The sequence below is a fragment of the Apodemus sylvaticus genome, chromosome 3 (assembly GCF_947179515.1).
Source record: "Apodemus sylvaticus chromosome 3, mApoSyl1.1, whole genome shotgun sequence".
Classification (NCBI taxonomy): domain Eukaryota; kingdom Metazoa; phylum Chordata; class Mammalia; order Rodentia; family Muridae; genus Apodemus; species Apodemus sylvaticus.
In genome coordinates, this window is record NC_067474.1 from 145,251,694 (window position 1) to 145,377,313 (window position 125,620).

The 125,620-nt window shown below is 50.8% G+C and overlaps 1 protein-coding gene across 4 annotated transcripts; it reads right to left on the reverse strand.

Annotated features, from left to right (window-relative positions):
* Positions 1 to 44,542: 44,542 nt before the first annotated feature.
* On the reverse strand, positions 44,543 to 121,650 carry Ptpru (protein tyrosine phosphatase receptor type U). Of its 4 annotated transcripts, none has more exons than XM_052177545.1 (30): positions 121,437 to 121,650; positions 107,227 to 107,358; positions 103,977 to 104,248; positions 103,302 to 103,383; positions 103,072 to 103,187; positions 102,626 to 102,800; positions 101,909 to 102,202; positions 90,397 to 90,705; positions 85,447 to 85,556; positions 84,979 to 85,180; positions 84,580 to 84,682; positions 81,617 to 81,890; positions 80,770 to 80,806; positions 79,916 to 80,054; positions 75,597 to 75,754; positions 65,810 to 66,000; positions 65,394 to 65,469; positions 64,905 to 64,981; positions 58,534 to 58,570; positions 57,861 to 57,949; positions 57,645 to 57,761; positions 56,821 to 56,975; positions 54,766 to 54,901; positions 54,205 to 54,354; positions 50,140 to 50,313; positions 48,599 to 48,739; positions 47,593 to 47,718; positions 47,309 to 47,466; positions 45,867 to 46,002; positions 44,543 to 45,675 (listed from the first exon to the last, which is right to left on the reverse strand). In XM_052177545.1, exons 1-30 carry the CDS (start codon positions 121,507 to 121,509, stop codon positions 45,613 to 45,615), a joined length of 4,302 nt encoding a protein of 1,433 aa, XP_052033505.1. In that variant the 5' UTR covers positions 121,510 to 121,650; the 3' UTR covers positions 44,543 to 45,612. The 4 variants fall into 4 exon arrangements, with proteins under 4 accessions (XP_052033505.1, XP_052033504.1, XP_052033503.1 ...); XM_052177544.1 differs by having other exon boundaries at positions 57,852 to 57,949; positions 121,437 to 121,649; XM_052177543.1 differs by having other exon boundaries at positions 57,645 to 57,949.
* Between the last annotated feature and the right edge of the window lie 3,970 nt (positions 121,651 to 125,620).

Sequence of the window (125,620 nt, forward strand, 5' to 3'; positions counted from 1 at the left end):
TTGGGGTTTGAAAAGGCATGCTGGATAGTGACCGTGGCAGCTATATTCTTGGTTTCTGAATCCTCCCCATCTGCATCCCAGGCACCAATGCCCATCTAAGTGCCAGGCAGGAAGTCCACATGGATCAGACCGCGTGCTGCTCACACGTGACAGAAACTACAAAGGATCCTCGGCTTACAGCGGGATTAATTCCTGATCCATCCGTCCTATACAGAGAATATTGCAAGGCTGACCATCGTAATTTAGAGACTAATTGTATCATCCTCCTTTTACAATGAGGAAACTGAGGCACAGATAAGGTCAGGTGACTAAGAACGGCTGAGCGAGGACTAGACTAAGTCCTCAGAGTGGCCTCCATTTCTAGTTTCCTGTACCTCTCACAGGCTTGTCCAGGCAAGCTATGGTGGCCAGATCCTGGTTGCAAGAAGAGAAAGATTTGCTCCCGTTGGCTCTTTCTCAAAGTCCCCAGAGGGTTCCCAGAGCTGTCCCCACAGACTGACCCAATCGAGTAAGGACCATAGAGCCAGAGCGCTACCACACAGGGAAGGGCCTGTGAACAGCAGATACACATGGGGAGGGGCCACTTGGTGACTTCAGGACCTGGGAAAGAAAGCCACCAAGATTAATGGCTTGTAACAAAGGGAGCTGCCAAGGCTTTCCAGGCCAGAGAAAGTTCTGGAGTTTGGACTCCCTCTTGGAAGGAGGTCAGATGTCAGTTCCTTATCTTATTTCCCATAAGTTTTGTCCAGCCTAGTGCAGGCCACCGGCTGCCTGACAGATATAGCACACAGATGATTTTAGAGTCCCTGGGACTAAAAGTTCCCCCAAGAAGCTGGGTCCCCAAGTCAGGACTCCTTGGAAGTGGGATAAACTTGTGGCCACTGACAAATTCCCTTGCAGCCTCTGAGATTTTCCTTGGTTGCCAGTGGCAACGGTGACCAAGTTCACAAGTATGTGAAGCATGTCCCGTTGTTCCTCACCTCTTGGTTCTCAGTGTGGTGACCATTGGTGACCTGGGTGGGAGGGCACGGATTCCAGACAGTGAGAAGGAAGAAGGAACATTTCAAAGTCAAACATTCAGCAGGCCTGGGCTTGAAAGCACCTCGGGTTCAGGTCCAGGTCAGGCAGCTCCTGCTGAGCCTGGCTCCCCACTTACAACTCCACCTCAGCTCCTGAACCTGGGCCACAGCACAGCAGAAACCTGGAACCTGGCCAGTGTGCTCCGTGGGTGGGTGGGGCGGCATGCTGTGTGTGTGTGTGTGTGTGCGTGCGTGTACGTGTGCGTGTGTGTGTGTGTGTGTGTGTGTGTGTGTGTGTACATGTGCATTCTGGGGCCATGCAGACAGACAAACACACAGCGTTGACCTAGCCTGTCATCTCTTCAGATCTGCCCTCTCCTACTTCCACATAAGGCCATGGCCACGCCCTAAGTCCCCAGTTTCCTCCCCTGGAATAGACTCACACCCCTGTCCTGGGGAGTAGTGAAGGTTTCAGAGAAGAGACCTGGGAAGGGACTTCCAGGTGCCCGGCTTCACCTCAACCGACAGTGTCACTCTCCACAGCTGACTCTGTCTTAGGACTACGCTGACCCCACCCTTCCTCCTGCCATCCCACAACCACCATTCTGGACCCAGATGGCCAGAATGTGGGACTGCCAGTCCATTCATTTCTTCATACCATCTTGTGTCTTGTCTCCACAAAGGTCAGGAGAATGGGAAGACACCCCTCCCCAGCTGGTCAACATCATCTCAGAAGCAGCTGCAGGCCCACCTGACAGAAGACTGTTAATTCCAGACCAGTGGTTCTTAACCTGCAGGTTACAATTCCTAGCGAAATTGTAGTTGTGAAGTAGCAACAAAAATTATACAGTTGGGGGGGTCACCACAACACGAGGAACTGTATTAAAGGGTTGCAACATCAGGAAGGTAGAGAACCATTGCTCTAGACCAAAATCTGCTCAGGCTACCACCATTATCATACCTATATCCCTGCTATGAAAGGCTCTTCACCCAGTGAACTCCAGCCACACGGGGGCAGTGTGGGTCCTGGCTCATTACTCTATTTACTGTGACCCAAACTGGTCACAGTAAATGGCTTCATTTCATCCTTCGAAACAGCCTCCCTCACAAGTGAGGAAACAGGTTCAGAGAGGTTAAGCAACTTGGCCAAGGTCACACAGGAAGCAGAAACAGGATTTGTGCTCTGCTGACCTACTGCTGCCTCCGGTGTTTTTCTCGTTGCCTCTGGCCAAGGTGACTCGGCCCCCCTTTGAGTCTGCAGCATGCTCCTTCCTGAGATCCAACTGGGAGCTGCCTGCTGCCCCCAGACTGGCATATGCTTCTTTGGAACCAGAGGCCCCAGTCTGAGTTTGCCAGATGTCCATGTCGGTGCCAGCAGCAAAGACTAGGAAGGGGAACAGCGAGTGAGAGAAAGATTGATTAATTCACTGCGAAGGGGAGACAGAGCCGCGGGGATGGGTTTGAGCTCACCCTAAGCCGGAGGCATGTCTGTATGCCTGTGTGCACATGCGCGCGCGCGCGCGCGCGCACACACACACACACACCCATGCACACACGCATGCACACACACATGTTCCCACATAGAAGGAAAGAACACACAAATGTTGAAGGATTTGGGGTGGTTTGGGAATGAGCTACCTAGTAAAGAGGAAAACGAGAGGAAAAGAGGAAAGAAAAAGAGACAGACAAGGAAAACGAGGGATACCTGAAGGGAGACAAAAATAGAAACTATGAACACAGATTGAAAGAGAGGGGGAGAGATGGAGAGAGCTTATAGGAGATAAAATTAGAGAGAGGAACAGTCTGCGGAAAGAGAGACTAACAGCCCATCACCCCACCCCCACAGGGATGGAGGCAAACAGGCACCCTGTGGCACACAGGAGGATAGAGGAGGGAGGACGGAGATTTGAGAAAGGCTACCGAGGACAAGATTGAGGCAAGCATGCTACTGAGGTAAAGAGAAACAGAGATGGGAGCAGGAGAAAGCAGAGACTTAGGCAGAAGGGAGGCAGACCTCCCCCCTCCCGCAGTGCTCCAGGCTGCCCCTGCAGTGCTCCAGGCTGCCCCTCCTCCTTAGCTCACTGCACTACCCAAGAAGCTAATTCCACCTGCCAGCAACCAGACATGCTCTGTGTCCCACCTGAGTCCCCACGAGGACAAAGATGGGAATCTATCTATGGGCAGCATAGGGTTCTTCTCAGTCCTGGCTCTGAACCAGGCACCTTGAGAGACAGAGAGAGCTGCCCGGGCTCTGAGCCACAGGGCCCCACCTGCAGGTTTCTAGATAAGACTGCTGGAGGGCAGGACAGCCCAGCCCTGTCAGCTCAGTACATGCCCACAAGGATGAGATGCAGCCTCTATCCACAGAGCCCCACCATGAGAGACATCAGGTCTGGGTTCAAATGTCATCTTTACTGGCTGAATGTGCCTGACATCAGTCACTTGGCCTGTTGCACACCTTGGTGACAAGAATACTCACACCGCTCCTCTTTGGGTTGGGGAGGGAACCAAATGCATATGTCAGTACTACACCAAATCTGTCTCACCGGGAAAATCTGAAAAACTCAGAGATAAAACTAGAGGCAGCCAAGATGAGTGGCCCAAAGTGTATGGTCCTGGGAAGGGAGAGGCCATTGTAGCCAATTTGATAATGTACAAAGAAGGCTTCGGAATGTAGAGAGCATGCATCACTGGTGTGGCCACCAGTAGGAACAGGCACAGGGTGTGAGCAAGACCATCTTCAGAGCAGAGAGTTCATCACAGTTGACTCACCGACGAGTGTCACAGATGGAAAAACTGAGGCCCAGAAATGAATCAACGTGTCCAATCTCACTTAGTTAGCAAGGGTTCATCTTAGCATTTGAATCCAGGTCTGGGTGCACTGGGCACGCCCTCTTTGCCCAGCTGTAGGTCAGTAGGTTGAAGACAATGCAGAGGCTCAGGCAGGCAAGAGAACCTTGGATCATCAAAGTTTGCTTTTCTGACAGCTGACATCCCCAGAACAAAGCCCAGGCAGGAGGCTAAGGAGCAGGAGTCAGTGTTGGTGAAGGGCACCAGGGTGGGGCAAGAAGGAGTCACCTAACTGGCCTGAGTTCAAAGAGGGGGGGGTAGGGGGTGTCTGGCCCCAAATGTAAAGTCTAAAAGGATCTCCATTAAACCTTCAGTAGTTTTCTGACCTCAGGTTAGAACGAGGATCACTGATCTGTGTGTTTTATGAATAAAGGGTGAAGCTTGGTGTCTTAGTGTTTCTATTGCTGTGATGAAACACTATGACCAAAAGCAACCTGAGGAGGAAAAGGGTTTATTTCATCCACAGTTCCACATAACAAACAGGTCAACCTCAAAGGCAGCAACAAGGGCAGGAATTCAACCAGGACAGGAACCTGGAGGCAGGAGCTGGTTCAGAGGCCATGGAGGGGTGCTGCTCACTGGATTGCTCTTCATGGCTTGCTCAGACAGATTTCTTATCTGTCTTACCACCCACCCACCCAGGGATAGCCACAGCCTCAACAGCTGGGCCCTCCCCCCATCAATCACTAGTTAAGAAAATGCCCTCTAGCAGAGCATTAATGGCCCACACCTTTAATCCCAGCACTCAGGAGGCAGAGGCAGGTGGGTGGATCTCTATGTAAATTCAAGGCCAGCCTGGTCTACAGAGAGAGTTCCAGGACAGCCAGGGCTACACAGAGAAACCCTGTCTCAAAAAAACAAAAACAAAAGCAAAAACAAAAGCAAAACAAAACAAAACAAAAAAAGCTTGGGGAGACTGAACTTATGAAATTGGAGGGGGGGGGTAAATGCTACAGGCCCACGTGCACATAGCTGATACCTAATGATAACCTAATGATTCAATCCCCACACACCTCTGAGGTGGGAGGACTGCCCACTGAGGCTATTCATCCTTTTGGCCATCTGAATGTGTTTAGGTATTCTAGAGTAGGAGTAAAGAACTGATGCTTTGAAAGGCAGCCTGCAAAGGGATCTAGGGCAAGGCAGTGTGACCTAGGGAATTACCACACGATCACCAATCAGTCAGAGTGTGAAGTGGGCAGTGATAAAATGTGCATGATTCTAGGATCTGAGGGATGAGACAGACCATCAGACAGACAGACAGACAGACAGACAGACTGACTAGAACAGTAGCCCAGATTCAATGCTTCTATGCATCTTTCTGGAGAGAAGATTCATGGTTTTCACCAGGTTAACAAGAAGGTCTATATTAGTCAGACTGGGCTAGCATCCTGCTGGGGTAACAAACAGCCCCAAATCTCTTCATATCACTTTCTCACACAAGCTGCAGTATGGGTCAGGCAACATTTCAAGACCACTGTCCTTTGTGTGAGACCCTGGTATCCAGGCTCCTTTGATCTTGAGCCACAGTTGTCTCAGCCTGCCACCTTCAAGATCAACAAGGGGTTTGGAGATAGCTCACTAGGTAAAACGCTTGTCGCACAAGCAAGGGGATCTAAATTGAGTTACCCAGAACACGGGTAAAGCTAAGCTTGGCACTGTATATCTGTAATCCTGATGATCCTGCAACAAGTATACACACTGCACACACATGCATATCTGCAAGATAATTAGATGAAAACTAGACAGATGGGTGAATAGATAGATGAAAGATAGATGATAGATAGGTAAAAGATAGATAGATAGATAGATAGATAGACAGACAGACAGACAGACAGACAGATAGATAGATAGATAGAGACAGATAGATGATTAGATGATAGAGATAGATAGATAGATAGATAGATAGATAGATAGATAGATAGACAGATCTCAACTAAGAAGAAGCTAGACAATCCAGAAGAGATAGTGTTTCTGCCCAGCAACTCACTATACATTGGTCAGAACTAGTCACCTGGTCCACCTAACTGCAAGGGAAGGTGGGAAAGACAGACTTCCATGTAACCAGGAAAGACAGACCAGGATATTGGCTAGCCCTGCTCATGTCTGCAATCCTTCTGCAAAAAAAAAAAAGAGGCAGGAGCTTTAGAGCTGCAGGCTGAGCCCCAACTCTGCTCTGCAGACTGGCTTTACCAGACTGCTCCTGAGTCTCTGAGGAAAGCCAGATGCCTCAGCCACCCACCTGAAGAGTTGTTGTCTGTAGTCCAGGAAATCTATGATTTAGTATCTCAAAATGTCCTGAGCAACTTGCTAGAGTAACGAGCCCTCTGGTCACAGGGCTCTGCAATCACCCTGGCCTCTCCTGCATCTGTTGACAGACTGTCAAATGTAATCACAGTTTCCATCCAGGTTAGATGGTGACATCACCCATTTTACTGATGGAACAACTGAGGCACAGAAGGCCACCCTGAATCTGGGATGAATGACACCCACCCCAGACAATGTGTCACATATGGAAAAGGCAAACGCTCAGCTGGGACACCCCAAAAGACACACCCCCCAGAAGATCTGGATTTCTGGTATTCTCCAGATCTGTGGGCCTTTACAGCACAAGATTTTTAAAAGTCCCTCAAACACATGTGGACAGCTCTCTCAGCCACCGTTGTTCAGTTCCTCTTGGGAAGCAAGACTGGAAAGACAATGCTAATTTAATTTGCCAGAATGAATAAGCATAAGACAGTAATGGAGGGTGATGAAGTGCTGTGAACCCTTAATTCACATCCCGACATCCCAGCTCTTCCGTCAGGAACTCCTTCCCCACCTCCAGCTGATTAAGCCCGAGTGACGGCAGTTAATTATCATCCTCTGTCACCGAGGAAGCCAGCCTTCCTCAGCCAGGCAGGGGGCGGGGGGGAGTGTGTAATGGACAGATCGGACTAAACAGTGGAGGGAAGAGGCTGTGAGCCCTCGGGGGCACGTGGAGGGCATGTTCACGAGTGGGGAGGTGGTCAGCCTGCCGTCAACAAAGCACACATCTGAGATGGGTCCACTCGCAGAGAGGAAAGATTTGCTTTGGCTCCTGGAGATGGAAATTTCCACTCCCCATCACCATCCCTATTGCTTTGCGCTGGTGGACCTCATAGCGGGGTTACAGGAAGTAGCAAAACCTCTCACCTCGGCTGGCAGGAAACAGAACATGGAGAAAGGAAGGTGCTGGGTGGCCCTACTCCCTACAGGGACACATCCCTGATGGCTTGAAATCCTCTCACCAAGACCCACTACTTAGGGGTGCTGCCTGCCCCCCTGCAGGCTTCCTAGGGAGCCTATAACACACGGTGCCTCTGGAGTGAATACCAGGTCCAAGCTGAACTCACAAAGGCTCCGCAGCCAGTCATATTGTATGTGGAAGGAGTCCTGGAAGCTGCCTATGGATATTTCTAAGAATAAGGTCCAACATCACCAAGCCCACACAGGGGTTCTGGCCAGGAGGACACAGCGAAGCATCTGGAGCATTGCCAGCACTCACAGGACATCCCTGTCCACAGAAGGCTTTCTGAGGAGCGCACAGGCCACCGCTCATCAGCAAAGTAAGGATTTCCCCGGAACGTGTTGGGCCCTCACTGGTATCAACACACACGTGGTATCTGACAGTTAGAAACATCCAAAGTCCAATGCCCTGGGTATCCGTCACTGCCCCAGTGAAGACTAGTGAATGAGGCTCCTCTATGGGATTGCAGTAGACACCTTCATCCACTCCTGAAGACTAAGGCCTGGCGTGAAGAACCATTCCACTACTCTGCCCGGTCCTGAGGAAGAGCTGAGTGCCAGTGAGCTATGCTCAGGTTATGGCAATGATCACATGGCCTCCCTGGCTGGCTCACACACAGTGATGCTTCTGCAGTCACAGGGAGGGGCCTTCCTGTCACACTCAGGTGTCATCCCATCTTCCTTTGAGGCTCAGACAATGGACCATGGCACCTGGCTCCCAGGGACAGAAAGCTGGGACAAGGCACATCTTCCAGGCCTGAGAAGTTGACTTTACACAGAGCCCCAGAGCTACTTTACAAAAACTGAAAGCAATTTGCAGCCTCACAAAAGGATGCATTAGGGAGAGAGCTCAGCGGTGGGCAGCTGGAGGCTGAGGGGAGCAGGGAGGAACTGGCCTGGGGGGGGGGGGGGGAAACAATTGGAGGAAAGCCAAAGCAGGGGCGGGATCTAAGAGGGGCGTGCCTGGCCCTGTGGATGAGATGGACCCGATTCATCCCTGCAGATACTGGCTAGGTGGGCTGGCCTTTCTGTTTGTTTGGTGTCATCTGGAATGAGCCACGTGTGGTGTTTGGGCCTGGGACAGGGGAGCTTGGCTCAGGACTGACCGATGTGATCTGGATTTTCTCTGGGGGTGAACAGAGTCCCAACAACAAAGAAGACTGGAACTATGATGGCTGTGCCCAACAGTCTGGGAGTGAGATTGGCTGTAAGTGACAGTTTGGGAGACAGGAAGGACTGAAGCGGGGCGGAGGGTCGGATAGGGGGAGCCTGAACTGAACTGGGGCAGTAGAGGTAAGAGACAGACACAGGTCTGTAAAGGTGGAAGAGCTTGGATCTTAATGCCCATCCCAGACCCAACTCTTGGTGTTGCTCCTGGGTCCCCCAGCACCAGGGCAGACCTGGAATGACCTCTCCCAACCTGACACCAAAACGCCAGCTCTGCTACCATCCGCCCTAGTAAGACTTTATTCCCTGACAGTTATCAGAACTCACTCCTTGTTAGACTTAGGTTTCCTGCCCCACCCACTTCAGCCCCTGAGCATGCAGATGAAACATCTTCCAACCCCTCTGCCCTGAGTAATGGTGTATGACCACACAAACCTTGTCCCCAGAGACCCTGGTCACCTCCCCATAAATACCTTCCTTCCCCCCTCATAAACTGAACCAGTTCTCTGAAACTGTTCCCGGCTGGTTCTTTGCCTGAGCACTAGCTGCCAACCAACAGATATCATTGCATCTACCTGCGCCTGGCTAAGCTTCCCTTCCTCCTGCGCTATCCCGAGCAAGAGAAGCAGAACACAGGCCAGTTTCCCTAGCACCGAGTCTATCCACCACCACACTTGGCCAGCACACCTATGAACATTACAACAGATGCACAATTCCTAAGTATCTCTGTTTAGACATTCTAGCAGGGTGTACTGTCTCTCTGCAGGGGACGGACTTGCTGGCCCCAGCTCCATCTTGAGCTAGTCAGAAACACTGTGGTGGTGGTAACAGGTGAGACCAGCAGGGGCTGGGCAGTACCAGGAGCCCAGGAGGAAGTAAGGATGAGGGGCAGGTGTGTGGTAGGCGCTGCAACCTGAGGACCACTCCTGTAACAGCAGGACCTGTAGTGAACAGAAAGCACTGAACCTGTTCCACACGCAGGCCAGTTACCTCAGTGCTCTGAGCAAGGGAACAGGCTCGGCATCCCCTCTCCTATGTTACTGTGGGGGGGAGTACCACTTACTGATAGACAGGGCCTCTCCCAGACTCTCCCTGGCCAGAATACCCCAGGGACCAAGGGTGTGAGTCCTATAGCCACACATCAAAGATTTGTGGTTGGTTCTGCTGTGTGTTCCTGGAGTGGGGAGAGAACATGCTTCTCCACACACCTCAGTTTCCTCATCTGTAAAGTGGGGGAGTAGTAAGGGGTAGGAGCTCTTCCCTCTGAGTTTTATTCAGGACCTTGAACCCAGAGCCTGGCACAGAGGGCAATCCTCCACCTCAGGCAGCGGATCTGTACCGAGGGTCCACAGTGACATTGACTGTTCTCACAGCTCCCAGTTGTTCCCTGAGTCCATTCCAGAATAGTGTAGGGGGTCCACGACCACCCCTCCCCCTCCAATACCTACCTCCCCATCTAACTTTGACAGGGCTGGGTTGGTTCTGGGTGAAAATGGATTTTCTGTCCCCATAAAAATCTCATAGAAAATGATCATATCTTCTATCAGATGAATGATGAAAGCAAAAACTCCATCCGTAGTCTAACGGTTAGGCTCTTCTGAGCATGCAGGCTGCCTGCATACCTGAGAGGCTCATTAAGGGCTGTTTGGGAAATGTGCTCTCCCCACCATTAAGCCACATTGTGTTAAAAGCAGTTTCCACTCCACTGCCTGCTAAGTTTTCTCCTTTCCCCTCCTTTCAAACGGGAGCAGCCCTGTTCGTTGCTACAGCCTTCCAAATTGATACATTACAGCCGAAGCTGTAATTCCCTAGGTAATGGTATTAGCTACTTTTCTTGTTGCTTTTGACAGAGTACCTAACAAAAGCAACTTCAGGAGGGCAAGGTCTATTTGGGCTTATGGTTTAAGAAAGGATACAGCCCATCCGGACTGTGGAGGGTGGGGCAGCAGAAGAAAAAAAATGAGACAGTTGGTCGTATTGAGTCCAGAGTCAGGAAGCAGGGAGAGCGGAATGTTGGTGCTCCGCCCACTTGCTCTTTGGTCCCCAGCTTGTGAGATGATACCACCTGCATCTGGAGTCTTTTCTCATCAGTTAAGGCTCTCTAGGAACAATTTCACAGGCACACCCAGGGGTTGTCTGCTGGCTGATTCTAATCCAGTCACACTGACAGTGAGGGTTGGTCATTGTAGTACTCATGTTTGAAGAGGGGGGTCCCCGGGAGCTAACTGATTATACATGGATCATGGGGCCCCATTACAGGATTGAAGTTCAAGACCACAATGCCAACAAGGGGCTTGTTACTCCTCGATGGTGTTGTGGTCTTGAACTTCAAGCCCCCCAAATGATGAGAAAAATAACTCTTGGTCATTTAAGCCTTATGCCAAACAATGAAGAATAAGAAAGCTTTTGTTAGGGCAGCCTAAACTGACTGTGGCATTTAGTCTTAGGAAAGACCTGTTGGGGGAGAAGGACCCGAGATTTCCTGAAAGGGCGCAATTATTTTTTAAGACTGTATGGCTTCAAATGTGGCTGAGTTCTAGGACCTAAGAATACCCAACAGACTGTTAGGGAGAGGAACAAACAGGGATTATTTGATTTGGGTTGGGGTGTGTGTGTGTGTGTGTGTGTGTGCATGCATGGGTGCACATGTGTTCAAATGTGTATAGAAGCCAGAAGTCAACATCAGGTGTCTTTCTCCATAACTTTCAGCCTTACTTTTGAAAATGGGATCTCACTGAACTTGGAGCTCCTCCTGGACTGGCCAGCCAACAAGCTCCAGGAATCCCCCTGTCTCAGTTTCCCACAGGAAAGCTGACAATCATGATCCGTTGGGTCTGGCTTTTTCACAAGGATTCTAGGGATCGAGCCCAAGTCCTCGTATCTCTGTGGCAATCCCTTTGCTGACTGAACCATCTCCTCAACCCCAGGATAAACTGGTTTACTACGAACCTGTCTGTGATTACCACCTCCTAACTAGTCCACGGCAACTGCTTTCACTACGACATTCAGAGAAGTGGTGGAGGTCTGGCTATTTCTCTCAGCACAGCTCTAGTCCTGAAAAAGAGCTAACTAGCTACCCTTTCACCTGCATGGCTTTCTAGAGCCTAGACTTCCTCTCTAGCCAGTTCCACCCTGGCGCTTCCACAGGCTTAAGCTTAATGCAAGCTCCGGATCTTTGTTCTTGGCCTTAGTGTTGGGTCTATGAGTGCTGATCTCCCTGAGAACTTGGTCCTTTGGTGTCTGGGGGCCGAGTATGTAGCCTGGAAAGTGGAGCAGGGCTGCGTTTGGCACCATCCCTTTGTTACTAGAGACGGGCTCTTTTATCAAGGCAATGAGAGAAAGGATACAAAGATAAAACTGTACACACACAGGCCAAGGCTTTGCTGAGACTCCAGCTCAACAGCAGAAGAGAGAAAGCAGTCTGACTCCAGAGCGGAGGGGCCAGCTTGCTGGGGAAAGGTCTGGTAGTGTCCGCTGCCAAGAGGAGGTTTTCAAATGACTGTGTTTTCCTTTCTATGTCCACGTAGCCTGTGGCTAACAGGGACTGTGCCCCAGGAACTGCTGAATCGCCCTCAAAGTGAACAACATTGTCCTGTGCAAACTCTCTGGCCTTGAAGCTCAGTCTGGGACTGGTAGGGAGGCTGAAGGGCAGGAGGGGCTTGGGGTGAGAATGCTCTAGATGTGCCCCAGGGGACAGGAGGGGGCCAGAATGTTAATCTCAGCACTCAGGAGGAAGAGCTGGCTGATCTCTCTGAGTTTGAAGCCAGCCTACAAGTTTGAAGTAACTTACTTAGTAGGTTCCAAGTCAGCCAAGGCTATGCAGTGAGACCCTATCTCACAAAATAGAATAGAATAGAATAGAATAGAATAGAATAGAATAGAATAGAATAATAAAATAATAAAAGCACTAAGTACACAGTAGAGAATGTCCATGTCTACAGGCAGAGCTGGGCAGATCTAACTCAAAGGTTAGGGCAGCCAAGGTATAAACAAAACAAAGATGAAGGACAAACTGTGTGTCACTTTCTGGTCGCCCAGTAGACATCAGCAGATGAAGGAGCAGTGAGAATCCATCTTACCGCCGTCATAATGGCTGTCACTAAGAAAATGGAACAAACCCAGTGGGGGGGGGGCACACGCCTTCAGTCTTAGCATTTTGAAGGCAGAGGCGGGCAGACCTCTGAGTTCCCGGCTAACCTGGTCTACAGAATGGGTTTTAGGGCAGCCAGGGCTACACAGAGAAACTCTGTCTTAGAAAAGAAAAGAAAAGAAAAGAAAAGAAAAGAAAAGAAAAGAAAAGAAAAGAGAAGAGAAGAGAAGAGAAGAGAAGAAAGGAAAGGAAAGGAAAGAAAAGCAGAAAAGGAAAGAAAAAAGAAAGAAATGGGAGAGAAAGAGAGGAAAACTACAAAGGCTGACACGGAGGCAGAAGAGAAGGAATGCTACACGGATGTGAACTGACACTTCCATAGTGCAGCCACTGTGGAAGTCAGTGTGGAGTCTCTCAAAAAACTTGAAACAAATCTTTCAGGGCTGCAGAGACTGCTCAAAGTGTGAAGAACTTGCTGCCAGACTTGAGGACCTAAGTTTGAATCTCCAGCAATGGGGTACAAAAGCAGGCGTGGTCACATACATACCTGTGACTCTAGCCCTGTGTCAGGTGACACGAGGACATCCACAGCCTCCTGGCTGCCAGCCTAGCTCCAGGCTCACTGAGCGACTCTGGCTCAAGGGAATAAAGAGTGAGGGAGGACGCCTGACGTGCTCCTCTGGCCCACCCTCACACACATGTGCGTACGTGTGCACACCCACATACGTACGTGTGCATACACCACACAAACACACACACACACACACACACACACACACACACTAGATGTCCATGACCAGGCTTCACTTGTGAGTACTCACCCAATGGACTCCAAGTCAACACGTCACAGAGATACTCACACATCAGTGTGTGCTATGTATGATATGGAAGCAACTCTGGTATCTAATAACACAGGAACAGACAAGGAAATGTGGTATATATGCAAGGTGGAATTTTGTTTGGTTGGTTATTGCTGTTGCTGTTGTTGCTGTTGATGCTGTTGTTGTTGTTGTTGTTGTTGTTGTTGAAACAAGGTCTCACTTATAGAACTGGCTGTCCTGGAACTCATTCTTTAGACCAGGCTGGCCTTGAACTCACAGAGATCCACCTGCCTCTGCCTCCTGAATGCTGGAATTAAAGGTGTGGAACACTACACTTGGCCACAGTAGAATTTGCTTGCTTGCTTGGTTGCTTGCTTGCTTACTTGCTTGCTTGCTTGCTTGCTTGCTTGCTTGTTTTGGCTTTTTCAAACAGAGTTTCTCTGTGTAATAGAGACCTGGCTGTCCTGGACTCACTTTGTGGGCCAAACTGGCCTTAAACTCATAGAAATCCACCTGCTTCTGCTTCCTGAATGCTGGGATCAAAGGCATGCACCACCATGCCAGGCTTACAGTGGAATATTTTTTAAAGATTTTATTTTTTATTTTTACATATATGGGTGTTTTGCTTGCATTTATATGTATACACCATGTGTGTTCCTGATGCTCAGAGACCAGAAGGCGGCACCAGAACCTCTGGAGCTGAGTTCCAAATGGTTGTGAGCTACCACGTGGGTGCTGGGAATCAAGCCCAGTCCTCTGCAAGAACAAGAGCTCTTAACCCCTGAGCTATCACCACAGCCTCAACTCTCACATTTCAACAGTAGTTTGGATACCTGAGACCCTAAAATCCCCTGATGAGAACCTGGGACCCTAATATCCACTGCTGAGAAAGCCAGATTCCCCACTTTGTAAACCTAAGTGAACATCTTCACTGGGTGCAACTCTCAAGAGTGGAGTGTACTGTGAGTGAGCACAGGTCTGGAAGTGGGGGTGCCCCAGGAACAGCCACTCAGAGGTTGAAGGTCTGCTCTGTGGTGATTGTGTGTCTGTGAGGCTCTCAAGGTGAGCAGTTTGGTTTCTTTTAAAAACCCAGTTATGTTATGTGACTATGTTTCTGTTTTAATCCCAGGTGTGCCATAAGCAGCAGTTTCACAGCAGGTGACTATGATTCGTCTTGCGTTCTAGGAGGGGCGTGACTTTGCCCAGCTGCCCATAATTTACATTTGGAATTCTGGGAACTTTTTCAGAGTGTACAAAGGCAGGTGCCGCATGGCAGCTGCTGCTGCCTCCTGTTGTTAGGGTTTGATGTGTGATTGTGAGCAAAGAGAAGAGAAAAAGAAATCAGATATCTTGAGGAGGACTGGCCCAAGGAACTCAACACCTCTAATCAGCAGGAAGTAGTCTAGAGAGAGTTATTCCCCTTTCTCCTCTAACCTTCTTTCTCTCCTACCCAGTGTTGGGGGTTTGGGAGGGTGGTAGATATAAGAACCCAATAAATTAGTAGCCAAAAAAAAGTAGCACCTACGGGTAGGGAAACCAGGGGTTGCATCAGGGGCTGATGGAAGCTGCCTATGTCCCTAGGGTGGGGCACCAGGAGACCTGAAAACATTAAAATAAAAACCAGTCTCCTAGACTATAACAAAGCTGTTGAAGTAGGAAAGTTTAAAGCAAAAACTGATGTGTGTGCACATGCGTGTATCTATATATGTGTGCCTATGTGTGTATCTATGTGTGTCTGTGTATGTGTGTGTTCCTGTGTATATATCTATGTGTGTCTGTGTCTGTGTGTATCTACGTATGTGTGCCTGTGTGTGTATCTATGTGTGTCTTTGTATGTGTGTATGTGCCTGTGTGTTTTATCTATGTGTGTCTGTGTATGTGTGTATATCTATGTATGTGTCTATGTATACCTATGTTCATATTGTGTGTATCTATGTGTATGTGCCTGTGTATATATATGTGTGTGTATGTGTACTATGTATGTGAATGTATCAATATGTATGTCTGTGTGTATGTATGTGTGTCTGTGTATGTATCTATGTGTGTATGTGTCTATATGTCTGTGTGTGTGTGTGTGTGTATCTGTGTGTGTGTCTTGATTTTAAACATTTTGTAATATGGGTGTCTGCTGTACTTTACAAATGTGAAGGGCATCCTGACCCCAGGATCAGCTAAGAGAAAGCCTTCAGCCATCGTCCCACAAGCCATCCCTTGTCTCCCTCCCCACGTTACTAGGAATGGGGACGTCAGGAAACCCTATCTGCTGTGGCTTGGTCAGGGATAGATGGAGCCATCACCTGCAGGACCAAACATTGCCCACCCTGTCCCTGGTGAATCAGTGTCCCCAGGGTATGCTCTGAACATGGTCAGTGATAAATCTAAGGAGAACAGGACTTTTCAGGGCCTGTTCTGAGGAGGTGGTGGAGACTGGTGGTTAGGGCTCTGGGGTTCTGTCCTCTGCCTCTGGTCTCCTCTGCTCCTCATACTGTGTCCTTCCCACTTCTAGGTAAGAGCAGCTGCCCCAGGCCACACAATCAGTTGTACAACTCCACTCTCTCAGGGTCACACCAGCACCTTGTTTGGAAGTCATCAGAGCACACAGAGTGCGCATCAAGGACAAGCTCCACCTCTGGGGCCTCTGGGGCCTCTGGGGCCTCTGGGAACTGAGGTCAGCTGAGAGGACTTCACACCCATTCCCAACCCCTGAAGCTTTGACATCCAGCATAGGGTGCAGCACAAAGCAGACATTCCCTAAGGCTGTGGTGCATGCTGGGAGAGCAAAGCAATGGGAGCAGAATGGGGTTGCTTCCCCAGCACCCCTCAGCCTGACCATCCTACCTCCCTTCCTTCAGGCCCTAGCTTCCACACCCTGTTCCCTCTGCCTTCTAGCCGTTAGGATCTTCTCTCCCAGAATGCACCAGATCCCACCTACCACAGGACCTACATTCATGTCTCCTCCGTACCTAGATCAACCCCTGGCAGGGATGGTGCTTCCTCACACCGTTGGCACAAGCCTAGTCTCTCTATGACTACTGGATGCATCTTGTCAAGGTGACAGAGCCTATTCCTGCATAGCCTCGCCTCAGTTGTGATAAAGTCTCTGTGTGCCCAGCAATTTGCTCTTCTGGTGGGAACTCCTCAAGGAAATCTGTCGGAGAGGCTTGGTCACTCTCCTCGAGTCCTGTGCGAGCCACAGCAAACAAGATGGCGCAGTGTGCTCAGTGGCTTAAGGGCTAGAGTCTTGACGAAGCTCAGTTTCCCGACATCTCTACTGTGACAAGAGAAAGCATTGAGGAACTTAGAACTGCTCTCCAGTGGTCAGGCGACTGTAGCCTCGGTCGAATCTGAGAGGTAATGGTAGAATAATGGCTTTTAGTGCAAGTCCATCCCCTTGAGGTCTGACATCTTAAAATTCATAGATTTGCAGCATCTTGGGGCTGCAGGGATTTTCCCAGGCACTTACTGATAACCTGCCTGGCAGGAATGGATTTATGACTGTGCGTGTGCTTGAGACCACGCGCACACACATTCATTCATTCACTCATACAGGAGACTTTATCTTTCTCCGCTCAGCTTCTCTCCTTCCCTGCCCTCTAAATGAGAATATTATCTTTGCAATATTATCTTGGGTTTCTGGCGTGTGTGTGCATACTCGAGATGCTGAACCAGGAGATTCAGCTGTGAAAAGAAAATCAGAGAAGAGACCAGAAAGAAGCTGATCTTTCCATGAAGTGAAGGTGGGGAGGGGGTCATGAGAGAGAAAGGCCCTGCAGACTCTGGCTGGGAGATAGTTCAGAGTATGCACTGCAGTTCTCTGAGGAGGAGGAACACAGCATTCACATGCATTATGGGGTACAGATCACACCCCAATAGTTTGCCTTTGGAAGCAGACATTTGCAATGTTATTTCTATGACTATACCTAGGTGAAGTGGGATTCACACACCCCACTGTGACCCCAACATGAGTACGCTAGGGTCGAGTTAGGGCTATATGCCATGTTCTCATGCCCAGTAGCCATGCAGAGGAAACTCTTGGTTAATAACTGCCCAACCAACCAACACAATCCATCAACGCAAGACCCAGATGGCATCTCAAGAAGGGTAAGAGATATTTTATTCTGGAGCTAAATACAAGCGACTGTAGCCCAGGGACACAGATTTGGGTTAGTGTAAACACCAAGTAGCACTGTCGGGAACAGTTCCAGGGGCTTTTATAGTAACAGAACAAAGAAAACCATAAATTAAGGTACCATTCAAATACATTGGTGGGAACATCAGGTCATTGGGCCGCATCTGAGTGGGGAAGTCTCCACTACAGTTCTCAGATGTTATCTTGTGACTCTCCTGGCCTTTGGGATAGTGGAGGCTAGAGATCTATTTGTGCATCCCAAAAAGGATTTTACAAGAATGTTGGGTCAGGCAGAGGTGAGCAATAAATAACTATTAAGGGGCTAAAGATAGTGCCGGATAACTTGGCTCCAGGCCTGTGCCATTCCATATCTTCCCAATCACGAATGTTCTGATCGGTCCTCAGGCCATGCAAGGTCGTTAACAAAGGCAAGGGCTCTTCTTCTCTTTTCCGGAAGATTCAGCTCACAGCACAAAGCAGAACCCTTACCTCTGGGACCTCACTTCACAGTGAGTCATGAGTAACAAGATTGTCCCCCAAAGAGGGATAATCAGACCCAGTGAGCCCTTACTGAGAGTTGGGCCCGCAGCCTGAGGCGGAGGTCATAGATGTGGAAAGAGACTCAGGGCACAAGATGGGCCTAATTTGCACAGCCAGGCAAATCTCTCTGCTGGCTTTCATTCCATGCCCTCCATGTTCTTTCCACTCCTTGGAGCAAAACGGATAAGATGCAGCACACAGCTCTTGGGACCTGGGTAGGAGTCAGTGGTAAGGAGCCCTTGAGCTGGACTTTCAATGGTCTGTACATGATATTTCAACAGATACAGGTGACGGGCCTAGGGGCGAGGGAAGAGAGTACACTCCAGAACCTATCATCCATCTTTCTGTTACTGGAACAAAATATCTGAGGCAATGGTAAGTTTATTTGAGCTGACAATTTTGAAGGTATATCTATCTCTTGACCCCCATGGCTTTTTCGGGCCTGTGGCAAGGCACTGTGATTGAGGAAGCTGTCTACCACATAGCTGGCAGGGAATGAAACAGAGAAAAGAGACTAGTTTCCCACAATCCTCTTTGAGGGCAACCTCCACCCCACCCTACCCCGCCACCCCCAGTGAGTTAAAACTCCCCACTAGGCCCCACTTCTTAAAAGTTCTATTAACTCCCAATATTGGTTCACTACGGATCAAGCTTTAAATACACGGGCCTTTGGGAACATTCCAGGCCCACAGGACAGGTGACAGGGGCAGCTGCTTCCTCTGGAAGCAGCAAAAAGCACAAAAGCCTGGGCATCTTTCACAATGGAGTTATAATTTGGAATTGTAAAAAGGAGATGTGTCCCTGCAAGGGCGGAGTGGGCCTTGACTCAGAAACAAGGTTGCCGCTTCTACTAGCTTTCCAAACCAATGGAGTCAACTGCACGGATGTGGTTGTAGCAGTGAGTTCCTCAACCTCTCGTTCAGTCCCTCAGACTTCAGTTGCTTCTCCTGCTCTAACAGAAGCCAGCTTGAGGCCTGTACAACTCCTGTGGGTCCTGGATCTGCACAGAGGTGTCTATGGGCTCCTCAGACTCCGCCTGCCTGGGCCTGAGCCTGCCTCTTTCCCTGTGTCCTCGGGCCTATTGAAGACCTATTTTGTGTTAGAATAAGACTGAGGAGGAGCTTGTCCTCAGTGATCATTTAGCCAAGGGGAGGAGAGACCATAAATAAGCAGATTCGGGTCACAACCAGGAGTCTTATTGCGAAAGAGGGAGAGAGAAAGAGAACTCAGTCCAGGAAATGTGGGGAAGGCTTTCTAATATAAACCCAGATGGCAGTGCAGAGGAGCCAGTCAGGCAAAATAAAAAGGAAAGGAAGAAACTGCCCGTGCCAAGGCCTCGAGATGGGAGAGAACTTGGGCACACTGGGAATGGAGGCTCTAGTGTGGTTAGAGCCTCCCAGGCCCTAGGACCGACGGACAGGCAGGACCTCGTGGGCTATGGCAAGGATGAGGGGTGAATTCCATGAGCAGCTGAGTCTAGTGCGCTCAGAGCTCTCTGTCCTCAGTGTGTAGAGCAGCCTAGGGTAGGAGAAGCCGAGAGAGGAGCCAGGGTCAGGGTCAGGTCAAAAGTCAGAGCTTGTCCAGGTCCTTCCAGGAACAGGTGACCAGAACAGCAATCAAAAAGATGGATGTTAGGCATCAAAGGAGAGGCTGCAGAGACACCAAACCTGCCAGACTCTTGACTTTAGACTCCCAGCCAGCCCCAAGAAAATCAGCTTCTGCTGTTTCAGAACCTTAGTCTGTGACAGCCCGTGTGAACCACAGCACCTCCCAACTACCGCATGTGCTGTATCTAGCGCTCCGCTCCTGACATCGGTTCTGTATTAATCTTCAGGTTGTCACTTCTGCCACATGCACATCATGTGCTCTGATGTGTTCATGATGCTCTGAACATCAGAAAGACAATCACCCCACCTGTTCCATGGGCACCCCCAGACCCTGGGTTAGCACTTCACCCGTAGTAAGTACTCCGTAAATGAAGAAGTCTGAGACGAACACTTGTGGCTCCAAGTTCTGCTCCGTCAGCTGGAGTGTCTTCCCCTTCTCTAAGGCCAGTGTGTGTCATCTGTGAGCAGTCCTGACCATCACGCCAACTCCTGGGGGCTTAGGAATCAACGGGAAACAAACACAGACAATTTGCCCAGCTCCAAAATCAGCAAATAGTATGATGGCGCTGTCCTCGTGACAGGGGTAAATCCATTCACTCTGGCTGTTCCCTCTGCCAACACATGCTGATGCCGGCTGCTGATGCCACCAAACAGTCACTGTCCCTTCTCACCTATACTGCTCACAGATCCTGTAGGGAAATGGACCAGGAAACAGATCGGCAGCTCAGGCTGTGTGCACACAGACGCAGGATCAAAGTGGAGCTTCACAGACAAGATATTGAAAAGAAAGAGTTCATCAGACCAGCAGGAAAGGAACAGCATTTGGGCAAAGAAACCGGTGGAGGCAAAACCAGGGGCAGGTTCTGGCTAATGCCCGCACCTCCGTGTGACTAGCATCTACCTACATGATAGTAACTGTGTGTGCTGTGACCCCAGGGTAATGGGCACTGAGAAGTTGTTTCCAGTTGAGGACCTCAGGCAGTGTACTCCTGTATCAGAAGTACAGGAGCAGAATGGAGGGAGAAACTAGAAGGCAGTCGAGCGGTGTGTAGACCTGGAGCATGAAGTACACCCAGCCAAGGACCATGGAGGGCACAGAGGGTCAGGGCAGGCCACACGGGTCACGAGAAGAAGTAGCCAGGCCAGTGGCTCATTACAGGAACATCTGTGACTGAGAATATGTCTCCCTCAAATGCCTTACTAATGTCTAGGCCTCCCTGACAGGCAGAGCCAGGCTGGTGAGCGGAGTGCAGGGGCTGTGGGGTCAGAGTTGAGTCAGCCAGGACATGGTCATCATAACTCACACACACACACACACAAAACTAACATCAGAAGGAACATTCTGTGAACCGGAACCAGGACAGGAAACTTTATCAGCTTGGTTTCCTCCCACCCCACAACCAAATGAAAACACATTTGTCTCCATGACACACGTGTGTTTGCAGGAGACAGAGCGATTGTTTTTGTTCCCCCACTGAGGAGGCAAGAATAGAAAACTCCACCTGCCAAGAAAGCCTTCCTCCCCCAGGCACAAAGGACAAGGGAAGCTCCTGTCCCCAGCTTACTGGTGCCTGAAATGCCAAGCCTTCTTCCTGAGGCCCCAGGCTCTGTCATTTGTCAAAATGTGAACAACTTCCCAGAAGTCGTGTCTTTAAAACAAACTTGTTTCCTTTCATTTTACAAATATTTACTGAGTCGTTTCTTTAAGCAGCCCGTACCTAGACTCTGGGAACAGAGAGATTGAGTAAGACTTGCTCAAAACAAACTGCCCAAGGGATCGGCCATGGGTTGGTGGCAGGTCACTGGGTGCGGTAAGGAAGCCAGTCTACAGTTGTACTGAAGGATTGGGGGTAGGGCCAGACTATGGGAAACTATAGCAGAGACTCTGTGAAAGGTCAGGCTTGGGCCGTCATCTAAGGATGGGCTGAGACTCTCTGGTGGGGCCACAGCAAGGCAACACTCCGGCATAAACCCCTTGGGGATGCCGAACTTAGCAGGCTGAGAGAAGATGGGACAAGGGAGAGGAGACTGAGCAGCAGGGAGCGCTCACTGATGGGGGTCACCTGACCTACGGTGACAGCATCTCTCAGGCCAGTACCCTGCCCTTCACTTCACCTTTGCAGAACTGCCCTGTCGCTAATCACATAGACTGGATGGCCCGCCCTTCTTTCCAAATAAGGATTCTGTTTGGGTGAGCAGTCAGTCAGTCTATCTTATTCTGCTGGATACAGTGATTGGTTCAGGAAAAAACATGTAACTGTTTAGACTGAAGAAAGGTGAAGAGATGTCAAGGTGTGGGTTCTTGAAAAGAGGAACTACTTCTGTCTTTGATGGAAGCCTCTAGAAGGCACTTGCTGTCCTCTCCCCTCAGACTGGGGATGTAGCCAGCCAGGGATCAGGTAGGTGAACACAGAGAGGCGCTAGAGGAGACAGGCGGGCGGTGGCACATGCCTCAAGTCCTGAAGGTGGGAGGATCTTCTGAACCTTGGAGTTCCAGGCCAGTCTGGACCACATGGCAAGACACAGAGACAAAGTGAGACGGGATGGGGGAGATAACGTGATGGTGCGGGACATGCTGATCAGGTTCCAGCCAACTTGACCAAAGCCCGAGTCATCTGGGAGGGGGAACCTCAACTAGGAAAGAGCCTCTATCAGATTGGCCTATGAATACAAGCGGCCTTTTCTTCATCAGTCACTGCTGGGGGAGGGCCTAGTTCACTGTGGATGGTGGCCTTCCTGGGAAGGCAGACCTGGGCTATTATTAGAAAGCAGACTGAGCAAGCCACTAAGCAGCCTTCCTTCACGTCCCTGCTTCAGTCCCTGACTCCAGCTGCCTGCCTTGAGTTCCTCCCCCGACTTCTCTACATGACAGACCATGATCAGAATGTGTAGGTCAAATAAACCCTTTCCTAGCCAAGTTGCTTTGCCTCGTGGTGTTTTATCAAAGTCGTAGAAAGCTAAGACAAGGATGATGATGTTGATGGTGGTGGTAATGATGGTGATGATGGTGGTGGTGGTGGTGGTGGTGGTGATGATGATGATGATGATGGTGATGGTGATGATGGTGGTGGTGGTGGTGGTGGTGGTGGTGATGATGATGATGATGATGGTGATGGTGATGATGGTGGTGGTGGTGGTGGTGGTGGTGGTGGTGATGATGATGATGGTGATCACCTGCCCAGGTCTGCTTTTCCCTCAGCATACCCAGGCTCCATTTGTTGTACACCCAGATGGACTGGACAGAATAAAGCTGAGCTGGCTGGGTGGGTGAGTTAGACAGGATTTCAGACGGTGTAGGTGTAGGAGAAAAAGCCTTCTCCAGAGAGTTTTCAGTGAAACAGCCCTCTTTATTGGGTAAAAGCAAGGTCTATATAAACCCTGGGGAGTGGGTAAGGGTTTTCGGGATGAGTGTACATTATTGGCTGGTGCTGGGGTTACATGACTACTCAAGGGTGGAGGAGGGGATCGTGAGGCTTCATGTGCTGGGACATGCAGGCCCAGTCTCTGGATGAGATGTTCAGGGTTTGGACACATCTCCACTCACCCTTGCTCCTCCAGCTCTCCCCGGGTCACATGGCTTTCTGATCCCACAGGTGCCAATGGTGACATCACAGATGTAAACCACTCTATCCAGCTTTTAAAAACATTTTTATCCATTCTTTAAGAATTTTATACATCTGATCCCTGGACCCACCTGGATGCCAAAGGAAGAGAACTGACTCCCGCTAACTGTTCCCAGGCCTATGTGTGCATGCCCTCCCCCGCCACGCCTAATGAGTAAGTATGATTTTAAATATAAAGGAGAACAGTCCCAGGGACCTCCTGTTGAGTGCATGCTATACATGCATGCTCACCTGTGTTTGTGTTCCTTCTACACACATGCCTGTGCAGGGATGGCCAACTGCATGATCGACTTTGTGGGATGATTCATATTTTGTATTAAAAAGATCTGGCATCTTAGAGCCCACCCTAAGATTTGCAAATCTAAGACAAATATTTAGTTTGTATTTTATCCCACTTGGAAAACGCAGACATCCTGCGTTGTTTCATCTCCGCCCACAGCCCCATGGTCGCAGCCACCAGGTAGCATCTGCTAAGAACAGAAAACTCTGGTACCCACGTGGTAGGGCTGTTGCCAAGCTTGGAGAAAGTTGCGAGGGTTTCCAGCTTCCAGGGAGATGTGGAGCCCACAGACCCTCGTCAGCCTTCCGTGGATGTGATCTTTGATGGTTGTTCCTGTCTGGCCCATCAGGGCTAACAGAAAGCTCCCTTCTCCCCCAGATGTCTATACTTACCAGCCCTGGTTTGCTCTGTCTGTCACCAAGCTTGCTGGGACTGTAGCCACCTAGGTCCAGACACAGACAGGGGATGAGTTAACTGTGAGACTTGGTCAAAGGCTTGGCCACAGGTGGAGCTAAGCTAGAATCCAGAGTCTGTCTTTTTGTTTTGTTTTGTTTTGATTTCATTTTGTGGTGTGTGTGTAATGTGTATGTGATATGTGTGATGTATATGTATAATGTGTGTGCATAATATGTGTGTAGTATATGTAATCTGTGTATATGTGTATAATGTGTAATGTGTGTGATGTGTGTATGTGATGTGTGATGTGTATGTAATGTGTATATATAATGTGTGTGTGGTATGTGTAATGTGTGTATATGTGTGTATGTAATGTGTGTGTGATGTGTGTGTGTAGTATAGTATATGCATACATGGAGGTGGGATGGATGTAATATAATGTATTGCATGGTGTGTAGGTGTGTGGGTATGTGTGTGTGTGCTATGTGTAGCATCTGCATGTGTCTGTACATGACATGCACGTGTGTGTGTGTGTGTGTGTGTGTGTGTGTGTGAGCACATGTCTATGTAGCAAATGCATTGGTATATGCACATGTAGAGAGCAAAGATCAACTTCAAACACTTTCTCTTTTTCTCTCTACCTGTGGGTGTATTGGAGGGTCTCGTTATATAGCCTTGGCTGGTGGAGCTTGCTTTGTAGACCAGGCTGGCCTTGAACACAGAGATTCCCCTGCCTGTCTCCTGAGTGCTAGGATTAAAAGTGTGCACAACCACCCCGGGCTCTACCTTTTGGGGGGAGTTGGGATCTCTCACTGAACCTGATAGGTCCCCTGGATAGACTGGCTGGGGTTCAGGTGCACACTGCCACGCCCAGCTTTTTAAGTGGGTGCTGAGGATTTGAACTCACACCCTCACACTTGTGCAGCAAGCACAAGTCAGCCCGAGTCCAGGCTCTGCATCTCTTGCTGTGGTACTAGAGTGGCTGCTCCGCCTGGTGAGTCTAGTGAGCTCCTTAATACTGATCCCAGTGAGCACCTCAGGGTAGCTGCCCTACAATGGGTACCTGTCACTGTGACCCTCCTTCCAGAAGATGACATGAACAGTCGTTTTCCCAGATTCCCCGTTTGTTTCTTCCCGACTGATCCGCTGGGGTGGCTCTTACCTTCCACTTCTCAAGTATTGATGGGTTCAGCCACCGCTCACACGTGAATCACCTGCCTGCCTCAGCCGAGCTGATGCTCGTTACAGACAAATCCTTGATACCATCAGGCTTTCTCAGCATGAACAGACTCACCTGCTTTCCTCTCTTGTCTGCCTAGATCAGTGACGTGGATCACTCTCCCCCCCACCCCCCCAAGACCAAGCCAACTTGAAGACGGACAGTTCCTGGTTCCACAACTCCACACTGGAGACCTACTCCAGGCCAGACATGGAGATCTTTACAAGGTGATTCCCTAGGGAAGAAGCACCCCCAGTTTGTAGATGGGAAATGGTCTCCAGGACAGCAGCATCCACCCACAGTAATCGGGACCAGAGCATTCATCTCAGGTCTTTCTGGTCCTACAGCATCCTGTTCCTGGTGCATTAGGCACTGCAGACTAGAAGCAATCCTCCTGCAGAGGTTCCTTTTCCTTTCCTCCTCTCTCCTCTTCTTGCCTATCCCCTCATAAACCTTTCCTTTCTCTCTTTTCCGCCACAGCTCTCTGCCCACAGCCCAGCACTGACAAGATCACGCGGGCAGACACCCTATGATCTGGCATGCTCTGTCACTCTCCGGGACAGTGAAGGAAATTTTGCTTCAGAGCATCTGTCTTAGTTTTGGTTTCTATTGTAGTGAACAGACACAAAGACCATAGCAACTTTTATAAAGGGAAACACTTAATTAGGGGGCTGGCTTACAGTTTCAGAAGTTAGTCCATTATCATCATGACAGAAAACATGGCGGCATGCTGGCAGACAAGGAGCTGGAAAAGGAGCTGAGAGTTCTACATCTGGATCCACAGGCAGCCTCAAAAGAACTATAAGTCACTAGGCCTGTTTTGAGCTTCTAAGACCTCAAAGCCCACCCCCTAGTGACACACTTCCCCCCAACAAAGCCACACCCACTCCACCAAGACCACACCTCCTAACTGTGCCACTCCTTATAGGCCAAGTGTTCAAATACTTTAGTCTATGTGGGCCATTCTCTTCAAACCATCACAGCATCCCACATATAGGGCAAAGCCCAGGGCTCCCCAACTTGCTACCCACCAGAGGCGTTTCCCACAGCTCCAGCTGCTTGGCTGGGAGGTGACACCACGGTTTCTTCTTCCCTTTTTGTGGCAACTCAGATGTGGAACTGCCCCTGTCCCCAGGGTCTGGTCACCACAGAAGTGGAAGGGACGGGAACTCCGCTTTCTCTAGGCTTCACATAGCTGCCACAGAATCTTAGAATGGAGAGCTTACTGTGAACTGTGAATGGGAAAACTGAGATTTCCTCAAAGCACAGAAAGGACAGAGCTAGCCTCAGATCCCGGGAGCCTAAATCTCCAGCCAGTGCCTCTGAGGAAATGAATACAGCCTGGGACTAGATCTGCTACTGCGACTGGATCTGCTGTGCTGTTTGTTGTTATTTGCTTGTTTTGATTTGGATTTTGTTCTGTCTTGTTTTGCAAAGGGATTTCCCATGGACTAAGACTGACCTAGAAGTCCCTATGTAGCCTGAGCTGGCCGCCCACTCCTGATCCTGCAGTTACCCCTCCCCAGATGCTGGGATTACACAGTTGCACCACCACACTGGGCTTAGATTTTTATGTTTACTTTTTTGCTTTTATTTCCACAGGAGAGTCATCCTTCCAACTCCTCAGAGCACTCGGGAGGGGGCAGAGCTACTGGATTTGGGGCTCCAAGCCAGGGCTGCCTCAGACCCAGCACATCTGAGTTTGCCACCCATGCCTTCCACTCCCTCATCTACAAGGGAACTTTCAAAAGCCCAGATGCTCAGCTTGATGCTAAAATGTGCCCAGAGTGTCCTATGCCCCAAGGGTTTCAAAGCAGAAGGTGGCACACAAGCCATAGGACTACTTGGCCTGACAGCCCATGTTCCACATCTCAGAAAAACCTAATTCCTCGTGCTGGCCGCCGGGCCCAGGTGCTGGACGCCGGGCCCAGGTGCTGGACTAAATGGATGGATTTGCAGAAACCACAGTTCCCTGTCGTTGTTCACATCCAGAGCAGCAGGTGTCGGCCCTGAGCACTTCAGAGCAAGTCCCCACCAAGTCCACTGGGGATAAATCTGTTCCCCAAAGCAGTGCCTGCTAGAAGGCAGTGTTGCATCATGTTGCTTGATAGCACATTTTATTCCATCCCATAACCTTTATTTAGCAGGAGTCGGAATCTCCTGCAGAGGCCACTTACTGCCCTGTTTGGGAATGTTTCCTGACAGGAGACATCCCAGGCAGGCAGCATCTCAAAGGACAGAGAGACATTATGGGTAGAGTTTCAGGGCTCCGGGACAGGCAGGGCCATAGTGACGTCAAAGGAAAGGCAGAGCTGAGGGGGCCACACTGTGGACAGCTTGCTAAGCAAGGCCCGTATCCCCAGCATGGGTGCGAGGTAAGCCGGAACATCTTATGGCCCTGAGACGAGAACTCTGGAGCCAGCTGTGCATCTAAGACAGGGGTTCAGAAGGACAAGCCAGCATCCACATGGCTACAGGGGACATTGGTGTCTGGTCATCTGGGCCCTCTCGGTCACCGTTAGTGTGCATTTAGCCGCCAGCTTGAGGCATCGACTCTTCCTATCCGTGTACTGGATTTGCCTCACAAACTAGCGGGTTTCCCCCATGCTGGAGAAAGAGGGGAAGACATGCAGGCATTTGGGGTGTGGGGGGCATCCAGACATTGGGCACTGTCCTCAGCCACACACTTGGAGAGAGGAGGAGACACAGGGACACCGGCAGCATCTTCACGGTTTCTGCAAAAGCTGCTGTCTGAGCTGGTGGGCGGTGTGAGCAGTCTTGCTGGCTGAGCAGGCACAGTGCTAATCCAGAATGGCGGGGCAAATGAATTGAAAGCTCTCCACAGGCCTAAGGGTTTCAAGAAAATAATTTCAATTAAAATCAAGTAGAGGGGAGACTTGGGCCCCCTTTATGCAGAAAGCAAAACGTATGAGGAACTGAGATAGTAGGGAGAGGGAGAGGAAGAAAGGAAAAGAAAGTGGGAGAAAGAAAAGGTGCACACCCCTGAAGAGGCAGCAAGGAAGTTATCCAAAAGATGGAAACTCATTTGTCTCAGCCAGGGGAGCAGAACCATTGGCTGTCAGCTAAGCTGTCTGTTACAGCTAGCTACAGGTGCAGGGGAAGGGGGCTGTAGAAGAAGTTGTTACCCAGTTGAAGTAGGGATGTGATTGCAGGCATGGCAGGGGAGGGGGGGTTGCAGGGTAGGAGGGTAAGGGGGAAGATTTGAATTGCCCTTGATGGTGAGGGGAGCCGGCAGCCTGCAGGAAGGTTGGATAGAAGAAGGATGGTGCTAGAGCCAGCTGGCCTTAGCTCCTGCCCCACGGCGATATCACCGGGAGGCGCTGGGTGCAGTCCTCTTCGTGGCGTCTCAGCAACTCAGAGCAGAAGATGGCTGCCGTGGGAGATGGCTGGGACTTAATAAGCGCTGTGGTTTGGATATGGTATGAACGTGTCTCCCAAGGCTTCATGCTCTGAAATGTAATCTCCATTGCAAGGTGTGAAGAGGCTGGACATAATCCAACTCTAGAGTTCAGCAATGGACCTTTACTTAGGGTATGACAGAGATTAAACTCTGCCGTCAGGGTAAAGCTGCAGGATTGAATCCTGACTGCTGTATAATGGGGGAAGCAGGCTGGCCAGGCCTTTAATCCCAGCACTTGAGACACGGAAACCTGAGAGTTTAAAGACCATCGTCAGTTATATAGATAGTTCAAGGCCAGCCTGGACTACACGAGACTCTGACTCAAAGGGGGGAAAGAAGAAAAGGGTAGAGGAGGAAGAAGAGGAGGAGGAAGTGGCAGAGGATGAAGAGGAAGAGACACATGGACACCCAAGTTCCCCATCATTTGCTATGTGAGGCCTTACTGTACCGGTTAATCTATGTCGTTACCTAGGAGACAAGCCTCTGAGCATACCTGTGAGGGATTATCTAGATCAGTGTCCTCTACCTTTGGAAGTCGAATGAGCCTTTCACAGCAGTTGCCTAAGACCATCAGAAGACACATAGACTTACCTACATTATGATTCATGACAGTAGCAAAATTACAGTTATGAAGTAGCAATGAACATAAATTTATGGTTGAGGTGACCATAACATGAAGAACTGTACTAAAGGATCAAAGCATTAGGAAGGTTGAGAGGCACAGATCTAGATTAAGATTAACCTCTAGACATGCTGGTGAGGGTGTTAGCTTGACTGAGTTAATTGAAGTGGGAAGGCCCACCCACTATGGGTGGCACCATTCCCTTGGCTAGGATCCTGGACTGTATAAAAAGGAGGAAGTGAGCTGAGCTCTAAACTTCCTGACTATAGCCGCAGTGGCTACTTGCCTCCGGCTCCTGCAGCTGTGAATTCGCCACTATGAAAGACTAATGCCTCAATCATTATGATCCATAATAAATCCTTTCTTCTTTAACCCCCTTGGGATCTTCTCTGTATATAGTCCTGGGCCACCCTGGGATAGACTGTGTAGACTAGGCTGGCCTTGAGCTCACAGAATTCTGCCCCCCAAGTGCTGGGAGGACTGTGTACCACCATGTCCAGCTCCTTGAAATGCTTTTGTCAGGAAAGTTTATTAGGCAGCAGGAGAAGACAACAGAGACATCTGGGCTGCCTATAGCCTTTACCAGTAAGAAAGCTATCGCCACTTTGGACTTCCAGAGCCATGAGCAACAAGAGCCTCTTTCCTTTACAACTTCATGTGTGATGTTGTATTATATCATCAGCAACAGAAAAGGAGTGTGGGGGCAGGATGCTTAGAGAAAGCCACCTGCAGGTGAGTTGCCCTCACCTCCTGCACAGGGTCAAAAGGCCACACCAATAGTCTGGGGGCCGGGACGATCAGCTAGTTCTATGACCCCAGCAAGCCCATCAAGTGGCTTCCTCTTTGGGGACATCTGTTTCTACATTTGTGAATTTGAGGCTTTTGTATCCTCGGTGCTGATGACATCGGGCCAGGTAAATCCTTGTGGGACTGGACGCTGAGCAGTTTCACAGGTCTCCCAGGCCTCGAGCCATTAGATATAAGCGCTCATGGGCACTGGCGTGACCACCAGCTCCACCTCACCCCAGGGCTCCCTGCGTCCTGCTACTCCTGCAACATCAGGTGCTATGCAGGATACCACAGAGCACCTCCCTGCACAGCAGCAGCGTACCTACACCTGGCTTCCAAGGCAAGATCAACAGGGACCTCAACCCACTCCCATTCACCCTGTCCACCCCCACCCCCACAGCTTTCTATCTGCCCACCCCTAACATGCTGAGAACTTTCTCAGCAGCAGGAGTGACTTCTCAGAGTTTCAGCCACAGTCCCAACAGCCAGCTTACAATGTCATCAGTGCCTCCAGGAGACTGTACCATGTCCATAGGCCTTGGCCCATTGGGCCAAGTCTAGCCTGTGCTCATCTTTAGCCAATGAACTCCAATGGTCTGGATCCCTTCCATGGGCCAGACCTTCCCTCCCTTTGAGTCTGAGTCCTTGAATACTCTCAATCTCAGTGATGCTTTTTAGAGTTTTCTTTATTCCCCTGCCATAGACAGCAGCAAAAAAGAAAAGCTACCCTCTTCATCATATCACAGAAGGGAATAGTAGGGAATCATAGTCCAGCCAGTCACGCTTCTTAGCCAAAGTGTCGAGGTGTCGAGAGCTTCACTGAGGAGGCCTCCATCTTGTGTTTAAAGGTCAACCTGTGGGTTGTGACCCCTTTGGCAAGCCTCTATCTGCAAATAATATTTACATTATAATTCATAACAGTAGCAAAATGAGTTATGAAGTAGCAATGAGAATGATTTTATGGTGGGGGGTCACCACAACATAAGGAACTATATTAAAGGGTCGTAGCATTAGGAAGGCTGAGAACTACCAATCCATGCTGGGTGAGAGCTTTACCTTTCCAGTGTCACAACTTTAGGGTCACCAGGCCCCTAACTGTGACCCTTCACTTGCTCTGTAAGGAAGCCTAATAAGCTCAGTGAATCCCCAGGGCGAGCTGTGGTGGAACTGTACTTTGGTTTGTCATTGAGACCTTCAGAAGAGGGAAAACACTGCTTGTCTCTCCCCAGGGAAGGGACTCTTTTTTTTTTAAAGATTTATTTATTATTATATGTACATACACTGTAGCTGTCTTCAGACACAACAGAAGAGGGCGTCAGATCTCATTACAGATGGTTGTGAGCCACCATGTGGTTGCTGGGATTTGAACTCAGGATCTTGAGAAGAGCAGTCAGTGCTCTTAACTGCTAAGCCATCTCTCCAGCCCCAGGAAGGGACTCTTGAAACATCCCTTTAAGTAATGCTTCTGTCTTCTAGTTGGAACAGACTGTGTAAGAAATAAATCATTCGGGTCCATTTTCAGTATGCAGCAAACTTAGAATTCATCAGAATTACGGGTGAATGGGAGGCTTCAGGCCTTCCCTAGCTGGCAGCTGGAACGTACTTTCTGGTCTCAGAAGTAGAAAAGCACATCTTTATGACTGAGCCCACAATCAGAAAAGGTGATCTTAAGCCCTGGTAGTGGTTTGAACAGGTGTGCCCATCCCCCACCCCACCCCCCATAGACTCATCTGTTTGAATGTTTGTCCCATGGGGAGTAGCATTATTAGGAGGTGTGGCCTTGTTGGGGTGGGTGTGGCCTTGTTGGGGTGGGTGTGACCTTACTGGAAGAAATGTGTCACTGTGGGGACAGGCTTTGAGGTCTCCTTTGCTCAAGCTCTGCCCAGTGTAGAGCATAGTCCTCTTCTGCTGTCGATCTCGGCTTCTCCAGCACCATGTCTGCTTGCATGCTGCCATGTTTCCTGAAATCATGATAATGGACTAAACCTCTGAACCTGTAAGCCTTCCCTGATTAAATGTCGTCCTTTGTAAGAGTTGCCATGGTCATGATGTTTCTTCAGAGAAATAAAACCTTAACTAAGACAAGCCCCAAATTAGATAATGCCTTCTCAACCAAAAGGATCAGGAATTTAACAAGTGGGAAAATCCTGGCCAATGGGAATACAGTAAGGAAGTTCCCACTATCCAGAGACTTCAAAACCCACCGAGAAGTATCCAATCAGCATGCATCCCTTTTTGCCTTCTCTTGACGCTGGCATAGATTAAAAACTGCTTCGTCTTTCGGTAGTCTCTTGAATTTACTATTATCTTCTTGTGGGCATGGGATCGCTCCCAGTGCCTCTCCTTCGTGACTGGACCAGGCAATCTCGGGAAGGGAAACAACAGTTTACAAGAGCGTCTGCTTCAAAGCGCATCTCCCAACTGGCGCCACACCTGAGCCCTCGGTAAGCCCTTCCACCCTTTAATTAGGTCATGTACTTGCTGGTGATGAGCTGTACGGTAAGACTGGTTAATTCCACGGATAAGCCCACTATTCAATTTTCCCTGTTGTGAAGTCTGTTCTTTGAGAAAGAGCGATTTCACGTAGATCACGGCAGGGCTGAGAGAGGATTCCAGGTACATGACTAGTGGTGGGGACATAAATATCACCATCAGGAGCAGCAAATCCATAGCCAGAAAAAGTATTTTTCCCCAGTAAGAAAGAATCTTTGTCCCTGATGAAACAGTGAGGTCACCTGACACGAGGGAGCTGGCTGCTCCCATCCAAGGGGCAAGTCAAACTCTGGGTTCCCACTGCCTTTTCTATTGGGGGATTGAACGCCTGGCGGCAGCCATATCTAAAACAGCCCTTCATACAGGATGGTTTGTGGTTAGGAGAGCATGTATATCATACACCCCATCCACAAGAATCCCTTCATTCATTGAACACCCATTCCTTCCCGCCCCCAGTCCCCGCCCACCAAGAACAGGGACTGCTGGGTAGAGAAGTTCGCTGACAGATAAGGAGCCTGTCATCATTCCGGTAGATGCCCTTCGGTGAGCTTGAGGCACGAGTCCACACTTCTAAGCCTGTCTTGAGGAGTCCATCTGTGCGTGTCTTCTCCAGAATTCCCTGTCAGGGGCCTTCCACTCCTGCAACCTCAAAGTCCCTAACTTTCCAGCCAGACCATACCACTAGCCGCTCTTAAAACCAGTGGAGATATCCGTGCTTCTTGGCCATCTCTCCTCCCAAACACTCCACATCAGGTTCTACTACCAAAAAGAAATTTCCTTCACGCCATATTCTGAAGTCCTCTCCATGAGGCAATCATATTCCTCCACTTTATCTTCTAGAAGGTTTACAGAAGCATACCAGACTTAGGGTTTCATTCTTCCGTCAGCTGGTCACAAGGAACGCTGCACAAAGGTGCTCGGGATTAGGGGGAGAGAAGGCAGACGTTAATGCTAAGGAGTTTTAGCCCCTAACTCACACAGAAGCATCCAGATTCACCATAGTGAGGTCCCTTCAATGTCATTCTCAGGAGAGGAGAAAGGACTGCTGCTCATAGCTAACCTCAGAACTAGTTGTTAAAGAAAATCCTAAATGAGGGGCTGGAGAGACGGCTCAGCAGTTAAGATTAATCACTGCTCTTGCTGCGGGCCAGAATTCAAATCCCAGCACCCACACCCGGTGGCTTACAGCAACCTCTACCCCAAGCTCCATACGGTCCCACACCCTCTTCTGGCCCCTGCAGACCCTGCACTCATGCGTACATGTCCCAACACAGACACACACATAACTTTTTTAATCTTTGAGAGAGAGAGAAAGAGAGAGAGAGAGAGAGAGAGAGAGAGAGAGAGAGAGAGAGAGAGAGAGAGAGAGCTAAAAGATCCACAGGCTGGATAGCTACCTAGTTTCCATGTTTTGACACTAGCCTCTACTGCATCAAGTAGCAAGCTAGATACTACCCAGAAGAAAATGTGTTCTAAGGAAAGGAGGACGTTCACTTTGAAAGCCTGGAGGCTTGTCCTGGGACTCACCTTCGGGGACTTGCCGGGGACTGCACAACATCCCTACTTTCTGAGGACACTTGAATCACGAGTGGCTCCCCTCAGTCATTAAAACCATGAGACGATGACCTGACTAGAGACTTTGCTATGATCTTCTCTCAAAATTCAAAGCCTTAGCCAGGCAGTGGTGGCTCACGCCTTTAATCCCAGCACTTGTGAGGCAGAGGCAAGTGGATTTCTGAGTTCGAGGCCAGCCTGGTCTACAGAGTGAGTTCCAGGACAGCCAGGGCTACACAGAGAAACCCTGTCTCGAAAAACCAAAAACCAAAAACAAAAACAAAAAAAAAAAATTTCAAAGCCTTAAGGGGGGTTTCACCAATAACTGGAGTAGCAAATACTGGGCAGGGGGTGTGGCTCAATGGTAGAGCCCCTCACCTAACATGTGCAAAGCCTGGCATTCAGTCTGCAGCACCACGTGAAAAGTTATCATTCGCCCATGTATCATGGTTTCTGTCTGAGAAAAAGCTCGAGTGCTGTGTCTTTCTTCATATTGACAGTGTCATTTCCTGCAGACATCTCCATGTCTTCTACACCACTGAACCCTCGGACTTTCCCCAAGACAGCAAAGCCCCTGAGGTTCTGTGGCGCTTGATTCCCCAACTCTTGCTTACGTGCTTTGCCTGTGAGTTACTGGGGCTGATCAGCTTGTCATTGGACTAGTGCACTGGTGTGAGGCTTTTAGATTCTCAAGATGAGAATATTAGTTATAGGCTGTTTAATGGGAAGGGAATGGCAAGAGATTGAGGGATAGCACCGGGAAAGACTGGGATTGTAGGTCGTTGACCCTTCCAGGCAAAAGGCAACAGTTTTTTTCACAGCACGTGAGAATTGGTACAGAGAAAAATGCTGTAGAAAGACCAAGGGCTACAAAGCTTCGGCCTACTGTGTGGGCCCTGTAAAGGCGTTGTAAGCCAGGCTACCAACCCAGATATGGAGAAGTCATGGGTCCATGTGGTAAATAGATCTCTAATGGTTCATTTAAGTGACAGAGTAGCAAACTACATTCTAAATAACTATAGATGAGGGGGCTGAAGAGATGGCTCACAGTTAAGACCATTTGCTGGCCCAGTAAATATCTTCAACAAAATTGTAGAAGAAAACTTCCCTAACCTAGATAAAGAGATGCCCATGAACATACAAGAAGCCTTCAGAATTCCAAACAGACTGGACCAGAACAGAAAGTCCTCCCGGCACATAATAATCAAAACACCAAATTCGCTAAACAAAGAAAGAATATTAAAAGCAGTAAGGGAAAAGGGACTTATAAAGGCAGACCTATCAGAATCACACCAGACTTCTCACCAGAGATATAGAAGATCCTGGGCAGACCTCATCAGACCCTAAGAGAACACAAATGCCAGCCCAGGCTACTATACCCAGCAAAACTCTCAATCACCATAGATGGAAAAACCAAGATATTCCATGATAAAACCAAATGTATACAATATCTGTCCACAAATCTAGCCCTACAAAGGATAATTGATGGAAAATGCCAACACAAGTAGGGAAACTACATCCTAGAAAAAGCAAGAAAGTAATTTTTTTCCAACAAACCCAAAAGAAGATACCCACACAAATATAAAAATAGCATCAAAAATAGCAAGAAGCAACAATCACTTTTCCCTAATATCTCTTAACAACAATGGGCTCAACTCCCCAATAAAAAGACATAGACTAGCGAAATATTTCTCATGTAAATCTTCAATTTTATCAGAAAATGGTTGTAATTCCCCTTTTAATTAATTTAGTAATGTTTTTATGTCTACCATTTTATCTGCATTATTTTTCATGATAATCTTCTATTTTAATATGTCTTTCTATGTTCTTCCTCTATTTTATCAGAAATGTTTTCAATGTAAAGCTTTGATTTTATCACAAATGTTTCTAATTCCACCTTCAATTAATTTAGAGTTTTTAAATCTACCATTTTTATGTAAAAATTTTCCATGAAATAGTCAATTTTTAAAAAATTGCAATCTTGCAGAAGACCCAGGCACTGGGTGGTAGCTCACAACTCTCTGTACCTCAACTTGTAGGGGATCTGATACCTGCTTCTGACCTCCATGGGCACCAGGTGTGCATAGGATGCACATGTATACATGCAGGCAAAACACACATACAATTATATAGTAACCAATCTGAAAAAAGAATTTTAAACACCCATGGTTATACCAACAGACAAAAGCAGCTCCATCCGTAGCCAGAAAAAAAAAAAAAAACCTCTGCTTACAATGGACAGTAGTGAATGCAGAGACTTATGGCTGCTCAAGATGTAAAGAATTGGCTTAAAAGACATCCCAGCAGGTAAGATCACTTGTTGCTCTTGTAGAGGACGTGGGTTCAGTCCCCAGCACTAACATGGCAGCTGAAAACTGTCTATAACTGTGTTTCCAGGAGATCTAATGCCCTCTTCTGACCCACAGGGTCCCAGGTGGGCACACGGTGCACATACATACATGCAAGCAAAACCTATACATGTAAAATAAAAATAAATAAATCTTTCTTTAGAAGACGAAGCAAGCAAGCAACAGATATGAGTTTAACTCTAAGCAACTCACTCATGCCACCATTTCTCTAAGGCTCAGGGAACACTGCAGAAAAGGAAGACAGGAATCGAGCAAGCACAGGAAGATAGGGTGAAGGGCCGTGACACCCCACGCCTTAGACTGAACACAAGGATTGCAGTCATTAGTTCACAGCAACCACAGTTACGACAACTGGACTCACACAAAGCTAGCTCTATCAACAACCGCCAGGAAGGAGGAGAGGCTCCCAGAGCCTCACCCTTTACCTCCAAACTATCTGCTGTCAATAGATTCTGGAGGACAGTCTTTAGCTGTGTTCCCTCTGTTGAGCCCACTAGACCCCAGTGGAGAGCCACAAAACCCATGCGGCCCTGGGAAATCCTGGTAGATTCAAACAAGACAAGGACGTGAGGGAGTTTTATGAGAGAGGAGAAGGATCAGGGCTGGTGAAGTGGGAAGTGGAGGTGGAAAGTCTGTCAGTTTGCAAAGCATACACATGAGAGATTGCTTTATAAAATTAAAAATTTGAGAGATATTTTTGTTGTTGATTGGTTTGGGTTTTGGTTTGGGTTTTGGGTTTTGGTTTGTTTTGGTTCTGTTTTGAAAGGAGGATCTTTTTATTTATTCCTCTCTCATATATTACACCCTGACCACAGTTTCCTCTCACCTCCTCCCCTCTCTCCTAAATCTACTCCTCCTCCTTTTAATCTGAGACAGCAGGTACAGCTGGAGTCACCACTTGAAGTGAATGATAATCCAGTCATTCTCCAAATTCCCCACACACCCTACCCTGGCCAAATAGGCAAGTTCCACAGGGGTGGGTCAGGCCCTCATTCATCTCTGCAGGTCTCTGAGGGAGACAGAGAGATCCAGTTCACACACTTGATAGAGAAAGATCCAAGAACTTCTGTTTAGGTTCTTCCTCCATAATGGGCATTGCTTCATGAGTCAGAGGCCCAAACTAGGGTTTCTCCAGTTTGCCCATTTCAACTATCCATTCGGAAACAGGAAATGAGTAACTGCTCACTTAAACCAAGCACCAATCACTAAACTACCTAAGCCACCACCTTGATGGGCGTGGCTACAGTAATCTTTGCCCTAGAAAGTATCATGCAGGATAATACCTAGTAACCGCCAAGGGTACATATGCTATCTTTCCCTAAGGGCAGTCTCTTTAATAAAGGACTACAGAACCCTGCAAAGAAGACACTTGGAGCATACTTATGGCTCTGCCACAGGAAGCTTCCCCGGGAGCTTGTCCTTCTCTCCAACCAAGAGACTCTAGTCAGGGAACTGGTTTATGTTTGGGAACTGGGACCAAGTATTCGAGCCAAGTCAGATGTTGGCCAATGCACTGCTAGTACATTGGTTGATTTTTCTGTATATAAAGCAAGCAGTATATTTAGCAGGTGGTCCATCTATTTCTCTCCTGGGACGTGATGACCAGAGAGTTGTTACCAAAGATCCCAGTGAGCCGACACTTTCAAGTTCTGGGATATCTGTGCAGCCTCCCTGAGGAATGCTCCCGTCTGCCTTGGGCTATTAAGAGAAAACATTCATCCCTGTGATTCCCATGAAATCTGGAAGCCTGCAAGGACAAGAGCATGCTAGGGTCACACTGGACTGCAAACGTGAGTGCCCACAGCATCTCACAAAGACACAACTTCTCCTCCTCCTCCAGAAATTGCCCCAAAGACTCAGTTATGAGTCTATATTCTTGCAATTGTTATGCACCATAGTTTGGGGAGGGCGCTATGCATGTCAAACCTGTTGAATGCCTCCCCATACCTGTTTTCTTAAGCTTTTAGAGACCTTCCTCCGCATTATGTCATTGGCCATTATAACATCTCAACTGAATGAAACTCGAGCCACCTCCATGGCTAAGTTTCAGCCAAGCAACCAAGAAGGATGTCAGAACCAACTTCAGCTACACAATTAGCACGTTAGATTCCTACTGAGCCTCCATACATTCAGAATGGCTGTGTAATCCCCTTGCATCCTTAGGATGACCTTCCACACACATGCCAAGCCCAAGAGTTACGTCAAGTCTAGCCATCAGCAAATGCTTGCATCCTTTTGCTGTGTAAACCGTCTGCTCTTCTGTCCCAGAGTGCACCTGACCCCTTAAAGTACAATGGGATTTGGCCTTATTTATGGATGTAATAATTCTAACCAAGTGTCTCTGTGACCTGTCTTCAAAAGGTCTGTCTTCCCCTTTCAAGGAATCTGTCCCACATAAGGTCATCAAAGAGTTTTCTAAACAAAGGAAAGTCAGTCTTCTCAAACATACAAAAAATATCATTTTTGTTGGCAGGGCAGTCTCCTCTGGGTGACTCAGGGATTCTAGAGTCTCCATTCCTCTGAATTCAATCAAATGTCCCTATTCCAAGTGTGAGGGCTGAAGTCTTCCTTGAATCATCCCCGAGTTTTCCCATAAGACACTTGCCAGCGTTGTAAATTTTAACGATGCAACCCACACAGTCAAATTTTATGATTCATTTTTTTCAGCAATATCCTCCCCGTGGCTACACAAACTCAAAGACGCCTTTGCAGGTGACTCAGAGCCACCTCGGTTCTCCAGCTATCATCTAAGCTGAGCATTAAGTGACCCGGCTTTGTCACGTGCCTTCTAGGGAGCATGTCCCAGTGCACTCAAGGATCCATCCAGTGTCCCACAGTCACCAGGCCTGAGGTAATAGCCAAGCACAGAAGTTACCAGGGCACCCAAAACATGTGCTTCATCTGGCATTGAATCAAAGTCCATCACAGGTGATGGCATAATTACAGTGCCACCGTGCTGTAGATTATGAGTCTCCGGTTTCCTGTTGGCAAGGAGCTCAACACTTTGCTCGAGGCCAAGGGTACAATGAAATCAATCAAAGTCCCATCTGTTTGTGTCGGTCTCCTGGGACCATCTGTGCCCTCCTCAGTATCAATTAGGACCCAGTCAGGAGACAGAGCTCATGTCTTTAATAAAATGAACCTGAACTTGAGAGTTTTTAATATCAAGAATAATATTCCAGTAAAGGACAATTAATCACTAAAGCAGCCAAAGAGATCCCTAAAGACCCAGGGGCAGCAAATGAGGAAACACAGTTAAGTCTCTTCAAGGGGCAAAGTAAATAAGAAAACAGATGGAGGGGCTGGTGAGATGGCTCAGCAGATAAAGGTGATTGCTGACAAACCTGGACAATCTTGGATCAATCCCTGAGACCCACATGGTGGAAAGAGAGAACTGACTATCACAAATTGTCCTCTGACCTCCACACATATGCTATGGCAAAACAGACGGGCAGACAGACAGACAGACAGATGTTTAAATTTTTTTAAAGGATGGCTTCAGGAGATTATCCTCCATCATTCAGCTAATTCAGATTTCTCCTACAAGGGAGACTTACTCAGCAGAGTACGAAGCCTATAGTGGCTAAGAAATTGCCTGGGCCATGTGGGCTTTCCTGGCCTATATAAATGGCTCTCGGAGTGGAAGCATGATCTAAGCCTGTATGTTTGATCTTATAAAAAAGTCTTCCAAGTGGAAACAGAGATGGTTGGAGGGACGTCTGGAGCTGTCCCACATGGGCCACAGAGGAGATGGGAACTGGTCTTTGCCTTTGTGGTAGGGAAACACAAAAGGCGGGAAGGGGAATCCCACCCTGGAGGGGAGAAGACATACTTACTGCAGTCACCCTCGTATCTGTCTAGTGCCCTCTACTGACTGAGTCTAGCATTGCTCCCACTGACAACAGAGTCAAGGGACCAGCTCCAAAATCACAAAGAGGGGCAGAGAAGGGTGTATTCGGAGCTCAGGGTTCAACTAGTAAATGATGCAGGAACAGGAGCAAATGGGGTAAGGTATGTAGGGGAGGGGAGAGATAGAGATATGGAGGCTTGGAGGTGGAGAAGCAGTTATCAAGGAAGAGGCCAGAGAAATGAGTTCTATGCCTTTTGGAAGAGAGGTTCGCCTGAGCTGGGGCCTTAAGGAGTCAACTCTGTCTCCATCTTGCTTTAAAAAAGAAAATGCAGACACATACCAAACACAGCTCAAGAAAGCCACATTGTTCCACTTCCAAATGAACAGAAAAGAAAATTCCTGGACAGATTCCTTCTTCCCACCCCTGGGGATAAGTGGGAAGTGAGTTGAGATGCATTTTATTTTCTTGAAAAGACTCTCCTGGCTCCTCTGCTCCTGCTGAGTCAGGCCACCCCTGCAGATTGGAGGCTTTCAATCATTCATTCAGAAACCTTCTCTATGGGTCTTCAAGGAGCCAATCACTGAGCCCAGGAGGATATTTGGTTGCGAGCCCCAGTTAAACCTTCTCCCTGCATCTATGACTACTCAACTTCCATGAGTATCAAGAATGAATAAAATATCTAGCAACTGATGTGGTTTGGGTCTAAATCTGTGGGAATTTCTGGACTGATTACAAGAGCCATGGCTTTGAAGTCATACGATATGAATTCTAATCATGATTGATTCTTTTGTGTGACCTGAAGCATTCATGTTTATGTACATGTGTGTGAATATGCACAGTTTTAGTCACCAGGGGTCTCAGTTCCAGAACCTCTTGACCTCTACTATGTTAGACCCCATAATAAATTGAAACTCTCCTAAATCAAAAGAGTCTTTAATCCACTGTGATGGTTTGTATATACTCGTCCCAGGGAGTGACACTATAGGAAGGTATGACCCTGTTGGAGTAGGTTTGTCTCTGTGGTGTGGGCTTTCAGAGTCCTACCCTAGCTACCTGGAAGCCCGTATTCTGCTAGCAGCCTTCAGATGAAGATGTAGAACTCTCAGCTCCTCCTGCACCATGCCTGCCATGTTCCCACCTTGATGAGCCTGTAATGGGGCCTGTAAGCCAGCCCCAATTAAATGGCATCCTTTATAAGACTTGCCTTGGTCATGGTGTCTGTTCACAGCAGTAAAATCCTAACTAAGACACCCATCTAGCCTACCTACTGTCACAGTACCCAGAGAGTATGTATGGCTTGCCCTCTGGTCATGTGACTACCACCCAGCATCACTATAGAGTGCACACTGATATATTAAAGGTTAGTGAGGTAACCCGTAGATAAGGACAGTTACTTCTAAGCCTGGTGGCTTGAGCTCCACCCCCAGGATGCATGTAGTAGAGAGAACTGACTCCTGAAAACTGTCCTCTGACCTCCACACACATTCTGGGGCACATGCACACCCACACATATACACATAACAAAAGATCATTAAGTTGAACTACTGTAAGCCAGGAATGGTCTATATTGTGAAGTAAAATGTCCTTTATCAAAGGACAATTGTGTCAGTAGAGAGTGAAGCATACTCAGCCTTTTTGAATATTTTGCCTCATAGCCAATCCTGTGAAAAGGTACCATTATATTCATTGTAGGCTGTTTAGGGGACCACGCATGGTCACTTCCTGGTGTCTGAACGTTAGGCCAAGAAGAACATCCTTGGTGGCGTGTTGGTTCTGGAGCTGAGCTGGTACTCCTTAATACCCAGCTGGGCCCCAACTCCTCCAAAAGGCTCTGTGGGCTCATGTGAGCAGTCCCACACTTTGTTCCTTCTTCCCTCCAAATGCCAAGAATTCTGGAACACTAGCTTCAAGACAAGCACGCCCTTTGTTAGGCAATAGATTTAGCGACGTAAACACAGAAGCCTTCCCTGCCCTCAAGGGGCTCCGCACTGGGTGGAGCAAAGAAAAAAAAGCAATGTCTGCACCATTCATAACACACATGCATCAGTTAGCTTTTGGTGTGTAACAAATAATCCCCTGTGCTTCCTGACATAAGAAAGAAGTGTTTAGAATCACTCCAGGTTCTAGAGGTTGGTCAGGCAGACCCTTCTTGTTTTTTCTAATTAGACATTTACTTTATTTACATTTCAAATGTTATTCCCTTTCCTAGTTTCCCCTTCACAAACCCCCTATCCCATCCCTCCTCCCCCTACTCACCAACACACCCACTCCTGCTTATCTGTCCTGGCATTTCCCTACCCTGGGGCATGGAGCCTTCACAAGACCAAGGGCCTCTCCTCTCATTGATTACCAACAAGGCCATTCTCTGCTACCCATGTAACTGGAGCCATGGGTCCCTCCAATGTGTACTCTTTGGTTGGTGATTATGTCCCCGGGAGTTCTGGGGGGGTACTGGTTGGTTCATATTGTTGTTCCTCCTATGGGGCTGAAAACCCCTTCAGTTCCTTGGGTCCTTTCTCTAACTCCTCCATTGGGGACCCTGTGCTCCGTCCAATGGTTGGTTGAGAGCATCCACCTCTGTATTTGTCAGGCACTGACAGAGCCTCTCAGGAGACAGCTATGTCAGACTCCTGTCAGCAAGCACTTGTTAGCATCCACAATAGTGTCTGGGTTTGGTAACTGTATATGGGATGGATCTCAGGTGGGGCCAGTCTCTGGATGACCTTTCCTTCAGTCTCTGCTCCACATTTTCTCTCTGTATCTCCTCCCATGGGTATTCTGATTCCCCTTCTAAGATTAGGCAGCCCCTTCTAATTACCATATTTATCCAACAGATCAGCTGGACTAAAAGGTTGACAATGGTCTCCTCATTCACAGGCCTGGCAGCTACTACCAACTCTTAGGGGATGCACTCTTTCCCCTCTAGGTCCTCTCAATCACCTAGTAGGCTCCACAGGCTTCCTTACAGCACCAGGACAATGCAAAAAAATGAGTGCCTCAGGTCTGGGTCTTGAACTCCACTCTCTGCCATTTCTACCACATTCTATTGGTTCAAGCAAGTTCTATTTGTCTCTCTGACCCACATCTTAATCCATCAGGTAAGTCCGTCAAGGTCAGCTTGAATGAGAAGACTGAACCCCTTCTGTTACAACAACAGAGCTGACCTTGACCCAATCCCCCACCACACCCCAGATGGCAGGCAGCTTGAGACCTCAACATAAAGCTTAATCTTGTCAAGCCTCTAGGCACAGATTGGGTTAGTTGAGGAGGGAAGACCTACCTTACCTGTGGGAAGTATCATTCCAAGACTGGAGTCTTAAACCAACTAAAAAGAGGAAAGAGAATTGAGACCAAAATCCATCATTGTCTGCTCCTTATTTTAGGAGGCAACACACGGCCATGTGTGCTCACGCCGAGGCCAGGGGAAGGAAGATATCTGGTCTCTTCCTCTGTTGCTGACCACATTACGTCCTCTTCGACTGACCCAGCCATTTTGGCTGGGCTGGCCAAATGAACTCCCAGGACTCTTGTCTTCACTGTCCAGTGTGGGTGTTATAGACGTGTGGGGCCACACCCAACTTTTATGTGGGTACCAGGGACTTGAACGTGGGTCCTCCTCATGCTTGCCCAGCAAACCGCTCTTAAGGGATTTCCTCAGCCCCTGTTCTCTCTCTCCTGACTGTAAATGCCCTGTAACAGATGCTTTAGGGCCTGACCCTCCCCCCTCGCTCCCCATCCCCACCCCATGCCTTCCCCACTGCAATGCCTAATCCTGGTCGTCAACCTGACACACCTGGAAAAACAGAACTTCAACTGAAGATGCCCCTCCATCACCGCACTGGCCTATGCTTCTGTCTTCAAGGAACTGGTTTTGCATAATGGTTGATGGAGTAGAGGGGTCAAGCCCACTGAGGGCAGAACCATTCCTAGGCTGGTGGGCCTGAGCTATAGCTGAATGTGAGTCTGGAAGTGAGCCAATTCACAGGGTTCCTCCTTGATTTCTGCCTCCGAGTCCTGCTTTGAGTTCCTACCTTGGCTTCATTCATGATGGATTGCAACCTGTAGGATGAAGTAAATACTTTTCTCTCCATATTGCTGTTGGTCATAGTGTTTTTCATCGCAACAGAAACCAAACTAGAACACTCACTATAGTGGACTGTACCCTTGGGCTGTATCCCAAAAGAACCCTTTCCTCCCTTAAGATACTCTTGTTGCAGGAACAACCTCTGTGGGAGGACTCTTGAGTGATGCCCTGGTCCATATATCTGCTGTTTGGTGAATAGAAAAGCCAAAACAAGCCTAGGATCTGGGCCTCTGACCCACACTGCCCCAGGAGGCCAGGCAAGCACTGGTCACACACACACACAGAGAGAGAGAGAGAGAGACAGAGAGACAGAGAGAGAGAGAGAGAGAGAGAGAGAGAGAGAGAGCCACTGGGTGGCATTCTGAGAGCACATTTATTTACAAAGCGCTTTACAAACATTACCTTACACCTCCCCACAGCCCCCTGTGAGGTAGGTCAGTAGTCATATCTACAGTTTACAGATGGGGAGATTGAGGCACGAAATGGGGGTGTGGCCTACCCCATTATAAAGAGAACTTCCCACCCTCCCATCAAAAAATAACAAAATAACAACAAAGAAAGCACTGGTCCTCCATCCCGAAGCACCCCTTCTTTCTCTGTACTCTAGAAGCTGACACCAGCCCTGCTCTAGCCCGCCCCAATTCAGGGGTGGCCTCACCGAGAGCCAAGGGGCCTCAATGCCAGGGGGCTGTGATTCAGCCTTGTGGATTGTCACAGGCTCAAGCTGAGCAGGACCAAGCCGTGAAGACCTGAAGGCCAGGGAGGAGAGAGGAGCTGAAGTGCATCTTGTGCATATACTGGGCCAGGCAGGGATGGAGCCCAGGAGGGAGGCACAGGCCCTGTTGCAGGAAAAGCTCAGAAGCAGGAGGGAGCATGGGGAGCAAAGCCGCCCTGGGTCTGTCGGGGCAGTGGGATGGAGAACGGGGCTGCAGGATGCTTGGCATGGCCCACTGGCAAGACAGGGAGAGGTCCCAGCTTCAGGACTCTCGGGGGCTCAGCCAGCTGAGACTCGGCCCCTGCCAAGTCCCAGTGAGCCTCCACCACATGCAGAAAGGACCACACTGGGTGCAAGCCTCCCACTCTCTGCAGACGCTCGTTCATCTCTTGCCCAGGACTGTAATGGCGCGGAGGGGCCTGGCCTGGGCCCCCCAGCACTAGCTATTTTGGCCAGTGCCACTGTCCCGGGCAAGCTTCTCTGCACACGTCTGCAGGATCCTCTGGAGGTGGGGCTGATACAGTCTTGCAAAGCTCCTCCTTGGCCTCCAGCCTTCCCGTGGGGGTCACCAAGATGGCGCAGTGTCCGTTCCAGTGTTCTCCCTGTGGAATTATGGCTGAGCAAAGTTGGGGCCACAGGCCCTCCTCATCAGTCTGGAATGATGGGCCATGCCCTGGGTGTTCACTGGGTGCCCCGGGTCAGGTGCCTGCTATCTCAACTCCAAAGCCTCCAGGTACTCCAGGGCCACGTCGTAGCAGAAATGGTACTGATCCTGGAGAAAGAGAGAGCCTTGAGCCCTGGCCACCCTCCAGAAAAAGGGGGAATGAGGAAGACATGCTAACCACCCGGGACTAGAATGGAGGCCCAAAGTTGAGGACCAGACAAGAGTACGTAGGTTCTGAGAAACCCGGTGGGGGGTGTTTGGGGATCTGAAATGGCCGTGCCCCAGACACAGCTCCTCACCATGGTCTCCACCATATTGGGCTTGTAGTTCCGAAGCGTTTTGGCAGCAAAGAAAACATCCACCAGGCTGTGGCAGCGGATCATCTCCAAGACCGTGGCACAGGCGCAGAAGGTGCCACTGCGGCCACCCCCGTTGCTAAAGGAAACACAGAAGAGGTTTGGGGCAGGACCTGGCAACGCAAAGGTGAGGAGTGGAGCTAGGTCATCTGAAGGCAGGGGCAAGGTCGGAGAGGCCAAGACAGGGGAAACACTGAAGTGCCACCTAGGCTTGGCTAGAGAGAGGAAAGATGAGAGGTAGAAGCCAGGATCTAGTCCTAGGAGCAGAAGGTTAAAGACAGTTCAGAGTTGAGACAGGCATCCAGAACTGTGCGTCATGCCCGAGATATCCTTGAGAAGCATCAGCCTGTAGACGTCTAGCGGAAAGAGCCAACCATACTTCAGGTGACAGAGGTGACAGGTATCTCAGAGGCCAAGAAGACCCAGAGCACACCAGCCAAACACAGGCACTGGGCACAGCCCGTGGCCACCAGGCACCCCAGCCTCCTCTTCCCGATTCTCTCTGTTCCTGTGACTCAACAGGAGCCTCCTGGGGAATGGGAGACTAACTAGCCTCCTGCTGCGGGAGTCTCTCACTAAGACTGAAGGTGGGCCCTCGGAGGAGAGGGCCCAGGCTGGCGTTGGGAGACTCACAGAGCACAAGAAGTGGGAAAAAGAGGTGACTGAGCCCAGACATGAGTGAAGACCTGCATTTCTGAATGGAGGTACGCATACACGAACGAACGGGTATGATACACACTAGAGAAAGAAAGAACACTGCGTGTGCATACATACATAAAGACTAGAATCCCACTGGCATAAAGGGTATGCTACATGGGGCCGCCAGGATGGCTAAGTGGATGAGAGTGCTTGCCGCCAACACTGATGGCCTGAGTTCAATCCCCAGGACATGATAGGGGCATAGAGCTCACTCCTGCAGCTCTTATTGTCCTATGACCTCCATACACACATGCTGTCATGCAAAAACACACGCATAGGCACACACATGTATGTGCCTGCACACACACACATTAAAGAAGTGTAATTTTTAAAAGTTCTTAAAATATGCTACATGGTGCCAGCAAGATGCCTCAGTGGGGTAAAGACACTTGCCACACAAACCTGGTGACCTGGGTCTGAGCCCCAGAGCCCAGGTAAAGGTAGAAACAGAAAACCAACTCTATGAAGTTGTCCTCTGACCTCTAGACATGGGCTGTCCCATGTGCATGTCTATACAACATTCATATGTGCACAAACAGACAAATGAAGAACAAGTAAATATGCTCTAACGTCATGGAGTGAGGGATTCTGACAGCCCTTGGAGCCTTGACTGCTTTGTGTTAGCCCTGAGGGCCCTGCCAGTCTCTAGCCTTTCACCTACCCACCCCCTCCCAGGGAGCACTCACAGACAATGCACCACGGTGCGCCCATCCCCACTCTCCGCCTGCCACTTGTCCACCTCAGCCAACAGGTGCAGGAAGGCCTTCCTGGAGTCAGGCGTATCCCGATAAGCAGACCACCGCAGGAACTGGAAGTGCCGGACCAGCAGGTGACCCTCCTGCAGCTGGGGACACAGCAGCCAGGCAGAGAAACATGAGCACAAAGGTCACAGGAGCCCCTGATGACCTTGAGACAATGGTCAGTAAAGGCAGCCCCGGCCGCTCACCCTTGGTGTCCTCAGGACACTCACCCGAGAAGAGTTCTGCACCCGGAACACCCGGGACACCAAATCCTCGTTTGCCGTGCCAGACACAAACTCTACCTCCATGAGGCCATACTGCTGTCGGCCTGGCTCTGGCCAGTACTGCAGGCAGGGCTGGGACACGGAGAGAAAGCTGAGTAGAACCAAGCCAGTCCCCACTGCAATGCCAGCTCTGGGGGTTCCAGCCTGGCTCAGTGCCTGACTCCCGACTCCCCTGCAGCAGACCTATCTCTCCATCACACACACATCAGAACACAAGGACAGCTGCCCAGAGCACTGGCACGGTCACGCTGGTCACAGCAAACTCTTCACAGACAGTGTCATGATCCCCACGGCTAGTGGCTGGAAAACTCCATTCTAACATGCTAGCATCCCACACACGAGTGTGCATGAACTCCTGCATCATGCTGACATTCTCTGGGAAGAGGCAGGCATGCACCTCCACCTATCCCAAACCAACAGTGTTTCTGAGCCCGCTACACTCAAAGATAGCATGGTCCTGACACTCAAACATAGCCTCATTCCCCCACTCAGCCCCTGTAGACAGCACTAGAGAAGGGAGAGGGGCAGAGGCGGCCCTTCCAATACACACATAGGCACACATGTGCTTCAGCATAAAGAGGTAACATGGCCTACCCCAAGTCAAAGAGATAACAGGAAACTTAAATTTGTTTTACCTCAAAAGCCCCAGGGCGAGGTAGTTTGGGGGAACCACTGCAAAAGCAGAAATTCTAAATGGGTTGCTCCAGGGTCGGGGAGCACAACACTGCCTCCTCCCACCATGTGACCCTGGAGAAAGCACCTCCTCTCTGCTGCAGAGGTCCTAATTCCTTTTCTCCCCTGAAGCCTCTATCCAGAAGCCACTGTCAACTAGCGAGCTGGTTCCTCATGAACCTTGTTTATAGACTAGGAAACCCAGGCCCTGGGAGGGAGTGTGACGGCAGAGCAGGTGACTTTGGGGGGCAGTGAACGCACTGAGGCCCTGGAGCCTCACCCAGGCGGAGTTGGACTGGTTAAGCTGGTTCAGCATGACGATGGAGGTGCACCCGTAGTCGTAGACCAGCCGCCAGAAGTCCGGTGTGGTACTCTGCAGGGGATGCAGGGTCACGATGAAGGCGGCGCTCCGTGTGTAGCTCTGCAGAGGAAACAGCACTCAGAAGGACCCTCTGATGGCTCTGAGCAGTGCCTCCCAGAAGCCAGGACTTGCACATGGGTGACCAGAGACATGGCTGGAACCGGTATCTGAGGCTTCAGGGGCCCAGGAGAGACCAACCAGCAGTGCATTCCCACTGAACCTTTCCTAGCTGGACACTGGAGTTACCACTCCACCCCCAGGATATAGAGAGCACACTAAGGTAAAAGGTCATGGATAAAAAGGAGGTCACCAAAACCTAAGTTTCCGTGCCAAACTATGATACTCCCTAGTATCATAGGCCCTTCAGTGGGACCAGACACCCAACTAAGCGAACTGGTGGGCACACGTACATGCACACACATGGATGGCCCTGGGCTGAGGAATGGTGACCGTGAGCCTCTCCCATGTGTCTCACTTCAGATATAGAGCTTCAGTTCACAGCAAGAAGCTCACAGGCAGCACCAGGTGTCCCTCTCACCTTGTGCCTTGTGCTATCCTACTGAGGGGGCTCCGGGCCAGGGACTAGGCCACAGAAAGCCTACCTCCCTCAGACCAACTCGGAGGCGGGGCTCTCTTCCCTATGTGGAGGCCTTCCAGTTGCTCTAAGCCTCCTGGCCTGGCTCTCTTCTCTCCTTTCTCCCTGACCACTCACTACCCTTGGCTCTCTCCTCTCAGCAACGTGAGTTCTCGGTGCCTTGCTCCTCCTCCCCATGATGGCCATGTGTAGGAGGGTAGGTCAGCCTGGCAGAGGGCCCAAGACACACAGCCTATATGGCTACATAGGCAAAGCCACGTTCTCCGCTATTTTCTGTAACATTTTGGTTCTCTGCCTGCCTGGCTTCTCTGTCATCTGGCTTTAAGACGGAGTGGAGCAGGAGCGATGCTCACAGTTCTCCCTTCCCAGTCCCCAAACCCCAGCACCTAGGTCCTGCTCTGCTTGCAATGCCCAGTTAAGGCCAGGGCCAGGGAACAGGTCTGCTCACCAGCTCCTGGGCCTCCAGGCCACAATTATCTAAGAACGGGGGTGGGGGGGGCTGTTTCTAATCACCACTGAAGGTCCTGGAGCTGGGCACAGTCCCATCTCCTCAACACTGGCTCCTCCAGCTCCAAATATCAGGTGTCTAGTCCTGCCGTCAAATCCTCAGGGATCCCCAGATCTCATCTTACTCCAGGCTCTGCTGGGACCACCCAGACCCTCACTAAAGCTGACTGTAACAGCAGGAACCCTGAGTGTCCAGGGTGGAAGACTGAGAGGGGTAAGAAGGTCTCCCGTGGGCTCGTCCCACTGAGTGGGCATCGTGAGGCATGTCCTTCCACCAGAGGCCTTGGCTAGACTCCATCGACCCCAGGGCCCTCCCAGGAGTGGGAGTTCCAGAGTGCCTGCAGCCTCGGGCTCTCACATCAGTCAGGGCTGCATTGATGTAGTTGTTGGGGTCCCCGTCACTGGAGATGAGGAAGGGCAGACAGCGGTCTGGCGGCAGCACGTCCATGCTACGGTTCTTGTCTCGATTCCGGGGCAGCAGGGCGATGCTGCACTCCTCCACGTCCAGAGGCGGCGTGACTGAGTTCAGCGTCTGGAGAGGGGAGTAGGGAGGGAGGAGACTGAGCAGGCCCTTTCAGGGCCTCCTCAAAGGACCTTAGAAAATTAACTCTGCTGGAGAAACTGAGGCCCAGGGAGAAAGAAGTTAGGGAGTCTAGCTGCCTTTCACCAGGCCATGTGGGCTGAGACTGAGCTTTGGGACTAGCACCTGTCTCCCTGAGGCAGTGAGGGCTTGGATACATGACTTACTTTTCTCACTTGTAAAATGGGAATGTGGTGTGCCTTTTTCACGGGGCTTCCTGGAAAGCTAAAGGAGATCATGCCGGCACTAAGAGTGTGATGCACCAGGGCTCGGCCCAGTGAGGCCCAGGCACTGCAGGCCCAGTGAGGATCACCATTGGGTTGTTACTATTCTCAAGGACGTAAGCCTGAGTCCCGCCTCTTCCCAAGAGACAACCCCAGGCACAGGGCAGAAGCCTTGGTCACAGCTGTCTAGACAGAACGCAACCCTGAGCACCTGGCGCGGCTTCAGCCAGGGCTATGACATCTGTTTCTACACCAAATCTTCGGTTTCAGGATACTGGAGTGTTAGTTTCTCTCTTATTCTTGGGAACCCCTCCCAGGGCCCCAAGTTTATCATGATCCCCAAAGCTGATACCCCTCTCCAGGAATCACCAGCCACATTTCCCGGTGACTCTATGCTGGCTCTAGAATGTGCCAGTCGGCAGGTGCCATATGGCTGAGGGAACACAGGAACTCTGGGAGGTGGGAACCCCTGTGTTCTGGTACCCAGAGAGCAACAGAGTCCTTTGGAGAGCAGCCTGCAGCATGACAAGCCTAGTGCCACCCAAAACAGCCGGCCCGAAGCTGAGCCTATCCTGGGCTCCTCCTCTAAACCCAGTGCCTGGCTTAAGAACAGCGGTGTGGGTTAGGGGTGGTGGCGCATGCCTTTAATCCCAGCAGTCCGGACGTAGAGGCAGAGAGATAGGATTTCTGTGAGTTCAAGGCCAGCCTGGTCTACAGAGTGAGTTCCAGGACAGGTAAGGCTGGCTGTTTTGCTGGGGCCACCATGGGCAGCAAGGGCAACTGCAGCCTGGCACAGCTGTGGGCCAGGAGAAGGTTCAAGTGTGAAGCGGGAGCCAAGGCAGAAGCCGGGCGTCATGGTATGGGCCTATGAGGCTAAGTGACAGGATCCAGGCTCCTCCCAGTCCCTCCCTCCAAACTCCTCCCTCCAGGCTCCTCCAGGTTCTTCCCAACTCCTCCCTCCAGCTCCTCCCTCCAGGCTTCTCACAACTCCTCCCTCCAGGCTCCTCCTAGCCCCTCCAGGCTCCCCATAGCTCCTCAAGGTAATGCAGGATCTGAACCCACATGTACCTGATCCCAAAAGTCTCAGGTAACAACAGCTCTAACACAGTCCTTTATTGTCCCTTCCAGTCACCCAACTCTGTCCCTCCAGCTGGGTCTCCACCCTCAGGTCTTTCTGATTGACCCTTGATAGCCACAGTACTAAGGACTCCCAGGGCACACTTGCACACACCACCTGTGTACACACACAAACACACTTCCACACATATACACCAAACTCCGACACACACACACACACACACACCTACACACACATTCACACACCCAAACTCCACTCCTATACACAAACACACCCAACCCTATATATGCTCACACAGCTCACACATATACACATATATATGTGTATGTGTGTGTGTATGTATATATATATATGTGTGTGTGTGTATATATATGACTATATATATATGTGTGTGTGTGTGTGTGTGACTATATATATATATATAGTCACATACCTCTTATATACATTGTACTGGCTAGTTTTGTGTGTCAACTTGACACAGGCAGGAGTTATCGCAGAGAAAGGAGCTTCAGTTGGGGAAGTGCCTCCATGAGATCCAGCTGTGGGGCATTTTCTCAATTAGTGATCAGGGGGGGAGGGCCCCTTGTGGGTGGTACCATCTCTGGGCTGTATTCTTGGGTTCTATAAGAGAGCAGGCTGAGCAAGCCAGGGGAAGCTAGCCAGTAAGAAACATCCCTCCATGGCCTCTGCATCAGCTCCTGCTTCCTGACCTGCTTGAGTTCCAGTCCTGACCTCCTTTAGTGATGAACTGCAACGTGGAAGTGTAAGCTCAATAAACCCTTTCCTCCCCCACTTGCTTCTTGGTCATGATGTTTGTGCAGGAATAGAAACCCTGACTAAGACAAATTGGTACCAGCGTAGTGGGGTATTCCTGTGACAACCTGACCATGTTTTGGGGAGGGCTGCGGAAGGACTTTGGAACTTTGAGCTAGAAAAGCTGTGGAAAGTTCTGTAGGAGCTTGGAAGACAATGTTACGAATAGTGCAGAAGATGGAGGCCTGGCTTGTGAAATTTCAGAGGGAAGATTAAAGACTCTTACAGTGGCCATGTTTTGATTGTGAAGATTCTGTGGTTTTGGTTAGCTGGGGCTGAAAAATCAGCTGTGAGTAACAAGATACCAGAACCACTAAAGCAAACCTTTGTATTACTGGGACTATTGATGCTGGTTAGCTGGAGCTAAGAAATTAGCGGTGATTAAGAAGAGACCAGCATCACTGAGATGAAATCTTCTTGGAAGTGTTTTCTGAGAGCACAGAGAGTGTGTTCCAGAGATAGCCACAGTTGTATTTTGTGCTGTGGTTGGATTTGGTACTGTGTAAGAGTCACCCAGATGGTACTGGTTTTGAAGGCATGAAGGGGTCATGAAGAGCAGCTGAGGCTCTTGGCACATTGAGAGGCCACGGAAGGCCATTGGTGAAGGTTCAGCCTCAGTTGCAATTGATGGCCCAGGACTTGAAGGGGTCATGCATGGGAGCAGAGGCTTGTCACCCTGATGAGAGCCTATGAGAGGCTATTGGTGAAGCCTAATTACAGTGGAAGAGAGCAGCGTTTTGGAGATGCCAGTACCATGTGATGACCACCAAGAACAGCAGCAGCAGTGGAGTACAGGCAGCTGGAGCCTAGAAGACAAGCTGTGTGCTACAAAGGGCAGAGCTGAAGAAGTGACCCAAGCCCTTGGAGGAGCCCAGAAGATCGTGAGTTGGATCCCAGACATTGGACATTTGGAATTTGAGTTTTGCTTTTGGTTGTGACTGTGCCCTGATATGTTTCCCTCTTGAAGGAAGAAAGTATTTTAGTGGAGCCCACAGTTAAAAGACTTTGAACTTTTGAAAGACTTTGAATTTTAAAGATATTGGACATTTTAAGGTGATTGAACTTTTAATATGTAAAGACTGTGGGACTTTTAAAGTAGTTTAGATCTTGGGGATGAATAAGAAAGTAAGGGTTGAGGCTTAATAGTGATGTGTTTGTGTGTCAAGTTGACAAGGGGTCAATTGTACTGGCTAGTTTTGTGTGTCAACTTGACACAGGCAGGACTTATCACAGAGAAAGGAGCTTCCGTTGGGGAAGTGCCTCCATGAGATCCAGCTGTGGGGCATTTTCTCAATTAGTGATCAAGTGGTGAGGGCCCCTTGTGGGTGGTTCCACCTTTGGGCTGGTCCTCTTGGGTTCTATAAAAGAGCAGGCTGAGTAAGCCAGGGGAAGCAAGCCAGTAAGAAACATCCCTCCATGGTCTCTGCATCAGCTCCTGCTTCCTGACCTGCTTGAGTTCCAGTCCTGACTTCCTTTAGTGATGAACTGCAATGTGGAAGTGTAAGCTCAATAAACCCTTTCCTCCCCAACTTGCTTCTTGGTCATGATGTTTGTGCAGGAATAGAAACCCTGACTAAGACATACATATTCACTCCACTCATACACACACACACACACACAACCCTGCCCCTATATACACATACCCAACTTTACACATCTATCCCACACCTCACACCCATACACACACTCACACACCCCACATCTCTACACACATACTCATCCCCCCACCTGGAACTCTTCCCGAAGCTGGGAGGAATTACTCTGAGGGTCAATGCGGATCATCTCCCTGTAGGTGGCCTTGAACTCATTGACAGGGATGGTGGTCTCCCCACACAGGCAGGCCTCCAGGATTGCATCGTGGATGAAGATGTACTGTTCCTGGAACAGGAGACAGGAATGTAAGAATGAGGAGGGGACTGGGAGCTGAGCTCTGCCGAAGATGAAGGACAAGGAAAGCCAAGGCTGAGTTCAACACCACCTCAGCTCATCTCTCCTGCACAGGGGCATTCCCAGCAGGTCATCTGAGTGTGGAGGGACAGTCCAAGGTCCCAGGTCTAGTGAGGACACAAACCCTGGACTCCTCCCTCATCTCCCCTCCCGCCACCTGACTTGCCTATACAGCACTGAAGCTTGGAGAAACCTAAGAGCCACCTGCCACCCCCCAGCCCCTACCATGCGTGGTAGGGGCAGGAAGGGTCTAGGATGCCCTGAAGATGTGTTATCCAGCTCTAGGCTGCGTGACAGAGCCCTAAATGGAGGGCAGAGGTCAGACACAGGCCTGGTCCGAACCTCTGTCTGGATCATGTTGAGCCGCCGGGAACAGAGAGTCTTCACGCAGTTGTAAATGTCCACGACCCCCTCACACTCAGCCATGTCCAGCATCACATCCAGGACGATGTAGCAGCCTGTGCGGCCAGTGCCTGCACTGCGGGGACAGGAGGGAAGGCCAGGGTCACATCAGAGCCTTGGGGCGGGGACTCAAGACCAGGGAGAAGAAAAGAGGTGGGGATCAGGGTGTCTGCCTTAGCCATAGACCTCAGGGCTTAGGGACACTCTGACAAGGAGGGACTGTGGAGCACAGGGGACACAGTTGGGAGCAGAGAACAAGGGGCAGGAAGAACAAGCCAGGAAAGGCTGGGAGGTCATGGAGATGTCAGCCCCAATGGAGCAACACGGACTCAGGGAGAGGGATGAGAGGGGCGCTCAGGACTCAGTCCAGGAGCACACACTCCCCTGGATATCCCAGACTCCTGTATATCCTTCAAAACCCCACAGACTTGCCCATCCACACACACACACACCCCCAGGGAGCTTCCAACACTTCCAGGCCCCTCCAAACCCTCAGAGCAATATGGCCAGCTTCTGTTAAAACACTTGCCACAGGGTCCCCGTGGATGTGGCTATCTCTGTAACTCCCCCGGGAGGCCAGCTGGAGCAGGGCTGTGTGCATCGTTGGTATGTGTGCTCAGTGTGGGAGCAGTGTCGATGGGGTAGAAAGTTGGGAAGGACGCCACCAAGAGTCTAGCTTTATTATGGCACCATCGAAGCACTACAACAGCATTGAAGATGGCCCAGCTCAGTCACACGAGCACTTTGGAAGACCTGGGCGGCACCCACTGGGGCTGACTGTTCACAGACAGCAACGCGGGTGCATTTCCTACCTAGAAGCCAACCTCTGAGTAGCCTTAGCTGCCATTTTATTCTAGCACCATCATTTCTGGTGCCTAGCAACAGAAGGTGGACAGATGCACCCTGGACTGTGATGCTGTGTGGTTGGACCTCACGTTGAGGGGACCTAAGTCACACAAAGTTCTGGGAACAGGGAACATTCCAGAACTGGGCCGTATGAGTGCATGTGGGCAGTGGTGTGATGTGTGTGTGGTGTGTGTGTGGTGTGCGTGTGCATGTGCGTGTGCGTGTGCGTGTGCGTGTGCGTGTGCGTGTGTGTGTGTGTGTGTGTGTGTGTGTGTGTGAGTGTGTGCGTGTGTGTTAAAGGTCGGAGGTCAACATCAAGTGTCATTCCTCAGGAACACATTGTTCCTTTTGAAACAGGGTCCAGCGCTGGGCCCTGGGGCTTCCTGATTAGGCTAGGCTGGCCAATGAGAGACAGGGATTTTCCTATCTAAGTCTCCCCAAGGCTAAGATTACAAGCACATGCCCCACACCCAGTTTTTTATATAGATGCTGGGGATCAAACTCAGGTCCTTGGGCTTGGGAAGCAGACACTTCAGTCAGCCATCTCCCAAGCCCATGTTCTCTCTCTCAATCTGAGAAGAGTAAACTAGTGGTTCAGTTAATGAACACTCTTTGTGATATAAATTACACGTGTGTTACAGACTTCTGTATGGATTAGAATTCATCCTTAAAAGATGATGTCTTGTGGCTGGAGAGATGGCTCAGTGGTTAGGAGCACTGGCTGCTCTTCCAGAGGACCTGGGTTCAATTCCCAGCAACCACATGGTGGCTCACAACCATCTGTAATGGGATCCAATGCCCTATTCTGCTATGCAGCCTTACATGCAAATACATACATAAATAAATTTTTAAAAATTCAATCTTAATGAAATTTGAACAGAAAAGGAGAGAGGGGGTGGAGGGAGGGAGAGAGAGAGAAAGAGAGGGGGAAAGAAAGAGAAAGAGAGAGAGAGAGAGAGAAGCCTCTGATAAAGGGGCTCTGTGGGGTACCAACCTCAAAGCCAAAGCTCCTGGGATCTTAGGTGACACATTGTTTCCTACCATCTGTGTCCAAGCAGGGTAACCCAAGCCCAGGACACCTTCGGGAGCGTGAACCTACCCAGCTCCCCACACCTGGGCCCCTCTCCTTGGGATCTCCAGTGTCCCCACCTGCAGTGGATGACAATGGGCCCAGCATCGGGTGGAGTGGAAGCCTTCACGCGCCGGATGAAGGCCAGCAGCCCCGTGGCATGGTAGGGGACACCATGCTCTGGCCACGCTGTGAAGTGGAACTGGCGGACCTCATGCCGGGCAGAGTAACCTCTCTGTGGAAAGCACAGTGGTGACAGTCAGCTGCCGGCAGCACCCACTAGACACCCGCTGTATGCCGGGCTCTGGCAAGGCTGGCAGCAATGTCCATTGTCCAGGTGGGGAAGAGAAGGCCGTCCCCTCTGCCAAGGCTGAACAAGTGCACACACTGCTGCATTTGGACTGAGTCTGCCAGATGCTTAAAGCTATGCTGTCCAGCACTCACTCTGCCCCTGGGTTGTCGTGGAAACAGAAGAGAGCGTTGTGAAGCAAAGTCGGCGTGCCATTACCCACTGAACTATCTTGCCAGCCCTCCTCTGAGGACTGTACAGAGCAACTAAATGGGAACGTGAACCCTGATACAAAAGGAAACCCTCTGACCCTCATTTTTCTCATCTGCACAATGGGTCTGATGGTAAACATGTGCCCAGAGCTTCCTAGAGCTAATAAAATGTGTGTAAGGGACTCACAGTACAGTGTCCCACACCACAAGGAACAACGCAGGGCAGTCATCAGATCTTCTTCAGCATATCGGAGGCCCACTGGAGACCAGCAGGCGCTGTCACCATCCCATCCCTCAGCCAATCTCCCAGCAAGAAGGGCTTGCTTACCACTCCCCTGCCCCTTATGCTCCCCAGCCTGGGGCAAGGTGGGCTCTACATGGAAGAGGTGTAAAGGAGACTCACCCGCTCCAGGGCAAAGGTGCGCACCACATACTCAGCCAGTGTCTCTGTCTTTACCAGCGTGATCTTGATGTCCCCATACATGTCTGAGTCCTCAGGCCAGTAGCGGGAGCACTTTACCTGGGGCCCCCAGAGCACAGGGTTCGCTGGGCTCTTAGCCAACCATGAGGCCCACCCTGCCCCCAGCCCATTCCCCATCCCCCCGCTTACCCTGCCCACCTCTACCAGCTTGGTGATCATGACGATGCTGGCACACTGCTCCTGCCACACCATGCGCCAGAAATCGTAGATCATCTCAGGCTTTGGCCCTGGGGGCACAGAGAGTGCCTGTCCCTGAGCAAGGTCCCCCATGGCCAGCATACCATGATGCCCAGTGACATCACCCCTTGCTAGGAGGCTCCCTGGACCCCAATCCCAATGGGGGCTCTCACTCACCCCACCAACCACAGCGTTATGCCTGCAGGGCCCTAGAATGGGCAATAGCAGGGCAGAGCCAGGCTAGAAATCCTGGTGTAAGGATTTAGAGAGCTGTACAGACAGTAGACCCTCAGTCCATGGAGCAAACCAAGAGGCAGAGAGAGAGGCAGTAGCAAAAAAGAGACAAGACTAAAGGGGACCCAAGTGACCAGTCAGACCAAGGATGGGCCTGACCAGCCCTTGCACATGCAGCACCACAGAGATACACACGGCCAGGTTGCTGGGATGGATTGATCATACCAGGAAGCACAGACAGACAGAGGATAAAGGCTACAGTTACATGCAAGAGACCCAGGCAGAGTGGATGGAAAGACAGACAAATGGGGAGGCAGAGCAGGTCAGCAAGGTAGACAGGCAGGCAGGCAGCAGACATTCCAGGTCATGAGAGGGTGCCACAGACAGAAGGGCCAAGTACCTTGAGTGGCTATGAAGTGGTTTGACCTGTGGTAGCCCTGAAACAGGAGAATAGGACTCAGTGAGTGCTGAGGGAGCAGACGTCTGTTCCTGCAGACAGCCCCTCGTCCCCCTTCTTCCAGGAGTGGCATTCTGCAGAAACTCCCACCCTCATGCCTGCCTCTGGATGAAGGTGTGACCTTATCCTTCCAGTCCCAAAGCAGAGACGAGTGAAGCTATGACACCTGGGTCTTGCTATGGAACCCTAGGGAGAATGGGCCTCTGTGAGCCCTCAAAGCAGGAGGGTTATCTACTAACACATGACTGCGGTTTGGAGACATATGAAGCCCCGGGTGCTGTTGTCCTGCTCCCAGAGTCCCAGAAACATAATCCACCCCGAACCCAGATATGGGAGAATCAGTGGCTGGCAGAATCCCCAGTTTCTGTTGGGGTATTCAGAATGGATGGTACACTTCCCAAGGACCTCAGCTACCCAGAGCTTTTTGTGACTGGTACTGGGTGGGGGGGAGGGGCAGGGAGGCAGGTAAAGAGGGTTTCAAATTGGTTCGTTGGGTGAAATTTTCAAATCTGTTTTCCTGATGATGAAGAGTATTCCTGAGACCAGGTGATGGTCCCTTGTTTTTTCTAAATGTTACTGTCTATCTCCCATAAAAGAGAAGCCAAGAGCTACCTCATCCTCCATTCCCAGAGCCCTCAGCCCAAGCATCAGTGATCTGATCTTCTGGAGTCATGGTGCTGGCCTCAGACTGTTCTAAGCACTGCCTTCCATCTTATAGGAAAGAGAACTCACAAGCTACCTCATTCTCCATCCCCAGAGCCCTCACTCAGGCCAGGTAGCACCAAAGTACAATGGCCCCAAGGTCCCTCCCAAGGCTGCATCTTTCTGTGACAAAAGCCAGCCAGGGAGGCCAGTGCAGGCACTGAGTGGAGTTTACAAAGTACAACAGAGGCAGGCAGGCCTGAGAGAAAGCCAAGCTCCACCCCTGGCCCTCAACACAGCTTCTTGTAATTCCTCGGAACCCCAAAGGGCCCTGGAGCCTGCTGCCAGGGTCAATCTCAGCGGCCCTCAAGCAAACACCCCTTCCCGCTCTTGACCTCCATCTTCTCTTGCATGTGGCAGATCAAGACAAGATTTCCCTCCCAGGGATGTGAGGACATAAACAGTAACGTAGAGAAGTGTTGTCACTGGACCAAGCATAAAGCAGGACCACGAGCAACTGTTATTTTTAACTGTGTTTCAAAGGTCTCTAAAGTGGCACGCACTCCTTTAATGCCAGCACTCGGGGGCAAAAGCAGAGGTGGGGTGGGGAAACAGCTGGGCCTCGAGGTGACCTTCTGCATGTTGGGTTCTAATGGACCTGGCAGGCTCCAACAAGTGACAGACAGCACTTATTAGCTGGTATCAATAATGGAGTAATGGAACTCAATTAAAACTGAGTGACCGGACTGAGGACGAGGCTCAGGGGGAGCATGCCTACCTTGTGGGAGACCCTGGATTCTATCCCAGCACAAACAAAACAAAACAAAAGCCACTGGTCCCAATGATTAGATGTTATAACATCTGTCTCTGTCCCCACACCAACAGGAGAGCAGTTTGGCATGCTGGGTACAGAGGGAGCCCTGGGATTATGTCAAAGACCCACTTGGGCTCCGAGGATGTGGGCGGATCTGGAAATGTGCCTTTCTGGCCAGTTCGCTGGCAGCACCCACACCGCAGAGCCTCAGACAGGGGAGTTGCCAGCAGGGCTACACCTTTCTAAGCATCTGTTGCCCTCTGTAGCTGGAAGACAGCAGCTAGACAGCCTCATGGTGCCCTGGGAAAAGCCAAAACCCCTTCAAAGTGACTATGAAAAACCTATAAAAAACCTCAATCTGCCCTCGGTACAGCAGCCTATTCAAGACCAGAGCGATCATCTCCGCAACAGGTCAGAGGGTCAAGCTCACCTGCACTAGCAAGCTAGTGAGCTTTCAACAGGTCACCCTGAACTGCTTGGGTCCCTGCTCCCAGCAAACCCAATCTGCCTAAGCTCCACAGGTTCCTCATCAGATTCAGAGCCCCACCCCACCAGGGCCCTTCCCAGGGTCCTAGTCTCACAATTTGGAGAAAGTCTGGCCCAGGGCCAACCAACCTACCTTGTCATACAGGCCTATTTGTTTTCTTTTCATATTTATAATATATGTGCGTGTGTGTATGCCTTCAAGAGTTCATGTGCACCGTGTGCGTGCAGGAACAACGGCGGCCAGAAAAGGGCACCAAATTCCCTAGAACTGGAGTTACCAATGGTTGTGAGCCACCTATGGGTTGAACTCTGAGCCCCTGGGAAAGCAGCCAGTGCTCTAACCACTGAGCACCTTTCCACCCCCACTCAGCCCTATATGAAGCAAGCGCATGAGCTCACGATTCACAATTTCTACATGTTCATTTAAAAAAAAATACATTTTTATTTACTTTGTGTGTAGGGATGGGCATGTATGTGGACAAGTGCCACTGCATGTATGTGGGGGTCAGATGACAGCCTGCAGGAGTCAGATCCTCCCTTCTTAAAGATATCACCCGAAGGACACAAATAGAGGTTTTGCTATACACATATACATGTGCATGTGTGTACATGTGTGCAGGTGTGGGGGGTACATGTGTGCACATGTTTAAAGCCAGGCAACGACCTCAAGTACCATTCTCAAGATATCTGTCCACCTCCTTGGAGACGGTCTCTCTTTGGCATGACACTTTGCGATTAGGCTAAGCTGACTGGTCAGCCCGGAAGAGTCACCCGGCTTCACCTCCCCAGTGCTGGGGTCACAGTGTGAATCCCCACATGGGTTCAGGAAATTGAACTCTGGTCCTCACACTTGCAAGGAAAGTATTTACCAACTCTGTCACCCCCAAACCCCTACAAAGACAAGTTTTAAATGATCATATCTTGAAATAAAGTGAGTAGACATCCACTTTAGGGAGTAGCTCCCAGGAGGTTTGGACCTCACACCCCAAGAAGCATCACCAGGTGTGAGGACCAGAGAGCTAAGCCCTTGCTGGAGTCCGCGTGGGTGGTGCTGGGGGAGAGTGGAATGATAATGCTGGTTTGTGGCCTACACCTGTCATTTTACCTTTTTCAGACTAATACGATCATCTGCAAACGGACCCTTGCACAATTAAACAATGCACTCTAGGTGCCTGGAATTCGGCTGGTGCGACAGGTTGCTCCGAGTCAGCGTTAAGCCCAGTGAGACCTTCTAAGGTATTTCTTATGGGCTGTCTGACAGAAGGGAACCAAAATGGGTGAGATTCAAAGGCAAGTGGGTTACCACAGGGAACCAGTAAGGGCCCGTATTCATCACAGCCCACAGGGGGCGCTAGGACCCAGCACTTCCGCAGTCTTTTGTAAACCTAATAGGCCTTTTACATTTGAGAATTTTACAAACCAACTGTGTGGCTGTACTCAGAATAAGGGGCACGCCTGGGATAATGGCTGTCCCTGCCAAATGTGGCTGGGGGTAACTTTCACTTCTTGTGTTAGTCTCTCCATGTTGTCTAGGGGTCTGATAACGAACAGAATTCTAGCAATGATTAAAAAAGAACAAGAAATAATCTTTTTAAGGAGATAAAATGGAAAATGTACCCACGAAATAGCAGAGGATGCCAGTCATTAAATAGTTTGAAATACAATCCTAGCATCCAGGAGGCTGAGGCAAAAGATGGTTGTGAATTCGAGTCCAGCCTCAGCTACACAGTAAGTTCCAAGCTAGCCTAGCTACAGAGTGAGACTCCATCTCAAAAAACAAAATTAATGATGATGACTATAAATAAGATGGCTAGATTAATTAGGGTCTTCCCTTTCTTTCTTTCTTTCTCTTTTTAATTTATTTTAAAACAAGTTAGCCTCAAACATACAACATAACTGAGGATGACCTTGAATTAATTTTTCTTCCTTCCTTCCTTCCTTTCTTCCTTCCTTCCTTCCTTTCTTTCCTTTATATTTTGGTTTGTTTGTTTATTTTTTTTGAGACAAGTCTCTCTACATAGCTCTTGGCTGTCCTGGAACTCACTCTGTAGACCAGGCTCTACTCCGAGATCCATCTGGCTCTGCCTCCCAATGCTGGGATTAAAGGGGTGCACTACCACACCCACCCAGTTTTTACATGATGCTGGGTCTCAAACCCAGGCCTTCATTTACCCTTGGCCAGCACTCCACTAACTGAGCTATCCTCAGCCTTTTTAATTCCCAAAAGAGCAGGTGATATTACAATTTTTTAACTGTTTTCAAACAAATTTGGGGGGAGCACATTCAAATTGGGGTTAAATGGAGGGCAACATGATTGAGGTTGAGTTTTAAGCAAACTGACACAAAGGGATTTGAACACTAGGACGATGAGCTTAAAGAGGACCGACCCAGGCCCCAGCTTCTCAGCAGCAGAGAGACGAGGCCACAGAGGGCACCGCCCCCGACGGCTGCACAGACCAAGAGCTCTGCAGAAGGGCAGGTGGTGAAGCTCACACAAAGTGGCAATAGGGGGACAAAGGTGACAGCAGTGACCAGCACCCCAATATAGCTGCTTTCATGGAGAGAGTTGAGGGTGGGAGGGAAGGTCTCCTAGTGGGGAGACAAAGTCTTCAGCCGTGGCAGCCCCTGGCAGGCTGCTGGAATGGGTGTCTGGTGTTTGGTGCCAGAAGGGAAGGAGGGAGAGAGAGAAAGAGAGAGAGAGAGCCAGCCGGAGCCTGTGAGAGAGCCCGGGACACAGCCAGTTCACCAGACAGGAGGAGGAGGAAGAAGAGGAGGAGGAGGAGGAGCAGGAGGAAGAGGAGGGGGGAGGACGAGGAGGAGAAGTCAGAGATACTTACTTGTCGGTTTATCCGAATCTTAATGATTCCAGTGAGGGACAGAACAAAGCAAAAGAGACAGATGTTAGGCCAGAGGTGAGTGGAGGTGGGCGGGGCGCAGGAGCGGCCAGAAGGGTGAGTGAGCTGGCAGAACAGAGACAGGGTGGCCAGAGAGAGGGAGGGGTGGGCATGTCCCTGCCAGGGCCCCCGAGAGAAACCAACCAGGTGGAACCCCACTGAGAAAGGTCCACTGTCCCCTGTGACCGGACACCCAAGCCTGGGAGACCGGGCTTGGCTTTCACCCCAGGCAAGGAACAGGATGGGAGGCCAGGTTGGGGGGGAGGCAAAGGGTTCTGGGAACCATGGGTGGTGTGGTGCATTCAACTCCAGGAGGAAGACTGAAGAGGGAGAGGAGAGACATCTGCAGAGATCCTGATGACCTCAGTCCTGGTAAACTGTAGCTTACTTCCTGGCCTTTGACTTCCCTGTTCGTACCTGAGTGTCCCTCCCCTTCATCTGTGACCACACTGTTTCCTCCGCACAGGCTCCCCAGCCAGCCCTGGCTTTACCACTAGCTGGCTATGTGACACCTTGCTTCCGCCTATGTGCTCCTAGCTAACCTGAAATGAATTTCCTTGCATGTTTCCTTCAATGTTAATCTGTTCCCCCTACTAGAATCTAGGTATAATTTAAAAAAAAAAAAAAAAAGGAATGGTCATGTGCTCTCATCTCTAGCCCTGGCGCCCAGGTGCTCAGAAGAATGCATTTCCTGCACAATTAAAGGATGCTCTTTCATTTTCAGCTTGTTGCATGGAATGCAGTCCAGGCCCTGGGCCTTGGCCAGTTCCCATCCACACTCCCCCATCCACCCCTGGGAAATCTGCCCTCTCTTGGTCCCTCCCCTCAGTCCAGCCAGATCCAATGTCAGGATGGTCAAACGGTTAGCATCGGAGACTGTGGGGACAGCCAAGCTGGGGCTTGAGCCTTTACCACTCTTAACTGTGTGACCTAGAACTGGTAGCTTCACCTCTCTGAGCTCCATCTTCCTCTCCTGTAAGGCGAGGTCATGCAACAGAGGGTGATAAGGTTATATGAAATGTGAGATTGCATGTAAAGTATTTAATCGCTGTGCCTGGCACACAATATGTGCTCAGTAAACACGCCTCACTTATATATGATCAAAGCCAAACACTTGAACAACTTCCTGATGGCCCTGGGAGCTGGCCCAAGGCCTTAGCCTGACAACCAAGGCCTTGACCATCTAGCCCTGCATAGCCTCTTCAGCTTCCCTATGGAAACCATGAGAATCCCTCCTCCTGTCCCTCAGCCTCCCTGTCTGCCCCCAGACCTTGCTCTACCTCCCCATGGGCGAGCGCAGCCCTCAGGATGCTTCCCTGATGGCCAACACCCATCCTCAGCTCCCCATCTCTGAGATCCCTGGCACCAAATGCAACTCAGCCATTCGGATCCTCATTTATTCTCTGATAGGTTTCTGCCCTGCCTCACCCGGTGGGGACAGGGACAGATAAGCAGAAAGAGCGGGGCCAGGCACTCACGTCTATGTAGTTGGCAGAGATGTAGTCGGCATCAGGGTCCCCCAGCATCGGGTGTAGTTTCACGTGGTGCCGATCATCTGTGAACAGAGCAGCAGAGCACACTGTGCCGCACAGCCTGGAGCGCGGTAAGTGGGGGGCATCTCCTGGAGACCAGGGGAGCTCTCAAGCAGGAATGCCTGGTGACCTTCATAAGGGCTCAGAGCTCGCCAATGAACTCTGAGCACCATGAGGATGGGCCAAGGGTTAGAGTCCGGGTATGGAGTTGAGGAAGACAAGCAGCAATTAGCTGTGAGACCTTTAGCTGAGGTCTCAACTTCCCAAACTTGTTCCCTCATCTCTAAGATACTATACTGCAACGCACTGTACCGTCATCACAGAGGCCTGGGTGCTGTGTCTCTGAGGACAAGACTACACGGAGCATGCGCTGGCCGTGCTTTCTCCTCCCCCATTCCTCCTGTTGTGAGTCCCCGCCCCTTTCCCAGAACTCACAGGCAGACACTGGCTCCTGTCGGCCACCCTTGAGCTTGTCTTTCTTCTTGGTGGCATCCCAGCCTTCAAAGAAACTCTGCCAAAGGGAAAGCGGTAGTCAGTGGGGGGGGGAGACCCCCAAGACTCTCGGGACCCCTCCCCACAAGGGCTGGGGGTGGGGCACCATAAGGGCCAGGTGTGTGTGGAGGAAAGGGAAAGATGAGTCAAAGGGAGGTCAGAGTTCAAGGTCAGCATTGCTGTGGCTCCAACCAGAGACATGATAAGACTGGGGATCAGGGTGGAGATGAGATGGAACGTTGAACAGCCGGACAGTCTGAGCTTGAAGTAGAAGTCAGAGTCAAGGTCAGGGTGTGAGGTGGCCTTGGGGACTGTCAGGGTGCGGGTCCACCGCAGTGAGGAGAGCGGGCCAGGCCCACCTCATACTCCTGCTTGAAGCCGTAGCCCTCAGCTGTCTTCATCTGGTTGATGTGCTGCAGGAGGTCAGCCACACGTACTGCAGGGTGAAGCTGTCCTGTGTGATACGGGGAGCCCTTCCGGCCGCATGGGCGCCGAGGAGAACCCCCCAGGAGGCTGCTGGCCTCGGTGACACCACTGCTTCTCTGGTCTCCTGCAGGAAGGGAAAGGGGGCTCTCAAGAGATGCATCCTCAGGCTGGAGGGCCCTAGAGCCGGGGGGGAACAGCCAACATGGAGGGTGGCTGGGTCATTCCTTAAAGTCAAGTTTAGCAAGGCCACCCCAGATGAGCACCCGCACGTGTTTCATTTCTGTATCTTAGGTCTCCCATGTACAAAATAAGCAGGTCAACTGAGGTGACCCATAGGGTCCTCATGGCTACATCACCCTGTGATCCCATGACAACATCACACCACCCTGCCAGGTTTCACTGTTCAACCTGCAGAGGCAGCATTCACAGAGCCCTAGACATGCCACACACACACATACACTCCCCACTAAGGAACAATCTGGAACATTGGCACCTCCCAGCAATTACCCCCATTCAAAGATGAGCAATGCAAAAATTAGCTTGCGCAGCCGCCCCGCCCCTCCACCAGTAACGCCAGGCACCTGAATAGAACGTTTCTCCTGAGCCAACATTTCTATTGTCAGCCAAGGCAGTGGCCCAGACAAGGGGGCTCCACGGATCCCAGGCCCTGCCAGACAGACACACTCCCTCCCTGGCACTTAGAATCAGCATCCCCAAGGACACCCCGCCCTGGTTCAGGGGTTCAGGTCTAAGGCTGAGGAAAGCAGCCACTGTTCCTCCCACCCGGAGCTTCCCTTGCTGTGTGTCTCCTACCTCCTCTCAGCAAAGGCTACACGGCTGACTGGAGACCTGTCCTTCCCATTTCTCACTGGTCTGGCCTGAGAGGATCATGAAGGAATCTCTAGCAGTGCCTGCTCCACCTCCCTGGGCCTCCTGTGTGCTGATCCCTCAATACCCTTCCCCTCCTAGCCTGTGCACCCCGAGAACTCATACACACCCTCCATGTCTCAGCCAAAATGACCCCTGGAGGCCTTCTCCAGTGTGGACCTCTCCTCCGAAGGACTCACGGAGGATAAAGGCAAGGTGCCCAGACCGCTCCCCAGAACCCAGTCAGATCAGGGAGGCCGCTCCTCAGCGTCGTATGCCAAGGTTTGCAAACTGCTTCCAGGTAGGACCTCAAGGCCGTGGTAGGGTTTTCCTGCTTTGTCATGCTCCTCTCAGCAGCCTTAGTCCTAAAGGGGGTCCAGTGTAACAATGACCAACTGTTGCCTGTGTTTGATCCTGAGTTCTGGTGGCTGTCAGCTGGAGAACTGGCCGGTTACCAGTTCATCGTGTCGTCAGATGTTCTACACCCTTAATCTTACAGACAGGGAAGCTGAGATCCAAAGAGGAGGACATGACTCATATCATAGTCGTAAGTATAGTAAATATGCAAGATGTGTGTGTACATACAAACACACATACACATGCACACACACATGCACACACACACATTTCACATGCACACACACCTGAACATTTACACACATACATGTATACGCACACATGGACACTTCCACACATGTATAAACACATGAGTGTTTACACTTCTGTGTACAGGCACATGTGAACACTTAGGTATATATATACATTTGCAGGCTTACATGAACACAGGATTATACACAGGAACACTTATACACAAGCAAATACACAAGTTAGACAAAGAGAAGAGGAGATTTGTATTTAAAGGCATCTGTCCAATTCTGATGTAAACAAAAATAAGTATCTTCCCTGTAAGACCTCTAGGGGCCTCCAGCATGTCTGAGTGCGTCTGAAATATTCAAGAAACGAATGGAAGGAAGGCCGCTTCACGTGCCCACCAGGCAGGACTCTTTGTGTTTCCTGGGCCATCCTCAGGGGCCGCAGTACGGACTGACAGAGACTCTGGAGTGAGGCAGGTCTCAGATCAAATCCAGGCTCTGCACATGACCCTGAGGATGCTACTCAGTCTGTCTCAACTTCCACTTCCTCATGTCAAATGAAGTAAAAACGGATTCTGCTCAGCAAGGCGGTGTGAATGTTAAATAAGACACCTTATAAGAAGCATTGAGAGCCTGGCACCAGGCAGCGCCACCCACAGCAATCCTGGCATTGTTAGCTGTTTCCAGGAAAGGGAGTCCCTGAGTCCCCAAAAGCCGGGGCAGCTGCCTGACTGAACATGAACACCCACCCGGTCCTTCTCCACTGAAAGACACTGGTCCAGCCTGCAAAGCCAGTTCCAAGAAGCAGCCACAGCTATACAAGTGGACAGCACACAGGACTTCAAGAAGGGTTTCTGGGGCTTGGGAGATGGCCCCGCCAGCAAAGCACTTGCTATACAAACCATGTGGACCTGAGTTCTGGCATGCACTGTGACTCAGAGACAGAGGGGGTCCCCGGCAGCTCAGTGGTCAAACAGTCCACTAATGGTGAACTACAGGGTCGTCAACAGACCTCTCAGGAAGTGAGCGATTGAAGAAGACACCTGATGTTAGCTTCTGGCTTCCAAATGCAAATATACACACACACCACACCCATAAATACACATACACCCATACACACAAATATACATATATACAAATACACATGCACACAGATACACATGCACATGTATACACAAAGATACATAATACATACATATACATAGATATATAGATACATACATACATGTACACACACATGCATACACAAAAGATTTCTGCTGGTTCAAAGAACTCAGTCCATCAAAGAGACTGGGAGCTCAGGGAGTTGTTGTGGACGTAGAGCCAGTGGCTCAGTAAGTGATCACTAGGTAGGAAGAGACTCAAACAAGAGTGACAGGAGATTGACAGCTCATCCACAGAGCCTAATCAGGCCACGTAACCAGCAGGCACATAGGCGCAGTCCATTTCTGATGACCAAGAACCAGGCTGAAACCTTGATGTGAAGCCAAAGCTGAATCCAGACACTTACATCTGAGCCCTAGAACAACACAAGACATTCTACAAATGGGACCACCAGGAAAGGTGGGGCCCCGTGCCATGACCTGGTTTCCTGGGCTCAAAGATGCCAGGTCCGCATTCTCTTAGCTGTGGGATTTCCCACCTATCCCAAGCTGTGCCCCAAGGACCAACCTGCTCCTCCACCAACAGATTGAGTGTTACCCAGGCCCTAGGGAAAGTGCATGGGTAAGTGCCTGCCTTGGAGGCTTGATGCCCACATAAAAAGCCAGGCTTCCACGCACGGAAGCCCATAACCCAGTGCTGAGAGTGGGACGGGGTGGAGACGGGCTGCGGTCCTGGTGAGGGAGAGGGGGCAGGCAACACCTCTGCTCCTGGTGGCCTAGTGTGCACAGTTCTTCTCCACTGCACCCTTCTCACTCAGAGGGACTAAAACCAGTGAAACAGCCAAAATAAATAAATAAATGAGCAAACAAACAAGCAAAAACTGAAGAAAAAGAGACTCAGAGAGGGGAAACCACTTGCCCGGGTCCACACAGTCAGAGGTAGCAGAACCACTATTTGGTACACGTCTTTCTGAATGGCCAGCATTTGTGTGTGCTGCATGGACCTGGGGGTGGGACTAGCCTCAGAGTCCTTGTATAATCAAGGGTGATTCCTGCCTTTCCCTATCCAAATGCTACAGGGGCTACAGGAGGAGTCAGCATGCCCTGGGTATGAAATGCTCTACGCAGAGCTTCCTGCACATCAGGCGGGCCCTTCACCCACTGGGGCCACACCCTCAGCCCTCCCTTTTCCTCTTTGTTTGTAACATGAGGGTTGGTAATCACCACAAGGCAATGTAAAATGGTGAGAGCTCACAGAGGCAGCCGACAAACAGAAAACGGGTGTACATCGGGCTTGGAAACACACGTGAAGCTGACGAAGTCCCCGATAATGGAACGCCAAGTGAGGCACTGTCAGAAGTATGTGCGATATTCTTATAGATATATCGGAAAATCAAAAGTGACTCAAAAACTGCAAGCCTGAAGGCCTGGCTCCTTTAAAGAAGCTGTCTGTGGATTTTAAATCTTGGGCTGCGGAGACGGCTCTGTGGGTCAAGGTGCACATCACCAAGTCAGTCTTCAAGACACACATAGTAAAAGGAGAGAACCATCTTAGCAGGTGTCTGCTGACTCCCACACGTGTATACAGTGGGCACTCATGTACCCACACACAAATGCACAGAAACATATGTACATAGAATTGTGATACAGTTACAACTTCTCAAAGCTCTTGATAGCGCTGACGGTCTCCAGCTCCCATATGATAGCTGCCCTGACCCCCATTTCCCAGGGTCACTCTGGACTCCTCAATTCATCCTCGAGTTACCTGGGAGAGGGGCTCCATTTCACCCACTTCCCCCTACCTCCATCCCCTCCCCCTCCCCCTCCCCTCCCCCTCCCCCTCCTCTTCCCCCTCACTCCCCTCCCCTCTCCCTTTTCCAATGACACTCAGCAGCACAGCCTGTGCCCACCTCAACACCCACTCTTTTTAAAAAGAGTCTTAAGGGTCTTTACTTACTTATTTCGGTTGATATGAGGCAGTGTAGCCCTGGCTGTGCTGGAACTCACTATGTAGACCAGACTGGACAAAGATCCACCTGCCTCTGCCTCCAGAGTGCTAGGACTAAAGGCATGTGTCACCACACCCGGAAAAACGTGATCTATTTTTAAAAGAAAATGTAAATCTTTCCACGAAGAAAACAGTAGCCAAACTTTGCAGAAGTGACTTATTCAAACCTTCTGTGATAAAGGAAAACAGAGCAGAAAGCCAGTGCATTTTTTTTCAAAGTCCGGATACCAAAACCAGACAGGAAAAGTACAAAGCAGAGCCAGTTGCAGGAAGAACCCACCCAGAAAGACCACTTGAAGATCTTGAACAATAAGTACAGAATATGAGAAAATACAAAAAGACAAAAGGGAAGCCACGGCCATTGCAGTAGGTACAGAGAAAGGGCCTGGTAAGTCTAATGCGTCTCTGGTGTAAAACCAATTTAGCACACTGAAAACTGAAGGGAACTGTCAGCCTGACAAGATATTTCTACCCCCAAACCCTCAGCAAACTATTCTCCATGTTTAAATGTTAGAAGCATATTTTTAAGGCCAAGAAAACAAGACGATGATTTCTGCTATTAAAACTTCCACTCAGTACGAGACTACAGGTGCCCACTGGAGATGCCAGAAACCACAGAGAGAGCAGTGGTTCTCAACCCTGGACCTCGACGCCCTCGGGGCAGCAAAGCAGACATCCTGCTTATCAGATTATCATTATGATTCAAAACAGTAGCAAAATTACACTTATGAATAGCAATGAACTTATTTTACAGTTGGGGGCCGCCACAGCATGAGGAACTGTATTAAAGGGTCACAGCATCAGGAGGGTGAGATCCCCCACCCTAGAAGAAACCCAAATTCTTGTGTCTCCAAACGGTCAGACTACATTGGGGAACCTGAGAGATTCTACAGACACACTAAAACTAAGAAGATCCATGAAAGAGTATGAACTTAAGATCAAGTCACATATCAAGATACCAGCCCCAAGCTGGGAAAGTGTTAGTGCACGTTAATCCCAGCAGTCTGGAGGCAGAGGCAGGAGGATCTCTGTGAGTTGTAGGCCAAGCTGGTCTGCAATGTGAGTTTCAGAATAGCCAGGAATACATTCTATCTCTAAAAGAGAACAAAAGAAAAATGATGAAGATAGGGAGGGAAGGAGGTATTTTAAAGTGAACCGTGTGCAATAGCAGTAAAAAACAAGACCAGTAAAGGCCTCAGCAGGTAAAGGAGGTTTGCCACTAAGCCTGACGACCGGAGTTGAATTCCTGGAACCCACAAAATAGAAGGAAACAACTGATTGCCAAAAGTTGTCCTCTGACCTACACACACACACACACAAACACACACACACACACACAGAGAGAGAGAGAGAGAGAGAGAGAGAGAGAGAGAGAGAGAGAGAGAGAGAGGCAAACTAACAAGTAAGTTAAATTCTTAAGTCAGAGACCTGGCGATGGTACAGGTTAGTGGTAAAACGCAGTGCTTAGCATGCACCAAGCCCTGGGTTCAATCTTCAGTAGCAAAAAGTAAGGGCCCTGAAGATGTAGTTCACCAAACATGTACAAGAGCTAGCTTATGGAGAAAACTTCTTTCAGGCATGGAAGACGTAAACAAGGAAGGTGATATGGGTCATGTTCATATACAGTGTTCATGAAAGAAAAGATGGTGTCTTAACACTGACGCATAGGTTTGAAATGAAGCCACTTGAAAATACGATTCTAAAATCTGTAACAAGGAGATTGAAGACAAAAGCCATGAAGGGCAAAGGGGGGTTGTGTGTCTCCGACACCAGGACAACGATGAGCATCTGTGACTTCAGCCCAGGAACCCGAAAAATGGTCTAATAGAAAGTCGGAAACCAATCCACATCACAAACCGTGAAAGACAGGGACCGCTCTGTACATCAGTAAAGAGTGAGGGACCCACAAGCTAGCTCAGTAGATAAAGGGGCTTGCCACACCAACCTGGTGACCCAAGTTTGATTCCCCCAGACCCACCAAAATGCTGACTCTGAAAAGGTGTCCTCCAGCCTCCATAAGTTCGCGGTAGCACAAGCTCCCCCGCTCCTCCCTCACCCCACATTATAGACACAGAAAATAAATTAATATAATGTTTTACAAAAGAAAATGATACAGAAGCTGCTCATTATCCACACATAAAAAATAGACTCCAGAGAAAGATCTAAATATGAATTGGAAGGTATGAAGTTTGAGGGAACAAAGGGTTTTTTAAAAATGGTTAAAGATGCGTGCATGCCTCTGTGTATATGTGTGTGTGTGTGTGTGGTAGGGGTGCTCGCACAGTGCCTCCAAACACTCTCCTGTGGGGCGGGGCTGGGGCGGGGTTGGGGTAGGACTGTCCCACCTGGGGATTCATCCCAGATACAGTCACCAAACTCCAACAATATTGTAAATGCTAAGAAAGGCTTGCTGAAAGGAATGCGATATAGCTGTCTCCTGAGAGGCTCTGCTAGAGCCTTACAGAGTCAGTCAGATGCTCACAGCCAACCATTGCACTGAATGCAGGGTTCCCCAATGGAGGAGTTAGAGAAGGGACTGAAGGAGCTGAAGGGGTTTGCAACCCCATAGGAAGAACAATAATATCAACCAACCAGACCCCCTCCCCCAGAGCTCCCAGGCACTAAGCTACCAACCAAGTAGTACACATGGATATGTAGCAGAGGACAGCCTTGTCAGGCGTCAGTGGGAGGAGAGGTCCTTGATCCTATGAAGGATGGATAGATGCCCCAGTGTAGGTGACTTCTGAACGGGGCTGTGGCAGGGCTGTGGGTGGGACTGAGGGTAGGGCTGTGGGCGGGGCTGGGGTAGGGCTGTGGGCGGGGCTGGGGTAGGGCTGTGGGCGGGGCTGGGGTAGGGCTGTGGGCGGGGCTTGGGTAGGGCTGTGGGCAGGACTGAGGGTGGTGCTGTGGGCAAGGCCGTCAGCAGCTACACACACATGAGCAGGCTCTCATGGACATGCATATGGAAGACAGAGGCCAACGTTGGGTGTCTTCCTTTGTCACGTTCCACCCTATTTGTCAAGCTAAGTCTCTCTCTGGACCTGGAGCTCACCACTTAGGCTCTGCCAGCCAGTGAGCAGCAGCCACCCACCCTCGTGTACCTGGCCTTTAATGGCTGAACCCTCTGTCCTCCAACTCTTTCCTGGCCTTTTAAAAGTAGGTTCTGGAGTTTGAACTCGGTTCCTCATGATTGTGCGGCAAGTACTTTACAGACAGAGTCATCTTCCCAGCCCCTGAAAAAAAAAAAACTCTAAGGAAACACAGACAGCAGAAGTAACAGAAGAAATAACTGACAAATGTGAGGACATTAAAATAAAGACTTTCTTATTCCTCCAAAGATGCTATAAATAACCTGGAAAGATGGGCTACAAACTGGGAACCGATATTTGCAATTCATATGTGACAAATGATTATTATCCTGAATATATAAAGAACTCCTAAAAACCACTAAGAAAACAACCAAAAAAGAAAGAAAAAAAACTAACAGAAAATGAGGTGAAAGATGTGCGGCGTTTCACGGAAGGAGAGGCCTGAATGCCAATCATGGCTGGAAAATGCATTCAGCCTCATTAGCACTGGGAGAAATGCAAATGAGAGCTATAGAAAATCACCCCCATACAAACCAGCCCCACAATGGGAAGGAGGCTGGCGAATTTTAATCCTGATGTACAGCAACAGCGTCTTTCACACCAGAAGGGGCAAAACTGCTTTGGGAACCATCCTGGCGCTGTCTGACGAGGCTGAGGGAGCACGGACGTCATCTTCCAGAGCATCTACTTCTAGGCTCCCACACACGAGTGTCTACAGAGCTGTGTAGCAGAGCTCTCAGCAGCCTCACTGTGGAGGCAGGAAACAGGAAGCCAAACAAATGAATGTCGCAAGGAACACAACTGTGACATAGTCACACAGTGGAAAACTATATATCAGACAACAGTTAATGAACCACGGCCAAGTCAGACATCTACATGGGCAAATAGGAGAATGTGACGTTGACGTCCAAGAATAGAGTTTGGGTTCCTTCTTACAAAGCTCGAAAATGAGTAATATTATACACTGTGCTCTTCGGGGAATATTTATGTGTGGTATAGCCGGCCTTTAAAGGCCAGATGGAAGGACAGCTAGACTGGAGAGATGGCTCAGATGTCAAGAGCTCACTGCTCTTTCGGTGATGTTTTATTTTGGCGGGGAGTGCTGAGGTTTGAACCCAGGGCCTCCTATGAGCTAGGTAAGCACTCTGCCACCAAGAACAGGCTGCTTTTGAAGAGGACCAAGATCCCATTCCCAGCACCCACACCAACTCCCAAGGTTCCGTCGCCCCCCTACTGTCCTTCTCAGGTACTGCAACCACAGGATGGGCATACACACACATAAGCAGACACACATAATATAAAAATAAATAAATCTTTCAAGAAAAAAAGACCAGATAATTGTAGATGCAAATTTCAGGGGAGTCTTTATATGAGGGAGTGATGGGGGCGGGGGGGTAGGTGGAAGCAGTGCCCTGCTACAGCGCTGAGTTGAATGCCCATGGTTCACTGATACTCAGTACAGTTACAACTTCAGGCATAAAGAGGGTTTCAATGGCATTCCCTATTTTCTTTTGTGTAAATCAACACTAAATAAAGTAAAAAGATGGAAAATGAAAGCAGTTAAGGGCTGTTAGAGCCTGAGTCACTTTGCTCTGGCAATCGGGACACACAGCACCACGCAATTTACAAATACTATCTCATTTGGACATCATAGCTGCCCTGTGGGGGAATCAGTTGACCAGCAGAGATGACCTTCTTCCCATTTTGTATGTGGAGAAACAGACGTCTAGAGAGCCTAATGGAGCAACTTGCCCTAGGTCGCACAGTCTTATAAAGGAGATTCCAGAGGCCTGCCGGGTCTGCATGACTCCGGGCTGGTGGTCTCCACACCTTGCCCCCACCGACTGGATCCCAATCTGGCAAACAGTAGGCACCCAATAAGAGGCGAAGATGTGCCCATCCCCTTCACTGATGCCCTCAGCCCCTCCAAGCACAGTGCCAACACATCCCGCCTATTCTCTGGATTTCTGGGCCAATGTTAATACGCAGGAGGTAGGACGGCCTTGACAGGCTCTGTCCTGTGACCTGTGAGCCTGGGGTTTGAGAGGGCCGGTACTTACCCCGCGGGCTGTAGCCAGGAGCGTCCATAAAGGACAGTCCCAGCCGCTCATCCTCCTGCAGAGTACTCTGATCTGTGAAGCTTCGGTCCACGGCACTCATCATGTGAGTCTTCTCCTGGCGGTAGTTGACGGTGGCTTTCGTCATGTTCACTGGCTTCCTGCAGAAGGGGACAAGACCCTGCACTGGGGGTGGGGCCCATGGCACCCAGAGATAGGAGGGAAGGCCAGCTCTCAGAGCCCTGTAGTCAGGAGTCTGCAGCATTGTAAATGCATCTTTAGATGTGGAAGGGCCGCATCCCATATACTCTTCCATGACCAGCCCATGGCAGCCAATAGCAGCCAGGAGCTTGTTCCCTATCCCTCCTGTCTCCAAGGTCTCTAGAGACAGTCATTCACTAGGCCTAATTAGATGCCGCTGCTGAGCCACCATCCCACAAACCAGAAAATTAAGCCATACAGCCCCAAGCACCGGCCTCCCACAAGATCCCTGCCTGGGAGCTCCCTCTATCCTCCAGGAGAACCAGGCCTTTTGAGGGCAGGCCAGGGTCTGCTTTGCCAGCTCAGGGGCCTCCCAGGGGACTGTGGAACCCTGTCACCTGCCTGGACAGCAAATGAGTGCAATGAGGGAGGGGAGGAGAGGGCAGCCCTGCCTGGGACCCTTCACAGGTGGAAGCATCAAGCTATGACACCCAAGCAGATCTGAGGAGCCCCTGGGAGCCCCCAGGCAGGGATCTTGGGAAAGATAAGAGGCAGAGAGCACAGCTGTGCCTCTCAGGGGCTGAAGGGCAAGAAGCCCACGTGGAAATGTCCTAGGGCCCGTGTGGAGGCCGAGGAGACCCTGCCAAGCTGGCTGAACAATGAGACCCAAGAGAACCCTTCGAGTGAGCGGATACTGGCCTAGAAAGCGGTCTCCAGTGGTGCACCGCAAGGCTCGATTCCAAGCCAGGGGCTGTCAGCCTCCTTGGAAAAATTACAAAATCAAACCCATCAGGTCCACAGGAGACAGAGCATGGGGGCTGAGGGGGGGTGACACCTGACTCCACTGGCCTCCGGCTGATCCCAGTGTGAGAGAAGGCAGATGGAATTTAATGCACACACTCGAAAGTTCTGAATTTAGGTTCAAAAATTATCCGCACAAAATCACAGGAGGGAAAAGCAGCCGTGTCAGCAATTCCTTGGAGTGAAGGGAGGAAAACTGGGGGGCTGGTGCTGGGAACCAGCAGGGTGGGGACAGATTCAGGAAGCTGAGGGTGGGGTGAACCTCGCTGAAGAGGGGTCATGGAAGCGCGGAAAGGTGATGTGAGTCACAGGGTAGCTGGGAGGAATACAGCGCCAGCTCACTCCAGAGGCAGCGCTGAGGACGCAGAGGAGCAAAACCAGGAGGGAAAGTCAGACATGGAAGGAGGCCGACACTGACAAGGCCAGAGAAGGAGCGGGCAGTGGGGAGGGCAGGCCCCGGGAGCCTCGGCGGTCAGAACTACTCACGGGTAGTAAGAGTAGGCATAGCGGTCCCTCCTGGCAGCGTGCAAAGAGAAACAGCAACGTTACCAGGCTTCCCTCCCAGGGGGAAGGGACCACACAGGGCAAGGAGCCATCATCCTCAGTCTGAAGGCTGACCAGATGTAAGCTCGGGCGAGAAGCCCTTCCAGAATCTTCCCTAAGTGCGCTGCAGAGGTAGGAGAAGATCCTGAGGGATGCACAGCTTTTGCAGTCACACGTGCATGTGCAGAGACGTACACACGCGTGCATGTGCACACACATGCACTCTTACACACAACCAGATACACTCAACAGATTCACATACATAGAATTACACCGGCACACAGACACAGATATTCAAACACTCAAAGGCCCTTTCCCACATCCACACCTGCTCTGGCCTCTGCAGACAGCCCTTACCCTCAGACTCTTCTCTGCATACTCCACAGGCCCTGAGTAGGAAGTCAGAGGCATGCACCTCAGCCTAGGAAGGAGACCAGCTGATGACAAGGAGAGGAGGGTGACAAAGCCCCAGCAGGGCAGAGAGGCCCCAGCAGGACACCTAGGCAAGCCTAGGGCTCACTCTCCCCACTTTGACTGACCCTGACTATGGGGCTCATTAAGGAACTGGGCTGCCCTCTCACTGGACACCCAGAGTGTGCATAAAAAGCTTCACACTGAATTAAGACTGGTACTGATTGGTAAAACACTTGCCTAGTGTTCTCAAGGCTCAGAGCTTACTCTCCTGCACTGAAAAGAAAATCCCATTGCACAGACGAGGACACTAAGTCACAGGCTAGCATGGCGAAAGCCAGCCCTCCATCTCAGAAGACTTGTCTCAGGACCGTGGCCAAGGAACTCCCTGCCAAGGCTCCATCAAGCCCAGGGGTTGCCACCATACCTGCGACTCTGTCCATTACATTTGGCTGTTCTGGAACCTGTTCAGATCCTGCTCTGTTCCAACCCACTCCAAAATGCAAACCAGAGGAGCCCTGAGGAGTACGCTGGCTCCCCAAGGACAGGACCAGGGGACACAGTGACGGGACACATTGCAAAGAGTAAACACAGAGCTGTGGAAGGAAGCAGTCTCGGGGGCATCAGAGTCAGCCTGGACAGGTGCTGCTGATTCATGAGTTAGTGACTGTCTAATGGAGGCTGTCTCCTAGTGACACCCGGACTATATCTGTGACCCACCTTGTCCTGGCCAGAGGCTCTGTTTTGCAAGTTGGAAGGATGATATACCACATAACCCATTCTCTCCCCACAGGGAGATTCCTAGGAACTCAAACACACTCCAGCAGTGCCCCTGTAGAACAGCCTTCTATGTTCTACTTAGGGGGCCCTCTTGGGCCTCTGCTGGGCACAAGTGCAGACAGAGATCTGCTGTTGGCAGGGAGCCTCCGGTGAGGCCTTCCCATTTGTAGCGTACGAGGCCTGCGTTCAGAGCAAGCCCTACCACTTTACCTAGTGACACAGGCAGCTCCCTTTAATTACAGCTTCTCCATCGGTGAAGAGAGAGTCAGACCCGCTGTTTGTCAGGATCCAAGAAGGAAATGTTCTAGGATACATCCCAAGTGCCAGAACCTCGTCTGGCACATTCTGGGTACTCAATAGCTATCGCTCCTGGCACACAGTCATTCCTCATTAAGTGATCATTAAAAATACTGTGTCTCAAGACACTCTTCTGGGACTTCAGAAGAAAAAGAAAAATCTGAGCCGGAGCCCAGGATAGGCCATCCCAGACTCACTACCTCCATTCCACGGGCACACCCTGTCTCCATTGCTGATGGCCCGAGTCAGCTTTTTGTCCCCCCTTCCTGGATCCTACTTATCTACTCCTGGCAGCCCAGAGAGCCTCTGCCAACCAGCCTGTGTGTGCCCAACCTGGCAGCAGCAGGGGCTACGGAAGCCAGAGTCCAGATGGAGAAGGAGAAGGCTGGCTCTGCCTCTGGCTCCTAGGGTGACCTTGGGCAGGTCCACTGACACGTCTAGGGCTCAGTTAAAGTGCTCGAGCCACCATGGTCTGGACACGCCTGCCGGCAGAGGTGGTCTCAGAAGCCTCCACCCTGCCTCCCACTCTGCTTAATGCCCTGTGCTCTGGAGGTGGGGGGAATGTTTGTGTTTTGGTGCTTTGAGGTTTTGTGTTGTTTTAAAACAAGATCTCTTACAGCCCAGACAACCCAGTATTTAGCAGAGATGACCAAGATGGCCTCGAATTTTTGATCCTGTCCCATCCATCTCTGGAACGGCACATGTGGTGTGACATCATTTCTGGTTTATCCCACGCTGGGGACTGAACCTAGGGCTTCCTGGGCGCTAGGGACGCGCTCTACGTAGTGAGGGAGATCATCAGCTTTGACATGCTCTATTGCTCTAAAACCATTCTCAGCACTAGACCAGATGTCCTTCATCTCCCTGCCAGCTCTCTCACTCGGGGGCTCTGGGCCTCACAATCAGTCAGGGCAGATACCCTGGCTAGAGGGGCCAAGTCACAGTCAGGGAGACTCTGTCCCTTCCTACTGGAACAGCCCCTGTAGGCAAAGGACGGCAGGGCCTGCTTCCAACACGGCTCCCTGGCACCAAGCAGAATATTCATTCCTGGATAGTGGTACCTGGCACCAGCCAGACCTGTGCTCCAGCTACAACAATGCCCTTTGCTGAGTCTCTGACTCCCACCGTCCAATGTGTGTTAATCCACAGGCCCATTGCCCAGGCTGGCAACTCTCCACATACTTTGCCACGAGACGAGATGCTCTACCAACCCCAGCCACAGCTCCTCTGTGCGTGGCAGGCTTTCCCGTAGTAAGGGCCCCTGGTGGGTCAGGGCACTGCCCACTCACCCTTTGCGGATGATGACAATGATGGCCCCCAGGAGGAGAATGAGGACGGCGAGGCCACCTGCGCAGATGCCCAGGATGAGCCCCATCTCCTCCGATCTCTGGGACACTTCGAGGGGTCGCTTGCTCTCCTTGCACGCAGCTGGGGAGAACAAAGAGGACAGAGAATCAAGGAAGCAAAGGCCACCAGGGCCAGGACCTGAGAACCGAACAGGCTGCACAAACACGCATGCGCATCGGCCCACCACTGCATCCAGACAGTGCTCCACTGTTCAGTCTGGGAGGGATCTTCTAACCCCGCCTCTCAGCCAACAGCCCCGCCTCCATATTCCGGCTCAGCCTCCCTCAGCCCGCTCTTCTCTCACACTCCCTAGGGCCTCCCCCAGGATCTTCAGAGAACTGGGAGCACCCGGGGCCTTCCGAACTACTCTTGCCACCTGTCAAGTGATGGAGTGGGCGAAGTACCTATGTCACAGATGATACATCCCAGGACATAACCAACCACATCCCATGTCTAGAAAAGGGACTCACATCACAGTCTCCCTGTCTGTCTCTCACCATCACCCTCAAGACACAAGACACAAGCTCAATGGCTTTCTCTCCATTGGCTGGTCCCTGTCTCCCTTAGAGTCCCTTCCGTCACTATGGGGAGTAGAAAGGATGGGAGGGGTGGCCTGCTGTCCAGCTTGAGAGAAGGAGCCATTGAGGTGGCCCAGGATGGGAAACTCTTCCTGACCACGGCCAGTCGCAGCTTTAAGCTCCTGTAGTCCTGTCTGCTCCCTTAGCCCTGGGGCCCCTGGAGCTGCATGGATGAGAGGCCGGGCCGGGGCAGGGCTGAAGATACCTAGCGGACTCACCTTTCCTGGCAATTCGGATGCAGTTCAGTCGGGTTTCCTGGAAATACAGATAAAGGGGCTCAGAGACACAAAAGCCAAATGCACACTCCACAGACCAGAAAGGCTTGTACTGAGTTAGACAGGGCTCACACGTCAGCTGCAGAGTGTTAACTGAGGATGCTCCATAGAGCCGTGCCTTAAACCCAGTGAGATCAAAGGACACAAACACAGCATAGGAAAGTGGGGTGGGGCCTCAGACACGAGGGCAGGAACTGATGCAGGCGCCTGCTAAACAGTGAGAGAAGCCAGAACTGGAACACTGAGAGGCCAGAAGCCAAGAGGGAAGAGGTAGAGTCTGGGGTAGAGGCCAGGCCTAGACCTCTTGAGGTGGGGTCAAGAGTGGAGGTGGGGCCTGGACTTCTGGAGGTGGGGCCTGGAATGGAGGTGGGGCCTGAGGTGGAGGTGAGTCCTGGACATCTGGAGGTGAGGCCTGGACCTCTGGAGGTGGGGCCTGGGGTAGAGGTGGGGCCTGGGCCTCTGGAGGTGGGGCCTGGACCTCTGGAGGTGGGGCCTGGGGTAGAGGTGAGGCCTGGGGTAGAGGTGGGGCCTTGGGTGGAGGTGGGGCCTGGGGTGGAGGTGGGGCCTGGGGTGGAGGTGGGGCCTGGACCTCTAAAGGTGGGCTTCTTCGGAAGAGGCGGCTGAAAGAATGCACGTAAGGGGGCCTGGACTGCAGGAGTATCGGAAGAGGTTAGCCTACAGAGAAGTCTAGGACCACGCCTCAGGCCTCAGTGATAAGTTTCCCCAGAGGCTCCTCACCCTACCACCCACCACCCCGGCCTACACCACCAGGACTCCGCTGGCCCCTCACCCCTTTCAGACGGCTTGCTGCCTGGAAATAGATGAGGTAGGCCTTCCTGGGCTCCAGCGGTGGGTTCCAGAAGCCACGATAGGTCTGGTTGTCACCCACCGTGAAGGGCATGGCCTCAGGCAGGCTGCTGGCGGCCAGTTCAGCCCCAAAGTAGTGCACCAGGCCGCGAGCCAGGGCTGTCTCGAAGGTCAGGGGTACGGAGAAGCAGTCCTGAGCTCCGGGCTCCCGCCGCAAGCGCCGCGGCCGCTCCTCCTCCACAACCACCTGGTAGACGCTGGACAGGGAGGAGACAGTGCAAGTGACCACAGAGAGCCTACGGGCGGGGAAGGTCGGGGCTTTAGCTCTGCTCTTTTCTAGACCAGCAAGTCATGGATGCTCCCGGGCCTCAGTTTCCTACTCTGCAAGATGGGAGTGACCCAGGGTGTAGACAGAAATGGCACTTAGCTAATGAGTATCATCGTTATTGCTGACACCAACTGTAGCCCCGCCCCGTAAGAATAAACCCTATGGCCCACCTTGTCAGTGAGCCCTCCTATGTGTGACACAGAACCTGGAACACGGAAACAAGGACTCTTCCCTGGGTAAAGGATGACTAGGGTGAGGCCACATTTCCTGTGTTCACATGAGAGGGCCTGTGCTGATACTGAGGAATCTGGGCCTCCCAGAACTATCTCTCCACAGCAGAAAAGAGACCATCACTAAGCAAACAACCACATACATCCTGGTGCTGCCTAGAGCCCTTGAAACCCTAAGGCAGCCCTCTGTCTACAAACTGGAGCCCACTGTGCCCACTGTGCCCCACAGGGCCCTCATGCTCTGATTTGCATCTCTACTCCTGACCGCCATGGCTCCTCCAGTCCTCCAGTCCACTAAGCTAGAGTGGACTGGGTGGGGTCTGGTGTGTTTAAATATTTCCCTAACTGCTCAGTCTGTGACGCCTACCTGTATCGCCCACCCATGACACCCACCTGTGATGCCCACCTGTGATGCCCACCTGTGACACCCACCTGTGATGCCCACCTGTGACGCCCACCTGTGACACCCACCTGTGACACGCACCTGTGACGCCCACCTGTGACACCCACCTGTGACGCCCACCTGTGATGCCCACTGGTGATATCCTGCCTGCCAACCTGTGCTCTGGGAAGCAGGAAAGCCCTTGCCTTCCCTCCAGTTCCAGATGCATGGAGTCAGTTTACTACCTGTCACAAAATTGCTACAAACACCAGCCCAGGTCCCTCTCAGCCCCCTAAGCTAGGGTCAAGCCTCCTCCATCCTCAAGTGCTCCCAGGAGAAGTCAAAGGTAACTCACGTTAGCCTGGAGTTGGAATGATATCTAAGAAAACGGAGCCTAGAAGAGCTGAGGGGACATGCCAGGGTCACCGGCCCACCATGTCCCATCTCCCTGTTCCCATCTAGCGTGGCCAGTACACCTCACAGGATCTCCCTCAAGAGGACACTGAGGGAGAAGTTCGCCGAGTCCTCCCTGGTGATGCCACACAAGGACCCAGAGGCTTCAGAAAATAACGGCATTGCAGGGGCCTGAGAGTCAGCTCCAGGCAGGCTGTGGCGGCAAATATGGAGAGACCCAGCAGGTGAGGAAGAGAAGCTAAAGGGCAGGGTGAGAGGATGGAGGGATCTAGGCACCACCTATATGGGACAGCCACCAGTCCCCACTAAAAGAGGACAGCCCAGGGGCAGAGGAGCTCTGGACTTCCAAAAGAGCCACACCCACCCTCCCATCTCCTTACCAAACATACCACAAAGGCAACCCCGAGACGACTCCACACACACACTCCCTGTCTGTACTCCAGCACGCACATGTGTGCAGACACACACACACACACACACAGCAGAGGCTTTGCAGGATAAGACAGCTAACATGGCCGTCAACTTGACTGGATTGAGAAACATCTAGGAGACTGGCAAAGCACACCTCTGGGCATGTGTACAAAGGCGTGTCCAGAGAGGACCACCTAAGAGTGGGTCGCCGTCCCATGGGCTGAAGATACAGATGGAATAGTCGGGGAAGGAGAGGGCTAGCCAGCTCAAACCTTGGTACTCTCTCTCTGCTTTCCAGTTACCCTGAGGTACGTCACCACCACCACTACCACCACCACCACCACCACCACCCCCCATCCCGGCATGTCCTCGACAACCTGACGCTCTGCCTGTGTGCACATCCATGGACTGAACCCTCTAAAACCGGAAGCCAAATTGACTCCTTCTCTCTTCAGTTGTTTTGCTAGCATGACTAATCACGTGCTCTGAACGGCATCCCATGGGGGTAAAATGCACATGAAGCCCTAGCACTGTCAGGCTGACCATGAGTCACGCCTGCGTGAACACCCTCACCTTCTCAAACACGTGCACACTCATACCGGTTTCCCCACGTGCCCCTCACCCACCCTCACATCTCCACACCCAATGCACCACAGAGGCAACCTGAGATGACCCCCCGCACTCCCCATCTGTATCTCCCATGCACACATGTGAACGTGCGTGTACACACACACACACACAGAACTGAGGCAGGCATCATGACACCAGTAATCCCAGAGTCCTCTAGAGAGTGGGAAACAGGAAAACCACGTGCTCTATGGGGATGGCCTTATCTGTCTGGCCGCCCACCCCTCCAGAATGCCCACCCCATACGTCCAGGAACAGAACCAGCTAGAGAACACGAGGCCCCAAGAGTCTCACTTCTCCTAAATGTCCAGTGAATCGCCCTGGGAGGCCTAAACCATCCCTTCTCGGAACCGGACACTGTCCAGGAAACCCACGACAGTCCCCGCAGAGGCCTGAGGTCCTGGCTGGGAAGGAGCGGCCCCAAGCTTCCCACTGCCCCGAGTCATGGAGCACCCTTGCCAACTCTGAGCCCAGGCAGGGAACAGGGTAACCCGAGAGCTGGCCGAGTCAGAGGTGAGGCCCGCTGCCTACCCTCTCCTCGCAGGCTTTCCTACCTGATGGGTGCTCCGCGGCCCTGGGCCGGCCTCAACAGCACAGTGATGGTGTTCTCGGACTCGCCCAGGGGTGACGGCATGTCAGCATAATCAAAGCTGGGTGCTGAGAAGAGACAGAGACAGAAGCTTGGAGCCTGGACACTGGTCTGTGAAGACCTGATCTCCGGCCCCCCAGACTTATCATCATGTTCCCTTGATCTTAGACCTCTGACCTCCGACCTCCGACCTCCGACCTCTGACCTTAACTCTGATTCACCCACTATAATCTCCTGACTCCATACTTCAGCCTTTAAATGGTTCATTTACCTTACCAAGGTCCTCTATACCCACACTAGGCTGCTCTACCCCTCCATATCCTAGGAGCCCTGGGATCCTGGGCTCCCTCCCATGGAAGCTCACCTGAGATGTTGGTGGTTATCTCGGTGAGAGCCGCCTGGCCGAAGCCCTTACTCGTACGAGCACGCACGGAGAACAGATACGTGGTGCCGGGGTGCAGGTTGGAGAAGACGTGGTAAGTCTCATTCCGGAGTTTGGAGATGGTGCGTCTCGGGCCGGGCACGTTCACTGCTGGGTCTGAGGACTCAATGCTTTGGTAGCTGATCTGGAGGACGGAGGAGCAGGGAGGTGGCACAGGACAGGGATGGGTGTCGCTATCCAGGAACCCCACCCACCCACTAAATCCCACAGAAACTAGAGGTGCACTAGGCCTGCCCCCTACCCTGCTCAGAACTCAGAGGGCACCGACTCTGACCACCGTGGAAGTAGCTTTGAGGACCACCCCGGTCTTCCCACAGGCCTCTCTGTATCACAGCACAGGGGGGAACTTTGACCTCCCACTTCCCACCTCCCACCAGGGCCCCTGTTCACCTCATACTGAGTGATGAGGCCATTGGGTTCCTGGGGCTCCTCCCACTTGAGGAAGATCATGTCCTCCAGCGGAGTGAAGGTCAGGGACTCAGCTGCAATCCCACCAGGCACTGGAAGGGAAGGAGGAGGTAGAGGGGAACGGGCTTTGGTTCACGCTTCAGCCTTGCCTCTTCCTAGCTGTTCCGCTTGGGCTGTTTAGCCCACCTGAGCCTCAGTTTTTGCATCTAAGAAATGGACATGACACAGTCCCCCTCTCTCCAGAGCTAAATAATGTGAGGTATGCAAAGTCCAAACCCAGCATGGCCCATTCCACGGGCAACAACGTTTTCCTCCATCTTTCACAGGCAAGCAGGTTCTATTCAGGCTCCTGCTCCAGCTGGTAACTTCCAGGAAATGTAGATATTTACCAGAGAAAGGAAAACAATTGCAATAGGGGGTTGGGATCATGGGTGGAGATATTTTTCTGTCTAAAATGATCTTAATTACATAAACAATCTCAATGAGACTGAAGAAACTTAACAGCACTGACGATTGCGTTACACATGTGCTATGTTACACATGTGCTATGTTACACATGTGCTATGTTACACATGTGCTATGAAAATTTCCACGCAGGCACTGGGAGGCATGGGTCAGTTTGGTTTGGGCTGCAGTATACACTCTTAATAACAAACACAGCAGGGGATGGGGGAGGCAGCTTCTGACCAGGAACACACCTGGGGTGGGGGAAGTGGGGTGGGGGTGGGGAGGGGCCATCAAGCAGGGACAGCAGAACCATGGATAAGAATCAGAGATTGCTGGACTGAGGAGTCTCTCGGCCCAGTGGGTAAAGCATGAGGACCTGGGTTCAGATCCCCAACACCCATGCAAAAGCCAGGCACTTGGTGTACGTCTGTAACTCAGTGTGGAGGTCAGGGGCCAGAGACAGGTGGAATTCTCAGGACTCGATGGCCGGCCAGCCAAACAGAAACAAGAAGATCCAGGCTCAGTGCAACCTTGCCTCAAAAAATAAGGTAGAAAGCAATAGAGAAAGGCACCCAATGTGAGCATCTCAGGCCTACACAAACACACACACACACACACACACACATATATATATACATATGTATATATATATGTATATGTATATATATGTATATGTATATGTATATACACACACACACACACCCAGAGTAGGGGGTGAGCACACATACACCCAGAGAGGAGGGGTAAGTACACACACACACACACTCACTAACACACATCCACTCACACACATATATACACATACACACTCACACACTGGGGGGTGAGCATACATACACCCAGAGAGAAGGGTGAGCACATACACACAGATATATACATACACACTCACACACAGGGGGGTGAGCACACATACACCCAGAGAGAAGGGTGAGCACACACACACACACACAGATATATACATACACACTCACACACACACACACACACAGAGGAGGGGTGAGCATGCGTGCGCACACACACACACACACACACACACAGGGTGAGCACACACACACACTCACACTCATATACACACCCACTCACACACACCCAGAGAGGAGTGGTGAGCACACACACACATACACACACACACACACAGGGGGAGTGAGCATACACACACTCATACACACACACACACATATACCCAGAGAGGAGGGGTGAGTGTGCACACACACACATACACACACACACACACACAGGGGGAGTGAGCACACACACTCACACTCATACACACACACACAGAGGAGGGGTGAGCACACACACAGGGGGAGTGAGCACACATACCCTCATACACACACACATAGGGGGAGTGATCACACACACATACACACTCACACTCATACACCCACACACACACAGAGGAGGGGTGAGCGCGCGCACACATACACACACACAGGGGGAGTGAGCACACACACTCACTCACACTCATACACACACACACACACACGGGGAGTGATCACACACACACACACACACACACACACACGGGGAGTGAGCACACACACATACACACACACGGGGGGGGGGTGAGCAAGCACACAAACATACAGTGAAAGCTAAGCATTCAGCTAAAGCAAGAATTTCCCAAGATCATTCTCCACCTACCCAAACTTAAAAAAAGAAAAGGCAATTCTCAGGTCAGTAAGGTCACAGAACCACAAAAGTTTCATTCACCACCAGTGGAGTATAAATGGGCACGACTGGAAAACTGTCTAGCTAAAATCTACTAAAGATGAGCATACGCCCTTGCAACCTCGCCATTCTCTCCTACACACGCCCACACAACGAATGAGTATCAACCAAAAATAATCTGCCCAGACTTTCTTCAAAGCACTGCTCAAAGCAACCCCAACTCAGAATCCACCTGGAAACTTCCCAACAGTTAACAGAAAGTAGATGCGGAGGGCTGGTTTATAGAATGAACCACACAGTCCTGAGAACACATTTGCTGGGACCGTGCATGCCGCAGTCGGATCTCCTGAGAGCATTAAGTTCACAGAAACAAGTGGGCACAAAGCAAACATCTACTGCATGACTCTGTTTACCCAAAGCCCAGAACCAAGAAAAAGTCACACATAACGTTATCTGGCAGGATAGTGGTTACCCTTGGGAGGTGGCGAATGCAGGGAATTAGTGGCCTCCTGGGTGGTGTGGGTGGGGATATGATTTCTTCGTTCGGATGTGAGTTTCCTGAGGTGTCCAGGCTATGGGAATTTATTGGACTGACTTAGGACAAGCACCCTGGATGATGGACTGAGGTAGACTGCCCATAGCCCTGGGGACCAACTGACATGCAGAGATCACGAGAATGGAGTAGTCTGGTGTTTAACTACAGGTTGTGCAAAGCTGTGGGGCAATCACAGCCATTGCTGGGTCCTGCCATAGAAAGCCTTCAGTGTGTTTGCAGATGCTGGAGGTGAGTAGTATTCAGGGACAGCCAATGAAGTGGGCTGAGTTCTATATGGGCTACTGCTATAAATAGAACATATAGAATACACACACAAACACATACACATGTATGTATATTACATATGAAATAGAAAACTGCACACATGGGCAGCCAGAAAACCTCTGAGCCAATCCTCTTACAGGTTCCTGGGAACCTGCAGGAATTTAGAGAAGGCTTTGGGCATGCACTGGCCTTAGAGTGCAGCTGCAAGGAGTGGCAGGTCTGCCAGGCGTGGTGATACAGACCTGCAAGTCCAACAGTTAGGAAAGGGAAGTAGAAAGACCAACATAAATTCAAACACAACCTGCATGACAGGTGAGACACACACACACACACACACACTCTCAAAAAACTTAAAAATAAGTAACTCGGACGGGGTGAAGCTGGTGGTAAAGTATGTGCTCAGCATGTGCAAGGCCATAGGTTCAATTCCCAGCACCAAAACAAAACAGCAAACGCAGCATTAGGGCCAGGTTTACAACACCCTGCCCTGCCAATCACAGACTCCCTTTGTGAGCTCCTCTGTCCCAGAAGACTAGAAACAGCAGCGTGCCGCCCAGGGTGCTCATGGGGGTTGTCTACAGTAATACGTAGAACCCATCATCCTGGCATCTGACGTGGAGCACGCGCCTAAGCAGGCAGTGTGACACATGCAGCAGGCTGAGCGAGCGACAGGGCACATCTACCAACATTTAACCACTTGCTGGGCCATGCAGCAAGGGGCAAATTTCAAAAGACTACATGCAGAATGCCTTCTCTGACCACAGTGGATTAGGCCATAAATCAATAATGAAACTATAATTAATTAGAAGTCCTCCTTAGTGGACTGGGGACGTCTCAGTGGTAGAGGGCTTGCCTTGCATGTACAAGGGCCAGATATCAATATCACTCCCCGGTAAACAGACAGACAGACAGACACACACACACAGTTATAAGTGCTTAGATATCAAGCAAAGTGAACAGGTAGTGGTGCACACCTTTAATCCCAGAACACTGTGGAGGCAGAGGTAGGCGGGTGGATCTGAGTTTGAGGCCAGCCTGGTCTACAGAGTGAGTTCCAGAACAGCCAGGGTCTACACAGAGAAACCCTGTCTTAAATTAAAAAAACCTCCACCATCACCCCACCCCCAAAAAAGATAAAGAAGAAAAGAAATTAATTCTAATTTCTTTTAGTAATTATCAAAGTAATCTAAATGACTTTTGAGTCAAAGAGGAAATTATTACAGCAATTAGAAAAGGTTTAATATGGTAATGAAAACAGAATGTACGGGTGGGCTGAGGACAGGGCTCAGTGCTGTAGGACGCATGCTCATCACGGACATGTCTGGGTGGGGTAAAGCCCCAGACGCGATGACAAACATCGTAGGAGGCAGCTCAAGCAGAGCATAAAGAAAATCACACAGCTTTCAGTGCACACCTTAGAATTAGACTCACGCGCCAAGGAATCGGAAGCAGAAGGATTAGAGGCTGAGGCCAGCCTCTGCTACATAGCAGGACCATGCTATGTAGAAAAGGGGAAGGGGTGGGGCAAGGGGGCGGAATAAAGTCTCAAAAAGCTAAAAATGAGGCTGGAGAGACTGGCTCTGTGGATGAAGTGCTTGCTAGGCGAACAGGAGGACCCAGCGCCCACAACAAAACCAGGCAGGCCTGCTGGTGAGGTCCTGGTTCAGTGAGAGGCTCTCTCAAAAAAACAAAAAACAAAAACAAAAAACAAAAAACAAGGTAGAAAGTGACGGAATACATCCAAATCTATTTCTCAAATAGATTTGAAAACTGTTATTAAAAACCTTGCCATGCAGAAAATTTCTGGTCCAGATTAGCTGCTGAATTCTTCAAGACCCTTAAAGAAGAAATTACTCTAACCTAAGAACCCACAGTTTCTCCAGGAATGAGTAATGGCGCACCACTGCCTTGCTACAGTCCTCTACGTGAATCTGAGCATTGGCCCTGGGTCTGGGAGGCGCTCAGAACTCTGGGAACGTGGCCTGCACGCTTACCATCTTCATCTGTCTGGAAGGTGACCTCCTTGCCCTCCTTGCGCCCCTCAGGGTTTGTGAGAATTAGACGCACGTGGACACTCCTGAATGGCAGCAGATTCTTGATGGTGTAGCGGCTGGCACCCCGCTCCATCTTCACACACTCCCGGATGGTCTGGTTGTGGCTGCCTCCCAGGGTGTAGCGATAGCAAAGGGACACAGCATAGGTATGACAACGTGTGACATTGTAGCCCAGGGGCTCCCACTGCAGGGTCAGCTGGCGAGCCTGGATCTCGGCAAAAGCCAGGCCTTTGGGGGCCCTCGTGGGCTCTGGAGACACAGGAAGCAGGAAGAAGGTTGGGAGGGGGGAATGGGAAAGGAAAAAGGGGAGGAAGAGAATGTCAGTCAGCCCCCAGAAATCATTCCTCCTCACCCCCCAGGAACTCCAAGCACCCTCAGAACTGAAGAGGCTAATACCGTATGCTCTGGAGTAAGGGGGCACGCGTGTGAATCTGGGCCCTACCAGCTGCAGCCGGCAATCACGGCCTAAGAGATTCCACCTCTCTCAGTCTTAGTTTCCTAAACTGCAGGACCTAGATCTGGGTCTCCAGCACCCCCCATAGAAGCAAGGCCCCCTGGGAAAATAGCTAGACTACATGCTATGACTGTCATGGTAATACACGTGAACCATGTATGGCAAATGCTAACACACCGTAATCCTTCAGTGCACTGGCGAGATGGCTCGGTAGGTAAAGATGCTTGGCCAAGCCTAACGACCTGAGTACAACTCCTGAGACCCAAGTAACAGAAGAAAAGAACTAACTCCATGGGGTTGTCCTTTGACTCCAATATTCACAGTGTAGCCCCACCACATACACGACAGACAGACAGACAGATCAATGGAAAGCCAAACAAAACCTTTAGCTATTACACGTATAGTGGTACATACCTATAAGAGCAGCCTGGGCTACAAAGTCTCAAGATAAGGTGTGCTATAATTAGCACAATTTACCCCCTAGTTCAAGAACATTCTGAACAACACCAGGCCAATCAGAATCAATCTGTGGCTGTATTTTCATTTACTAATTCTAAACTTATTGTGAAACCATGTATAGTAATCGAGAGAGGATTACAAGGATATGTACAAACCAGGACGATGGAGCTAGGACAGCAAATGGCACAATGACAGGAGATGTGTGGAATGCAGAAACGGAGATCCCTGTCCTTAAGACCGACGAAGAGCTCTATGGGTAAGGTGCAGACTCGATGGTGAGCCCCAACGCGGGGCCTCAGGGAAACTGCCAGCTGCAGCAGCAGTAACACTGACAGTTAATGTGTAGGGGGTTGGATGTGTCCAGCATCTTTCAGGAGGCTTGAAGATGGGTTATCTCATTTAATCTTTGTTGAAACATGAGACAGGGGCTGCCATTGACCTACCATACAAAGAGAAGGCAAAGGTCGGAGCTGAGGTGAGGAGGCCATACTCACAAAACCAAAGGGGAGCTAGGATGGAAACCCAGTCAGGCCAGCCCCAGGGCCCACACTCTGACCCACCCTGCCCTGATCTGCAGGAGGAAGTCACCTAACAGTCACACCCATGCTACAGAGACATAGCTGCACCAACAGGAGGGACAGGCAGGCTGTGCTACAGTCTCTTAATGACGCCATATGTCCTCATTTTGTAAATAGGGAAACTGGGGGCCTGCAGAGATAGCTCAGTAGGTTAAAATGCTTGCTTTGCAAAGGCGAAGGCAGTGTTCAATTCCCAGAGTCCACGTAAACATGGATGTGGTGGTGTGCACTTGTAATCCAGCACCCAGGAGGCAGAGGCAGACAGGTCCCTGGTACTTGATGGGCAGACAGCTTAGCTTACCCAGTGAGCTCTAAGGTACCATGAGAACATCTTAAAACACAAGGTGAGAGCCGGGCGTGGTGGTGGTGCACACCTGTAATCCCAGCACTCTCGGAGGCAGAGGCAGGCGGATTTCTGAGTTCGAGGCCAACCTGGTCTACAGAGTGAGTTCCAGGACAGCTAGGGCTACACAGAGAAACCCTGTCTCGAAAAAAACAAATCCAAACAACAACAACAACAATAATAATAAAACCACAAGGTGAGGCTAATGACCTGAATACGGTTCCCAAGACACATGTGGTAGACAGAAAGCCTGCCTCCTACAAATTGCCCTCTGACCTCCATGCACATAGTATAGCATGTGTATTCACATATAAACACACACCACACACACACCTCACAGACACATACACAGAAACATGCATACACAACACATACACAACACACAACCACATACCACATGCACACATCACACATATATAACACACACACACAGACTCCACACATACATACCATATCACACACACACATACACACACACACACACCCTACTCCCTACTCCCTAAGTGAAACCAAGAGAGACCCAGGGCTCAGCTCATATCCCCCTGTCTGCCTTGACCAGACTGTGATCTTAATCAAACCTCTGAGAAGGAAGAAGTCAAGATGCTTCCAATGATCCTTTATCCCTCACTATCTGATTTGGGGGACATTTGAATCCATGCCTCAAAAGTTCTGTGAGTGCCTTCCTTTAGAGCGTCCCGTCACAGACCTTAGGACCCCTTTGTGAGCAGCTGAGAAGACCCTGTGACTTAGCCCCTTTCGGAGGTTAAAGAGGTCCCTGGGGTCACTGTCCTTGGCAATTTACTCAGCAGCCCTGTTATAGAAGACACATCTGGAGACATGAGTTCACACTCCCAACACAGGAGTGCCTGGGTGACAACTGCCAACCTAGAAGCTGAGCACAGCAAGTCCCTGACCCCACCCAGCTTTCATTTCCTCCCTAGCCCAGGCCAGAGGCAAGTCTTCCCTTCAGCCCTATATGCAGCCATCAGAGAACGATTTCAGATTTCAGACCCTGCTGACAAGGCCTGCCTCTTGACTGGCTCCCTTCTCCCCAAAAGCAAAACACACTCAAGTTCCATCCCACACAGGCGTTAAAGACTGGCTGCTGCTACTCACGGCCACCCGGTGCAGGATGCCTGCCGCTGGGCTAGTTGCCCATACGAGGGACTTCTCACCATTCTGGCCCAACAAGCCCACAGGTGTTCGTGTGGGTTCTGTTTGACCTTCCATTCTTATGTGCTGGAACGATAATACTACTGTGTGCTCGCCCGCCATCTTGCTCAGCAATTTGACATGGTCTCTGCTCTGCAGCTCTGGGCTGGCCTGTGTGCACTGTACCAGGGCATCTACAGGAGCCAATTTGCTAGCCCTGTCTTTTCTCTTGTGAGAGTGGGTCTCAGACCAGCTCTGCCCACACTGGAATACCTTCCCACCTTCCTTGATGTCCTTCAGTTACTTGCTTTCTTGTCCTCCTGCGGGATTTCTTTCTTTCTTTCTTTTTCTTTTTCTTTTTTTTTAATAGGAAAACATTTTTGAAGCCTTTATTTACAAAAGCTTTAAAAACAAATAATACCTTCTGTTTTGCAAATAATGTTTAGTTTAAAAAGGACCATCCAGGTACAGCATTTTCAAATCATGTATACAGAATGTACAAGGGAAACAAACTATGTTGCTAACAGTTAGAAACTTGCTAGTATCGTTGATTGAAGTGTAAATAACACACATTACAACTTGTAGTCCATCACTTCAGGGTAGAGTTAATGTTCACCAATATCTTCCAACACATGCTCTGGTCTGGTCACATATTTAACATGGCTAAATATTTCACAGTCTCTTGTCAATATATATAAAATAGATTGCAAAGATATACACAAAAAATAAACAAGCGTTACACTCCTCGGGTAATTTTATTAGGTATATATGTGTGTGCATTTAAATATTTCTTGCATTTTGTTGTTTTGCACCAAATCTCTCCATTCAATGAGCAAGACTGTGGGGGGTCCTACCACCAGCAGCAGGTCAAGTCTGGCTCCTGCTGATCAGTCTTTCTAAGGAAGATGCTAGGCTCGAATTTCTAGACCTTTCCAGTTTTCAAAAGAATCAGAGATCCAGAAGTTTTATATTGCAATATCCAGATTTAAGGCCACTTAACGCTCTGCTCAGGACTCGGGGCAGCAGCCTGCGTGGATGGTAAGTGCTAGCTTAGGTGGACAGCTCCCTTTCCAGCGCCTGGGTGACCCTGGTCTGCCCAGGAAAGGAAAGCTCTCTTGCCTCTTCCCTTCAGACCTAAGCAGATCCTGGGGCTCAAACACCATGTTGACCAAGACTGGTATGCTGACTTAAGGGTGTGACTCCAAGACTCTCTACTTCCAAAGGCCACGCACTATAAGGCACTCCCTAATACACACTGGCAAGAAGGAGCTCAGGGACCTATCCAGGTGAATCCCACAGGTCACTCAGATACCAGAGGGTAGGGGACTTGGGAAAGGAGGACGCACGTAACTAAATTGACCCAGCACGGGTTGATTGTGACAAGGCCAGCGGGCAGTATTCCGCCCGTAACTGCCTCTGTCCCGTGGGAGGAGCTTCAAACAGGGTCACGCGCATCCAAATCCATATCCTGCATGCACTCCTCACCAGCTCTGCAACTCCAGGAAAGCTACCTAGCCCTTCTGAATAACTTATGTCCATGGAGGAAATAATGCTTACTTCAGAACTGTGAACTATCCCAGCACTGGGTGAGAAGCGGTCAGAGGACCAGAAGTTCTAGGTCATCCTCAACTACCTAGCAAGTTCAAGGCCAGCCTGAAGCACATAAGACCCTGTCCCCAAAACAAACAACAAACCTAGCTCCTTTAAATACCAAATATAAGCCAGGCACAGGCCTGTGTCCCCAGCACTTAGGAGGCAGAAGCTAAGGCAGTGGTTCTCCACCTTCTGAACGATGCGACCCTTTAATATGGTTCACCACGTTGTGCTACTTCATAACTGTAATGTTGCCGCTGTTAAGAATCATAATGTAAATATCTGTGTTTTCCAATGGTCTTAGGTGATCCTTATGAAAGGGCCATCCGACCCCCAAGGGGTCCCGAGGACCTCTGGGTTATCCTTGGCTACATAGTAGTTAGGGGTTAGCTTGGGCTATATGAGATCATGCCTCAAAATAAACATAAGGAAAAAGGAAAGATAAGCATCTCATGGGACCTGGTAAACCAGAGTGCCCAGCCAATAGTAATCGATAGAGAAATGAGTGCACCAAAGCGAGACTTCTGTAGCAACACAAATTAGCGGAAGCAAGCCGCAAAGCAATAACACGTCCGAGCCCTTCTAATCACTCCTGACTGTTTACCCTAAAGAATACGATTCAAGAGAATAAAGGGAACAGCAAGCATTTAATTTTTTCGATGTCGTATAACAATAATAAGGATATAGAGGCAAACAGCCCAGCAATCTGGGGACACAGTAGATGTCTGCTGGCAATAGCATAATTGCAAACGGTGGCGCACACGGACCGGCACCGAGCAAACGGAGCAGAATCCTGGGCGCCTGCTCCATCCCAATGGCAAGTGTGTGAAAATGTGCACTGAAGACATATGGATGGAGACTGGAACAAGACGGAAAAATTAAGGCAGCTGTTGAGTTAGGATGGTGATTCAGAGCGTTTGCTTTTTTTTTTAAGCCTTTTATGGTGCAATATTATTGTTTTTACAGTAAATAATAGAGTGGAGGGAATTGTGGGCCTGCAGAGCCTGACAACACAGCTGCCCAAGAGCAAAACAACCCCAGGCCAGGCTCCAGGGCGGTTATGCTGCCAAAGAGGAGCCTGTGATTAGGAGCGGACCTACCCACCTGGCCCCTGCCCCATCCCCACCCTTGGCTAGCCTGAGGAAAGTGTTTATCTGGACCTGACACTAGTGGGCACTTAGCCCCAGGCAGGGGAAGTGCCGCTGTCAACACTCATCGGAAATCCAGAGGTGTCAGCAGTGATGGCTAATGGTGATTCTCAATCTAAAGGATCCAAAACCACCTGGAGATGAGGCTCTGGGCATGCCTGTGTGGGAGTTTCTTGATGAGGTTAACTGAGGTGGGAAGACCCGCCCCAGATGAGGGCAGTACTGTCCCATAACTTGGATCCCAGACTGACTAGAAAGGAGGCAGGAGGCTGAGCACTAGTAGCCAGTATCCCGCTCTCCCTGCCTGCCTGCCTTGTGGCCAGCTGCCTTGACATCCCCGTCATGATGGACTGCACCCTCAAACCGTGAGCCAAGAGAAACACTTCTTCAAGTAGTTTGTTTAATCAGAGCCTCAGGGAAGAAACCCGCTCTGTCCCTGGCTCTGCTGTGTGCCACTGTGCAGATATGGGCAAGCGACTGAATCTCTGAATCTTATTCACCTGTGAAATGGGAAGGATCAAAAGTTACAGCTGTTTGGTAGTAGCCTCAGGTCGTGGGGAACTGAGTCAGGCTGTACAGGACAGTAGCCCCTAGGCATGGAGAAGGGCTCAAACCCAGGCTGACTGCTCAGCTCCGCCTGCAGAAATGATAGGCCCAGATATTAAAAACTACACCCTCTGCTCCCAGACAAACCACAAAAAATAGCTGTACATCCTGGTACGTACCCGTGTTTGTGAGTGTGTATATATGTATATGTGTTGATGTATATGACGTATGTGCATATGTATATGTATGTATATAATTATGGATCCTTCAGCCTCCCTATATGAACTCAACCTTCATCCCTCAGAAAGGTTGAGGCCCTTCACTGATCCAATAAAGCAGTCTTAACCTGTTGAGATTGAGTCTGTCTGCCTCTCTGCATCACTTTTATACAATGACGATGCACTCGTGTGTGTGTGTGTGTGTGTGTGTGTGTGTGTGTGTACATGTTGGAGTCCTCTGCCTCCACTCAACACCCACTGTAACAGTGATTACAGGCATACACTACCACACTCATCTCTTATGTCGCTGACAGCAAGCTCTTTGTTAACTGAGCCATTTCCACAGCCCCACAACTTGGGTCCTTGACCCACTGTCTGATTTCAAGCAAGCCCCGCCCCCATCTGCACACTGAGAGGAAGGTGACAGAGATTTTCCAGGGCTTCAACCTCTGATTTCTTTTCTTCTAAGTGGCAAGTCAAAAATGCCTTTGAAACATGGAGAACACCATATTGATGATGGCTGTCACTTCTAGAGTGCCTGTGCTGTGCCACATGTATGCGCTCCCCTACAACTGCCCAGATCAACCCAAAACACAGCAGGATCCCGAGGATCAGTCCCACAAGTCCATCCCCACATCTGCACTCCCCAAAAATCTAAACAAGGGGTTCCAACCTCAACAGCACTGACACTTTGTGTCAGATAATCGTCTCTGGACGGCTGTCCCTGGCCTCTACCTCTTCATGCTAGTAGCACCCACCGGCAGCAGCCAGTGTGGCAGGCAGCATGTCTCCAGACACCACCAGACATCTCCTAGGAGAGGATCACCCCCATTGAGAACACTGACAAGAGAGCTGTGACCCTGCCACATAGCTATGAATGCCATCAACACCCTCTGTGTGATTCGTACCAGCAGCCCCGCATCATCCATCCAGCTGCCTGGTGGGGATCGCCACTGGCACATTTAGTGGCATCTCAGAAATCATTGTAGCCGAGGCACCGCTTCTGATCTATGACACTTGCCAGGTCAGCCCCACCCCCACCACCTCCCAAACTCTGCTGCTTAGGGCTCCTTTGCAGTCTGTGGCAGCTCCATCCATCCGGTTACGCAAGCAAAGCACCTTGGAGCAGCCTGGACCCCCTCTGTTTCCTTCTCCTTCATCCCTGAGCAGAACTATCAGCAGATGATGCTGAGTTCATCGTGGTCACGTCCACTCAGCTCCCAGAGCCCGTCTCTGGCTACAAGAACCGCGGGCGCTTCCCATGTGTCTCCTTCAGGGACCTTTGCCCTCTGTCTCAGTTTGGTTCTCTGTTGCTATGATAAACAGCATGACCAAGAGCAGCTTGGGGAAGAAAACGTTCATTTTGGTTTCCACCTCCACTTCCACGCCACAGTTCATCATCCCGGGAAGCCAGGGGCAGGAGCTCAAGGCAGAATCTCTCTCTCTCTCTCTCTCTCTCTCTCTCTCTCTCTCTCTCTCTCTCTCTCTCTCATTGCTTAGTCCTGCTTTCTTATAAAACCTAAGATAGTGTACCTGCCTAAAGGCCACCCACAGTGGGCTAGGCCCTCCCATATCAATCATTAATCAAGAAGATGCCCCACCGATGCGCTCACAGGACAATCTGATAATATAAATATTTCCTCCATTGATCATCCCTCTTCCTAGGTGCCTTGTTTGTGTCCAGTTAACAAAAAAAAAAAAAAAAAAAAAAAAAAAACTAGCCAGTACACTCTCCTACAGCCAGTCCTCCATGAAATCTCCACAGCCGACCAGAACACCAGTCGCGCATGCTCACTCCTTCTGACCACCAGTTGCGCATGCTCAATCCTGCTCTCCAGCCCCTGCTGTCGCTGGTGAATCTGACATCCCAAGCCCTGTTTACACGTCTTCTCTCACAGTTCTCCCAGAGCCTCCAGGCCTTGGCACTCAAAGGTCTGCCTGTCTGGACTGTCCCCTCCCCAGCTGTACCCCTAGAGCACATCACCTGGCTCAGCCCCTCACCTCCTGCAGGCCTCTGCTCAAATGCCACCTTCTCAGTAAGACAGTCCTTCAGCTTTTTATAAATAACAATCCTCCGCCCCCTCCCTGTCCCCGCCCTGATTTATTCCTCCTCACGCACTTATCACCATCTGACAGACTATATATTCCACTTGTTTATTTATTTATCATCTGCCTCCTTCTGCCAGGACACAAGCTCCCTGCAGAGTCTTAAGAGGACTTAAACACTAGTGGCCTCTGTCTAGGGTGTAGCCATGTAACCCTAGTAATTGTAACATTATCTGGCACATAATAGACACTCAATAAACACCCGTTGCCTGAATTTTTATGCTACTCCATATGGTAGAGGTTAATGTTGTTCCCACTTATAAAACAAGAAGAATGAAACACATCAGTGGGTACGTCACCCCACCCAGACCCCTCAGCTAGAAGGCAATCACCACAGAGACACTGACCCTACCAAACTCTCTCTCTCCCAAAGTCTGGCATTAAATTAGTTTTTAGTTGCCCCACAAATCAGCTTTTAATAACACTTAAGAATATGAATTGCAGGCTGTCAAGATGGCTCGGTAGGTAAAAAATGCTTGCTGTCAAACCTGACAACTTGAGTTCAATCCACAGAACCCACACAGTAGAAGGGGAGAACAGACTCCAATAGGCTGTCCTCCAACCTGCACATGGGCACGGTGGAAAGAACACGCCCACACACAGACAAACAGTAAGTAAATAAGTTTACCAAAAAATAAAAATAAAATGATATCAATTGTAAAAACTGTTTGACTCTTAACCTTAAACATCATACATTATTCAAAATATGAATGTAAAGATGAAACTGTTACACTCTTAGAGAAAAATAAAAGAAGAAATAGAAAAAGATTTTTGGCAACTAGGGCTAGGGAAGGAACACTTATGCTTCACTCCAAAAGCACTGGGCAATTTGAGAAACAGAAATTCATCAAAATTTAAAATGTTTGCTCTCAGTCTGTGTAAAGACAATGAGGAGACAAGATCAGGAGAAATACCTACAGATTAGACATCTATCAATGCATTAATAATATGTTCTAGGTACATCTAGTATCTAGAATGCATAAAGAACTCTCAAAATCCTATAGGAAAAAAAAAAGCAATTCTATTAAGAAATGAGCAATGATACGAACGCTCAAGGCGATCCGCTGAAGAGCACAGGCGGTGGCGGCGGCAGTCATGTGTGGAAAGATGTTCAGCAACACTCGACTTACAGAAATGCAAATCAGGACCACAAAAGGGAGGGAGGACTCTGCTATTTAAAGCAATTGCCGCTCTTGTAGAGATCCTGGGGTTCAGTCCCCAGGAACCACATCGGGTGATTCACATCTGCCTGTGTAACTCCAGCTCCAGGGGGGACCCTGGGCTCTCTTCTGGCCTCCTCGGGTGCCTGAGCTCATAAGTGCACATACTACAAGCACACACACACACACACACAAGCAAAACACTATAAACTATCATACGTGGTTCTATTGTATAAAACATCTACAAAAACTAAATCAAGAGAGATGGAAAGCAGACCCGTGTTTGACTGGGGCTCCAGGATTAGGATGAACTGGGTGAGCATTAAATGGCATAAGGTTCCCACTTAAGAGAGATCACATGTTCCAAAACCAATCATTAATAGTTGTACAATGCCAGAGAAATATAAGGCCTCTAAACCGTAAACTTTAGTGAGTGACATGTATGAATGCAGATCATATTGCAATAAATCTGTTACCAAAAAAAAAAAAAACACAAAAAACAAAAGAAGCAATTCCAAAACGGTTATATACTGCATGATGTCATTTATGGAACATTCTAGAGAGGAGAGAACTCTAGAAATGAAAGATCTGTGGTTACCAAGGGGGTGGGAGGACAGAGAGAGAAATGGATGTGGTCTAAAAGTGGGAATTGTCTACAGGGACACTGACTGCTCAGGTTTCCCACAGTATACACAGGTGACAAACTTACACAGGTGATAAACAGAGGCACACAAACACCGGAAACTGGGGCAGTCTGTTAAGGTATCTATGGAGTCTATGGGTGTCAATTTGTTGTTACACGTTCTTGTTACATTGTATACATTATTTTTCAGCTGCACAAATGGCTTGCTAGGAAGGGGCAGGACCTTAACACACATCTGGAAGTCAGAGGACATCTTATGAGAATGGGTTCTCCCCTTCCATCCTGTGAGTCTCTCTACTTCAGGGTTAGCAGCAAAGCACCTTTTACCTACTAAGCCATCTTGCCACACTCAGATATCAATCTTTATTGTAAATTTAAACTATGGTTATCTAAAATAGAACTATTGTGGAAAACACGATAGAGTAAGGAGGACCTGTGTTCTTACAACAGCACATGAATCTTTATCTCATCAAGATTTACCACTAAGAATATTTCAGAAACAACAGCACCCTGCTGTCCGTTTCTGGGTGCAGGTTCATCAGGTCCTTAGCAACTGCTGCTTTATCCTCACAAACAAGGGAGAACTGACTGCTGACTCAACTTCAGGTCCAGGGAATCCAGACAAAATCCATCACACACGATTTCTAATCGATAGTGATTAAGAATCTGCACCTAGCTGATTAAGAGTTTTGGTCCCATTTCTGCCCCCTTACTGGCTGTGTGTTCTTTGCCCAGCCACCTAACATCTCTGTCTCAGTCACCTCATCTGTGAAGTAGGTATGACAACAACCTATCACAGGGCTCTGGTAAGTTTCCTGGTTTGTTTTCTTGGTCTGTCTTTTTGTTTTGATTTGGTTGGGGGGGGTGGGGAACTTGTCTTTTTCCTTGTCTCTTTTGTTTATCTTGTGTGTTTTGTTCTGTTTTGCTTTGTTTTTTGAGACAAGCTATGGAGAAATAGCCCAAGCTATTTTATATATGTGTCAATATATGTGTGTATGTGTGCGTCAGGAGGCCTTGCTGCCTCTGTGGAACAGGGCCTTCCCGCAGCCCACCTGCACACTTGGTCCGGCTGATCAGTGGTGGCCCTGGGCGGCCTGTGCCTCCATCTCCGGGGCGTGTGAGCAGCACGCTGATTTCATATTCAGTGTCCGGGTCCAGATGCCACAGCTTGTAGGTCTGCAGGTTGACAGCGTGGACCTCGGCCCACGGGCCCCGCGCCATGCGGTACTCGATCTCCTTGCGCACGATCGGCCCGTCGCCAATGATGGAGTTGGTGTTGAGCTGGATGATGAGGTAGGTAGGGCCTGCACGCAGCAGCTGTGGGGGCGCGATGGGGGTGGGAGGCTCTGCGAGGATATGCAGAAGAGGAGGAGCCTACTAATGCCACCACGTGGCCCTAGAATGCCATAACTCAGCCACGCCCACTTCCGAGATTCCCAAGCTTAGGCCTAGAGGACCCCAGGACACTCGTTGGCTTAGCACCTGGAAGGCTCACGGAGACTCAGCCCCGCTCCCTGCGTCCGCCTCTCATGCAGTCAGTCCACACTGTTCAGGTCATAGCTAGAAACTAACTCTGCAACCCGCTCAGCCCCCATCACGAGACCCTCTCTGTCCTCCCAGCTCCCTCAAGCTGCTACCAAGTGTTTGACTAAATTTGCCCTGGGACCCTCATCAAATCCTCTAAGAAGCTAGCTTGCACAGCCCTACGGACTCTGCCCTAGCCTGTCTCCACCTGTCGGGCCTTCCTTCCCCAAGGCCAGTCCGCTGACCTTTGACGATGAGCTCTGCGAAGTTGGAGACTCCAGCACCGCGCGGGGCCTGGGACACGCAACGGTACAGATCCTGCTCAGCTCGGCCTACAGAGGCCAGCGGAAAAGTGGCGAGGAAGCGACGGTGGCTGATGTGCCGCACCCCGGCCGCAGGCACCAGCACCCCACTCTGCCGCTGAAGAGAAAAGGGGATGGGAGAGTTAGGAAGCAGGGTATGTGAGTCCCTACTATCCCAGAGGCATTTGAGGGTCCTGGAAATGGCCTCCATGGGGGGGACGGGGGGGGGGTTTAGGAGAATGCAAACTGGCAGAGCACAGCCTAGGGGAAGCGAGACACAGATGCTGGCGTATGGAGGGAAGACTCAAAACCCCAAAAGGGAACCAAGCTGATGAGGCAAAATGTCCTCTGCTACCTTCCTGAGCCAAGTCTCTGTGGGCGGCCCTCACCTGCAGGAAGAAGCGTTCTGCCTCTGCAGCTCTGCCTGCGGCCATGCACTGGAAGGACGCGTTCTGGCCCGCATTGACCTCCACGTCTCCAAGGCGGGAAAAGTGAGGGGCCTTTGCTGTGGGAAAACAGGCATAGCCCCAGCATGAGCCTGCACGCCCTGCAGGCGGGAGCCGCGGCTACCCTAGTCCTTACCCCTTACCGCCTTACCGCCGGGTGGACTGGGACTCACCGCAGGGAGAACTGAAGAGCAAGATGTCGTCTAAGCCTATGTAACCCTTGTGGTCTGGGGAGATGAGGGCCTCGAACAGCACCTGAGGGAATGGACGCCAGTGGTCAACGTGACATCCCTCCAGCCCAGCTTGGCCCCAACCCGACCTCTCTCTCCCTACCATCCAACACCAACCCCGCTCACACAGACACTCACTAGCCAGCTGTGGGCAGAGAAAGTAAAGTGACCTCAAGGCTAAAGAGTCGTCATCCCAACTCTGACGACTCCTTTTTTTTTTTTCAAGACAGGGTTTCTCTGTGTAGTCCTGGCTGTCCTGGAACTCACTCTGTAGACCAGGCTGGCCCCGAACTCAGAAATCCACCTGCCTCTGCCTCCCAAGTGCTGGGATTAAAGGCGTGGGCCACCATCGCCCAGCTGACAACTCCCTTAAAGCAGCAGAATTCTTCTAGTCAGACAGAATTTCTAGTTGAGTCCTGTTCCAACTCACCCTCAACATTGGCTATGCTATTAACAATGACCTCTGTCTCTGCACCCACACTGACCCCAGACTAACTCCAAACTCAACCCCAGATTGACTCCTGATGCTCAACAGCCTAGTCTGACGTCAGGGCAGCCTACCCCCATGCCCTTACCTCCAAGCCCAAGCAAGCTGACCACTGACTAAACCCAGCCCACCTGATACTCATTGGGCCAGAAGGTGCTGACGGCCAGTTCAGCCTGGTGCCACTGACGGCCGTGGGATCCAGTCATGTTCCACACGGCACTGCCCAGAGGGCCCCCGTTCACGCGGACATAGACGCCCAGGGTGCCCGGGCTGTGCCCATCCCTGCTATACAGGAAGTAGCTGAACTGCACACAGTGGGTGTCGTTCTCACTCAGGGTCTGGAAGGTGATATGGGCCCTCTGGCCTGGAGCATGCTGGGAAGCATTGACCATCAAGTAGGCACCTGGAGAGAGAGAGAGAAGAGGCGGGAGGCAAGGAGACCTTAGGGGAAGCCAAGATCGCATTCAGAAAGAACAGAAGCAAAGCCACCACCAGGAATGGAGGGTTTGGGCTCCTACACTCTCACATGGGGTAGGTCCCTCCCTTCCACCATGGTCTTTTTCCCAAAGGAGCCGGCTAGAACAGGAAAAAGACAAACTCAACCTTGTCAAACCCACGCGGCCCCTCACCATCCACAAGTCACCAATTTCCCTAGCCCTGTATTAGGTCATACGTCACAGGACTGGTCCCCTGAGGTCACTGATTCCAAAGCTTCACACGTCCCCACACCCCCACACCTCAACCCCAACCCCCACACCCCAACCCCACACCCACACCCCAACCCCACACACACACCCCAACCCTCACACCCATACCCCAACCCCCACACCCACACCCCAACTCCCACACCCACACCCCAACCCCACACACACACCCCAACCCCCACACCCATACCCCAACCCCCACACCCACACCATGCCCTTGCCTCTGGCTCTGATCATTCATAAAACCAGTGCCCCGTCTTGCTACCAGCCTGTAGGCCTCAGGCCTTTGCTGTGTCCTCACATACAGGCTGCTGAGCCCAAGTTTGATGGATATGTAAGACAGACTGAATGAAAGGATCAATTTCCCTTCCCACCCACACCGGATTCCAACACAAACACCCCAGGTTCCAACCAGAAGGTCCTCCATGTGTGATGGAGATGGTGGGGAGATGTCTCAGAACCTGACTGAGGATTACGCTTCCCTTGGGGTGAGGGGGCCGCAGATGCCAAGGAGGAGGCCCAAAGCCACCCTTGCACAGCAGCCACCAGGCACTGTCCCCTCCCAGACTTGGCTGACAGCACTTTCTGAGCCTGCTCAGGAGGGCTCCCCAGTGATTCAGCTAAAGGGATCTCTTTCATCTTAGAGAGCGGAACGCTGTGAAGGGCTGCAGCCTGTGTCCTGCAGGGGTAGGGAATGAATGTCGGTCCGGGCCCCTATCCCCACTGGAACCCTAGAAGGGGACACATCCTAGCCAGCTCCTGTGGACTCTACTCTCCCTAAGATAGCTCCCTCTTCCAGGGTGACACCTTCTTGCCTCCTCTGTCCCCTGTAGCCCTTCCTGCTCTGACATCACCCCCCTCCCCGGGCTCTCTTTCTCCCTCCCGCTCTCCTCTGAAAGCAAGTCTCCTTATTTCATCCCTGTCCACCTGGACCTCCCCTAGACTGTCTATCCACCGAAGCTCACCCTCCTCCCAGACCTAGCTCTTCACCAAAGAATTAAAGGAGGTGATGCCCATGAGTATGGAAAATACGAATCTATGTCAGATTCTTATATCTGAGCACCTACTAAGACTTGGAATGAGTGGCTGGGTCTGGGGGTGCACAGAGGTCACACAGAAACCCTGCAGGGTAGGTAGGTACCTCTATGTATCCCCCTCAGACAAGCTAGCAGTGCCTCTAAAACATATACAAGGATGGAGCACCCCGAAGAGGAAAGACACACCTGGAGTGACAGTGACGCAGATGGGCAATGACCAGAGAGGTAAGGAAGGCCACAGTGGACACTGAGTTGGCTTCCAGAGCCCAGCCAGTGCCAGCCAACCCCAAGGGATTTCTCGCCTACAGCTGCTAGCCCACCCACCACTAAGAACTGCCACTTCCCCGGCCAGTAGATGCTATGTTGGACATGCTGGGAGTTGAACAGCCAAGGCTTAGGTCCATCTCTATAACAGGACACCAGGGAGGGAGGCTCTGGCTCTCTGTTCTGCTGCTGCCTCAGTCTACCCTACAACACTTCATTAGTAATAAACTGGCTCATCTGGCCTCAATATCTCTTATCCTTTTTCCTTTTAAAAATATATATGTGATGGTTTGTATGCGCTCGACCCAGGGAGTGGCACTATTAGAAGGTGTGGTCCTGTTGGAGTAGGTGTATCACTGTGGGTGTGGGCTTTAAGACCCTCATCCTAGCTGCCTGAAAATCAGTATTCTGCTAGCAGTCTTCAGGTAAAGATGTAGAACTCTCCACTCCTCCTGCACCATGCCTGCCTGGATGCTGCCATGTTCCTACCTCGATGATAATGGACTGAACCTCTGAACCTGTAAGCCAATTAAATGTTGTCCTTATAAGAGTTGCCTTGGTCATGGTGTCAGTAAAACCCTAAGACAACATATGTTTTTAAATTTTATGTATTTGGGTGTTTTGCCTACATGTCTGTGTACCAAATATGTGCAGTTCCTTAAGAGGCCTTTGAGAAGGCATTGGATCCCCTGGTTGTGAGCCGCCATGTGGTGCTGGGACTTGAACCCAGGTCCTCTGAAAAAGCAGTAGTGCTTTTAACCATGAATCCATCTCTTCAGCCTTCTTTTCCTTTTTCTTCTAATTTTATTTTAGGGGCAGTATTTCACCAAGTAGCCCAGGCTAGCCTCAAACTTGTGGCCCTCCTGCTTCATGTCTATTCTTCTCATAATTTTCCATTGATTTTGTCCCCAGTGAGGAGGGCTACTAGTTGCCAGGCACTCTCAAGTAGCCACAGCAATCGCAACTATACAACTGACAACTTGTGTGCCACCTCTGTGCCCTGTGCTATGGGCCACTGTTCTCCCATTTCACAGTCAAAACAATGAAGGTTCAGAGAAGTTGAGAAGCTTACTAGAAGTCACTGAGCTGGCAAGGTGATGGGCTGGGATTTGAACTCATGTCTTCATGATTCTGGAATGAGTGTACTCAAGGCCATCATTTGAATGATGTACCAGTCTGGTGCTGAAGTGTACACCATTAAGTCGAGGTTGGGAAGGGTCCAAGGTTCCCAAGAAGAGGGCAGAGGTATATCCAGAGACCCCCCCCATGGAGCCTCTCCTAGGTATCTTCAAATCCCCGGAAGAGCAGGAGACCCTGGGGAAGAGCTAGGGAAGAACTGGGGGGAGAGAACGGATACTGGTGGAGAGCAGGCTCACCATGGGGCAGGTCTGCAGGGGTCCCGGTGCCGGGGTGGATCCGCACTTGTTCCCACTGGAAGTCATCATACTGAGCCTGGCTGAACTCGCAGGGCACGGCCGGCTCACTCGCCTCCTCGAAGGTGCAGCCAGCTGTGAGGATAGGGCCAGGATGGTCAAGCTCAGGCAAGGTCACTGAGCAGGGGATCCCCCCCACCATCCCCTCCCCTGCTCAGGCTACCCTCTTCCTTCCTTCCCATGGCTCCCTCCAACTAACAAAGTTCTCCTACCCTCCTCCACCCCAACCCCCTCCCCTCATTGTGCCTTACCAATACCAAGACATTGCATTGGCCACTGCCCCTCACTTCCCAGAATCCCCCATCACTTCCCAGGATCTTCCATCACTTCCCAGGATGCCATATTACTTCCCAGAATCCCCCATCACTTCCCAGGATCCCTCATCACTTCCCAGAATCCCCAACAGCTCAGCCATCCACCAAAGCTCTCCTTAATAAAAAACAACCATCATTTTCATTGCATCACACAGATTCAAACCAGCCTACAAGATCAGCACTAGATTAGTTCCATTTTACAAGCCTGGAAATGGAGGCCCAGCATAGAATGATGTTGAGCACCAAATGAAGAATGTCGCTTTCTGTGTCCAGTAACAATGTGATAGACACCAAAGGAATTCACTCAATCATGGCCCAACGTCAATCAACTTAGATCTCTGTCCCCAGGGATGTGGCACAGGGATGTTCTCTGTGGCTTGAACACATGTTTGACCGGAAGATGTTAATTCTGGTGATTGGAGACCAAGATTAATAATCTGAATTTGACAGAGGAGGTGACCAAGGTTCTGAGAAACGAAGGCCTATGCCCACGGCACAGTACAATAGTAGCTCAGTGGTGGGCGCAGGAGATGTGGGACAGACTTGGGATTCGATCTGGGCTTTGCCATTTGCCAACCCTAGCAAAGAGGTGTGCTTTGGTTCCCAGATGAAGAAAAGAGTCTGGACTTGAATCTATGCCCAACCAAAGTTCACACACACACCCCCCCCCAGAAATCTGAGAAGGAGAAAATGAGCTGCTTCTAGGTCTGAAGAAGAAGAGAGCAGGACAGTTGTAAGCCAGCAGGTGATGTCATAGTCAGGACAGGCAACAAGTGCCCTCCCTTTGAGGACTGGCCCTGTGCATTTCACCTGTTTGCATGTTTCTACCGGCCCTGTAAGGCAGCACACGAAAACACATGGCAGAGCTAGGCACGACCGAGCGCCTGACTGTTGGGGTCTCTCGATGCCACCAGAGAATGGGAAACAATGGGATGTGTGTGTCAGCTGGTCAGCCCTGGCAGACAGGAAGGTGAGGGGGGTGGGTGCAGGGAGCCCCACAGCGCTTTGTGTCTCTTTGTCTGAAAAGCTCCAGTCAGCGCTGTGCCCTGAGGCATGAGGTAAATGAGTTTTAATGTCATCTTTGTTGGAAGGGCCCCAGCTCTCCCCTTGCAAAAAGCCCACAGTGTGGCACAGAAAGAAAGGATGGCCAGAGAGTGGTCTGTCTTCCTAGTGAGGGAAGTCTCACTTCCTGCCGGTGGAGGTCCCAGCCAGCACAGGGACAAACTATAGAAAAAAGTAAGATTTAGATCCCAGGCTAGGGTCAGGCCTTTCTAGTTCCTACACAAAGGCAAAGTAGCTGCCCCAGGCATCTCTTCCAGGGCCCTGTCAGGCCTGAGGTAACCAGCCCTGTGGTTTCTTCCCAATAGTCCTAAGCCAGGTACAAGACCAGACAGGCCTCCCATCCCATTCGGCACTTACTGATCTCAGACTAACAAACAGTCAGACTGGGGTCTCTACTAGAGCAGCCTAACCTCCTGACCACAATTACATGACCCCCCCAGGTGACTGACCTTAGCCAGAGTCGCTCCCTGTTGACTGTGCCTGACCAGAGTGACCCCAGCCTTATCCATATCCCCAAAATGTCAGACAAATGTCAGTGACCACCAGACTCACTGACTCCTGCCCTCTACCAGATGCCCTTTCTATGTGAGCACAGTCCGGACGACCCTCGGGCCAGATTCGAATCATCCAGGGTGACCTCTTAGCCAGACTGTTCTCACTAATCCCTAGTCAGCCCCAGACCTGGCCTCTGGGCCAGGGCCAGTTCAATTTCATCTCTAAGAGAACAACATCTCCCAAAGGGAGCCGCATCTCACCCCCACCCCCACCCCCATCCCAGCTCTCCCAGCGGTAGGAGCACCCAGTTACCCCCGCCAGGGCTTCGGCACCACCACAAGGGGGCGCCAATTACCACCACGCCTGCCCTGACTCCCGTGCTCAACCTGCATGAGGGACTCAGCATTTATGTTATTCCTGTCATACAGATGAATTCTGTGTGACCAGGGGCCACACAGCCGCAGTGAGCAGAAGACACAGATTAAATCACCTGTCTTTATCCTACGAGAGTAGACACAAAGTAAGACTCCGATTAGTTTCACACTCAAGGCCTGTCTCCCCGGACCATGTGGTACAGGATGATCAGTGACCCCCGGACCATGTGGTACAGGATGATCAGTGACGGGCACCCTGAGAGGCACAAGAATGATTAAGTGCTGGGGGCGGGGTGGGGTGGAATTCACTCATGGGGAGCTCTGACTAGCATGTGTAAGGCCCTAGATTTGATCCCCAACATGGGGAGAGGGTGTGGGGAGAAAAGAAAGATGTTCTACTTTGCTTTGGGCAGCTTCCTAACTTGAGCAAAGGTAGGGAAAGGGAGGCTGAGAAGGGGAACGGTTAAGGGCACAGGGAGGCGATGTTGGATGCCAGGGTGAGGAGCTGAACCTTGTGTTGAACTGGGGAGCCGTGGGGGGGGGGGGGGTTGCTGGAGCAAGGAATGCCTGGATTCTGACGGTTCAGGCAGGTGGCTTTCCCAGAGCACGAGTTCCTGGGTCAGGTGGGAACTGGGGACCAAGCTACCAAGTAATCTGGAGCCTGATGTCTGAAACTGGCAAAAAATAAAAGGGGGGGCTGAGCTATCATTCTGGATACAGTGTATACACACACACACACACACACACACACACACACACATTTTCCCCAGACCAACTCGAGTCCTGAGACACAGTCTAAGTTAGGTAGGGGACAGGGAGAGAAGACAGGGCCCCTCTTTGGGCACCTCATCTCTTCAGAGAGCTCTCAGGGAGGGTGGGTTGAATCACTACCGGACCCCAGTGCTCCTCCAGCCCCAGTTCCAACTTGCCCAGCAACATTCCTCTGCTAATCTCCCCAATCTGGCCAGGCGGTTGCCTGAGCAACAGTCAACCACAATTTGGGAAGAAGGGGGATGGCTTATCCACATTCAGCAGGCTTGTGGTTGGATGATGGGGACCAGCAGCCTCTAGAGAAGCATGGGACATGGGAGGGGTCCCCCAGGGAGCTCTCTCTCTCTCTCTCTCTCTCTCTCTCTCTGTGTGTGTGTGTGTGTGTGTGTGACCTAGCTGTGACCATGACAGGTCAACTGGTACAGAACATTTAAGATCAGAGCATCTGCACCTTACTTCCGCTATGCTCCTGGGTCCCCTCATGACTTAGCATGTGACCTGCCTTCTCTGACCACAGTCAGGATGACCTCTCAGACTAACAGAGGCTAACCAGGATGACCTCTTAGACAGCATGACCCCTTCTCACGGATCTCTGGTCAACCTCAGCTCTGGGTCTCCAGGCCAGGCCCCACTCAGCTCCTCAGTGAGATAGGAACAGGGGTTATGCCTCTGATTTCGGTTGCGTGGTGGTGCTCCCCTCTGATCCCAGGATCAGAGATGGAGGAGCAGGCGTCAGGATAGGGGCTTGGGGGTCATCCTCAGCACCACAACGGAGTTCCAGACCAGGCCACGAGAGAGAGCCTATCTCAGATAAAGCAACAGTAATAGTAATAGCAATTGCATCAACTGGAGGTCTCCTGGGGGAAAAGCATGCATAGGAGGTCATGGGTCATGGGGGACTGCCAGATTGGGGCTCTCAGAAATGCTGTAAAGCTGGCTCGTGAGCAAAAATTATACATTCTATGGTGGGTGTGAGCCTGGGGGAGGCGGGTATTTGTATAGAGCAGGAAGAATCGGTGTGTATTTGTGTGTGCACACGCATGTGTGTGTCTGTGTGTGAACACTCGTGTGTGTGTGTGTATGTGTGTGTGTGTGTGTGCGCGCATCTGCACCTTACTACGCGTGCGCGCGCGCGCGTCTGTGTGTCTATGTGTATGTGAGCACTCATGTATGTGTGTGTGAGTGCGTGTGTGTATGTGAGCATAAGTGGGGAGCACAGGCATGGGTGTGAGCGTATATGTGTGTCTGTGTGTGAGCACGTGTGTGTGTCTGTGCGTTTGTGTGTCTGTGTGTGTGTGAGCACTCATGTATGTGTGTGTGAGTGCGTGTATGTATGTGAGAACAAGTAGGGGCACAGGCATGGGCGTGAGCATGTGTGTGTCTATGTGTGAGCACTCATGTGTGTGTCTGTGTGTGTATGTGTATGAGAGCACTCATGTATGTGTGAGTGCGAGTGTGTATGTGAGCACGGAGTTGGGGGCACGGGCGTGGGTGTAAGCATTTGTGTCTGTGTGTGTGTGTCCATGCACACGTGCATGCAATGCATCAGCCTGTCTGTCCTCTTCTAGCCAGGGCAGAACAGAGGATATGGTCTGGGCCTACCGCACCTGCAACCATATGTGTTCTGAAGACCTTGAGTATACAGAGCTTGTTTGCAATGAGATTTATATTCTCTCTGTTTTGTCAACAAAATGTCCAGTTCCCAGGGGTGGCCCCAAAAGAAACAAAACTTCTCTGGGTAGATTGTAAATATACAGGCTGGGACCTCACACTGCCAGGCACAACCCAACCATAGCCTAGGGATGCCTGATGGTCCTGTCACAGATGGTCCACCCCAACTCAGGTTGCACCGCAGGCCTGCTTATCTCTTACCTCCTCCCTTCCTAAAGTCAGGGACTAGCTCTTATGCCTTTGAAGCCCATACCTGAGCCCTGTATATAACAGCTGGCCAACTGTGCCCAGACTTATTAACGCCAAGATCCCAGCTGGTCAAACATCCACCAGCTGCACTAAGTTCATGGATGTGACGATAGCCTAGAATAGTCTAGACTATTGTATAGTATATAGTATAGTACAGTATAGTATATAGTATGGTATATAGTATATAGTGTAGTATAGTATTAGTATACCATATAGTATACTTTAGTACAGTATAATTATAATAGACTATTCTATAGTACAGACTAGGCAACACATCTAAATGGAGGTCTGGCATTCAGAGCCTTCTACCAGAACCCTGGGTAACTGACAGGAAGCACAGTAGGGCTGGCAACAAAATACCTATATAACCACACAGAGTTCTGCCACCAACGAGACTGCCAAGGGTTAGCCACAGGCAGAGAAAGCTGAGACCACCTAAGGAGCCAACACAGAGCCTGGCAGAGCCGACATCCTCCTCTCTTCACTGAGTGTGAAAGGAAAGCATCTGCACCTGAGGAACTCGGGGCAGACCCTTTCCCATCTCTACGGCCAACACAGACCATGAATTCTGGATCTGACAAGAGGGCTGCTCTATTGGCATTTCAGGGCTGGACCCCAGACATAAGGGGAGGGACTCACTGTGCAGAAGTACGGTGGGAAGAACACACAGGTCCTCTGCACAGCAAACGCCCTATACCACAGCCAGATAAAGACACAGTGCAGGCTAAAGCAGCACAGGTATGCACAGGCCCCATGCAGAGGGAGGGGCATGCGCTGCTATGATGGGCTGTGCTGGAGATACAGAGTCCAACAGACAGAATCCTGTCATTCTGTGCAGGGCTGCAGAGCACACAGAGATACAGGTAGGAAAGGATGGAACACCAGCCACAGACAAGCTCCAGGCACCAGGCAGCCAAGCACCAGGCATGGCACCAGGCAGCCAAGCACCAGGCATGGCACCAGAAACTAAATGTAGTCTTTATAAGCCGGGTGCGTGCAGACTCCGGGGATGGGTGATCGGTGGTATAAAACCTAAGCGCCATGGATTCAGTTCAAGGGCTGGAAACTCAACGGAGTGCTCACAGCCTGGCAGAAAGCCATTTCCTCTCAATGGAAACACCCCCCTTTTGGAGGGAGGGAAGGGGAGACAGTCACACAACTTAGAAGGAGGCTTTGAGAAGCTTGGGGAGTTACAGGATTCATGAGACCTTCTCAAGGTTATGTAAGCAGTAGCAGCTCCTGGAGAGAGAACGTTTTCTGCAAGCCGCCAGGGATGAGGCTCTCCCCATGCAGGGGTGGGCTTTTCCTAAATGCAGTTGCTTTTGAATCACCAGCATTTCTGCAAGGAACTCCAGTAAACTCAGGGCACCAAGTTAGACTTGCATGGAATCGTTTCCTTTGGTCTGTGAATAGATGTTTATTCACATCTCCCTAGAAGTCACACAACGCAACCCTACAGAGAACAGATGCATGACAAGGTTGACTCTCTGGGTGGCAGTCCTGTGCTGTTCAGAAGTGATGCAAACCTCATGCTGTCCCCAAGACTGGCAAAGAGTGCCCAAGTGACAATACAAAGCAAAGGTGTTCTGCCTTGAGGTCACACAAAGATGCAACCCTCCCAGTGCTATCCACAGACAGCTGTCCACAGCCAACACCTGGACACCTCTGCTGTAATACACTCAGGGGAAAGCTGAGACAACACAGGGACAGCTGGGGTGCAGGGTCGGGGCTGGGCTGTTAGACACAATCCAGTGAGGTACAGTGAGGGGGAGAGACAATGAAGCAATGTATACCGTGTTCCTGAAATAAAATAGCAGCAGGCGGGGAAGCTGTGCCTAGAAATAGGAGGGTCTGAAAAGCCAGAGCTGTGCAGATGCCCACTGCAAAAAAAATGCAGTGTACTGGGTGCCAACATACAGTGTAGTGGCAATAGGCCATGTGTTGGCAGTGAGCTACTGCGTGAGGTGCTGTGCCCAAAGCCCAGGTGAATCGACATGCCTGATGAGACAGACTGCTCTAAACGTAGACATGCGGAGTGGTTTTAGAAAGCCATGCTCTCGGCCATGGTACCACGGGAGGGTTCACTACCCAGTCACCCAGAAAGGGCTTCGCTCCTGATGTAGCTGTGCTCTCCAGCGGAGTGGGTACCACAGTGTGGATGAGAGCCACAAGGAAGCGCACAGAAGGACAGCTGCAGGATGGAGGTTCTGATCAGCAGGATGCTGCAAACAGAAACTCCAGAGAAACCCCATATCCCTGTGGTCCAGCATCCCTAAGTCACAGAGCACTGCAACAGCAGTCACAACAGCATAGGCGGAGTCACAGAGAAGTCCAAGGGGCACCAGGTCCAGAAACCCCCAGACTGCACTCACCCGGAGCAGACCAGGCCTGAGATCCAGTGCCTCTGGCTACTGCGAGACAGACATAGGTACATTGGGAAGGTGCTGTGGGAATCACAGTAGACGTCTCTTGGGGGCTGTACTGGTGGGGGGTCCTTCAGCACCCCCAGTTCTTCCACACTGACCTGCCTGTGAGACAGTGGCCAACCCTGCTTCCACTATGCTGAGGGCTTCGGTCCACTATCACTTTCCCTACCCTCCAGCATCTCCCAGTGCCTCTGGAAGTGGCACAGGACGAAAGGGCTGCCACCCTCAGGACAGGCAGCACCACACTCAGCAGCTCTCCAGGTACTCCTCTCTGTAAGGCCCTTGAGCCCTGGCCGGCAGACAGTGGGTTTGGATTCTACTGAAAATCGTTTGGACAATTACAGTGCATCACCTGGCCCCCAGCCCGGGGTAGGGCGCAGTGAGGCAGGACGGGAGAGGCAGAGGGATTGGCTCTAGTCCATTGGATTAGAGCCTGGCATAGAATGTAGAATGGACAGGAGGCAGATGAAGGAAAAGAACCAGCCCCAACAAGCCTGGATCCTCACTCCTCCCCCAACCACCACCATCACCTCTCGCCAGATCTGGACTTCCTCAGCAGCCAAGAGCAAGCTTGCCCAAGGCCTGCAAACACTCACCCGCACATATTTAAGAGTAACCCACACTCCCGTGGTGCTCACTGTGTGCCAGGATGTTTTCTAGACTAAATATGACCAAATATAATATGCATTCCATCATCCCAGGCACTGTACAACATCTCCATCCTCATTTCCCAAGTAGGATCACTCCAAGGCCCAGAGAGGTCATTATCCACCCAGATGTCACACAGCTAGGCACACTGGAACGGGAATGAGAACTCAGATGGTGTGGTCTCGGAGCCCGTGTTCCAACCCCCCCCCATCACACGCTAGGTGAGAACACTGACTTATTTACATACATGCCTGTGACAAGAAGGATCCACAACACACATATGACTGTACACGCATGCTCATTCTGAACAGCACACATCCCACTCTCTCAGCTGAGATTTACCCATCTCCAGATAGGGTTCTGTCACCTCTCAGTTGACATCAGTGTCCCCGACTGTTCCTCATTTGCCTACTCTTAACCCCCAAGCTGTCCCTCGATCTAGTCATTCCTCCCACACCGCCTGCCTCATTGCCAGCTGTCCCAAGCTCACACTTATCATCATCAGGGACACCGCCAGGCCCTGACCTGTCGCTCTAGCCTGACTGAAGTCCTACCTGCAGGTACTCCCAAGCCCACCTTCCACTCTTCCATCCCAATCCTTTCTCTAACTTCCTCCTTCAAACCTCAGCAACGGTCCACACTCACCCCAACTGCCTTTCTCTTCTCCCCTTTGGGTCCAATTCTAAGTCCTGGGCTCTGTGTTGTGGGAATCTATTCAAGAACCTCCCCCCCCCCTCCGCAGGGGTCACATGGGCACAGCATCTTCAAAAGTGGCTGCCACAGGGGAACCCCACCCCTTAGAAAGGCAGCTTATGATCGTCGTCGTCGTGCAAAACTTAGGAGAAAAGTCCATCCCACTGCCTCACACAGTGGGTTGGGGTAGGGTGGCTTTACTGTGAGGGTGCCAACAGGTGCTAGGCCTAGGGAGCTGAGTGTCTCAGCCAAGGGCATTGAATGGGGACAGGTAGAGAGAGAGCAGATGGGCAGGGGTGGAGTTTAGAGACAAACATCAAAGGCTAATTGCTGCCTGGGCTGCCATCTTAGGGTTGGGGTTCAGCCTTGGGAGCAGGGGACACCTGAGGCAAAGGGTTGGTGGCACACTGTGTAACAGCCTTATAAAGGCCACTTTTGGTCACAGGGCAGAGAAGCAGCTACTGGGACAGGCAAGATGTAATGAGGACTGTTGGGGGCCGGGGAGCACGGGGCTGCTGCAGTGCAAATGTCTGTCCACACCAGTTCTACTCTCTGCAGAGCCCGGGGCACGCTAAAGCGCTGCGGGCCTTAGCTTTTTAGACCAGCAGCTCTCAAGGTTCCTAATGCTGCGACCTCTTGATGCAGTTCCTCATGCTGGGTCCCCCACCATAAAGTTATTTCCGCTGCCACCTCATAGCTGTAATTTTCCTACTGTTATGTATCACAAATATAAATGTCTAATATGTAGGATATCTGATATTCGACCCCCCCAAGGGGACTGAGCCCCACTGGCTGAGGACCGCTGTTTTAGATGGTCCCCAGAACATTCTACACGTGTGGAATGTCTTCTGTTGGCACTTGCCAATATGCTGACAACCACTAGCAATGTGTAACAGTTGATGTCTTAAAACTTGGCTACTGCAACTGATGAACTAAATTAGTATTTTAATTAGTCGTATCTAATTTAAATGCAATAGCCACCTGCAAGTCACAGGCCACCACTGCAAAGACAGAGCATTGGCACCAGCGTGGAAGGCTCTGTGGGTTATGGCGGTCTGCACTGATGGCCCTGGGCCCACAGAACCTGGAGGCCCCAGCCTGCAGATCCACTCTACACCCCAATATTCTCATACCCTAGGACAGGTACGCCCACTGTGAGGTACAGAAGCTACCCACCCAGATGACTCTACCTTTCCAGGAATGAGGGGCCAGGATTCCCCATATGTCATAGCAGCGGCCTCTCCCCAGCTCCAAGCTCAGATCTAGCCACATCAAGTTGACACCCTGACAGGCCGTGCTCACATAGGCTCTGCGTCCCTGCCCTCCATTTCACACACATGTATAAACACACACATGGCCCACTCTGGCTGCCTAGGCCACAGGATAACACCTGTATACATCTGTCTGCCTCTCCAGCTCAGGGACAGGCCCTCAGGATCCAGAAGGGAGACTGTGGCCTCCTCTACCTAGCCCAAGATTGTGCGACTGAGGATTGAAGGGATGTCCACCTAACATGGGCCCTCCTCCCTCCTCCCTCCTCCCTCCTTCCTCCTCCCTCCTCCCTCCTCCCTCCTCCCTCCTCCCTCCTCCCTCCTCCCTCTTCCCGATGTTCAGACTAACCGTTGAGACTCCAAGCCTCACCAACGGTTGTCTTATCACAGCAGGCTGAACTCTCTGGATTGGACAAGCCCAGCCAGCTGCTAGGGGTGGGGCCAGGGCAGGGGGAGCAGCAGCAGTCTGGGGGGGAGGGGCCCTCCTGCAAAAGCCTTCTCCCTTCAGTCTCTGCCGGAGACTCAGCCTCTTTAACTCACAGCTCCCAGATGACACTTTCCGGACACGGCCTTTTCACAACATAACACCATCCGCCCGCAGAATCTTCCAGATTCTTACCGAGGGAAAAAACCCTCGGCCTTCCCTTCTGCCTTCCATGGAGTCATTGCGCCCCCATCTGGCATTTCCAGCACTGAATTGATCTACTTGACTCCATTCATTCATTCACTCATTCATTCATCATCTTTTTTTTTTTTTTTTAAATACAAAAAGTTGTTCTGACTAGCACAGAATTCACCATGCAACTCAGGTTGACCTCAAACTTGCAATCAATCCTCCTGCCTCAGCACCTCCCGCCTCCCAGTGCTTGGATTACAGGACTGAAGTGTATCAGCCAGAGTCATTCATTCAGGGATGTCACAGCCATTTCCTTAGACTAGAAGGCTCAGAACTTGTGCCCGGTGCTAAGCACTTGAAGGCACACGGAGACTTTCCTCACAGAGTTCCTGATCTTGTAAGGGTAGCAGGACCAAGAGACTGTAATTATAAGATCATATAAAAACCTAATCAATTCCTCCCTTCCCTTTGCTGGGCCCAAACAGAGAGAAACCAAGGAGGGCTTCAAGGAAGAAGTGATTTCTATGCTCAGAGACAAATAGGGAGCTCACATAGGAAAGTGTAGAATCACAGAGTCCTGGACAGAAAACAGTTTGTACAATGTGCAGAGAAAAGATCGTGGGTTGTGGGTACCTAGGGTACTTAGGTAGATAAGGCTAGCCAGAATAGGATCCCAGGAAAAGATGAGGTGGGCTAGACAGAGACTAGAACACCGACAGGGCTGAGAAGGAAAGACTTTAACTCTGAAAGTAACAGGGGAGCTCTGACGAGGATTTGAAGAGGTGTTTAAAACCTGCATTTTAGGAAGAACTCTGGCACAGTGGAAGGAAGAGGCCACTGCCTTCCTGCAGGTGGATGCCTGAGGAGGGAGAGAAAGGAGAGCCGGAGAAGGCATAGGGTACTTCAAGATACAAAGGGAAGGCTCAAAGCCCCTCCTGTCGCTCCGGCTGACCTAGCTGGGTGTCACAAGCCAGCCTGGAGGACAGCAGCATGCTGCCAGCAAACAGAGTCCACAGCCCTGGACCTCTGATGCCACCAGACAGAAGCAGGAGGCAGCCTGGAGCTGTGGCGTAGGATCCAGGCCACCCTCCAGGCTTCCTGCCTAGCCCCGCCCCCAGCCCCAGAGAGAAGGCTGCCCTGACAAACCCTCCTTGCCTAACCTGAAACCACAGGGCTCCCCTCCCTCATTCCTGCTGCCCACAACTCCAGCGACCAAAAGGACAGACTGAGCCAGAGCAGGGTGGGTTAATTACTGCCAGGTGTGCACAGCTGAGAGTCACCCGGCACAGACCCTCACTGGGTGGCTGGGGAAGTAGGTAGGGGATTGGATCCACTCGCTAGACTGAGGACAGGGGGCTGCCACCTCCTTTCTACCCAGAGCTTCTCTAATAGTAAAAGCTTCAAAGGTGACAGAAACTTGAGAAGTAATGTGACTTACCCAAGGTCACACAGCAAGTAGTAGAGACAGAATTTGAACTCACAGAGACCTGGGCTTCAAATTAGGGCCTTGCTACACCCCTCCAGCCCATCTTCTCGCCTTCCCAAGTAGGGGACTTAACAGTCTACCAAGTAGAATTATTAAGATCAGAAGCAGACGGAGAAACTGAGGCTCAGGAATGAGAATTCCTGCAGTAGGCCTCACTCCCAAACCCTGATCCTGACAGTCTCCCACCTTGGCCATTGAGGATCGAGTGTATTCTCGACTCAAGCTGATCGGTAGGGAAATGCAGAGGGTTCTATCTTAACGTGAGGGGAGGGTTGGAGGTGTTGAGAACGGTCAAAAAGGCTGGCTGCCTGGGTCACCCTCTGTGGCACCAGGAGGTCAAAACTGAAGATGAAGCACTACAACCCCAAAGCTGCAGGGCAAGACCAGGACGTCTCCCGAGAAGCCCCGGCGGGGGCGGGGCCGTGAACTAGATCCCCGGAGGCCAGCTGTCTGGGGCAGGCGGCCTGGAGTCTCACCCCGGCAGCAGCGGCACGTCTCGGCCCTGCTTCCACTCGGGACGGCTCCCAGCTACCCCACGCAGGGTGGCAGGAGCCAGGGAAGGAGAAAACCCTGGAAGAGAGCCGGCATACGCCTGCTGGAGGGACCGAGGCCTGAAGTCCAGGCCTCAAGAAAGGACGGTGGACCACGCACACACACAAGCACACCGACATTCCGTCCACAGAGCACACGTTGCGATGCGCTCGCAGATGCACAGACACAGGCACTGGACACACATTCAGACATGCGATTGCATACACACAGACACACACACACACACCCTCCATAGGACACTAGGCTCCAAAGCACACTCAAGCACGCGATCACACCGCAGGCCAAGTGGGAGTCCCACGCGCGCGCGCGCGCGCGTACACACACACACACACACACACACACACTCACGTCCGCACGCGCGCACCCGGCTGGCTGGGAGGCCGCACAAAGTTGCAAAGCAGACGCAGGCAGCGTCCCCGGGGACCGCGGCGTCCCCAACGCCTCAGACCAGCTACGATGGGGACGCTGTCCCGCGGCCTCCAGCCAGGCCCTGCGGGGGCCCCGACGCCGCAGCCCCGCCCGCAACCGGGTGCGCCCCACGGCCCTCCCCAGCAGGGCGCCCCGCGGCCCTGGCGCCGCCTGGGATCAGTCGCCAGCCAGCGCCGCTCGGAACTTGCGAAACAACAAACCGCCCGAAATGTCGGAGTCGGCGGCTACAACCGCGTCTCTCCCCTTTCCTTCCTTCGCCAGCCGCAGGGCCTCCCGAGCCTCCGAGGGACGCCGCCACGACAACTTGTTCCGGCCGGGTGCGCCACGCACACGCGCGCGCGCGATCTCACACACACACACACACACACACACACACACACACGCATACACACACCCTCGGCTCCCGGCCACACTCGACCACGGCCCAGGAGCACCCCAAGCTCGCAGCGTCCCAAGCCACGCAACCATTGCTCACCGACACACTCACATCCACTCCAGACACGCTCCCCCACACGCATTCCCCGCATCCCTGACATTCACTCGGACCCACACAGCATCGTTCATCCCAAACACTCCCACAGGGTCACTCGTGGGCACAGAGCTAAAATACACAGGTTCCGACCCGGTTCCCACGACTGCACACGCACACACACCACACACACGTTCCCGGGCCCACACTCGGGCACGATCCCCCAAGCCCTCGCTGCACACGCATAAACAAACACGCGGGTTTTCAAACGCACCAGCGAGAGCACTCCCGCCTGGGGAATACAAAAAAAGCCAACAAATGGAACACAGGATCAGACGCAACTCTAGCCAAGCCACTGAAACTCAGATACGCAGCCCACTTAGCAGCGTGGACAAACATGAGCCAGCGCACACCCAGTGAGTGCCCCACGCAGGCGACACTCACACCAGTACACTCGCATCCGCGGTACACACTCAACCTCAGCTTGCACACAAACTACAGACACAGCGGCCACAGTCGCTCGGAGCACCCGAACGAGCGTCCCACACTCCGACACCCGCGACGAGCCATCCCCGGCTCCCCAGGCACTCGCAGGACCCCGGGCTTGGAGGGACCGCGCGCGCTTACCTGCGGGAGTCTCGGTCTCGGGAGCGCAGAACTGGAAGGTGAGCGCCAGGACCAGAGCCTGAGCCCGGGCCATGGCTGGGGCACCGCCGCCTGAATCCTGGAGACCCGCAGCCGGGGAGGCGACGCCTCCGGAGCCAGAGCCGGAGCCCAAGGCAAGCGGGAGCCGTGGCGGAGCAGCGCCGCGCGGAGCGGGACTGGCGCCGAGTCCAGAGCGGGAGCCCGAACGAGCGGGGCGCTGACGTCAGGCCCCCGGGCGCGAGTTCTGCGGTCTCGAGGCGTCCCCTGCTGGCGGTGTCGCGCGCTGCGGCCCGGGTGTCTGGGCCCGCCGGCCTCGGCGCACCCATCCCCCACTCTCGCACCCCGTCGATTAGACTGGTCGGCTGGTACCGGTATTCAGGTCGATATTCTCAACGCTTTCGTTGCTCAGGGCTAGGACTGTAACCCGGGGACACTTAGCTCCTCTGTTCCCTCAGTTGCTTAAGTTCTTCCTACCTTGACTGCTCTGAAAATACATTCCCAGCTCCCTCCAGTGACAGAGCAGACTTCATCTACCAGAACTGTTGTTGGGGGTTTGGAATGCTGCCTTTTACTTTCAGTAACTTGAAATTCACCTCTCTCTCACTAACGCTCGAGCCCCGTACAGTAGCCCCCGGCTACTCAGAGTAAGCACATTTGGAACTCTGCCCGGTCCAAGTTTTTGCACAACCACCAGCAAAGCTGTCAGTGGCTACATAAGACCAGGTGCCCTGTGTGCCTCTCTTTGGGACTCTGTTCATCTTCACCATTGCCCTAGGAGGCATACACCACTCTAATCCCATTACACAGGTGAGAAAGTTGAGATCATAGAGCGTGACTTTTTCAAGATCATGCATCCGTATGAGGCGACACCAAGATCTGAATCAAGGTTGTCTGGCTTGAACTGTGTAAAAAGAAAAAAAGAAAGAAAGAAAGAAAAGAAAAGAAAAGAAAACCTGACTCACATCTGGAAACCCATTTGCTTCTCAGATAATGACTAGATGCAGGCTTGTTGGTTCAGTGATGACTGTAGGTCACAGAGGATATTAAAAACTGAGGACCTAACCTCCGGGAGCTGGAACTGGCTCAGTGGTTAGGTGCACGCATTCTGCTCTTGCAGAGGACTCAGGATGCATTCCCAGCACCTTTGTCCAGTGGTTCAGCCGCCTGTAACTGCAGCTACAGGGCATCAGACCAGCACTTCTGGCCATGTAGGGTGCTGCACTTACACGCACATAGACACAGATATAACTGAAAATTAAAAAAAAAAAATCTCCACCCTCACAAAGCTCACATTCAGGAGGGAGATTCGGGGGTCTGGTGGAGTAGAACCTACGGTAGGGGAAATGGATTGCTGCACTTCTTTTTTTATTTTTATTTATTTATTTATTTATTTATTTATTTATTTATTTATTTTTTTGGTTTTTCGAGACAGGGTTTCTCTATGTGGTCCTGACTGTCCTGGAACTCACTCTGTAGACTAGGCTGGCCTGGAACTCAGAAATCCGCCTGCCTCTGCCTCCCAAGTGCTGGGATTACAGGCATGCACCACCACCACCTGGCTGGATTGCTGCACTTCTAAACAGACTGCCTGCTATGTGATGGATTTGGTATTTATCCCCATATTTAGAATGTGAGTTCCTCTAGGGAAGCTTTGTCCTCCAGGGCCTTTTATCCTGCATACTCAATGAGTAATGAATGAGGGGGTAGCTGATAAATGAGTAACTGATAAATAAGGACCTTACAGAGAGGGTCCTTGCTTTCATGATAACTTCAGGCAGCAAATATAAATACATACATATGTAACTCCAGTCTGAGACATGCACCCTCAAGGAAAGGAAGCTCTTGCAACAAGGAACACTAAGGGACTGGGGTTATGCTTTAGATAAGATGATCCAAGAGGCTTTTGCCAAGGACGTGGCCCCATGCCACAGGATCTGAGATCTGAAGTATAAGGAGCCAGCCTCAAGCAGACCAATCGGAAGGAACGTTGCAGCCTGGGCAAAGATAGCCTGAGAGACTATGGTGAATGGCATGTGCCAATGTTAGCAACAGGCAGACAGATGAAGAGAACATTGTTCCCCTTTACTTTAAAAGGGGTCACCAGCTTCAACCATCCTTGCAAGATCAAGAAAAGTCCTGGCTTGAAGTGACTGCCCCAAATCTAGGGAGAAGGATAGGGTACCATCGCCCATGCCAGGCCAGGAAGAAATTCAATTACCTGCAACTCATGGAATATTTATGATACCTATCCTGTGTTCAGCCCCATATTGAGTGCTGGCATCCTAGAGATAAACTAAAGACAGCCCCACTTTTGCCTGGAGGGGGAAGCAGGCATATAAATAACTATGAGAGAGTATCCTAAAGGCCATAACATTAGCCCAGAGAAAATACAAAGGCATTGGGGTTTGCTCAATAAAACAATATCTGAACCTGAATTCCCTTGGAAGGTTAGATGGGAAAATTCATTTCAGGCAGTAGTAACCTGAGACAAGGAAGAGCTGGTGAGGGCAGAGTTGGGTGGAGTTGGGTCACTGGCTATGTACAGTAAAAGATAAAGCCAGAAAGACAGGGTAGGCATCAAACTGCATATGGTCTTGAATGCAAAGCTAAGACCTTTAGGTTTGAACCCCTTCACATTTGAGTGGTTCTCAAACTGTGCACCTGCGTGAACCAAGATGGCCTAGACCAAAAGTGAAAGGTTAGAGGGATGTGGAGGAGATGAAATCCAGCCTCAAGGAGGAAGGCTCGGTGCTGAAGGCTTTACATCTGAGTCCTGGTTCTGCCATTTCCTGGCTGTTTGATTTTGGATTAGTCACTTGGCCTCTCTGTGTCTCTGTTTCCCTCATGGTTAAAGTGAAAGGAACTAGGGAGGTATCTCCGTGGTAGAGCACACACTTAGCATGTGTGAGGTCCTGGGTTTGATCTCTAACAAGGCAAACCAGGCTTTCCTAGTTGGCTGCCCAGGAAGGAGGAGGAACCAGTCGTGGGGTGGGGAGAGATAAAGAGGAACATCTCAGTGTCACCTAGAGGATCCTACAGCGGAGGGACCTTATGAACTTCCTGGCACAAGTGTGTCTCCCTGTCACCGTGAAAATAGGTGTTCGCGTGTGTGCACAGTCACACGCGTGACTGCGAGAGCACACTCTTCCCCTGCTTGTAGGCATCAGCTTGCTCTAATGAATGCAGTCACTGAGCACACGCTGGAGCCAAGCCTTAGTGTTTTACATGTGGTAGTTCTCATTTCATCTGCACAACCCTTCCCTGGCATAGTTTTAGAATGTTCCATGTGCCAAGCAGTCTGCTAAGTGGTTCAAAGGGTACTGTCTCAGTCTTCAAGACAACCTTGGGACTATTAGTCTCTTAATTTGTTACTGAGGGTTCCCCCCCCCCCCCCTTTGCCTTGTTAGAGGCAAACCCAGGACCTCACACTTGCTAAGTGTGTGCTCTACCACGGAGATACCTCCCTAGCTCAGTTCCCTTCACTTTAACCATGAGGGAAACAGAGACACGGAGAAGCCAAGTGACTGATCCCAAATCAAACAGCCAGGAAATGGCAGAACCAGGACTCAAATTTAGATTTACCTGAGTCCAGTTCCCAAAACCTTAATCTCCATGCTTTTCTGGGCTCTCTTCCTCAGAGAAAAGTTTGTTTCCCATGGCAAGCTTTGGGTCAATCATCTTTGTCTTTCAAAAGTTCTCTAATACTTATCTCCTGGGCTACCACATCACCAGACTCTGGGGAGAGTCTAAGAATGTATACCTTTGGACCATGTACCTCTCCATGACTCTCAATCAGGAGCCCTAAAATGGAACCTCATCTGATTTCCATGCACCCAGTTTTGGAATTGAAAGGCTGACTCCTGCAGCACTTCCTTCAAAAGTCTCAGACGGCCTTCATCGCAGAGTGCTCCCTTTCTTCGAGTTGCAATGGCGCACACTTGCAGGCACACGAATGTTCCACAGACAGGTTATCCATGCTGATGCTTCCCTTCCACCAAAACTAAGAACCTACATCTTTCCAGGTTTATACCTTTTACAAAGATTTTTCATTTTCCCACTCAATCTCTTTGTATGCTGTGAGCATTTTAAAAGACACCTTCCTCCTTGGGATTCCTCTCGTATCTGAACAACTTGATGTTTTTACAATGTGTTATCCTGCCCACCTT

What these genes read in the sequence shown, in the direction of transcription:
- Ptpru (XM_052177543.1), bottom strand. Translation starts at nt 121,509, where the DNA reads ATGGCCCGGGCTCAGGCTCTGGTCCTGGCGCTCACCTTCCAGTTCTGC. An exon ending in CCACTTCATAGCCACTCAAG is followed by an intron (nt 57,950 to 58,533) that starts GTACTTGGCCCT and finishes CTGTGCCCCCAG; the next exon opens with GGCCAAAGCCTGAGATGATC. An exon ending in CCCATTGTCATCCACTGCAG is followed by an intron (nt 54,902 to 56,820) that starts GTGGGGACACTG and finishes CTGTCCCCGCAG; the next exon opens with TGCAGGCACTGGCCGCACAG.